Source organism: Anser cygnoides, chromosome 12, assembly GCF_040182565.1.
Source record: "Anser cygnoides isolate HZ-2024a breed goose chromosome 12, Taihu_goose_T2T_genome, whole genome shotgun sequence".
Classification (NCBI taxonomy): domain Eukaryota; kingdom Metazoa; phylum Chordata; class Aves; order Anseriformes; family Anatidae; genus Anser; species Anser cygnoides.
In genome coordinates, this window is record NC_089884.1 from 3,618,988 (window position 1) to 3,759,736 (window position 140,749).

At 43.3% G+C, this 140,749-nt stretch overlaps 3 protein-coding genes and 1 long non-coding RNA gene across 8 annotated transcripts; 1 reads left to right on the forward strand and 3 right to left on the reverse strand.

Moving 5' to 3' along the window:
* Positions 1-7,069: 7,069 nt before the first annotated feature.
* On the reverse strand, positions 7,070-57,842 carry USP10 (ubiquitin specific peptidase 10). Its single transcript, XM_067004644.1, has 14 exons — positions 57,709-57,842; positions 40,136-40,204; positions 37,084-37,129; positions 31,358-32,374; positions 26,378-26,469; positions 25,079-25,188; positions 24,581-24,636; positions 23,017-23,120; positions 22,170-22,269; positions 20,690-20,870; positions 16,490-16,655; positions 12,171-12,315; positions 10,861-10,926; positions 7,070-8,165 (listed from the first exon to the last, which is right to left on the reverse strand). Exons 1-14 carry the CDS (start codon positions 57,727-57,729, stop codon positions 7,978-7,980), a joined length of 2,361 nt encoding a protein of 786 aa, XP_066860745.1. The 5' UTR covers positions 57,730-57,842; the 3' UTR covers positions 7,070-7,977.
* Positions 57,843-63,057: 5,215 nt separating this feature from the next.
* On the reverse strand, positions 63,058-80,331 carry KLHL36 (kelch like family member 36). 5 transcript variants are annotated; one of them, XM_048075124.2, is made up of 5 exons: positions 80,192-80,331; positions 79,306-79,387; positions 73,889-74,962; positions 72,877-73,034; positions 63,058-66,480 (listed from the first exon to the last, which is right to left on the reverse strand). In XM_048075124.2, exons 2-5 carry the CDS (start codon positions 79,363-79,365, stop codon positions 65,925-65,927), a joined length of 1,848 nt encoding a protein of 615 aa, XP_047931081.1. In that variant the 5' UTR covers positions 79,366-79,387; positions 80,192-80,331; the 3' UTR covers positions 63,058-65,924. The 5 variants fall into 5 exon arrangements, with proteins under 5 accessions (XP_047931081.1, XP_047931080.2, XP_066860747.1 ...); XM_048075123.2 differs by having other exon boundaries at positions 79,306-79,384; positions 80,192-80,325; XM_067004646.1 differs by lacking the exon at positions 80,192-80,331 and adding an exon at positions 79,855-80,039 and having other exon boundaries at positions 79,306-79,384.
* Positions 80,332-83,967: 3,636 nt separating this feature from the next.
* COTL1 (coactosin like F-actin binding protein 1) lies at positions 83,968-105,093 on the forward strand. Its single transcript, XM_067004285.1, has 4 exons — positions 83,968-84,215; positions 84,538-84,620; positions 93,960-94,117; positions 103,746-105,093. The coding sequence occupies exons 1-4, from the start codon at positions 84,139-84,141 to the stop codon at positions 103,854-103,856; spliced, it is 429 nt and encodes a 142-aa protein (XP_066860386.1). The 5' UTR covers positions 83,968-84,138; the 3' UTR covers positions 103,857-105,093.
* A 24,395-nt stretch (positions 105,094-129,488) lies between these two features.
* On the reverse strand, positions 129,489-136,558 carry LOC106044847 (uncharacterized). The gene is made up of 3 exons (XR_007167573.2): positions 136,364-136,558; positions 131,579-131,700; positions 129,489-130,416 (listed from the first exon to the last, which is right to left on the reverse strand). It is a non-coding gene; the product is annotated as an uncharacterized lncRNA (long non-coding RNA).
* Between the last annotated feature and the right edge of the window lie 4,191 nt (positions 136,559-140,749).

The window sequence follows — 140,749 nt, forward strand, 5'->3', positions numbered from 1 at the left end:
GCTCTGCAGCACTGACTCATGGGTCCCCAAAGGTGATTTTCACTCCACTTACCAGAAACTTGGATTAGCTCATTTAACATCTCACGTACCAGCATACAAATTATTTCCAGCTCTCTGAGAAACCTGGCATTTTGTAATCTCCACAAATGTTCCTATGGGAAATTATTCCTCATAGGTTGGTCAGAGCTGTCCAAATCCTCCATCAACCCTGCTGCCTTACAAAGATTTGATTTTTTGTTTTTTTTTAATATATGCCAGTGCAGTTTCACTGTGCACGGTTTTGTTCAGGGATGAGCACAGCCTAAAATGAGGCTTTTTATTCATCTTGTTTTGTTTCAAGTCAGCAGTTTCAGGTCATAAATGTGACCGAAGCCAAAACAATCAGGTTACTTTTAATCATTCAGCGTTATTACTGCCCTGATTATAACGTCTCGATTTCATATGTGGTAAAAGCCACATAAAGCAGGCTGCATATGTAAGTACATATTAGGAGAGAAAGCTTTTAATGTAATAGCCAATGCATAGGAAGAAACACAGATTTCGCTAGTCATCCCTAATTGAACATGCAGACAGCATGTCTTGATTTTCAACCTAAACTAAATTCCCCCTATTTCTTATTCAAATATGAGCTCAGTAATAACGGCACCATTGATGAGCAGGGGCAAAGTGAAGATCTGGGCAAGAGACCCAAAACCGTGGTACTAACTCACATTTATCATTCTTCTTCAGAGCCGAGGAGCACAAGTAGAATAATGTGGATGAAGGAAACCAGTGATAAGAGAAAACCAAGAGAAACACATCCATAATTATGTACCATGAGAAAAGCAGGAGCCGTGAGCTCCCCCTGCCTCGTGGGTCACCCGTCCTGCCTCCCCCAGGGGTTAGGATGAGGATGCTGCTGGGCACAGGGAGGCTGCTCCAGCATTGAGGGAGCAACTGCACAGGGATCCTGAATCTCTGCAAGTGAAAGCCATGCAGGTATGGATTTACCCCCAAAACACTACCAATATTTGGCACAATGAACGTCAATTTGATCTTTCTTGCTTCTCCCCCGGTTTGGGGCAGCCTGGGCTGAAATCTCCTGGGTTCATCTGCTGCAGCTTTTCCTCCTTTTTGTAATAACAAACATTTCCCAAAACTTTTAATCTGATGGCGATGTGCAAGACAACAACTTCACACAAACCTTCCCAAAGCCTGGGCTATTTCATCAGTGCCCAAGCAAAAATTTAGGACGCTAAGACAAGGAAATGAGCACACAAGCAGCAGAAATTTCAGAAAATTAACTGCTGAATTTGGGAGGCACTGCTGACCCCACTGAGCACAAATGAAACACGAACAACTGAAAACTACAAAGGCCTGCACCTTGTTATCGCAGCCGGCCACATTTCCTGGTCTCATCTGCAATGAGCAACACTGAAACACTGTAAAAGATTTTTCTGTTTTTCTTATTTTTTTATTTTTTTTTTTAGGAGTGACCAGCAGAGAACTGCAGACTGAAACAGCTCAGAAATATTAACCCAACTCTGTCGACTTGGGAGATTTTACCCCCAGGTGGAGAAGGTGAATCACAGTCACGTGCAGTGGCGAAGCCAATTTCTGTCTGCTGACAGAAACTCTTCCCAGATTCCATGGGTCTTCAGCAATAATGAGGAATAAAATACACAGTTGGATGAACCCCTTAACGCCTCAGGAACATCCACCCCATGTCACAGCCACGCTGGTTAGATGAACAGCGCGTTTGTGATAGGAAAGCCCTGCCGTTGTGTGCCACCACTGCCCTCTGCTGCAGCAGCCCCGCTCCAGCCCAGCCTGTTGGGCCACTGCCACGGTCCCCTGCCACCCACGTCCCCTCATGGTGCCTGAGGGCAGCAGCACGGCCATGAACAGCCTGCTAGATTTTCTGAAGTGCAGCTGATGTAAAGCTGCAGAGATCCTGAGGCATATTTGGGCTGGGCAATCCCTGACTGTGTGAAGTTTAACAAGATCAAGGCCGGATTCTCTGCCCGGGACAGGGCGATCCTGGCTGTACGTGCGGAGGGGGGATGAGAGGCTGGAGAGAAGCCCTGTGGAAAGGGATCTGGGGGCTCTGGTTAATGGCAGGATGAACGTGAGCCAGCAGTGGGCCCTGGCAGCCAACGGGACCATCCCTGCCAGGCAGTGAGGGACGGGATCGTCCTGCTCTGCTCTGTCAGCTGCGGCCTTACGCCAAGCACTGTGTGCAGGTTTGGGTGCCATGACATAAAAAGGACATAAAACTATTAGGAAGCCTCCAAAGGAGGGCTACAAAGATGGTGAAGGGTCTGGAGGGGAAGGCGTATGAGGAGTGGCTGAGGAGCCTTCGTTTGTTCAGGCCCGAGAAGAGCAGGCCGAGGGGAGGCCTCATGGCGGCCTGCAGCTCCCTCACGAGGGGAGCGGAGGGGCAGGCGCTGAGCTCTGCTCTCTGGGGACAGCGACAGGACCCGAGGGAACAGCATGGAGCTGGGACAGGGGAGGGTCAGGCTGGGGGTTAGGGAAAGGTTCTGCACCCAGAGGGTGGTCAGGCACTGGGACAGGCTCCCCAGGGCAGTGGTCACAGCACCGAGCCTGACAGAGTTCAAGAGGCGTCTGGACAACGCTCTCAGACATGTGGTTTGATTTTTGAGTGGTGCTGTGTGGAGCCAGGAGTTGGACCTGATGATCCTTGTGGGTCCCTTCCAACCCAGGATATTCTATGATTCCGTGATTCTAAAACCCCTCCAAACTTACTCATTTTCCTTCCCTCTCTCCCCAGTTAACCAGGGTATTTTCCACCGTTTGCATCAGCACAAGTCACATCATTAGAAGCAAGGCACGTAAGCTCTCCGTGCTTCGATTTCCTCATGGGAAATTGGAGCAGGACAGCTTTTCCCTAAAAATCACACAAATGCCGGGTGCTGGCTGCCGTGCTGTACCTCTCATCCCAGCCCACACCCAGGCACTCACCCAAGGCTGGGACAGCGTCGGGTCCAGCGGCAGCTTTAGGGAAGGGGCCAGCCTGTGGGGTCTCCTTCATGGTCCACACGGGCATTTTGGCATCACAGTCCGTGTTCACTGCTCATCGCAATGGGGCAAAGGAAGAAGATGCCAGCACGGCCATGCAGGAGTGGGGTTGCAGCTATGTCCCCCTTACCCCCCACCCCACCCAGCAGCTTCCTTCAGCCTTTAAGTGATGCTCAGAGACCACGAATGCTTTCTATTGAAGGAAATACACAAGAAAAGATACTCTAAAAAGAAGTATATTTTCTTAAATAATTGAAAAATAAAACCACAACATCCCCCACCCACAAATACCTTCTGGTTTTGGAAGTCTTTCTCCCCCATCCCATCAAATCCCTCCCCACGAATGGTTTATGGCATAGGATTTTCCTAACATCACACATGGCCAAAGTTTCTGGTTTTGAAAACTAGGTTTAGTTTCTTAAAATCTGGTTTAAAAATCATCGAAGAACCACCAAATTCATCGTGCATTCATGTGGGTTGGGGGGTGTTTTGGCTGGTTTTTCTCTTCTACATAATTGCAGACAAAGCAATCAAAAGGCTGCAAAATCCTTGTTTTGGAACAATGAGAGGAGTTTAATATAAAAAAAAAATGTGGTTGTGTGTGTTCGTGTCAGACTTGCCACATGCTTTTTACTTTTTTCCCCTTTTGAGCAATACACTGCAGAAGATTTTAGCAACAAGTGCATTTGTAATACCCCTACTGCAAATCAAAGAAATGAATACCATCTGAACAACTTCCATTTCATAATAAGAGAGGATTTCAACACTTGCTTTTTAAACTGGCAATTACTCATTGCCATTTCTTTAAAATAATTAACAACACTGGTAACCTGCTCATATCAACTGAATGTATCGACTCGGAGTGTATTGCAATTTTGCAACGTTTCTGAAGACAGGAGCTCCTCTTTTACAACTTTATCTGACCTTTCAATATTTTCCAAATATATTTACTTATTTAACACTTAAAGGGAGCTAGGAGACAACTTGTCTAAGACGCCCATACAGGTCCCTTATAAACATTGAAGATTTAGATTTTATATTAAAATCCAAGTTCCAATATAAATTCCTTCTCTATTCCTCTTGAGCAGGAGAAAATACAGAGGACATAGGAAAAGGCCCTGGAGCTGCCACTCATACAAATGAATGCAGAACCTTGCGTCTGAACACCAAAAACCACCTGACAGCAAAAAATATTTAATGGATTGTTCTTATGAACACAAATAAACCCCAAAATAAAAAAGCATTTTATTTCCCCTGTATTTTTAATATACTTGTATTACAAACCCACCCATAGCTGATGAGACCGCTATAAACATTAAGAGATTTTTGTTAGAAAACCCCTTGCCGCTATGAGGTCTCCTGTTGGCGCAGGAGTAGATCAGGCAGGGGATCCAATTTGTTTCTACTGAACATATCTAACACCCTACCCACAAACTTGGACCTGTAATTTTTGACGTCGGTCAAAACTCACCAGCCTATCACCTCGCCCAGTCAAAACCAATGCTTGCTGCAAGGACTTGATATCAAATAATATTTCAATTAGCGATCATCTGCAATTTTAGCTGGAATACGTGGATGTAGGAAATGCTCGTTTTCTTCCCTGCTGCCATGACTGGCACTACAAGACAAAAATTGCCGCGCGAAGCTGCTGTCGTTCTGACTCTGAAAGGTCACCGCAAAGGCAACAAGCACACAGGAAGCCTGTGTTACCTAAAACATCGGTTTTCACAATCCATTGGAGATGCAGTTAAGAAGCAGATTCACATCATTTATCTTCTGGCAGCAAGAAAAAATGATTTCTGCAGAACAGAGAACTGTTTCAACTAAGGTACGATACGCTCCCACGTGCAATTTTCCCAGCAGATTTTAGGCAACACAACAGCACACGTCTGCACATTTAAGCCTCTTTGAAAGAGATCGTGATCTCCAAACTGATGCTATAACGTGCATACAGATGCTTAAACCCACAATCAGAAAGATTATTCCGTCTCATTTGGAGAAAAATGTTTTCATTTAAAAGACATAACAGAGGAAACGACTGCACAGGTACTTTTAATTTGAGGTTTATGACATTTGCAGAAAGCTCCCAATGAGGGTATCAGAAGCTGTAGAGATGAGCGCCTCTATACAGCTGTAAGGTTTTCCTTCCAAAAACCAACACTTTGGACACATACAGCTGTAAGAGCAAAAGCTGCAGCCGTAACTGTCTGTTGTAGGTGTACAGTGAGGCCAGGAGACAGAACAACACCTATTTTTTTCCCCCAAGCCAACCCTACAGCCACACAGGCTGGGTATTAAGCTGCAAAGAAACGGGACTTGAATAACTAGCATGACAGCTGAGCAGAGAACAGTAATCTTGTTTCACAGATTTCAAAACGTGGTTTCTCTCCTATTTGGAACAACTAACACAGAACCAATGTCTTCAGAGCACCAGCTCCAGGGTAATTCCCCTGATGGGCAGCCCTGGAAGCAGCAGCCCCCTGGCATGCCCCCTTGCTAGCCCCGGCTGCAGGGACTCAGGAGGAGTATCTCCAACCCAACCTTCAGATCAGAAAACAGTAAGAATTTGCTGATCAAACACCTAACTATGCACTCGGCTATCCAGGACAATTGAAAAAATACCGTAACGTTTTCTCAGCCTCAGGATTGTGGCACAGCATGCAGTCAACACTACCTAATAATTTTTAAAAAGCGAGTGAAGATCATCCAACTTGGAGCCACGGGGCTGAGCGCTCCTACTGCCCGCTGGCTGCATCCCACGGGAGTCAAAACCTGGGAAGGGGCCCCGGGCAGCACGCTCATTCCTTACGCGGGAACATCTCCACGACTGACTCACTTGCAGGAAAGCCCAAGCTCTCCACCATCCGATGAGAACATAGAAAAGTCCCAGGGCAAGTCAGCAGGGCTTGCTCCAGCGAGTCTGCGGCTTGCTCCTGCCACCGGCAGGCTGTTGACTCAGCAGCCTCGGTGCCAGGACAGCCTCGCTGCTCCTCAAACACGTGGGCCTGGCGCGGGAGTTTTGTTTCCGCTACGGGAGCCACGTGTCCGCTGCCCTGCACGGTGGCATTGTGTAAATTGCAGCCGTGACTTAACATCTCCACCGTACTCCTTTCACGGAGCAGCGATGAATAAACTTCCCGTCTTTTGTAAGGTGACTAACTGCTGTTTTACTTGGGCAGAGAACACAAGAGGGAATCCCACGTCAACGGGCAAGTGTTGAAACCTAAGGCATTTACAGAGCTGCATGCTTCTTTTGAAAAAGCTAACACAGCTAAGACCTGCACTCATCTATCTCCTGGACACGCAGGCAATGCAAATCAAATGCAATCGGCAGTTTAAAGAAATGCTACAGAAATTTATTGGAACATCATTCCTGAAAAATTAACGTAGCTATACTTTCTCCACAGCTTTCAGGAAAAGAAGACTTTTAAAAAAAATCTAAATACCATCTGGAAAAAGAGCAGTGTATTTGATCGAAGTATACACAGTTTAATCCTATATTGGCCATGCGTGTTAAAATCAGCCATGTTTCACTGGCAGCTATGGTTACTGCGACACAACAAGCATATAACGCTACTAACTTCAAATTACAGACTAAATGATGTACGGATTTTTGATATATTTCAGCAGCAGGGCTGATCAAGAAAATATTTTGACAAAAACTATTCAGTGAAAACACCAATTGTTTAATGAACAGATTTCTTTTAGTGAGACAAAACCACATCTGCCTCAAAGCATCTGTACGGGGCACGAAGGGAAGTCACCCCCCTGTCTCCTCTGGGACTGGGACATCCCAGGCGTGGGCCCTGCGGGAGCCTCGTAGCTCCTCCGAGCTGACTGATCTCTTCTCCCTTTTCCTCTCTCCCCAAAGCTCAGTTTGATCCCAGTGCCAAATGGGAGCATTTCTGAAGTTGTAAAAGACAAAAAGCATCTGCACTCCATTTAGGGGACGTCATCTCCACCTTGTAAAAAGTGTTCCCGTAGCCATTTTCAGGAGCTTCCAAGGCTAGAATTTACACTAGAGGAAAAACAAAACCCACACGCACACACCTTAAACCAACTTTGTGACTTTTATTGATGGGCGACAACTTTATACTTCTAGATATCACTAAACTGTGTACAATTAGGAACTCAACATTATAGGAGAGCAGACAGCAAAATTAAACAAAGCAGACTTAAAGAAATATCAATCTTAATTATTTTGCCCATTTTTTTTTTAATTTCATGTACACAGAAGCATAAATGCAGTTTGAAATTTCTTAATAGCAATAAAGTTACAATCACCCATCTATATAGACTAACATCTTAACTCCAAATATTTGATCTGCAATGTGTACTTAAGCAGTTTCTCATCGCACAATTATTAAAATGTGTCTTCCTATTAGGAACCAGCAACTCTGCATTTTGTACGTTTGTACATTTTTTGAAGCACATAGGACCACTCCCATCTCATACACATCGGCTCATATTTTACCACTTATCAAAAACTATTGGGGAAGCAGAGAGCGCTTTTTATTTTTTTTATTTTTTTATTTTTTTACTTAAGTAAAGATAAAACATTTTCACAGAAATCTACAAGTTCTGTTGCTGGTGCAGGGTTTTCTTCTACTACGCAATTAGAAAGTGGGAATTAAATGCAAATCCCCTTTTATTATCTTAGGATTCAGCATTAACTCAGATTTTTTTCTTTTTCTTTTTTTTTTTCTTTTTTAATATTTTTCTGATTCTTGAGACTGAGTCTTTCAACCAAGTGACTTCATTCTGCAAAGTCAAAAGTCTACACAAACTATGTTGTGCACAAACCCAAGGTAGTTTCCTTTTTCACTCTATCCCATAGTTGCAAGGGAAAAAAAAAAAGAGATTCACTCAAAAGAGCATTTACAGGAGGAAAAAAAGTTAGTGATAGTTGGCGTTCTACAAAGCAGGTATCTTGCACACACAGCATAAAAGGGAGAAGTTTCACAGCAGGTCAACTCGGCGGTAGTACAGGAGGTAGGCTGTGCGTTCTGCAGACGGCTTCACCACCTGGTACTGATTTATCACTTTGACTGCCTGGTCATCGATGCGTAACCAGCCATTTAGACCAATTTGGAAGACGTCCGTAGTGTAGTGGCCACCAGTTGCGCTGTTTCCGTGATGATAGACAACTGCAAAGAGAAATTCATGATGCACATACACGGTATACAGAGATAAATACCCCCTGAAAGATGAAATCAAGAAAAAGTCACGTCCTGCTTTCTTCATAGCATACTCGTGGTTTAGCCAGATGGCTTGACCGGGCTTAAGCAAGAATCTTTAAGCGCTTCCTTACACTTGGTGATAAACTTCAGCCAAAACCTCCACTTACAAACCTGAACACTTCATGACAGTATTCATTCAGAGGAAGATCTTACTTCAAAGCATTAAAACTGTCTTTGCAAAATATTACTTCAGCCTAAAAAAATGCAAAATGCTACGTAATATTAGTGATATTTCTCCACTATACCAAATCTCCTGAATCTAAAGGACACTGAAGTAAATTAAGAACAAAACCCACCAAAATGTATTTTAAAAATTCCTGGAGGATTTTCTGGGAAGGGATTTGCCTCACAAAGGTCATCTGCAACAGAAGGCAACCCTTTTCAACTCCCCACAGGTACTGCCATGCTGAAGAGATACTGCAAGCTACACATTGTCTGCTGATAACAATATTTTATTGAAGTTGCTTATTAAAAAGAAAACTCAGGTAGAACTACATAGTCTAAAAAAAATAATCAGGCAAGACTATAGGGCATTCTATATGGCAAACGACTGTAAAGCTTTTCTTTTTGCAAACGACTGTAAAGCTTTTCTTTTTGCAAAAAAAAAATTGAAGATATATGAGAGGACAATAAACTCCCAGTGGAACAGAACACTGTTCAAATCACACTGACTATAAAGCCAATTATTCCATACACGATGATTCTTTTGCCTTAACTAGAATTTTGTTCTGAAAACAGGTTCTGTTGAAGTACCAATCTACATGTTTCCCATATATTAGTTCTCAGTAATCTCCTTAAAATTGTGAATGGAATATATCTGATTGACTACGAATATTACTACTTCCAGGAGAGGGTCAAACTGTCTTCCCTCCTCAAATATCTTCACATCTGAAATGTTTTCAGAGGATACATCTCAGCTCTCCTTAGAGAAACCAAACCCAAAACTTAATACTGAGCTCTCAGTATTAGGTGCAGACAGTGCCTCTAAGTGGAAGAAATCTTTTCTGTGTGTAAATCTAAGGATGCATAAAGAGTTGAAAGCAGTTTCGTTCAGGAACACATAAGCCCTAACCATACACTTAACAAGCACAAAGAGGCAGAAATATTGCCATATTTGACAACAGCAAAAGTACATATTTATGAAACATTTTTCAAACTGTCTTTTCAGCCTAGAAAGGCACTTCAAGCTTGCTCCAATTTTCTTCATACTTGTACACAACCAAACATTTTACAGTGATGTGAACTAAGAAAGCAAAAAAGTAGAATATACCACATCTACAAATTCTGGGGAATTTGTGAAATAAACCTTTTATGGCAACTTCAACTTAAATTATCCATGTTCTAAAATTTAGTTTATCACTACATAATTAGGACTATCCTGTGTGGTATCTGTAGATTCTTCAAAGCCTTATCTAATAATTTAAAAATCATCTAACTAGCTGAGTTTCTGTGGATGAGAAGTCCTAGACTGACGAAAGACTGAAGTACTGTAACTTTTCCACAGAAGAAATCAGAAAAAAAACAGTGCATAAATGCTGAACCACCCCAACTCCCTCAGTCTGTTTCCATAGGAGAGGTGTTCCAGCCCTTGATCATCTTTGTGGCCTTTCTCTGGACTCCTCCTAATCCTTCTACGTCCTTCTTGTGCTGGGGGCCCCAGACAAGATGACTTTTCTTCAAGCCATTTAAACACAGTCTCCAAACTTGTCCCATGAAATCTATCAATAAAAAAATTTACACTGCCAGAAACAGTTCTGAATTTCCAAAAGAGACAGTTTTTTTTTTTTTTTTTTTTTTTTTTTCTTCTATGACCTCAGTGATCACAAAACTGGATCCAAACCACCAAGTCACATAAGGCCACCAGTACTGGCACAGATTTGGTGACATGAAAGTTAAAACCTGGTTCTCCCGTTTATTATGTTCTCTTGATGCCAACGCAAATAAGCAGGTGCAGATCGTAAACTGTGTAGGAGTGTTAAACTGCAGGAAATCCATTACTGCCCAGAGACTGTTTTGTTCGATATTAAAATGCTGCTTCTGAGTTCTTACATGAGCTTCCAATCTTAACTACCAATTTAGGTATTCCGTATACATCGCAGACTCTCTTAAAAACATCATTTCTTCACACAAAAATCATCATCTGCTCCAAGATAAACTTTTCTACCTACAGCATGCTATTCATACGCTGCCAGCAATACTCATCTTGAGGGTTGAAAGGGACATGAGGCCAGCATTCAAACTGCTATTTCAATAGACATTTAAGACATTATTCTGAAAACCTGTGGTGTATTTTAGGCACAACCATATTACAGCTGTATTTCAACTTTTGGTGATATTTTTCAGGATGGATCTGCTACAGAACTCTTTTTGTAAGAGTTTCAAGCTGGAACAGTCAGATACATAAATAGAGATATAGCATTATATGTGTATATGCACAGAAAAAAATCACTACGAGAACTTGATATTCCCAAGTTATTTCAGTGTAACTTAAAAGAAACTGTTACGTCATCCAGAAAACTCCAGGGTTTCTAGAATTCTATACGCAGAATTTGTATTTGCAATATAGGAACTAGAGGCACACAGATAATTACAGATAACATACCTGCAAAGAGCCGGTAGGTTCTTTGGCCTTTAAAAATTTTACTTTTCACACCAGGAGACAGTAGCTCTGGAGGAGGGAAAAAAGTCAAAGACGGTAGTTAGCAAATGTGGAAATTCAGTTTCAACAGACATCAATTATTTCTAAAAACAGAGAAACCAACACCAGCATAACGGACAAAGTTTTAACTAAAATGTCTCCTGTATTTTTTAAAGGATGTTCAAGATTCTGATACCTGGCAATGAAAGCAATGAATTTTGGAGGTTTGCTGAAACCCAGAATTCATGGAAGGCTTAAAGCTATCATGAAAAAAAAAAAAAAGAAATAAACAGGCAACAGATCAGGTTAGACATTTTCTTCCTTTCACTCTGTTTGTCAGAAAATGAGGAAATCCATTTCTGATTCCAAGTCATCTTAGAACTGCCCGTCATGGCAGCTCAGATTAGCTCTACAAATACCCATTAAGACATTTTAAAATTAAATATTACGGAAAACAAAAGCATATTACTATCTAACAAAGTATGTTATCCAACTTGAGATTATTAGTAATGATTAGTAATCATTAATCTTGTTTCTTTTTTTTTTTTCCCTATCTCAGCTGGATGGCTATCAGTCATCTTGTCAGATCAAAACAAAATGCATTTAATGCTGCAAGCTTCAGATGCTGGATTACATGCAAGTTCTCGCAGTTCATAAAAATTAACGTCTCTTAAAATATTTATTAAAAGGCAGACCTTTATCATTTAACCTCTGAAATGCTGCTTCCTAGTCTGTCTCCAGGCTGTATTTTCTATAAAGTACCAATTTCCTTTCATCAGCCACTATTTATCACAACAGTTTGCCAATTCTGAGTGAAATCTGACATAAAAGTATCTAATATTAGTTGGCAACAGCCTTGGGTAGGGACATAGCCCTTGGTGAACAGGGTCGTTTCCACTTTATGTCCTCAGCCTACAACCTCACTCCTTACATCTGCAGGAAACACTTATTCAGCCAACTCAATGCCTAGGGTGTGGCAAAGGTTGTAAGATCTTTCACCACTGCACAACGGTGGCCCGAAATGCGTTGCAGGCAATGTCAGAATCAGCAAGACTGAACCCAGAAGTCTAAATATATTCTCTTTAGAGAGGAAAAAAGAAAGCATACAAGACATTCATCCAAGTTACTAAAGTTTCTAGGTGGCAATACCCTTCATGGAAAAGAAATACTGTGCACAAAACTGGGAGCAAAAAAAAAACCACACAGATAACACACTAGAGAATTTAACATTGTTCTTTCCAAAACAGGGGAAAATTCTGTTCAAAAATCTTTACCTTTACTAATTTCCAGATCAACAGGATACTCAATATTCTTGATAAGCTTCTGACATCCACCAGTCTTCTCATATACAAACCGCTTGAGGTGTAAAACAAGAACAGGGGGGAGTTCTTCTAGTGTCACTCTTCGACTGATTTCCACCTAAAAATACAAAACAAAGATGAAGAAAAACTGATTCTTGTTGACTGCTCAACTCCTTTACAATTTGTATTTAATTTGAAATACATTAGCACAAAAAAAGTCTACATAATATAATACAGCTTATTTATTAACTTATAATAAAAACTGCAGTTTAAAATCTTAAAGCATACTGGATCTTTAGCCAAGTTACCCATAAAGTTACTGTCTGGAAATGTAAAACTGGATTAAGAAGAAAAATTTTTTGCCTTCCTAGAAATTCTAAAGTAAAAAACAAATGTCCAGGTAATTGCTTTAGTTTTTTTTTCTGAATTTTCTGATTGAGAAATGCCACTTTCATGGTCTTTATGATAAATCAGCATGTTGTATTCCAACAAATTCTGCTACTAAATGTAGAATAGAAATTCATGCAGAAAAGCTATCACTTTTCCAAGCCTGACCATTAAAACTTAGGCCTCTTACGATGCTGAAGCAAGCAGATTTTGTAGGGCACTTGACTTCCTCATGGATTTGAGCTAATCCGATTTACAAGAAATTTGACATTTGAAACAGAAATAGTCTCTACAAACTGTAAAATTTTACCTACAGCCTAAGGGTTCAAAATACACCTTCCTGCATCCAAAAACCATCTAACCACTGGCAACAGTGGCAGCTTCTGAGCTTTAAGAGAGGTTTTATTTTGTGCTTTTCGTTGTTTTTTTTTTTTTTTTTTTTTTTAAACCAGCACACCAAACAGAGCCCTGTTCTTTTCCACTCAAGTAAGTGCCTGCTGGTGCCCACCTGTCCATCTTCCAGGAATAACATGCAGAAAAAAGAAGCTGTAAGGCAGACTGTGAAAGGGAAGGTGACAAGAAGAGGTTCACACAATTCTCCCATGAACTTAAAGGAGTATGCATGTACCATGCACCTTAGCACGGAATGGCTCCTGTTTTTAGGGAGCAAATCTGGATAGGTTTTATATATAGGAAAAAATATGCACTCGATTCACACAGTTAACACTACTTCAAGATTTTCCTGGAATTGAGTCTTCTCAATCCCAAATCTTTAATCCAGTTTTGTGCAATAAAAAAAAAAAAAAAAAGAACTTCACAGGTCCCAGCCCAGCCCAAAAACAGGAGGATGCTGAAGAACGTCACTGCAGTGGTTTCAGCAGCTGCCATTCTCCACCCCCAGTAACCCAGCTGGTGCATGGGACCAGATGCCTGCCCCTCAGCTGTGCCACCTCCTCCAGCACATCGGCTTAGATTGCAGATCAAAGCAGCTGTGTGTGCCTGTGCCAGGCTGGAGAGCAGCAGCTGAGGAGCAGGCACGCGCTCTGCTGTCCTGACACTGCTAGGGGCCCCGATTCCTGGCAGCAACACCACCAGCAAATACTGCCACAAATGTGTGTTTAGTGAACATGAGTCAGAGTCCTAAGAAAATATTTGTATGAGCCTCAAGGAGCAGCTTGAGAGCTCCAGGGGATGTGAAGACTCCTTCTAAGGAGTTTGAGGAAGGTAACCTGGAAAAGTAAATGAAGCAAGGCTACTTTCCTGCTCGAGAAGATTCACTTCTGTTAGAAAAACGTGAACAGGTCTGCGAATAAGAAAAAAAAATCACTCCAACGAAGTTAAAAATTAAGCCTTTCGAATACATACATATATATATTCACTGTTTCAATGTTCAAGATTTCAGGAACTGATCTGCTTGACCACAAAGAACCAGAGAGGCATAAACAACAAGAGAATGGCATTCCATTTTAAACATCTGTGTAAACTACCTATTTATTTTCAACTGAACTGCAACTCAGAGTGATTTCCTGTTTATATTAATACACACATAAAATTCAAAATTAGCTCTAGTAACTCAAAAAATTAAACTTTAAGAGAAATCATTCGCATATGTGGAAGATTATTCTTTCCATATATATTGCTTATGCCCAGCACTTGTAAAGAATACAATTCAGATTAAAAACAAACAGAAGACAATAAAAAATTTCAAATAATACAATAGGATTTTTAGCTTTAGCAAAAGTTCCTGAGTTCCCCATCTGGAAAATGATGATGAAATGCTTCTTTGCAACACATTTAGAAAATTACTATCTGCAAAGTCCTAAAAGTCAACATGTTCAGTGTTTTCTCTACAATTTGTAGTACTAGAGCAGCTATTTTGACTTGAATTTCTTTTGAAAAAAAAAATCTAAAAGACATTGTCAATGCTTGTATTTCCATTCAGACTCTAAAATATAAAGCAGACCAAACCTCCAGCACCTAAACTGAACACCCATTTATTCCAAACCTTGTAATTGAGCACTGGGTTGTCAGTAAAGAACTTAATACCATCTGCAGTAAAAACCAAAAAAAAAAAAAAAAGAATGACTAGCAAAACAAAATTGATGTGGTAAATTTTGATGAGTATGCATTGCAAATGTTTCTTCTACTTGGAAGATGACCAGAGAAATATATGTTCACTAACACTCACTCACTCCTACTGAGCATACAAAGCAGACAAATTTCAGCTATCCACCTTCAGGTTTTCAAATAAAGTAGTCCATCTTCTCTTAATCTGACCCTATTTTTATTTGGCATATTTAGAAAACTAAGAGGTCCAGAAATAAAATGCCAGACAGAACAACTACAACTGAGGAGTCTCTGTCCATCCTGGTCTACTGAAAGCAATTACAACAAGTGTATGAAAAATTGTCATCTGAGCAATCCATGCACAACAGAGATGATGTTCTTTAGTAATGTACCCTGTAACAAGCAAGACAACATCTCACTAGGGAAATAAGTTTAATTTATTACTCTGTATCACGAGTTCTCAAGCAATTATTCCTTTTATGCACTGTATCATTTGAAAACTATGATAAGCAGTCAGCAGAGCTGCATGAGTCTGGTGGCTTCACCCTGCAGGGCAGGTAAACTGCATCACAATCACTCTCACTCTTCTCAAAACAAAATAAAAAAAAGGCTATAGAGAAGCAAAAAGAAAAAAAGCAGGGAAAGTTAGCTCCGGCCCAGCCAGACCCAGCACAATGAGTGTGGAGGACCAAGATGTTTTGTTCTGCAAGTGACAGAAAATCACGGGGCTTGGAGATCACTAAAGGTCTTCCAGTCTATCCCCTCTAATTCAACGATGAACAGTTCGTATAAATCCTGACAGGCGTTTCTCTAACCTTCTCTTAAGTAGTAATGACAACTCCACAAGCACCTCAGACAAGCTCAGCCAGGTTCCTATTTCCTGTTCAAGTATCACAGAAAAATTAAGTCTCTTCCTTTTTAGAGCAGCCTTTGCCATGTCTTAAATCCAGTTTCACCCCTCTACTTCCATATCGTTTCTTCTTGATGTTGAACAGCTCCTGCCCCTTGTTCTTTCCTTTTGTACCAGAGCTTTTAGCCTGCCATTCACTGTTTGCTCTCTTCTGGATATTCCCTAACTGTAAAGGATAATCTTGTTCAACTGACTACCTAAAACTGAATACAGTATTCCTGCAAAATTGCGTAAAGCAAACCAAGCAACTACATAGTTGTCATGGACACTCAAGCAGTTCTATTGGCTATTGAAAGATTTTAGATCATCATTCCAGACAACGATAATGATCATTGTGTCTTTTAGGGAGGTTCTGCATGAGCCTCTACCAAGCCAGCCATCAACAACTAGTTTCATTGTTGATTTGTAAGTTAAATGTGTAAATAAAAACCCATCAGGGAAAAAAAACACAGACAACCACGCAAGCGTACTGCCACCAGAGTTTTCTTCCCAACGCTACGGTGTGTTTTCAAGCAATGCTCTGAAGAGCTGCTCCTTTAGCAAGAACACCTGGCAATCCCTAGGAATCAGCATGTTAAGATTAGCTAAAGCCATTTTGCTCAGAATAGTACATATTATTATCACAGTTTACCCTGTTAATTTAATATATACTCAAGTAAAATCTTCAACCAATTACTACACCAACTCCGAAAACATACTAATTTACAGGCACGGTTCTGCTTACAAGTTAGTTCTCTTCCTTGAATGACTTTCACTGTATGTATTCAAATGTATTACGTTTTACCACTGGAGGACACTGAAAAGGTTAGTACCTCTTTTATTAACATAAGGAATAGTGTTCAAGTAACTATTTGTAAACCAAGAGCTGAATAAAAACCCTTGAAAAAAGTTTAATATTTGACTGTAAAAAGGGGTCAACAAAACACACCTCTTGCTTGGTTTTTGTGGTATAACCCTGGACAGACTCTCTTGCCACCAAACTTTCCAACGCATCCTGAACTGTGCGTATCTTGTCAGACTGGATATCCAGTTGTAGGGTGAAGAAAGGTTGCAGTGTAGCAGACTCCTTGGAACTCTGCTGGTAAACAACAGATCTGTGGAAAAAAAAATAAAAATAAAATGTAAAAAAGCAAAGTAATTTTCAACAATGCAGAATTTTTAAGTTATAACGAATCAAAGTCTACCTTGGTAACTCAATTAATAGTTTAACCAAAACAAAACAAGCAAATACAAAGCTTAAGCATAAGTTTCAACAACTTAAATACACTTTAATGCCAAGTAAAATGACTTTCACACCCCCTTAGAGCATACTGGCTGGAATTACATATGAATTGTTTTATTTATGCAAGGATTAAAACAGTTATTGCGTAAGCATCAGATAGTTAAAGAGAAATGGGGAAATTCTTGATCACGCATTTAAAAAGATTCGACTCAGGACAATTTTCTTCTCTCCCATGTAAACATGAAATGTGGGTACAGGAAAGGAAAATAATCTATCACAAATTAGGGCCAAAAGACAAAGTATCAGACATTAAAACATTTATGATCAAGTCTAATGATTTGCATCTTGAGCCTTCAGACAGTTCTACCATTTTATTCTGAGCTGGAAACAAAAACACTTGTGTTTCATAGCAGAGCACAGCCAAGTATGATTTAGGTTTTAAAAAAAAGTCTCAAGAGTGGGAATAGTTTACATTAAAAAAGCAGTAAGATACCACAGGGCTATAGTTAGATTTTTGTAAAAATTGTAAAACACAGAGCTTTAAAATAAAGTCCAAACTATACCTAATTGTATTCCTACCTTGGCCACTAAAGTATGTTTCTAAACTGCCAACCACAAAAATATTTCTGCTCTGTCAAACATACCTACTTTTGGCAAGTATGTTTGGAACCCAGCTCTTTATGCAGAGAGGCACACAACGCTTGTATGTAAATCCAGAACCGTGATTCCTACCATTTTAAAACAATCCCTTATCACATCAGATTTCTGAAGTTATGCTTTTGAAATAAATATTCAGAAATCAAAAATACTAATCCTTATCTAATCTACATTTTACTGTAAAAAATAACAATGAAGTCCAAATTCTGCAATAAAAATGCGTATTTTTTTCAGCCACTAAGTCCAATTTCATACTGATTTTAAATTGTTTGCTTAGATCTTGCCATAGGAAATATAAACTATGCTCTGTCAAGGACTGGCGTTTCCTTTTCCTCCCATCATTTTCTGTGTCCAGACTTTGTCTATGTACTCTTTTGTACAAAAACTGGAGACTTCTGCAAAACTGGTAGTGGTAGCGACCTAGGGCATGGGAATGTTTCCTGTTTTTTTTGTAGTACATTCAGTTGGAGCCTGTAAGTAATCTGGCTTGGTGCTAATTGTTTCGTGCAATGAGACAGTAGGCTCTTCAACCACAACGTCACTGCACTGAGTGGACTCTTCCCGATTTCCTGAAGACCATCAAACATGGCTCAGGAATTTATTTTTTTTTGAAAGCAGTACTTACATTAAAAAGTCCCAGCTGTTTGTTTTATACTAAAGAAATAATTTGTTTATGATATTGTTCAGTTTATTATACTGCCACACTAAGCCTGAAAGTAAGATAATTAACATTGTCATAATTCATGCAGCCATGCTGAATCTTCTTTGCGTTATATATGAAACACTAACATACATGTTTTATGCTTCTACTGCAAATTCCTGTCAAAAGACTCCATTTGATTCAGGCAAAGCTCTGAAGCTATAACAGAAAGCCAATGCATCTTTATATTGGCAAACATATATTCTTCAGAGGGAAGAGAGCCTATGAAAAACAGTAGCATCTTTATTTCAGTTTAACACTTCCTCCTTGGCTATATTTAAGGACAAAACCTTCAACACATGGCAAGCACAGTGTTCCAACAAACAAACTCTCCACTGTGCAAGTCTTGCTGCTTTTGGATACATTTCCCAGCCCTTTTAAGCTAACCATTATTTAGTGCAATAATCAACAGAAAATTGCTAGCAACTCCAACTGTTTTCGAGTCCATAGATTAAAGACTTCATTAATAATATGGATGATATTCTGAAAATATATATATATATTTTTTTAAGTTATATGAAATGAGATTGCAACATTTCTTCAAAATGCAGAAATGGATCTGACAGCAAAACCTTTGATGGAATTTAGTTTTAATTTAGTTTTCCATAGATAAAATTAGTAATCAGAATAATTAGAAATTTCAGTTGATCAAGGAAAAATCCATCATTTTCAGTAAATAATCTCATGTATTCTAAGAACTCTACAGTTAGCAGTACTGTTCCAAGATACAATTTTTTCATGAAAACAGAAACTGCTCATTGCTACCCTGCTTAAACCTCAACAATACATTATATGTATATTCTTTTAAAATAACAGTTCATTTGAAGGGAAGAGTTGTTGCTATTTATGGAAATACTTAGCAGGCTTCTAACTGGATGTGAGCTAGCCTGTGTAACTAATATTTGAAATTCGCATGAGGTGAAAAAATCAAAAGGGTCTCTGCATGTGAACAAACCAGACCCCGACGTAACTCTTCTTCTATGTGCTTACATTTAAGCCTCACACTGCATTAAAAAAAATAAATTGATTACATCTAAATAGGCATTTAATAGTCTGACCCAAGCCAGAAGATGCCAATTCACACCATGTTTTCCTAGCCTCCTTTTTCCATTTGATTTTTTCCAATTTCTGATGCTTTTTTGGTAGACTTCTACTGGCAATTCTGTATTCAGTCCTTCCTATCTCCACCCTCAGCCCCAGAGGAGGAAGCCTTCCAACATCACAATGTTGGATACTGTTTCTGCGGTAAACTGTGTGACCTAGTTTGGAGGCTAAATAAAATGGGTGTGGTGACTGTAGACAACAGATGTCAGATCGGACCTTGTGGTTCTGTCACTTTGTGCAAGTTTTTGCCTTTTTCAGTACCACCTCTATTTTATGTCACTTCCTGTGGATTTCTACAGAAGACAGCATTCCCTAAATATTCGTGATTTACCATACTGATGGGATCCTACAGAGATCTAGACTCCAACCGTGATAAAAACACTACAGGGTATTAACAATACTTTGGGTACGTGAAGATACCATGAACATGGTATTTCGATACATACAAACATCTGTCTGCCAATTTTTATGGAAAATATCATTTTATTTGCCAGCTGTCTGACTCAAATCCGTAAAGAATAATTTCACTGTATTTCCCAGGCAGAAGGCACTAGCCCGCATTATTCACACCTCTGGACTGAATACCTGGCAACGTAAGGAGTCAAACACTAGCAATTAAGTGTCTGTCTCCAATATAAAAATAATTCGTCAAGTCTAGCATTTTTGTTTCAGAATACGTTTTTAATAAGTGTTTACCTTGTTTTCATTTTAAATTATACATTTCTCCAAACAAGCCATGAGGTGTCCTTTCCAAAAAACAGTCTTTCAGTATCCACTTTCTGACTTCCTCTGGTATCAGACCTGAATACAAGTAATGTCCCACACTCTTTTCATTCCTGTAACATCTTGCAGCGATTTACATTTTTCCAAACTTCTTTCGTCTTTAACGTTTTATTTATTAACTATTACACATAACTTTCCTGCCGCTGTGAAGCACGTGTCTAAACAATAAAAAGTTAACAATTTTTTGATTATATTTCAATTCTTTTACTGATTGCATTTAGCTCTTAGCAAATATCGCTATCCCTTTCTGTTCTGAGGAAAGGCTCCTCAGAGTTCACAAAAATTAGGTAGCTATAAAGTTCTTTGGAATTTTTAGATATTAATATGACTACACAAAGCACACATTTCACACTCCTCCTCTATATGCAATTGAGGAGTTTTGTTCCCTGAACAACCTGTTCATTTAAATTACTTAAAAAAATTCATACTCTACAAAAAAATCACAGATCCATTTGGATCAATCTTTTGATCATTCCGGTTCACCTTCTGGACCCTCACTTGCATAACGTATGCTTCATGGTACAACAGTTTTTTCCTGCAGGGAGAGATGAATGTTTAAATTTCTTCTACCCCATTACTGTGAAAAACACAACAAGGAAGAAGTTATTTGTGAAGGCAAAGCAGCCTACAGTCTCAACATCTTTTGCTAACAAGTACTATACCTTATATGACCGCCAAAAATATCAGTAATTGGAGTCTGAACGAAGTCAGCCTGTCGAGTGACTGATGATTTGTTGCGAGGTCCCACTTGCTCCCATTCATCCTCACTGCCTTCTCCTTGTTCATCTTGCTCCTCTTCTTCATGAACAGTCTGAGCCTCAGGGCCATTGGAAACTGTGAGTTCTTAAAGGGAAGAAGAAAAAATATATATATATATATTTCAAATAAACCTGCATCTAGGTAAAGAACTTAAAAGGAAGACATGAACTTTTTTCAGAAGATAAAATGTTTTCATAGATTATCGAGATTTCACAGACCATAGATTTGAAAAGGAAAATGAGAATTAGTACGTTCCTGGTTCCCTCATAGCTGGACCTATCCATATATGAACAGAAAGCAGCTCATTGATAAGTGTATGTAAACAGCTGTAATTTTCTAACAAAGCTTGATATATTTTAGTTATAAGTTTATTGGTTAGAAAATTAGACAGTCAAGTGTTATTCTGGAAACATAATTATGCTATTATTAAATACAACTCCCTTTCTGCACAGATATTTTACAGGGAACCCAAGACTTAGCAAATATTTTCTTTATGAATGCCAAAGTCAGGAGGCTATAAACTGCATACAGTTAAACAACAAAATAGGGAATGATCATTTTATATCATAAAAAAATTACCCTGCTAAATAGAAATTGGTAGCTGGTGATCTAAACTCTATACTTGGCTAACAGTGTTTTGTTTCATTTTTAATAGGGGACCCAGACATAAAGCCACTGTAAAATAAAATGGCATTTTAGGCTGTGTACAAATCCTAACACTTCTTTCAAAGAAAACTTGTCTCTTGTCTCCGCCTGTGTCAATAAGACTTTTTAAGTCATAGAATATGTTCTGTTTTAAATTAGATATAAATTAGCCGTTAGTCTAGAAAACTGCACTTCCAAAAAGAGATGTTAATCAACAGTGGTTTCAAGATCAGTGACAAAATACGCTTATATTTTTGAACTTCTGTGGAGAGTGCCAAAACCCCAGTAAACAACTGACACTGCAGATATTATGAATGGCAGAGAAACATACCTATGCTTAAGACATGGCCAATCAACTTGAGTTACCCTCAAATAATGTTCAACTGAGCTCAGTAAAAATTTGTAATACAGAAATTTTGCGTTCAAGAAGGCTGGGTACACGTCATGTTATCAGATGTCACTCAGTATCTACAGAAGCATAATGCTTTTACAAATACAGTGCAGCATTTCAGGTTATTAGTAAACAGTATGGACTTACTTTATCCTCTGGACAGACTTTAGCAAAAGATTATTTCTGAAATACATATGATGAGTCCTTGAAAATGTAGCTTTCTAAACCTATCTCAACTCCTAATCCAAACATTTCTCAGTATGACAAAATTAACACAAAAACAGGGGAAACATCTCTACCGACAAGTATTTGAATGAAATGAAATTTGCTACAGAAAAAAAACTAACTTTCATTATGTGGAGAAAGAAGTTTCTTTAGGGTCAGCATTTCTTCGTGTAGTCCATTGAGAATAAATCCCAAGTATTCTTCAGCATCCTCTTGTCTGCCCTGAAAAAAAAAATTCAAATAATTGTATGGCATTTTCATATTTTCAACTTAACAGTAGACAGAGGACATTGAACACCTGGCTTTCCCATTAAAATTCATCAACTACTGAGTCTAAAGTGCAAAGTCAAAGTTTTAATTTTATTGTAACAGCCCCTCATTTTTATTTCAAAAAGAGCCAACATGTTAATTGATAACCTACCATGACAGCGAGTACATACATAAGCTTCACCTAGATACAAGCATTTTTTCATTCTTTTCGATACGTATTTAATTTAACATGCTAGTTTATAATATTTTTGCAATTTCCTTTAGAAGTAATACCAAAAGTTGCAGTCAAACCAAGTCCAAATCAAAAGATGGCTTGAACCATTATCTTTTCTTCAAATTGAAACTAAACCTGAAATGGTATTTTTAAGCCTCACTGGAACTTCCATCATTCCATGCTGAATCCCAAGCAGAAACGAACAACTGATCATTTCTTAAATAGGAATCAATACAGTACCTTCCCTATAGAAAGAGAAGTTTTTCTGTTCCAATTTTTTCATTATTCTGACACATTAAACTGTTAAAGTTCTTATGAACATCTTCCTACAATTTAAGTCTAGCTTAATTATAACTAACTACCAACTAATTGATTTTGGTGACATTTAGGCACAGAAACTGATGTATGTAGGGTGTTTACGTTGTTTTAAGTATATTGACTCTCTTGTGATGCAATTACAGAAATAAAAGACTTGTAAACCACACCTTTTCAGACAGACTTGACTTGATAACTGTCAAAAGTCTATAAATATACGTAGGTTCAAAGGCAGCTCCTGGTCGTATGTCCCTCACAATTTTTTCGCCTAAAGCTGCAAGACAAAGAGAAGTATATGTAAGTAACATCACACAGAAGTTGTTCTACATTATACCTTCATAATCATTTCACACATCACTAGATTTTGGAATCCAAAATTCAGTTTCGTTAACAGTTTTTTTTTTTGGTTTTTTTTTTTTTTTTTTACAGTTTCAGCCAAGTAACTGAAGGTCAGAATGCTTAAGATACAACTCTCCTTAAGATACAACTCTCACATCCATAATCTTTTCTTCAAGAAACATCATACTTGATTCGACATTTACTTACAGATGGTCTGGAAAATTTAGTACTCTCTTTTTGCACCTAACACTATGAAGATTAACAAGAATATCCATAACCACCACAAAAAAATAATTCTGCTTCTATTTAAATTTTTGTACTACTTTTGTTTTAGGGAAGTATTTGTAATGGATCACTTTTCCTTCCTGCAGGGAGGGAGGAAAAAAAAAAAAAACCACCCCTGAAACATTTCGACACAGTGTTCAACTTAACAGTAATAAAAGGAGGGCCTCAGAAAATAGACTTGAAAACTACAACACAATGAAAATGACCTAGAAGTAAAATAAGTTGCATAAGGCAGTAAGATTTGTTTTACAGAAACAAGACTTAAAAGCAGCAAACCACAGAAATGTCTGAACTGCTTGGAAATCACTGGAACAATCAAGGCCTTGTGGTATTTTCTTATAATGTTACATAAACACATTCCTGAAACTGATTTTTATTTCTATAAGTTTGTAATATAACAGATTTGGTTAAGAGATAGAACAATGAAACCTGTAATGGTTTACTTACACTGAAAAATGCTCTATTCCCCACTACCTAAGTGTCATTGATCCTAAACACATATTATCAAGAATCATACAAAGTTTTAACACTGCAATTGCGCACAGGATGGAGAGGAATTAAAAGCCATGATCACATTCCTGCAGGGAATCTCTAACTGCTGAAGAGACTTGTTATGGCCCTGTTTTATTCTGAAGTAATATATGTGCAAACTATTTAAGGGGAAAAAAAAAGAAACAACACAGAATTACAGAACTGAGCAAGCTGATAAACCAAACAGCTGGAAATATATCAGGAAGGAAACGGTGAATACCAAATGATTTGTTAGGACGGGGATGTTACGAGAAGACGTCTTAACAATTAAGCTAACCTTTATAAAATATATATATTCTTATTGCATTTGTACATTTGATCTACCAAACGGAATAAAGTATATAAGGTCCAACACGTATGACTTCTCGATACGAAATACCAATAAGAAAAAACATGACACCGACAGGAAAGTAACTGCAAACTTTTAAAGATACCTAGAAACCCTCAAAGTCTGAAGATCGAAGTCTGAAGGGATCAAACACCACTATTTACACGTCTTAGGTACATCACAATGTAGATCCTTACCCCAAAGCTTTCTTATTATGCTTTTAAAAGACTTCTCCTTCTACTCCCACTCACCTTGTTTGGCTTTAGGAGGTACAGGCATATTAGTGAACTCATTCATTAAACGAACACTGAAACAGAATGGAAGGAACAACTACACATGAGCAGCAAGTTAAGACTTAAAAGGACAAATAGTAAAATTAGATCACTGTCATTACAGACAACCAAAAACCCTAAATTATCACTACAGAAGTCTCAATGCTCAGACATAAAAATTAACCAAACCGTTGCTAATCATGATGAGGTGCTAGATTAGCTCTTGCAGTTCTCACAGTTCATTTTTGCACATCGAACACTAATTAAAAGCTGTACTTAGGCAATAGGAAATATCTTCCTTGACAATTCAAGTAATTATAAAATATAAAGTTCATTATGAAAGTAAAGCGTCATCAAAAAAAAGCACAATAAACTTTTGGATAGATACTAGCATTTATCAGTTGCAGTAGCAATCACTAGAGCTTTCTTAATAAGCTTAATCCGATCGCAGATTATTTTTTTAAACAAGCTACTTACAAACTGTCTATCATTGGTGTTGAGGTACACGGCCGCTGTGATTTTGAATACATTGGAATGGACTTCATTAAATGATACATTGGAGGGCAAGCAACCAAGGCTTGCAGGGTCTACGCAGTGGCATTAAGGAAATATTCAGAAAAAATAATCTGCATATTAACCAAATATTCAATCATATTAAAACTATATAAACTTAATTCTTTATTATGTAGACTAATCTGATAACTACAGTGGAACTCATGGACGGACTTTTCTTAAAATATTAGCTATTAATGTACAGAAGTCCTACTTAAAAACCCCAGCATCTTGAAACATGCAGTGATTTCACTGACATTTTAATCATTCCAAATACTTTAACTAAAGATGAAGGTAGCATTTGGTCTAGGAACAGAAGAGGAAAGCTATTTTCACAGGAATGACTTCACAAAATTAACTATTTGAAAGTCAGCACATGATAACCTGGAAACATTTGTGTGTTTTCTAAAAACAACGGAAGAAGCCAGAAGACAAAGGTGGTGATTCACCCTCGTAACCAAAACAGTGATGTGAAACATTCTTTGGTTTAAGGACAAGTCTAGAGCAACCAGTAAAACTACAGTATGCCTTGGGAGAAAAATATTTTAAAAACATCAATCTGCTACTACATGATGAAAACAGTGAACAGAGGAAATGTATTACAATACTAAAGGGGCAAAGAAATAAAAAAGGCAGCTATCTCAACAGCTAGTGAGATATAAACCTGACCCCTAGAGTGCGCAAAAATTCAGTAACAAATTCTCATGGAACATGTTAAGAGTGAACACTGGGAGCTAATACAGAAAATCAGATGAGTGCAGAATCGGTTATAAGACAGAAGTGGATATTTAAAGCAGAACTGCTCACCTGGCAATAGGTTATTAGGTTCTGCAATGATCGGTCTTGAAATTAGTCTTAATATTTTCACTAGCAGTACTAGCACTTAACAAAAGAACCACTTAAATTGTTGCACAAAGAGCCACAAGTAAACACAACTAGAATTTACAAGGTTTCCTTCCAGTCATGAGACAACTACAGTTCTGAAATATTTTGACAGAGGTAAGAGAAACTGAACAGGACTGTGCAAGCAGCTGCAGAGAACCTCAGACACTGAGTTCAATGATACCCGAATACCCAGATGCTCGCATTAAACATCTTATCAACAGCATTGTTATGTGAAGATACTTTTCTGCAGTACTTACCAGAGTAAACCAGGAAAACTTTGAGACAGATAGAATACATGTTTTAACTTAAGCATATTAATTTTTTCCAAGGTAAGGATACAGCATTGATGTAGCACCAGTTTCCTTTGTTGATCAGCCCTCGCGGTTGCAAAGACACTGGTTTATGTATTAGTTTTACATTTTCCAGTATTTCTGCAGAATGAGAAACAATAAATTGAGCATCAATAAAATGCACATGCTAGCCATCAACACAAGAATTTAATGCTTTACAGAATAATGCAAATGAGTTAACAAGATTCCCAGAAACCTTAGCAAGTAATTTTAACTTCATTTAAAGAGGGTTCGTATTTCAATCAGACAGATTTCTTCAGCAGAAGACATCCTGGAATTTGGGCCAGGTGTATAAAAAAATAATCACTGTCATTTCAAAATTGAGAACTATTTGTCTTAATCGTTATTTTACTACCATAAGATTCCTTTATTTAGATAAATAGATATAGATGCATATGTAGATATAAATTCCCACTAGCTGCAATCCCTTGCTACAAGTTGTATGGAACATTTGTGAAATTCCTCCCCTGCTCCGAAGAGAACTGATGCTGATATAGTAGCCTTAGCTTACAAGTTTCAACATACACTATCATACAGCAAAAATATCTTAGTGCAAACAGGACGGGCAGATATTAACATAGTCTTCTGAACAGAACGTTTTATTTACTGCTTTAAGATTTAAAATCTACAGGATAACTTACTGGCTTACACAATTTAAAGCTTTACTGCTTTCACACTTCCAAATCTATCAGCAATGGCACAAGTGTAAAAACTGTGGCTCATAAACTGAAGTCTGTCACAGTTATGAAATGGAGAGCAAGCAGGGGAGTTTTTCCTAGAAGTCTGACCTATTATTTATGTACCTAAATAAAACCCGTTTAAGGAAAATATTGGGTCTGGCATGTTTTACATTTGTGAAACAAGGACTAGAAGCATACAAGACAAAACAGAAAATGCAAATAAACATAGCAACTGCCTACCAAGGGGGTTATTTGGTTTCATAATGAATGTGAGGGCCTCTAAAGCCATCATGCTACATACCACATAAACTTAAGAGCTGGAGCTGTTCACTACAAGAACCGTCTAAACAAACACAGTAAGGTGACAGGAGAACAAGGCACAAAGCAGTAAGTAGAGGAGGTGATAATAGCAAAAATCCACGGCTTGCTTCTTCCAATCTCTGCAACTATAAGCTCTGAACATGCCAGTTCTAACCAAAAACCAGAAGATATAAATATCAGTCCTCTATGACATAAAGAGCTGGGCACCCAAAAGGGCAGAGCGCAAACAGATCTAACAGGGAAGACCTCAGCACCTACTGCAGGTACAGATCAAAATCCTTCTGGGACTGCTGAAATGTATTTGCCATTGAATTATTAATGCTCAGGTATTTCAGAATATATTAATGCAGCAAAGCTTTAAATGTGTTGTCTACACATTTGATCTTCCTATAACATAACTAATCACTGTTGAAAACTAGGGTAAAAATAACCAAAAAACCTCTTGTTTTTAAAGCCTACCCATACCTTTTTAGGCTAACTTTATTTTTCCTCACACCATACCATATGGAATAAAAATATTATTAGGGACTTTAGCATCCTCTTGTGGTCATAAAACTGCTTTGTAAACAATGTCTAAAGTAACTGCAGCAAGTTTGTTTTAACAAAGAACTATTTTTGTTTACAGTAATTACATTCAATACCACATTTTCATACCACATCTAACATTTACACAGTAAAATAACGTTTACAAGAGTACTGAAAGAAAGAAAAATACATCTACAACCATGAGAAAAGTTATTCTAAAGCACACATCGCTAACTGGAATTCACATTTGTTTTATATATTTGAAGTATCTCTCATAGCAGCTCCTACAATCTCTTCTGAGACAAAGTAAATCCTCATTTTCCAAGTTTGTTGAAAGATTACAGTTTTCAAATCTTACTTCTCTTTTTCTCTGCTGCACTACTACATCTTCCCAGAGAAGTAAAGCTCAAAGAGGAACAAAACATTTTCATCAAGTCCTCATCAGCAACAACAGAATTACAACAGTTACCTTCCATCTTTGTTGTATAAATTGGTATTAAGACAAACTGGAAATCAAATTTAGTCATCTTCAGCTTTACTCAGGACACTTTTAAACTCCCTAGAGTTTACAGATCCTTTTATTCTCTAGTACTATTAACAACAATTTTTCCTCATACTGTATGCTTGCATTTGATTTCTGCTCCAGTGTACCTTTCCACGTTTATCTTTATTGGATTAACTTCCTTTCAATTTACAAGCATTCCAGATTTACTCAGATTTGAAATGCGTTCTTCAATTCATCTGAAACTGCCTGCTTAAACAAACGTTATGTGCACTGTTCATTCCATCCTCCACATCCATAATGAAAATACTGCAAGAAAACAGGATTCAGAAAATCTTTTTAGATTCCCCCATAGAAATTCTTCCTCGCTACCAAAAACATGGTTAAAAGACTACCCAGAGAATAGCTAGTCATCCTAGCTTACTCAGAGCCTAGACAAGGCCATCAACTATCATCCAGTTATTCACCACAGTGCAGTTATTAGCTGTGAAATGTGGCAAGTTAAACCTGATCAAGTTTGGTATTTTTTGACAGATATAGAATATTTATAACCGTACTACCCCTTAGAAATGAATTATTAAAATGTTTGTCCTAGCATTTAAATTAGGCTAACATGAAGAACTCATGCCACGGTCCCTTTCTAAATATGCAAGCCTGCACCTCTTCTCCTCTACCGCTCTGCTATTCCCAGATTTCCTCAAGTTTTGCCAAATAAACATCAATTGTTCATAACTTGCTTCAGAAGTTCCCTTTACCTCTTTACTAGCGATGCCAGTAAAGCCACTCACAACACACCTTAGCCACTTACTAAAATTAACTGTTCAGGACTTTTGTCCCCATGAAGATGAACGTGAGAACGGTTTTGTTTTCTGGTCCTGAATCTCACCTCACCTTTTGTAGCTTTCATCTAACTCGAGGACTAAGAAGCCACAGACCTTTGTGGATGAATGAAGTGGCATCAAATTAATTTCAAGGTGCCTGTGAACCATTAATCCCTGTGTAGCAACTGGTGAAATTAAGGTACGAAATACTGATTTATCCATGGAAAAGGCATTTGTGCTCGTGTCCTGAGCATCTGTTCTAAACAGAAGCTGTACAGAAGGGCCTCAGAGCTCCAACATTAAGTCAGAAGATTTGCTAACTTTGCTTGCTGAACTCAAAACACTTACATAACACCTTTTTGTACGTGGGTGTAGAAACAAAGGACATAATAAAGTGTTCTCAGTCCTGTTTTGGAAACAGGTACACCATCTCTTTCATTTATTGTTATTTTTTAAAGAAAGTCCCCTCCTTCCACAGAGCAAAGCACTGATCGAGTGGCATACAGATGCTTGTGTAAACATTTTATAGTAAAATCAGCAGCACCTGAATTACAGGAATTGCAGCAATATAATTCCTACCTAAATTAACTGAAATGAGCAGATGTATTCCTTTTCACTGGAAAAAGGATCTATAATCAATTTTTTTCCGCTGCAAAGCAAGCTAATAGCAAAGGTGCAAAAGAAAACTGCATAAAAATAACATTGCTATTTTAATATATTGAGACAAAATAAAAGCTCTGCTCCCACCTGGTGGCAAAAAAACTGTAGACATTTACTGTTTCTGTACGAAGTTAACCTACAGCTGAAGCAACTTGGACAAGACGAAGTAACTTCTTCATCTGTGGTAAGCAGTTCTATTTTTACCGATACCACAAAAGTTTTAAGTTAAAATCAATCACCAAACGATAGCGTAAGCTTAGAGTGTAACATACACTGCATGTATGGGTTCCAACAAACCAGGATCTGCACATACACACACCTTAGTACAGCCAACTGCGTTTGTGACACTCAAATGAAAAATACACAGGATAAACTTTCCTCTCAGCAGACAGGTTTAAGCAACGAGACAACTACTGAGCAAGCATGTGGATGCGCGGCAGGCATGTACTTCGGGGTATCCTGAACAGAAATCTCCAGGTCAGCTTCCAGTTAGAGGAAAAAACGATCTTTGACTTGAAGTTGTCACACATCAACTGCTGCAGTACTTGTAAATTAGCTTCTGGCCTAAGTCGGCAGGATTTTGCAAAAACCTTTTTACATACGGACTATTTCACAAATTTAAAATACTTATTTTTGTTCAGTGACATAAAATACAACTAACTGGCTCTTTTTCTTCATGTTTTTGCAGATTCAGTTGGAAAACAAGCGTCATTCACGTGCTAGCATTTCTCATTAGAACTACAGATACAATACCAACAGTCCGAGCCTTTATATCACACATTTTTTCCGAATGTACCCTTTGGACAGTTCATTATGATTACTCTAACAGGCAGTAAATAGTATTACTTCTGAATAAAATAATATAGTTTAAAATGGGTAAGGATGATTCATCAAAATTCAGAAGACAAACCATTAAAGCAACAGATCCATAAATATAAATACTATTTCCTGAATTAGAATTCCTGAAGCAGAACCTATTTAGGTGTTACACTTAAGCTCCTGCAAGCATCCAGGAATTTCAGGTACTTCAGCACAAAAATATTATTAACATTTTTCTTTTCTGGAATGCATTACAAGATCATAAATACCAGATAATATGACACACTGTTTTCAAAACAAACTTTTCTAATGTGTTCTCCCTATTACAACAGTATACAGTCGAATCTAACTAGTACATTAAAAAAAAATAAATCACAGACCATTTAAGCATATTGTTTGAAAAGCAGCACTATTTTTACTGCACTTGGTACAATATGACAATGTCTCGTTGCAATGTTTACTCAACTCCGGGGGACGCAAACCTAGCTTATTTAAATTGCACCTTTCCCAGCTGTGTATTAACAGTCATCTCATTAAGAACATTAGCAGAGGAACCTTCTCTCAACACTGTGCACTCCTGTTTACAAGCGAAGAAACAATACCCTTCTACTGTACCATCCACTCGTGTGTGTTAACTATACCTGCAATCTTTATGGCTACAGGATCCTCTGAAACTGGAACAGGCCCCTCTTTGACTTCAACCTGTTTTTCAGGGACCAGAGTAGATGTGGCAGGAGGGGTATACTTAGTCTCAACATAGACCACAGATGTGGAAGCAGAGGGCTTGGAATTGTGAAAAAGACTAGCCCACGATTTTGCAGGCTGATTAACAGGGACTGATCCTGCAACCGGGACAGTTGCCTCAGTAGTAGGTGAAGCTTCCTCAGGCTTAGCTTGGTCTGAGTCAGTGCTTTCCACAGTGTGCAATTCTACCCCATTGGCAGCTGTGTCCTCACCCGAGGATTCAAGTGTTTGTCCATTAGTAACGCCAAGAGTTTCAGTAGTATCAGTACCAGCATAAGACTGTACAACAGCTGTCCTTAAAGGGCTATCTCTGCCAGTCTCTGAGGGGATGCAAAACTGTTCAGAATTAGTAACACTGCATACCTCAGGCTGCCCTGCAGTCCTGGTATTGTCTAGTGCGCTAGAAACAGAATCATCAGAAACAGCTTCGTTAACGAAGTCCACAGAATTGTCCGGGCTGTTGCAAGTCCTTGGGGTGGCCAGGGAGGGGATGTCTCCCGTCAGTTCCGTATCCTCCGTGCTTATACTGTTCAGTCCCGATGAATTTGCATGGCCATTTACAAGAGCTTCTGTGGGAGCGATGCCGTCTTCCAAGTAACTGTAGTATCCAGGGGGTCTTTTTTTCTTCTTTTTGCGCTCCCTTTGCCCGAGGCCTCCAGACAAGCCATCGTTTTCAGCGTTAGAACCGCTGTCCAAAGCGAGGGTTGGATCGCTGAACTGGCAGTCAATGGAGTTGTAGTTTGTTTCGCTGAGGCTATCATCAGGGGTTTTCTGAGCAGGTGCACAACTGAGAATGAATTCTGGAGCCTGAGGATTCAGAGTGCTTGAAATACTGTAGTCAGTGTTATTTAGCACAGAGGACTCTGTCTCAATAACTTCATTAACACCAAATTCAATTCTCTGATACTCTTCCCCTGGACAAAAGAAAGCAAACCTTAGTTATTGAATGACATCTAATCAAACAGCTACAAAAATCAAGGAAAAAAAAAAGTATTTTCCTGCAACGCAGAAAACAAGCAACATTCCCTCAAACAAAAATTGTTCTTGTTCTTTATCTCAACCCTAATGACCATTTTAAAAGCATCATTTTCCTGAAGACTATAGAGTCTATCTCAGCTTTTCTTAAACAGTTTTTCCTAAAATATGTAATTTTCAAAACCACTGCACTGTTCCTGCAAGGAACGCCTGTTAAATTGACCTATTAAGAATAACTATTAAAACCCAATGACTTTAGCAATGGAATGCATTAAGTTAATTACGGAGCAAGTGCATCTAGAATATGGTGCAATATTTAACTCCACACTTCTTCTAAAGTCAGCCTTTTCCATAGGCAACTAGAAAGTGCAAGACTGTAACAGTTTATCCCCTAAAAATGTAGAGTTTGTTACTTTTTTTCCTGGCGTGTAAAGATTTATCATTATCATGAACAACTGAAAAATATTTTCATTTTAAATTGTACAGAAACAGTGCAACTAGTTTTTGGAACTCTAAGCTCATCAATAACTTACTGAATTTTATGACAGCTGAATGTATGACTGACAGCATGATATATATGACTGATTCCAAGACAAGAAATGGAACAGACATACCTCAATGCAAGTCAATGTTCAACTCGTATGTACAATCAATGCTGAGAATTTTGTGGATTACGTTTTTTAAATGTATCCTGGAACTTTGACATGAAATGCTAAGAAATATTCTCATGGCAGGCATGAGAATATCAATATCACTAAAAATTATTAGCCACAAAGTATTGCAATTTCATGGAACTTAATTAGTTTTATAACGAATGTGCTCCAACTACTAACACTGACTACCTCAGTTACAACCATTTTCACAAATAGAGATAAAATTAATGAAATTTCTGAGTCTCAGAAATGTTTAAGGTAAGCTCACATTTTAGTGCTTGCAGGTCATTTAGATTTGCAGGTCTTCCTATGATACGAATGTCACTGTGTCAAATACATGAATTTCAATATTTTCTGTTTGCTCTAAGACGAGGAGCTAAAAAGCACTTTTCAAACTTTTAAAACTTTTACAAGAGAATCAAACAACACTGAGCACTATTTCCAATAGAATAAGTTGGTACACCAAAAATTTTCAGCGTTTTTGACGAACTTATGTATAACATGTCAACAGGTGCGTGTTTTCAAGTATATCAATGAAATCATTCAGCAGAAGTTCCCAAAGGAGAATCAGGGAAATAATCCTATGAAAGAACAGAGTCTAGTGGAGAAAGTTTTGCTACATAACTGTTTCAAAACTCCCCAAGTCCTTTCTAGAAAAGTCAGTTGGCAAAAATATTAACTTTGAAAAAAAAGAGATGTACGTATTTTTAAAATCAAGTGAAGAGTAACACACATTCAACGTGTGTTGAGGTCTGACGCATGCAATAGCAAAATACTCCAAATTAATTAATAAAGATCAGTCAAGTAATCATATATAATGTCTTGCACGATCAGTAGCTCACACAATTTCAGAATAGAACTTCATGCTAAATTACAATATAAAAATATAAATACAGTTGTTAATTGCTTTTCTCTCAATACGTTAATTAATGAGCTGTAAACAGATGTGACCTCTATCAATTTTGATCTGGCTGCCGGTTAGGCTAAAAGAAACTTTAAAAGGGAGAGAGAAAAACTCTCCATACAAACCTGCTTTCTTTAAATCATGTTAACAAGAGCCTGAATTTCAAATTCGCTCAGCCTTCCCCCCACACCCAGGATTTCCTAACACTGTGCCTGTCAGGCTGCCTTTCACCAGCTACTTCTGCAATCAGCACTAGCTATCACCCAGCAGAAGAGAGAGCTTAAGTTTCTTTCTAAATCCACAGCCTGGAGGCAGGGAGGTGGAGTGATGTTGCCTGATACCACTTAAGAGGGAAGGGCTGGGAGATCTCAGGCATCACCTAACTCTGTTCAGCACCAACAGTAACTGGCTACTGAATCAGTGCTACGCGCTGGCTGCCTTGCCAGGACGCACAGCTCAAAACCAGCCGCAGCTTCATTTGCTTGCGGAGGCCAGCCATGGGTTTTAGAGGACACGGGACACAAATCCACAACATAACTAGTCCTCATTAGTTCATCTGAGGATGTAGCAACTTGTTAGTTCACACATGAACTGAGAGCTAGTTCTTTACCTGCTGTTAAAACAGTAAAAAGCACAAGAAGCAACTCGTAACGTGTAATATTCCTCCAGCCACAGTAAGAGTGAATTGTTTCAAATCCCTGCCAATTCAAAATAAGCTGGAACTTTTGCTTCTTTTCCAAAATCTCACTTTGGAAAATAATCAAAAAATAGTAATTGCTTTGAAATAAAGATTGGGGTTTCCTTCTGTGGGCGAGTTAAGTCTACCACAGCTAAAAGCGAGGGGGTTCAGGTCTGCCTTCCCAGACTGCTCCTCCACTCACCAGCAAGCTTCCAGCACTTGTGACTACCAAAGTCTAACCTGGCAAAAAAATAATCCACAAGAGTATTTCTTCTGTTCTGGTAAGCTAATCAGCTTACTGTACACTAGACAATCACAAGAGCCAACTCAGGGCAAGTGGGGAGCAGAAAACAAAACATATCCTTTATAATTGTGGTAGAAAGTTAATTTAGCTGAAGGCGCAATGCAAACTTTGTAGGATAATATCTAGCCAAGAGTATAACTGATATTCTAGCATTTAACACAAATTAGGATGACAACTGAAGCACTGAACCTTACACCAGGAATAAAATAATAAACACCAGTATCTACGCTATGGTTAGTTTATGGGTGGCTGGCAGAAGCTCATTTGCTGTAAGATTGTGTCAAGTTCCTTTGAAAAAAAAATGAGAGGTTTTTTTTGTTTGTTTGTTTTGACCTTCCACTTTGCTTCTGGGCGACTTTATTTCAATCTAGTTCAGAGCACACTCCCTGAATGGACTGAAACAGATGCATTTGTCAGGAACAACATGGTAGCATATTGAAACAAGCATCAACAGATGCTCCCAGGACAGAGTCTAGGTACAATAACCAAAGCTGTGAATACTTGGCACTAATTAGTCTGAACACAGTTCTGAATATTAGAGCTTCAGCCATGATTTGATTATTTAAGTATTAACAAATCTTCTGATTATGTAATAAAGTTAAATACTGAAGATGAGCAGAAAAAATTAGGCTAGGGGGTGACAACATGGTCAGTAGGTGTCATCTCGTTTTAATTACAAATACTCTGCATAAGCACAGCATTCCATTTTAGTTTCCACAGCTTCCTATGCAGCCATCACAGTGGTAATATGCATGCACAGTACAGTGCAAGCTTGTTAAAGACATTTTTCAGGCAAAGCCTAATTTGCTGTCATTACCTAATCTCAGGGCTGGGAGGGATTCTCTCAGGGTCTAGGAATGATCTGAAAAACATTTGTACAAACCAACTTTCTGCATGGCTTGTTAACATTGAAATCTAAGTCTTAACAGAACTTAAACCCATAGTTAGACAAAACAATGTGTGACTGGATGTCCCTGCCATCAGCAACAGCTTGCACTGCTCCATGGGCCTTTTAATGAACTTGTTAAACGCCTCCTTCAAACTACTCAGGGTCCTAAAAAGGGTCTTGAGCTAAAACAAAGCTCCCCAATTTTCAGAATGCTGCACATCTGCTTTCAAGTAGGATCTGTTGTCCCCTTTATGACTGACTATCTTATTTACCTAAGACCAAAGTTGCTAAGCATAATGATCATATAGTCTTAAACTTTAATATGTGCATTTTGGTCCTCTTAAATACTTCTGAGCAATGTCCTGTCAGACACCTGGATTATTTTGAAGAATATCTGGATGTCGCTTTTATCCCTCTCATATACATCTGGGTAAATCTCAGCTTCCTTGTTCTTCCCTGGGGTTCACCATAAAAAAAAAAAAAAAAAAACAAAAAAACACTAATTTACCTGCTGCATAAAATATTGAGAAAGTTTTATACGATGCAGAGCTATAATCACAGGGTGACTCCTACTTAGCTTTCAGCTTTATTCAACTATGAAGTATGGCCACGTTTCTTTTTCTAACTGTAAGGTTTAGGGCTAAGATGGAGAAGAAATGTGACTGTTACAGCTTTAAAACAGGAACTCTGTAACACATTTTTACATCGAGTCATACTTTCACAGAAAAAAATATAAAAAAAATAGCTGAGCCAGACAGAAACAGTGTCAAAGGGAACACTGGAGAGAGCAACGCTTGCAGAGCTGTCTTCAGGTTAAAACTGCCAGAAAATATTCAGCCTGTGGCCTTAGAAGAGGGCCAGCTGAATGCCACGCAAGTTAGTTGCTTCTTCAGTCCAAGTTCTCTAGCAGGCTCCAGGCCTCCAGATTTTTACAGCTACTGCACTATTTCAGCAGGACACTAAGACTGTGTGGTAACACAATCAAGAAGTAAGCACGTCCACACCAATAAGCTGAAGTTCAATGCAATATTTTCAAATAGTCTTGCCCATCTCATGCAATAAATCGGTTTAAAAAAGCAACCTGCGAAATATACACACATACGCCTGCTGACTGAGCTCTAAAGAATAAATTTAAAAGAGCTTGTAACAAGTCTAAGGGAAGTTTCACCAACTACGTTTTCAAAAAAGGATGTTGATTTCTAACCATGATGAAACTTACCTGTGGACTTAATACCACACGTAACTGTTTCATTGTAAGGGGGAAGCTGTATGAAAAAAGAAATGAAAAAAATCATTAAGAACAATTTCATTTGAAACATCTGATTTGTTTAAGAATAACCCCATTGTTAAGATCTAATTTTCTGAGAGTGTGTCTTGAACTCTTGTTTCTATATTTATCAAATCCCGCACGGCAGCTTCAAGTGTCCTTGCAGATTACCACAATCACTGAAAGATAAAGATTATCTTGGTTACACATCATAGGCTCATCAACTTCTCAACCGATTCACCTCCCGGTATCAGAATCTTCCTTTATCAACAATAACTCACCACAACCTTAAAAAACGAGGAATCTATCCTCCTTTTATATAAAAACTGAAGCAAAGACAGACCCAATTATCTGTGGAAGGACAAAACCAGAGCTTTGCACAGATAATATTCACACCTAAACCTTTTAACTCTCAGCTTAGTTCAGCTACAGTGCTGCCCTTCAAGCGTTTCAACCTAAAATCTATTGTTAATCACATTTAACAAAAGCAAAGATTTCTGAACATCAGCCTAAGCATAATATAATCAACCTACACAGAAACCATCTGGATTGTAAATCACCCAAGTATAAAACACTGGCATCATTTTGTGGACTCGGTGGCTGACAGAACTCTTTGTGCTGTGTAACCAGAGGTGGGCAATTTCTAATCCCCCCCATCAACTCCGCCCAAACTTCCCCAGCAGCTGAATGCCTTCTCTTGTGCCTGCCATAAACTGGTAGCCACTGCCTCAGAGCATTCCAGCAGCTGCCTGGAGAACAGCTGAACTGTTTCTGCAGTGGGAGATAAAGCTATGAGAGTACAGTGCAGTTTTATGAGGCTATTCTAAATATTAGTTCAATAATCGATAATTTTAAAGACATCCACTGAAGTCTTCACTTGTGTAAAAGTGCAGACACTTAAGTGTTGCTTTCTTAAAGCAGTGTAGACAACAATGCATCAGAGGTAGCAAGAAAAACATTTCTAAAATTGCATTATTAAAAAGTACATAAGAATGCATACCGTAAAATCCATAATACATCTTAATGCATCAACCTTCCAGGCTCAAAATCAGAGTCCATCGGTGGAAAAAAGACTCCAAAATGTTAAGAATCTATTATCTAAATTAACTTTGAACACAGGTCATATATAATTTTTAACAGTTAAAATGAGAAAAAAATTTACCCTAAAAGTCCACAGTCAACAGCTTGTGGTAAAAATAGTAATTTATTATTTTTACGATTCAAGGGGCTTAATAAAATACAAAGTGAAAAAGAAAATTAGGAAAGAGTAGTCCACCTATTGGTCACCTATATATCTGGTTAATCAACAGCACGTGTAAAGTTGAGATTTCTGAGTTGACTTTTTTAATGCAGCTGGGTCATCTGAATCATCTCAGTCAGATGTCTGATAGAATATGTTCAAAATGCCAAGTAAAGAAAGAGACGTTCTAGACGACGTTTAGCTTTAATTAGTCCCTTGCCTCAGCCTGTGTGTAAGTAAGGGGCTTCAGAAGGCCACCAGCAGCAACAGATGCTGGGACTCCCAGAACAGGCTCTGCCCCCAGACAGAATGTATGTCAAACACCGCTGCAGTTTTATAATCTAACCCTCCTCTTTCATCATCCAGATAATTAGAACATTGAACTGAACCAGATCAAGGACAAGTGTAAGGAACATCGTTCACCCATTTTTGATTTTGACAGCTAACCAGCAAGTGGTACTCTTGAGACAGTTATTCGAACCAGCCTTGCATCCTTTGACTTTTATGCTTCTTCAACATGCTTTATGAGAATAGCTTTAAAGAAGTCAAAACACGACATTTTCATCTTCCACAATGCGAGTGTTAGAATAGCTGCTGTACAATGTTACAGTAACATGAAGTAGGACACAAGCTTCATGCTATTGTTACTGTATTTAATGGTGGGGTAACAGTAATAAAGAAGAAGCGTATTTTACCTGAAGATCTATTCTGCACTGCTTCCCATCTCCCAGAGAAGGCACAAAGCTATCCCTGAAGGCAAGCAGAAGCTATCTTTTTACTTCTGACCCACCCCCAAATCCTCTTCATACACTTTTGTTGTTGCTAGAGGTACACTACTCTAGTTATACGAGGAAAATTACGTTACAGGAAACTAAGTGACATTCACAATGCTCATCGGATTTGTAAAACGTGACAAAAGACTATGTCTAGCTACAGCTGAAGTGTTCGCTTCCTTTATGCTGAGGGAGGAGGATTGAAGCAGGACGGAAATGTTTGGAGGAAAAACATGGAACTTGACCTAAAGGAAAAATTATTTTTTAAGTCTAGACATTAGGACAATGACATAATTCAGTACTCTTCCCTAGACAGGGAATGGTTTCTCACCCTCTACCAAAAACTAGAGAGTAAGAATTTGCAACAGTATCTGTAGTACATTATATACTCAAATACACATTGGACAACTGTTTCCACTCTGTGGTCCTCACTGCAATTGTAATTAGTTCATTATTGATCCACAGATCACATTAATTTCTCATTTCTCAGACCTCATGCACAGCCTTCCTTTTAAGTCTAGCTTTGATGGTTAGCAGTGTTCCACCTGTCAAAACATATTACAAAAACCTGTGCTTCAAAAGGCTCAAAAGATTTAAAAGCTCACCTTACAACCAAGAACACTGCTGAAAAAGTTCTCTATATCCACCTCTAATTAAAAAAAAAAAAAGGCAAATCAAAGCTGAGGTAATAGGGCTGGATAACTCATTTTTCCACATCCTGTCACTACAATGTCAGCTATTCCAGCTCTGAAAGATGGCATGAAAAAGAAAGAATAATTCGTTTCTTATTTCTAAAAATGGATTTAATATCCACATACACAAAAAGACTCCTGTTGAATATCTTCAGTTTGTAAATTAGCAAGCTAAGAGCATAATAAAAAAATGCACTGTTATATTTCAAATAGAACATTTTACACATTTATTGTAACATACTACAATACATGTAGCTTTAAAATGTTATTTCTAAACAAAATCTTTAAAGTAATCTTACCTCAACAGAGCATCGTGGAGTCACAAAGAACTGATTAAATTCATCAGGGCTGAACTCCCCGAAAATATACTAAAAATAAAAGAGAAGGATCTTTGTTAAAGAAGGATTTGTATTTTATGCAATTAATAAATTCATAGTAAAGTTTATAAAGATACTGGCAATCATAACGACCCGTGTGTTGGAAGCCAGAATCTCACCTGTTTGCAGCCCAGTCCCCCACTCTTCCTGAGTCATTAGCAAACTACATCACAGTCTCTAAAACCCTACACAAAGGATTTCCTTAAAATTCCCAGGAGAGGTATCCACAGCATGAGCTCCAGCTCATCCCGTGACCAGTTCTAACCCAACAAATGTAGGGTGAGGCTTTGTATCAGTTCGTACAAACCCCAGACACGATCTGTTTTACCTTCTAGAACAACACAGATACTTACGCTTCACAAGAGAAGAACCACCGAACTGAAACTGCCTAGGTGCAGAAAAACACACAAGGTCTCAATAATCAATTTCATTACAGTTGCTCTGATGAGTTTTGTTACCCTAATGCCTGAAGTTCTGCATAACCAACCTAAGATGAAATGCCTTTTCCCAACATCAATTCCTGCCCTCTTAGATAGTGTCTATATTATAATCAAAAAGCACATACTCAGACAGAAAAAAAAAAAATCACACTAAGATGATAGTTTACATTTAGTTTACAGCAAGTGAAACACTGGCAACCAACAGGCCTGTAATGCTGGCACTTCGCAGCACTTGGAGTTTCTCTGAACCACCCTCATCAGTCGTAACTAGCTGAAGAGCATCTGAGCACTCAGGACAGCAAGTTAACCATTAATCAACATTAATTTCCCTACAGTCTATAAATAACATTTAGAAGACAAGAGGCATACACTAGCACTTGATAAAACTTCTACAAGCTGTTTCAGACTCTTTCAGTTCCAAGGTTAATACTTTCACATGTGTACCTGCCGAGAGATCAGACACATTGAATTGTGATTCCTTCAAACACCCGCCTGGAACGTGCCCTACACCGCATCAATCTCTGCGCCTGGCAACGCTGTTCACCATACCTCAAAGTCCCACTCACAGATAATAAATCGGTTGGGACTTCACCACACAAGCTCCGAGGAAAAGGGGTTTCAGACCCAGATTGCTTACACCCAGCTTTAATGCAGCAAGAGCCCGACTTGCTCAGAAGCATCGTTGCTTGTCACGGATGTTTCCAGGGCACAGATCAGGGGCATCAGCAGCCTCTTACCATACAGTGACTCCAGCCCCGCAGTTACCCGAGCAAAGTATGAGCACAATCACTGTGGCAATGCTTACAACAGGGAGCAGGTCCAGCCTCACACTGGAATCATTTGTCTTACATCGCCATTTAGTCCTTAGGCCTCTCCAAAAAGTCTACAAGTCAAATACTAAGGTATGAAAAATTAAAATACTACTGAAAAATTTGGATGAAAAAGTCATGCAGAGATGAGAAAGGATCTTGTTTCCTTGCTCATTAAGTAAGTCCATCTCCTATATAAATTTCATACAAACTCCCTCCATGTTTTCACCGAGTAACAAATACGAAGAATAACAGAATTACGTAAATTAGTTTACCAAAAGGGATGCTCTTACTTCAGAAGCACTGGGTATTTGAATAGTGAAATGCTACAATTCTAAGACTAAAAAAAATTCATTCTAAGAATTTAAAATTTCATTTTAAAACAATAATTAAACTTCCATTTTAAAACAATAAGCAAAAATATTTTTTAGCACTGAACTGCATATTTCAAAAATTAATCTTGATCTATGACCTCAGCTGAACAAGAACATCTGTGTGAAAAGCATGCTGAATAGTTAGTAGTCAACGATGTCAATGGTAACCCACAAGGCAGAGCAGGAATAATGCTTGCAGGAGAGTGCAGTCTTCTGCCAACACCAGAGTTGGGAGAAAAACTGAGAGGGCAACACAGAGTTTTGAAAATTTCCTACTGTAATGTTGCCCATAGTCTTTTACAGATGCATAATCCTTAAGAGGCTTAATTCAGAGTCAAATCTGATCTTCCCCTCCTTCTCAAACTCTCTCTGCAACCTACGTACAAGCTTTCTGTTCCAGCTCCTGGGAGGCAATCCTCCCTCCTGTCTTAGTGAGCAGGTATTTTGCACTGCATTTCTCCTGCTGCTCCCCAGACTGTGTACCTTAGCAGAGCAGCCATCTACTTAGAAGCGCATTCAAGTATCCTTTAAGATAAATCAAAGTCCGGTGGGCTTGATTTCTGCCATAGATAAAGAGCAACATGAAAACAGCCTTGTATTATAACTTTCAAGTATCTTCCACTTGTAGCCGTTTAAGAAAAACAAATGGAAAATAATAGTCTCTTCTGCGGGGGGCTGGAGAGGAAGAGACTTTGTGGAACTCTAGGGAGAAATAAATCCCTCTCTGCCACCTTCCCAGTTTCTCGTCAGTGTTTCCAGACCTCTCCTCGGGAATGGAAAAACAAAACAGCAATCCCTGAACACAGGGATGGATCCCTTCCAGTTTGGAATTCACAACTGTAAACCAATTTGACTGTTTGCCAGACACATACAATATGTTATTAAACGCATCAAAACAAACAGTATTTTAGCTAATGTGAGTAATCACATACCAACACAGCAAAACGCCTTCCCTACAATGCATGAGCAGAAATTGACGTTTTTGCCATTAATTCTAAGGTTTTTAACCATACAAACAAGACAGCAGGAAGGCATGATGGTAAATCTCTTCTTTCAGATATTGACACAACTGGCACACGAGTGACAAAAATCAAAGCAGCATGAAATATGCTTTGTGCAAATCTGAAATGGCACCTCTTCCACATGAAGCTGCTAATGGCATGGGTGCTCCAGGTTTTAATTAAAATATATGCTATCAGTACTTCAGATTCAATTTATTTATTTCCATCTATCAACAATTTGCAATTACAGTTCTGGGACTTATTCAAAACATTTTCATACAGCTTTGGACAGTGTCAAAAAAAGAAATACTACTAAATTCCTGAAAAGGTTTCAAAGAACCAGGTACAACTGTACTCTGACCTCCTTCCTATCTGAGCAGAGGACATCAAAAGACCCAAACCTTTGCCTCCTGCTTCAAGGACTTAAAATTGGGATGGACCACAATATCATACAACTACTAGACAGATGGATTTTTTTTTTTTTAAAGATCACATTTACATTATTTTTTTCTATTATTTACGTGTATTGAATGAATGAGCCCAGTGAAGCTGGTAGAGCAGGAAGGATTTCCAAAACGCACTAGCAAGCCTGGCATCACCGGTTTTTGCTTTCAGCCTGCCGTGCTGTAAGGGATCACATTTCCTTTTGTCAAGTACCTGCCTCACAGAGTTCTCATGTTAAACACCTCTTTTAGAGCAAGTTTTCCAAAGACCCTAAATGTCACTTGAAACACCACCAACTGACAAGAAAACTAAACTCACTTTTTCAATTTGATTACAACTGAACAAAATACATCTGCATTCCAGCAGATTTTATGCCATTTTGAACAAAAAAAAAAAAAGACAATTAAGCAGCCTGACCCGCAAGCTCTCTCCACACCAACTTTTCTTGCTGTGCTCTCCTTAACCACTTATAAAATGAATGCAAATGTTACCCCACTGCCTGGAATTAAACCTCCGCTGTATTCCAGTCCTGCCACATGAACGCTCTCCGGAGGAGCGCAAGGAGGAAGAGCACGTTACGCAGCTGCTTGTCCTAGAAAACTGGGTAGAAATAGCCCTGCTCATGCATCATTGTCTCGGCATCACCTGTGCAACGAGAAAGCTAGGAAAATGAAGTGTCAGCTTTTGCTTTCAAGAAGCATTAATGTGGCTTTCATCTGATAACCAACAGCTTCAGATCTTCCAGTCAGATTAGTTTAAGTTGCAAATACTCCCACTTCAACGGCTTTTTCACAAAGGAGTTAAAAATACAGCTTTTTACTTAATGGCAACATGGAACGATTCAAGTGTATCTAAGCAGAAGGCCTGACAAGTAAAAACTAGTTCACGTATAAACTGACAAACTAGTTTATGTACACCATAAGCTGTACAATCTTGCTCATCTAGATACTTCTAGAAAGCGTGGTTATTCTTGGAGCTACCAGAATGACCCAGAGCGGAGGAAGGAAGCGAACCATGCGGACAGACGCGGCAGTGGAGAGCCACGTGTCCGAGAACACGTGGGTTTTAGCAGTAGAGAAAATATTCTTATATTAGGCATCCCGGCAGCACATGAAGGGTCTCTCTATCTTTACTTCGCTTGAACTTAGTCAGGATTTGTCAATTCTTTTTTTCTTGAAGATGTAGGGAAAAAACAACCTTCCTTCAGGTCCTCCCTCCTTTTGATACGGAAATCCATTAAGACCCAGTACATGGATTGTTACTTTGTTTGATACAAGGCTTTCTGAACTTTCAAATCCCATGAAACATAATGCTAAGACGCTCATAAAAACAGACAAGCTCCCACATCCAGGAGCTACTAAGACCACTGTCCATCTTTACGGTGATATCACAGCAGAAACAGAAATATTTTAGACAAACCAGCTTCTGAAAAGAAAAATGATATATCCTCTAAAAAGACTGCACAAAAATAAAACACAATTTAAATTATGTAAATTATTTTGAATTATGTAAATTAAATTTAAATTATATTATATATAATGGAAAGTCCATTTTTATCAACAAGAACTACAGGAATAAAGTTGAACTTGAGGGTGGAGGGGCTGCGCGTTAAAGCTTGTAACAGTTGAAAACCCAACAAATTGCGAGCAAACTCTTCGCACCGCTTACAGGCCTCTCTCACTCGCCTGCAGCCCGTAGCCAGAGCGCTAACAAATCCACACAGTGCCCGGAGGAAGATCAGAGCTAGGTAAATGTAGGTCAGCTAAGCCCATGAGTCAGTGCAACTCTGCCTGCCTGCCATTTGAGCAATCGCAGGCTCAAAAAAAAAAAAAATCCAAGAGTGCGTGACTGTGCTTTCCCTTTTTTTTCCAATTTGGGTTTCTCAGATGTTATTACAGAATTCTTCCAGCTGAATAATGTGAGGCATTTTGCACACATTTTACTTGAATTAATCTGGGGAGTTATTCCATTGTTAAAAAAAAAAAAGTTGATAGGTTTCAAAAACTCATTTTCTGATCCCAGGAAAAACCAGATCATTGACTGGTACAAAAACACAGGTTGGTGAAATTTCACTTGCCTCCACGGAGTTCATGAAGGGCTGGTTTAATGAAAAAATGGCACCTACAACCTCATGCAAAAATGGGGGCACAACATGATCTGAGCAGTTTCTCCTGAAGACTGTAATTCAAATATTCTCAAAAGCCGAGCTGGTTGTGCTCTTCTGCTATAATTAGTTCTCATCAATTACATAACGCTTTAAATAAGACCAACGCATTGATCAATAATCATACAGAAATCTGCCAAAACTCTAGCTCATTTCTAATACCAAAACGACTTCTGTTCACGTGCTCTCTTCTTTTTGTTACTAAAAAATAGGTACTTACTGGAGTTCTTCCATTTCAACCAAACAGACGCTGCCACAAAGAGCAGCAAGTCTGAGGAAGCTGCCCACGAGGTGTAGCTTTCCCCAGTGGAGATTCTTCTTCTGTTCCACAAAAATGAGGCCCAAAACCAACGGCCACCATTATTTTTTTTTTAAGCAACGCTACTGTAAAGAGGGGAAGTTTCTGTCTTTGAAGAGTGCGATGCACTTTTATCACTGACGTGATCATAAAGCAACGGCTCACTGACAGGAGGATATAGCCATAATTTCTATACTTTTTAATTTGCATTCTGTGGGAGACCATCAGCTACTCTCACTTCACTCCCTTTCAAAACACAGAAAGGGTCTTCCTTAGGCCTTCCCCTGGAGCCCACCACCGTAAGCGTGCTACACAAAGAGCAGCAGCAGGGAAGAGCAGCCCCTCTGGGACTCCAGCAGCAGGACCCGGTAAGCGCCCTCCAGCCTGCAGGAGGGTAGATCACTACTGAACCGTCAGAGCTGATCACATTCAAACTCTGGAGAGCAAAAGATAGAATTTCTGACACCCCTACACCAGCAGCTCCTTCACTGCAAACCCACAGAACATCTGCCCATGACCCACGAAAGTAACTTTTTCCAATCTATTTTCTTCTGATGTCTTCAATCCTAACATGAGCCAAACACAAAAATTCTTTCCTATTGAATTCCCCAGGCAGGCAGTCGTTGCAATTATCAGAAATAAATGCTTCCAAAACGGGTAGATAGGTCCTTACTCGGTTCTGAATTCAAGAGCAGTTGTTGGTAAAAACATTAATGCTAAGCCTCCACTTTCACACGTTTCAAAGAGTTTGAAAACACCAGCTTCGAGCTGGTTGCTCACAATCAGCAGACATTTACTTCAGAGCTCTGCTTGCAGTGAACAAGTTACTGCACCCAACGTGCAAATTCCGAGCTTTTCCTATAACGAGAAACAAAAATAATCAAGACCTGAACTATTCTGGTTTATTAGAACGTGATAAGCACTGAAGAGAGAGAAGTTGGAACATGAAGTTTTTCAACAACACAGCCACTTGAATGCTATTTTATTATAGGTGGGGCAGACAAAACAATCTCTTACTAATTTTATCTAATACTTCCCAGCAGAAAAACCTCGGTGATGACCATTTTTCTCTGCCAGACTAAATTATTAGGGCTGCAACCTTTTGTGCCACATACCTACAGCAGAACGAACTTCTAAGAACAAAGCAGTAAAATTGGTTTTGCATCTGGAGAACACTGTCTTGGCCACGTTAAATAGCAAATTGTCTTTGAACAGCTCACAGAAGTCCACCCAAATTCCTGACATACGATATAAACTGGCACTTTTCTGAAGTTTACAGAACTTTATTTAGCAGCTGAGATTTGGAAGGATTGTTTTCAACAAGCTTTTTTCCATTCCTCCAGGGGGAAGAACAGCACACGTGACACCCTGCCTACCATCCGTGAGTTCCTAGTATCGAGGAGCCTGCACAGGATGCTCGGGGCTAGCAGAACCCAGGCAGCCTTTCCCCGGAGTGGCTGCCAGCCTGAGAGCTTCGGAGGTGCTTGGCAGAGGAAAGCCATCCTTCTTCTGTGCTAGCTTTACCTACATTTACCTCACGGGCAACTCTGATCCTTCAAATCGATAATTCAAAAAAAAAAAATCAAAATAAAGCCAATGCATCTAGACTTGAGCAAGGTTATTATTAAAGAACAAAAAAGGGAGGTAAAGTTATGGGAAGAAAGTCTCCAGCAAGGCCCTGAGCTTTAGAAATTTAACAAGTTTGAATATAAGCACATTTTAAAGCGAGTTTAAGGAGATTACAACTGGCTTGACAGGCCAAAGATGAAGAAACAAATGTTGAATGAACAGAAGAGACGGGATCAGAAGTTATTGGTGGGGAACACATAATAAAAAAAAAAAAAAGGAAAGAACTCATCTGTGCCTGCCAGACCCTTCTCCTCTCTAAACACTGAATTCGCACCCAAAATTCTGGAATCACGTCATTCTTCTACTGTTGTCAGAAGTCTCTCTAATCCAGTTACAGCAGTCTATATCTTGAATCCTTTTAATAATGCTCCTTCTCTTATGAACTGCTCCATAAGCTTAAACAGCAGCTGCAGGTGAAGGTGCTCACCTTGCAGATGCTGTGGGTGAGGCTCCAAACAGCACCCTGTTATTTAAGGCAAGGAAATTACACCAAAAAGTTACGCTTCTGAAGTCGAGTACTCAAATGCAAAGCTGCCCAAAAATTAAGATGGCTTGTATCTTCACTTGACTCTGCTCACCCAGTTGCTTACATTCTGTATTTTTTGCTCATTTCCACTGCTGACACCTTCCCAGAGGACTAATGCCTCACAGAGTCAATGCAGACCTGTCCCAGGAGACGCCATGCCGGGCAGTAAGGGGACTGCTGCTCTTCCAGTTTGTCAAGAGAGCTAAAAAAAGCACTGGGAAATAAAGAAAAGTGGGGAAAAAATGGGTAGCTTGTGCTTAACTGTAGTTGTGGAAAACTAAAATCCATCTGTAACAGCACCACAGCTGAACGAGTCACCCACACAGCGCTTTTCACAAGCAATTACTCAAGGCAGGATTTAAGATGGCTAAGATTAGGCGAGGTAAAAATTAGCTGTCTGGACTCCAACCTGGCAGGAGGGCAGATCAGCTCCCTCGGAAAGCAGTCGAGCCCAGCCACCAGCTGCACGCCTCTCCTGAAGGCCCAGCTCCGCATCCCGGCCCCACATTTCAGTAGTGCTCAGCGCTCACAACTACAGCTGGGTGAGCCTTAACCTAAGAAGTTTAATATTAATCCAAATGCAGAGCAAAGTCCTATCAAACCCACAACTGCATTGTCTTTTTTTTAATTATTATTATTATTCGTGGTGGCCAAAGCTAATGATACCAAGCAATGTGGCACAGTACCGTGCATTTAACAGTGACAGTAAGAGAAAATGCTGCCTGACTATTACAGCCAGGAGCCATCTGCTTCGTAAACCACGGCCACAGCTTCTCCTCTCCTCCTGCTGGACACACAATCCCACCTTTTCTCCTGTGCCAGTGCCGGCACACGCTGAACAGGTCGGCGAGATGATTACACTCAAACAGAGAAAACTATCCACGTTTTTTCTTCGCACTGGGGGTGGGGATCCCAGGTGAGGAACCAGTATAAAGCAAAAGGTGCAAGTGGTAAGGAGCAGGGAGACTTTCCTTTCTGCAGAGCTGCGACCTGCCCACTGTGGGTTAAAATCTCATGGAGAAACAGCCAAAAACGAAAGAGCAATCTGGGAAAAAAACATGATTTGACTCAAGGGGGTCACAAAAATGAAACACAACTACAACCACATTAATAACGCTAACCCTCCGATCCTGCTGAAGTTTGACAGCAATTCTACAGAGGTTCTTTCCCTGTTTTCTCTCTGCAGGAGCTCCAGCCCCTTGTGCTACTTCAGCAGGTGATAAATGCGTACGCCATCCGCTCTCCCGGCAGACAGAGGCTGAGGACACCATTTATCATGTTGATTCCCAGTGCAGACGCAGCCATCCACCTCCTCTGCCATCCTGGCACGTGGTAGGTAAGTGGCAGCAGAAACCCGAGCGAACGTGGCACTGCCCGTGGCAGCAGCTTTCTATTTTGCACTGGTATCGAAGTTAAAATGAAAACTGGGACACCACACATACGCCACCTCTGCCACCTCCTCCGAGGACGGTTTTAGAGCTTAAGTAGCTGCAACACAACTTTATATAGCTACAGGATAGCTGTTAGAATGCATTCACAGATTTGTACGCTGCCGCAACTAAATCCCAGACAGTCAGTGCATTAAACACCCATATTTATAAATGGCAGCCTTAAAAGCCGGGTATGAACACGGCAGTAGGTTCACTGTATGACAATGCTGTTGATTTTCAAGCCATTTTTAGGTAGCTCATTTCAAAAGAGCAACACTGACTGCGATGCTACTTCACATCTCCCCCCATACGAGACCCCCTGCCAGCTTTCTTCTGCACAAATGAGCGCAGAGAACGCAAAACAGAGCGCCCAAGGTACTGCCAATGCTTTCTGCAATCCTGAAGACAATTTCAGTACCTTGCTTCCCGAGGAAAAGAACTTAGACTGGAGCAGAGTGGCATGCAACTACTGCTGAAGCCAGGGCCCTGGGAGATCAGAGCACACCCCATGTGCCTGCAGAGTCCCCACATCATTGTAAAGGAGTGGGAACAGTGTGGGGGACCCCACGTGTGTGCCACCAAAGCGCCATCTGATCTGCAAGGCTGGCATGGCTGGGAGCAAACCCTCGCGTCTCAGCCCGCACACTGAATTCACAGCATTTTCTGCTCTCAAACGCCACCAATTTAGGAAGCTTTTGAAAGAATGTGCTTCTAACCTAAGCGTACAATGACTCCTTTGGTCCCATATCCAGGAAAACAGATTCCTGAAAATCACTAAAACAGCTGGTAAATACAATCAGTCACTCACACTATTGTCTGAAATGGCTGTTTTGCAAATAACAGTCAGAAAAAACAAACTAAGTTTCCAAATACTGACATCTGCCATTAGCAAGTATTGCAACTTTTGGCTTCTCAGTAAGCAGACCAGATGTGGCAGCCTTCTACTTGAAGCCAGCCTTCAAAGATAATCGAATCAGCTGTTGTTCACTAATTGCAGGCTTTTTTTTTTTTTATGCTGCCATAAAATAAATTTGAAGCACAAACACCAATAAAAAAAAAGGTACACAAAGCAAACTGCTATAAAAATATAAAACACTGTAGCTCTTAGCTAAACCCGAAGATTTGAAGCTGTAGAAAGTGTAAGAGTTCAGACTAACTGTCAAGTCGTGCTACCACGGAAATGTCACACCTGCGCACCGCACGTAGCTCAGCACACGGCCAGGAGCCATCGTGGCAGCGAGGGATCCCCTGCCACGGCAATTTCTCATCCCGGGACAAACCATCGCTGGCAGCACCCAAAAGACAGAAAAAATGGTGCGCAACTGGCCCAATCCTTCCAGGAGTAAATGCTGATAAAAAACGCTGGAAAAACTATTTTAAGAATGCAATTACAGCAAAGTAGAAAACCGTAGTGGCTTTTCCATGACTATGGTTAGCGCTGAGCGTATACAAGTGTTCGTTGCCTTTATCCTCTCCATTAAGGCAATTGACTCTGGCAGCACCCAAAGCGCCCCTTTTGCACCACCAAGAGTGACCACCGCAACCCAGAGCTGGGCCGGGACAAAGGTAAAGCTCCAGAGCCCAAGAACACAAACTTGTTGGCGTGAGCACTCTCAGCAGCTTTACTTGGCCTGCTCTGAAAGCTGACAGCTCCTCTTTCACACTTTTATGATTCTGCTGCGCTTACAGTTTTTGTCGCTTGCAATTCCAGGATGGTAATTTTATGTATTTCATCCTTGCTTGCCGTGAGAGCACACTAACTGCACAAACACTTCTATAAACACTTTGTTGTCGCCACAAGTTTCGTTAAGGAGCTTTCGCTATCTGTAACTCACGGAAGTTTAACTTGTGAAGGGGCAATAGCCCACGATCACAGCTTTTAGCTGAGAAGTAAATGAATATTGAGACTTGCCTAAGTAAGTTGTCTTTGACTTTCTTCCAGTTTTACAACAATTAACTACAGTGCTCCCCAGAACTTTCCAAACAGTGGCAGCTTTGGTTTTCTATCCTGAAGGCAGCAAAGGAACAGCGAGGTTTTCCATGTTTTATGGACATTTATAGCACCACCACTTTCTTTCTTTGGTAACAACCAGCTATTATTAGAGGCCGTATGATTTAATGGATAGACCGAGGTTGACTGGAACTCAATAGATCAGGCTTCTTCTTGCAGTTCAGCTGGAACTTGTGCTGACTGCGACTCTTTCTCTCTCTCTGCTTTATTTCCCCTCTCCTTTTATCACATCTATTCACATTTAAACTGAGAACACCACCCCACATCATGCACAGGTAGAGCATCAATTTTAAGCAAATCCCCTCCCAAGTAACACAATCCAAAATATGCTGGGTGTGATTAATCCAATTGCCTATTGCTACCATTAAAAAATGCAGCTGAACCTCTTCCATTTGCCTCCTCATCCAACCTACATCTTGCAGCAAGAAACAAAGGGAGTATCAGAATCTTGTCCCATCTCCCCTTTCCTTCTGTCAATGTAGTTTCCTGAACTCTGACCTTGTACAGAAGTATGGTTTGAATTCATGTCCCTCTCTAAAAGGTATGTGAATCTGACCAACTGAGTGGCATGTGCAACAAGAGCTCTGCTTTACCGGAAAACCAGGAGAGAAATCCGTGGTTTGATACCACACACGGCATCCGAGGCCTTGTCCTCACACACTGGAAGCTGGCACATCCAAAGGACTCGCTCTTGCTGTCCGATACGTGGCGATCCGGTCTGCAGCTCAGGACTCTTCGGTGCTAAATCAGGTGATCTTAAACCAACCTCAACCGCATGTGTTTTTGCGACACAGTCTGAAGAGCGAGCTGTGGACAAGTTCCCACTGAGATAGGTACGTGCATACGGCCAAGCTGTTAAAGCACCCGTGAAAGCAGCAGCATTACCTTGCCACTGTAAGGATCACTATGGGGAACACGTTGCTACACTACCTCCATAGGAATCCCACTCCAACGGGACAAAACATTTTCATGACAAAAGCCCTGACTTCTTTGCATGGAGGATATACGATTCCTGTATTTTAAATTACACTTGTAAATCCGTCGCCAGCCTGCAAAATTCATGGGGAAAAATGAGGCAGGAAGCCTGTGAGTCACTCCAGCAGGCTCTGAGCGTATGAAAAAACATGCCTGCTGCACTGAGGGAATACAGCACGGCTATTTCTGCTCGTATGCTCAGCTTCATTCAAACAAAGAGAGAAATGTCTTCCATACACACAATTCTTTCAAGAAAATCGACTTTAAGTTTTTTTATAAATGCATCTTTTCACACAACCTGAAACAAGATGTTTCTTCTTACAGACAGGGCATTTTTCTCTTCCAGCTCAAAGCTGAACCCCAATTCTTTTATCAAATTGAAACAGTTACAGAAGGGGTTTTCCAGTTCATTCAGGGGAAGCTGATCCACATCCCTTTCTTTCCAAACTTAATTCCAAGACAAACAACATATAATACTTCTTTTAAAACTTTCATAGACCATGCAAATCCACGTACAATGCTATAAACAGCAGAATTCCCCAAAGCACCTTTGTACATTTTTCATTTCTGCTGTGCTAACTTTTGTGACCATCACAGGACTGCAAGAATGCCTTTCTTAATTTTGTGTCAAACTTTTTTTTATACTTTTCCATAGGGTATATGCCTTAAATTAGCCTTACACAATCACTTTGTCAGGGCTACTGTGACTTAAACTACCTCTTGCCTAGGTGTAGGTGAAAAAACAGCTCTTGCAACATGCACTGCAGATTAATAGATCTTACACCGTCAAACAAAGAGGAAAAGTTCTTAAATGTATTTAAAATATCAAGAACATCTCCAATTAAATTAGGTATTAGCGAGTCAAATGCAAAATGAAAAAGACTAATGTACTTCAAAGTTTTACTCTATTAGGGTGTTAATGAATATATTACCATGAGCTCTGATCTAGCAAAATCCTTGAAGTGTTTTCAAACTAATCCACATGGCAGCATTATTGGGAATACCACTTAAAATATGTAGTAATAAACCTATACATTACAATTTCATGAAATAAAAATAGGGTTTAGAAACCCAATTTTAAAATATTTGCTTCTTCGTTGTGGTGTCTGTGCATATATACGCACATGTGTACACACACACACGCTATTTTTCACTATGAAGCATAACCCTTTGTCCCATAATCCTGAGTTGTATGTTTAATGACCACACATAAAACACTTCCATCAAAAAGAAAAACCGCAGTTCTAGCATGTTTAATTCTTTGGAAATGAACATCTACATTGCTGAAATGGCATTAGAGTGACAAATGACTATAATCCAGTGGCCCAAGGCCAGCAAGTTCTATTCCAACGGCTTTGCCTGTTTTGTACGACACAGCATGTTGCACGTATATCACCAAACAGAAACCAGACAGCTTAGTTTACCTATAAGCAAAACCCCACTTAACTTTACAGCTATTTTAACAGCTACACAAATGGAAAAAGCAGCGTGTCTATGCAACTGCCTACAAAATTTGGATTTATTAATAGGTAAATGGCAGGATCCATTCTAAAATGTCTCTGAATCAGTGCTGTACTCTGAAATTCACAGAATAAACAGGAGTGATTCACAAGAAGTGTGGTTTTCATTCTATTATTTGCATGCTGCCACACAGCTCCAAATTTAAGTTGTATGTCAGTTTTCCCAGACTTCCTTTTTTAAGCTAACCAGCCCACACTCACGCACTGCACTGCAGGGATTCACCATTCACATTTTGGAGAGAGAAATGATACCTTCTGGCTACCTAAACTCGCAGCTTCGGTTGCAGCCTGAATTCCCCAGACCTGGACACTGAGGAAAGCCGCCGGCTGCAGCGGCAACGGCACCAGCACAAGGGGCGAAGCAACCAGTTCTCAGCAAGGAAAGAGGGGCTCTAAAAACAGGCAGACACGAATCCAGCCCCTTTACTCCCTTAAAACATGGAAAAGCAGCTGAGTACAACAGCAGCAGCGGCAACAGGATGATGAATGCACCTCTCTCCCAATCCATCCGCTTGCAGCGCTGGCCCAAGGCCACTTTTTGTGCTGGGAGTGCTCCCCAAACCCAGAGCTTTCCATTCATTTCAGGATCCCGACAGAAGGAACCTATGCTGCCCTCTCTTCAAACCCTTCTGTCTGTAAGGGCACCACAGTATTAGACACATCTGCACGGATACGAGCAAGCTAGCACAAGAAACCCCTCCAGCTGCGTAACAACCTTTTTTTTCTTAAGGTTTATTTTTGAGATGGATCAATTTCCTAATCAAAGTCACTACTCACAAACTTCATGCAGCACACTGCCAAGACAGCACAAGGCACGTGCCTACAGATTTTCTTTTACCCTTCCAGAGTCGGCGCTGGCTTCAGGGAGCAGCAAAGCCTCCGGCCGCGAGGGAGCACCGCTGCAAGGAGCCGTAAAAGCCGTGGTCTGCAGCACGGTACTTCAGGGAGCCGGGCTGCGTGCCACGCTCCGACTTCCAGTTCTTCTGGTTGTCGGGCCAGACGCAGGCTTGGGTGAGGATGAGCAGCTCAGCAGCTTGTTCAGCTCCTTCTGAACACAAACTCTACTGGTTTTTACTTCAGCTGGCGTTGGGGCAATATGGTACGTTTAAAATGGCACCAAGTTAATTTGACACCGCACTAATGGTGAAAGAACAAAACAAGCATAAATGATTCATTCCGCTACAGTATCCTTCCTTCTGCTCACCTTGTTTTCACAAGATTTGTGCTTGAAACGTTTGTATTAATTCACCCTATCAAAATGGTAGGAAAGGGGCTAAAACAACTCCGCATGCAGTTCCTACACAGCATTACTGTTCCTCAAACGGGGAAACAGTTGTTAATTATTTTTCTTTAAAAAGCAAAATTTAGACGTCCCTGTTGGAAAATGGTTCCTACTACATCCAGCATTAACTCAGCTCTCCCTCTGCGGTGTCACGCAGAACCAGGAGTGATACAACAGGTTTACTTCTAGCTTGCCTTCAGAATTTTGAATACACTCAGAACACGCCCAGAAAACTGACAGCAACACTTTAATATCTCATTAAATGATTATGAAATAAACGACAGGGAATACGGAGGTATGAATGAATGACCAGTATTATCTGAACTGTGTTACCAGCTACTGGTACGCTTGCTGACCAGCCAGCCATCCAAAATTAATCCCCCCTTTGAAAATACACGGTATGGTCATGTTCCACGACTCATTCATTGCAACATGCAAACCGAGCGGTGAAGTAGTTCTGCACGCCGCTTCATGAATCCATTAGCCGGCAGAAATCCGACGATGCAGTTTAACTGTTTAGAAGAACACAGTTTCCTAGACGACTTTCTCCCATGGGACAAAAAATGCCTGTTATCAAATCACAGCCATACAGCAAACCTCTGTGTTCTGCCTAGAACTCGGCACTACGACACAAACATAATGACCACGTTAGTTACTCTTGAGCTCAGAATCCACAACTTTATCAGAACACTTTTAATTTGTCTACTGATCTTCAATACTGCCATCCTAAAACAAAAAGGAAAATTACATCCCTAAGCTTATATTCAGGTTCTCCAACTAGAAGAGTCCAAGATATTGTTACCTCAATTCAGCAGTACAGCACTGTATTACTCTAGAATATGAATTCATATGAATCCCAGAAAGCACTTAAATAAATTGTTTGAATTAGGAAAAGAGATAATGAAACAAACAAACAAAAAAAGATGCTGTGCTCAATGACACGAACAAAACATTAACTGTAAGATATCTTTATTGAATTATATATAAATTGAATTATATATAAATTGAAGCAGCAATCCTCACAAGACCTAACTATCTATCTTTACCTAGGGTTTGATTTAAAAGAGTACACACAGCAAGTTACAACTAAAGATGAATGTACAGCCTACTTTTAATTACAGCTTTGCAGTGCTTCACCATAAACTAGATCATCAGCTGAACTCTTTACTTTTTCGTTTCAAGGTACAGCAACTTAATTAAGTGCGGACACACAAATTGCCTTTATTCTTCTAAATCAAGAAAAAAGCTGCAATGAAAAACTCAGTCTTATCAAACTGACTACATGTGCTGCTGTCTAGTACTAAAGGGGGGGGAAAGGAGAGAGTCAAAGAGCTTCTGCTTTGGACGCTAAATCTTTTTGATATACGCCACGTTCTCCACATCATTAATTAGAGCAGTTGATGTGCAAAACTGAGTTTCCTCCACTTTGAAAGAAAAATTAAAGGATACAAAACGTTGTAATCCCAGGCTACCTTACGAAATTTGAAACAAACTCCAGCAACACAACTGCACTGTGAACATCCACATCAACAAAACCAGGTCCCGCTCTCCCTCAAGCACAAATAAATCCCACTGGGCAAGAAATATCAGGACAGTTTTCTCCAATCACAAACTTTTCTTTAAGAAAAAATCACAGCACCACTAACACGCACCTTTATTACGTCTGTGCCTTAATCACCCTTCAGAAGAATTACAGAGTACAGGAGAGCGCATCACCTTGTTTGAAACAAATTTCTTTTTTTTTTTCCCACCAGAGAGTACACGATTTGTTAGCAGAACTATTTTTTAACCCCAAGTTTCCTAAACTTTATTATTTACTAAAACCAAAGTTGCACCAAGTTTTGCAAACGCACGCCGCAGATCCTGCCTAACCTTTTCGCTACAAAGAGTTTTGGGAGGGAAAAAAAAAAAAAGAAGAAAACCCTTACAAAGGCCACTCTGAACTTAACCCACTGAGGCACCGCCGTGCCTCGAGCACACGGGGCTGGGGCTGGGAATGGGGCCGGGGCCGGGAATAGGGCCGGGGCCGGCCGCTCCCCGCCCAGCTGGGGCCGGGGCCGGGGTTGGGGCCTCTGTGCCCGCGTCCCCACGCCTCGATCTTGCGACACCCGGCCCTTTGCACCCCGATGGGCGCAGCCTGACCGAGTGCCGTGCCGCGGGGGGGGGGGGGGGATTCCTTCACGGCCCCCTTCACCGCCCCCTCCTTCCCTTCCCTTCCCATCCCAGAGGGGCTCCCGGCGCCCCCCTCCCCAAACCCCCACCCCAAATCCCCCCCCAAATCCCTTCCAGCCCTCCGCTGGCTCCTGTGGGGGGGCCCAGCAGCCTCTCCAACTCCCCCGAGGGCTCCCTCAGGCCTCCCCCTCCTCTCCTTCCCCCTCAGGGTCCCCCGGAGACCCCCCCCGAGCTCCCCTCAGCGGGGCCGGGCGGCGGCGGGACCCCCCCGCAGCGCCCCCGCCAAGCTGCACAATCACCGCGGGCCTACTCCCGGCCGCCACGCTCCCCGCTCACGGGGCCCGGCCGCTCCCTTCACAGAGAAGCCAGAGGAAGGGGGAAACCTCCTCGGCCTTCCCCCGGGGAGCCGCGCTCGCTCACCTGGGCGCTGTTGAGCGCCATGGCGCCCCCGGGGAGCTCGGCGTCCGCCGTGCGCCTCACGCCGCTGCCCCCGCCGCCGCCATCTTCTCGCTCCGCACGCAGCGGGCGGGCGGGCGGCGCGCACTGCGCATGCGCAGCGGCTCCCGTGGCGGGGCGGGAGTGGAGGGGGGGGGCGGCGGCGCCTCTGCGCCTGCGGAGGGAGGGGGCGGCCCTGAGGGGAGGGAGGTGGCGGAGCTCCCCACTCGGAGTTTGGGGGTTATAGGGGGGGAAGGAAGGCGCCTGCTGCCCTTTTTGTGGGTAGGGGGATTGGGGGAGGCAGGTTGAGGCGGCGGGGGGTTGCTGGAAAGGTTTTGCTTCCTGCCCTGGAGTGTTGCGGAGCAGCCATGAGGCGAGTTGCCATGAGGCGAGTGGCCGTGAGGGGGGCGGCCATGAGGGGTGAGCCCCTCGCGGGCAGCCCTCAGCTCGTCCCCGTGTGGGAAGGAGCCAACATCCATCCCTGCTGAGTGACCCAAGGGAGGCAGTAGGGGCCTCTGCCACCTCGGGGCTGAAAAAGCGGGGGGATGTGAGCTGCCAGGCTGCCCCACACGGGACACGGTTTAGTGGGTGACGTTGGTAGTAACCGGGGGATGGTTGGACCAGGTGATCTTGGAGGGCTTTTCCAACCCTAATGAATCTATGATTCTACGATTCTATGATCTGTAACCCGCTGGGGTTCATGCCAAAGGCTGCCTGCCCAGCATCACCCCAGCAAGTAGGTTGGAGGCAGCCAGCACCCGAAGATGCACGGGCCAAGGGATCTGGCAGTGAAAAATCCTTGCTCCTGAGTAATGAGAGGGGAAATGAGGGCAGCGCGTGTTTGGGGAAAGAAAGTAAAAATAAGTGACTGAGCCAATCTCGTGATTTTGGGAGGGCTGAGTCATGAGTGGATGCTGAACCCCCCAGGCAAGAGTCCATCAAATTAATCACTGATATACTCCGTAATTTTTTCCTTAAATTGCAGAATCCTGCAAAAGTCCACTCCAGTTTGGGAGGAAGCATTAGGAAGAAATTTAGCGTGCCTGAAAGTTGAAGAGAAGAAAAGGGAATAACTTTGTGAGTTTGGCAGTTCAAAGAGAAGGTTCACTGGAAACACAAAGACTTCACCCACCTTGTTATTGGATAAGGACATTTGCCTTTCATTTTATGAACTGCAACACTTCATCTGTGCTCGTGACAGTAATGTGAGGAGCAGTAAATGATTTTCTGTATCGGCTTCTGGCCTTTTAGTTGACACACCCTGCTGCCACTCCCTTTCTTTTGTTTCTAGCAAGTGTTGCTCTTCTGTCCTAAGGCAGAGAACTGGCAGTGAAAATGGCTGTTTAATATTAAAATAGAAAAACAAAAAAGGGAGAGAAATGTATAGGGTTTTTGCATATAGCATTTCAAATATCTGAAACCCTCTCTCCCTTCTGGAGTCTAATTTACAAGGTAAATACTGGAGTGAAAACCCTTAAGCAGCTCATCCAGCTGAAGGAAAAATTTCCCTCTGCCCACAACACTGTTTAAGTAAACTGACTTTTTACTGGAAAGGTTGCCCCTTCAAATGGCTGAAAATACAAACGCACACAGAGCGTCCCATCTGGAAACCAGTTACTTCACATACCAGTATTGCTGAAAGCCATAGCTGATGATGGAAACCAACCCGTGGGCAGAAAGGATTTTGCTGTCTCACACTTCAGAAACATCTAAAACACCTTCAGTTTTATCCTGTCTTAGTAGAGTTTCATTGTAAAGACTGTTACAATTTTACCATGATATTTTGTAATAATGTACATTTTGTAAGTTTTATTGTAATAGTATGCTTTGACAGAAACTTCTACCTGCAGAAAGTTTCCTCCTCAGTTCTGCATTATCATTCATTTTTGCCATTTTTAGCGATCTATTACTGCATTACTAGTTACTGCATTGCACTGATCATTTTTTTTTCTGTCCTTTATGACAGTGGCCATGCACTATAACTCCCAAACAACTTGTCACCTTTCCGACTTTAAAAAAATGGTCCTGTATCTTGCTTTTGTGTATCCAGGTTCTTAAGATTCACAGAGTAATGTACCTAACGTCGTGGTACAGACATTTGTTTCGTAAATTGATCAAGAACAAATGAAGGCTACGGCTGTGTAAATCAGAAAGAATTGTCTAACATTAGCTAGAGGGCTAAATAAAGTACTCCAGGTCGGCTTCTTCACACTAACTGCTGGAGTTGTTCTTACCCTACTGTAAATGCTTGGGAGTGGCTTATCCTCCCATTCCTTACTCCTCGTGACTTCACAGGATCAAAAGAGCTGTGTGCATGACAGTGCCCAGGAGGTGAAGGATTTGCACATCTGACTTCTCCACACTGAAGCACCCGATGGGACCTGCACATCCATTCTTTCAGGGACAGGATATCTTCCTGGAGTGCTGCACGACCTGGTTGATCGCTGTGGAAGATTTACTGATGTCCATGTAAAGCTTCTCTGTAGTGCTAAGAGCTTTAGAAGCTCTAGAGACTTTCCTTTGGAGATAGAGAGCTTTTATCCCAGTAGTTTCTAGGTGCACTAAAGGCTTTGCTATTTCTCTGGTTATTCTGGTAATGGGATTCAACTGGGAATTAAACCTCAACACTGTACAGTGTGTTGAGGGGACTAAGACACAAAGCTGGGGTGACTGCTGTGTGTTTAGAGAAAAATCAGAAACATTAAAGCATCAGGAGCCTAAGGGACCATACTGGTACCAGCCTCGTGCCCGTGGTGGCACAAAAATGGCATTGGGAAGGAAGCTCTTTCATTTCCATCCATCCAGACGCACACCATAAAGCACTTAAAAGAAGCAGTCATGCATCTAAGACTTGCTTAGGTCCTCGTTGTGAAATCTCCCTCGGACAGCTGCTTGCGCACCGGGCAGCGTTCTGCTGGCTAGTCGCTCCTGGGGCTTTTCCCAACGCCTCAGACTTCAGCACACCACGAGTGCTGAAACCTGCGCTGAACGACCGTAAGCCCTGAACTTCCCATGACCTAAACTGCACGGGCCAGCGCCAGGCATCCTGAATTTACCAAAGGAAGTCAAGGGAGCAGCAGGAATGGTTGTACAGGTGGAGCAGCACAGGACACCGATAGGAGGTATTTTATTCCAAAATACATTAACAAAATCCTGACTCCCTATTCCTAAACTCTCTGAAAAACTGGAACAATATTTTTAATTTGTTGACGGAGGGAACTTCAGCATGAACTAGTTCAAGTTAGCCTGCAACAAATTTCAAGCCTGGACAGGTCTCTGATAGATCATGTGGATGCTTGACTCCACATACTTTGCGTTTCAATTATCCACGCAGACCCTTTGGCTGAATTATCTGTGCCTCTTCCAACATTATCTCAAACACGAGCCTTCTCTCCTCTTGTGCAACTGTACGTTTCAAGGCTGACATCTCAAAGGAACCTGCAAGTCTCTCTCACCTTCCGTTCACATTGTTGTTGTCACCGAACTAACTCATCACAATAAAAAAACAAAGGTGTATTTTGGTATTTTTCCCCCAAAGCTATCCAGAGCTTCAGAGAAAGGCCATGCGATGCTAAATAAAACATTTGGTATCAGCAAACCTGCTACTGGGCTGTGTCTCTCTCACCAGTCGGGGAGTTGCCAGAAGGGAGAAGGAACCGTAAGGAGCTGGAGCTTGTGTGCACTTGACCTTGCCCTGCAGAGACAGCATTGCCACCCGGGCCGGGGACGCACCTGCCGTGACCACCGGCTCCAAAGACAACCCAAAACTGTAAGTTCATGAAACCGTAATTAGTTCTGAAACAAAATAATAAGTAAGATTTGTTGTGCCACCTCTTTTCCTATAGAAACTTACTGCTCAGATCTTTAGGACATATCAGCAAGCTAAGAATCACAATTGGAATCCAGATGTTTTTCTGCAAGTTAAAGCGCTTCGCTGAAAGAGTACAAAAGGGTAATTTCTTCCTCTAAATTCTCGAGAGGTGAGACCCTTCTTTGCTATCACTCAGGAATATTGAATCCTAAGGAGCACACAGAAACCACCAGCGTCTGGAAGAAAGCGGTCTGATCTCTTACAGAGAAAAGGCAGACGCTCAGGCCCATTATTCTTAATTTAAGATTTCAACCTGAAAACAAAAATATTTCCTGCTTTTTCTCAAGCCTTCAAAACAACCGCATCTCATGCTGTGGTGTAATTTTTCCTCGGGGTGTCTCAAGGGATTTGGGTTATCTAACGCTAGCGGTAGAGGCGCAGCTCCCCGACGTGCCGATGCCGAGGTGCACGCACGGTGCGAGTGTGGGACGAGAGGAGCTGAAGTTATCAGTAGCTGCGTCAGGTAAAACGAGCTCTCCGCAGAATTTGGCAGCAGGAGCCTTTTTGGAAATGAGGTAGAGCAGCAGTTATTTCTCCCCAGGGCAGGAAGAGAGCCGCGCTTCCTGACAAGAAGCAAAGCGTTGCACGAAGCGTGGGGATGAAGGCTGAGGAATGTACAGGTGCTGGGCTGACCCTGTAAGCACGGAGAGTGGAGGGAGGCGCCTGTTCCCTGTTCCCTTCGCCCTCATTGCTCCCAGACACGGCCGTCTGGGCTGCGAGAATTGAAGCAGACATCTCCTCACACACATCCTCCCTTTCATTTTCGCTGAATTGCAGCGCCCCAATTTCACGGAGCTGTTTTTTTGGAGGTGGTTTTGAAACATGACCTGCTGCTGCCTTACACACCGCTCCCCTGCGAGCGATGCTGAGCCACGGTCAGGGGCACCCCGACAGGGCTTTTGGCAGTGCTCGCTGCCCTGGGACTCGGAGGTGCAAATGGCAATCCTCTGTTGCTTAAATAATGGAAAAAAGCCTACAGCAACCACAGGTACGATACCCTGGTGACCTCTGGTAACGTCAGAGATGTCACACACTCATAGAGCCTTTGGTTTTGGAAGGACGATAAATGGACTGGGAAAAATGAAGCTTACTTTGATGAGAACTGAGGTTATATTTTGCCTATATACAATTAAGTTTCATGTTACGAAGTCCTAACTGCGTTTACCTACTCCCCATTAAACGCTATCCTTGAAAGCCTCGGCAAACTGGGTTGGGTCTTTGGTCACGGTTGCAAAAAATCGTGAAATGTAATTTCTGAGCGTCTGGTTTGGAACATGATGCAGAAGAGGTGGATTAGCCAAACAATTTACATCTGTACCTCAAATTGCTACGTTTGGCTTCCGCCCGTTGTAATGTTTCCGTCATTATCAATGCCTCCTAAAATAATTACAAAATCACTTCTTTCCAATTTCTCAATAAGGAAGACATCAGTTAAATCAATACACAAATCAGACAGTGATGAATACAATATTCTAAACTGGATTTATTTTTTCCAGGCATTAATGTAATACATAAACACGTTTAATTAAAAGGGGGTAGGGAGGGAAGGAGGAAATATAGTAACAAGTAACCCATTAATAAAAACAAAGCAAGTCTTTGAAATTTGTTTTATACTTACACATGAATATGTCCCAAAAAGTTAAGTAGCTGTCAGTCAACATAGCAAGGATTTCAGATATAAAAAAACAAAACAAAAAACAACTCATTAACGAGTTTGTCATAACCAAAATGTTTTGTTTTTTTTTAATTTTAATTTTTAGGATTAAAAAATGAATACCAATTACCTCATGCAGTGTACAAAGGCTTTAAAACAAATCCATTAATGCAAATGAGACCAATTCCTTCAGCTTTTTAAAAACAAAACAAAACAAAACCTTATGGAGTTTCCCAAAACTCATTTCAACTCGTTTTCTTAAATCATTTCTTAGCACTGAAGGAAACACCTGTAACTTCCTCGCACTCGAAGTTTGTTCAGAGGTACCTTTTCCAATACACATAGGTTCTTGTAACGTGAGATTTCTCTGCATTACAAGAAGTTCAAACGATGGTAAGCGCAAAAATGTTTTCGTAGTGTTTTCCAATTAATGAGGTAAATAGTTGCCAAAATAAACAAACAACCAACCTTTAAAAAAAAACAAACTGGGAGGGTAGCAGGATATTAGCAAGGTATCAGCCGTATGTACACCAGGTGGAAAAAGGGCAAATGTGAAATACGGGGCTATGGCGTGCAGGAGAGAGGTGCAAGAAGGACAGAGAAAATAATAATAATAAAAAAAACTACAATCAATAGTTCCCCGGCAGAACTTTAAATCAAACCACTCAGCAGATCCCCAATAGCTGAAAATAAACCGTGTTTATTAGCATGTCTGGCGAGCTGGGCTGTCAGTGCAGAGGCCGTACGCTGGTTACAATTATAGCTGACTGCCTGACAATGCTGGGAATGCAAATGCTGCTCCAACAGCTGCACCACATCCCAACCAACTACACAAAGACCAAAAGACCCATCAAATTAGGAGTTCCTGACAGCAACAACGGGGCCGCAAGAACGGAGCGGTAGCCTCCGTAGTAAATAATATAACATATGGCAAACAAGAGACTGGAGTTAGCAAAATGTGTTATAAAAAAGTATAAAAAGTTCTTAAAAACTTTCTAAAAACTTATTTCGGGGAAGGGGGAACATTAATCTGTGGCCTGGCATTATTACAGTAACTGAAGTGGTTGTATCAGATTGCTGGTGATCGACTCCTTGCGAACAAGAGGTGCGTTTGTAAAACGCCCCAGGGTGAATGCCTGCAAGCTGGCCAGACAGTCGGGGAATTTTAATATCTGCAGCAGAATCAGCTGTGTTTGTAGAGGGTGAACCAACACTTGGGGCAGAAATCTCTTTACTTGGTATGCAGAGGATAGCGTGACACACGATCTAGCAGACGATTTTAGTTCGGTCCTACTGTCTGGATCCCAAACACAGTCCCGAGCGTTTTTCAGGTTTCTTCCTTCGGAACCCACCTCGCTGGGAGAGGCTCTGTCGCACACCTGATGGCCTGGAGTCCCCACAAAACCTATTAGAAAGGCTACTCTCACGAGAAGCCAATCTGAATCTGAAAAAGGAGGAAAGCAGGAGCTACTGGCTCAGGTAAAAAGTGAGTTGCTCTTCCTCGAGATTACTGAGCCCCAATTAATCATCCTGGTTAATCTGCTGCTTGACAGCAGACAAGTCCAGTACGGGCCCCTGCTCCCACTGGCTAGCAGCTGTGACCTCTGCGAGGTCCAAGTTAAATGAAGCAAATCCCAGCTTGTAGAGCCAGGCAGGGCTGGGAAAGGACATACTCCTGCTTCACACTCAGCTAAAGGATCCTCCTGCCATTTATTTCCCTATCCCCTGGACCCCAGTGAAAGCAAACCCCAAACTCACAGCGAGCTCTATCGGTTCCGTCTGCTTTGAAGCTCAAAGCAAACCATCCAAATCCTCAAAATCTTCCTTCAACTGCTTTAAATGGGTTCTTTGCCCTCTTCCCAGGGCAGGTCTTAAAGCCTAAAAAATGCTTGCTATTGTGTCTAGATACGGAAAGTGTTGCAACAAGGGATGCAAAAGTCACGTCGCTCCCCAGATTTCAGAGATCACCACGCTATCAATCCAAGCCCTAATCAGCCCCAGCTATTCTCTGGCCACACAATAAATAAGACCTTCTTAATCTTCAGAGCACAGTGGAGTTACTTGCTCTCTGAGCTGATTTGACCTGCATTCACCTAAAGAAGTATTTCCTTTGAACACTCGCATGTTCCAGAAATCTGATACTAACAACTTGAGAACGTATTGGAAATGGACTTTAATGTTACAAAAATTCAAGACTTCCAACATCGAAGACCTGTTTCATTTTTTCAGAGCAGTCCCTTCCGAGTTCCTTTGAAAAGCTCTGTAACTTCCAACTGATCGCTTACTACTCTGCCTCCTCACCCCTGACATTATCATCTCAGCCAAAGATTCAACCTTATTTTAAAAATGTCAGTATAATACGATGTGTGTGGAAATGCCATGAGCCACAGATGTAAAAGACTAATCCTCAACATTCAGGAGATCAGCATAACCTCTCTTGCCACGTCACCCCTTATACAGTAGGAGGGACTTTTTGGTTTTTCTCGTTTTTGCCTTAAACGTGAGCTTAATCCAAAAAGCACATTCAACTGTACATTTCTGAGGCTTCAGAAGATGTGTGTGTGTGTGTGTGTCCCCACCATTTAAAAAGAAAAATAAAGAATCAAGGTTAGAAAGAAATGATAAATACAAGGTTCTTTTGGAATCCACCATCAAGGGGTGGTTATCCAGAAGTAGTCATCTTCCTCGATCTTGATGCTTTTTTGTTTTTGTCTTTTTCTTTTTGTCCTCTGTTTTGGGTTTCAACGCACAGACACACGCAGACACACCGGCAATCGCTTTGGGTAGATCAGTTCCTTTGTACCACTTATTTTTCTCCTTATCATAAACCTGGACTGTCTTGGAGAAGACCGTTTCTTCCCAGCTGTAGCCTCCAAGTATATAAATTTTGCCTTCCCAAACAGCCACCCCCGACTCACTGTTAGCTTGCAGCAGAGGAGCAACTCTGGTCCACTGGTTACACTGCGGGCTGTAGGACTCCACGCTCAAAATGTCAAAACGGGCCATGGTTTCTATGTTGTCATCGCTGCCACCGATGGAGTAGATGCTGTCCTGCAAGGTGCACATGCTGTGCCAGCCCCGGGCAGTGATCATCGGCCTCTTCTCCTCCCAAACATCCGTGCGGTAATCGTAACACAGCAGATTTTTCCTGTAGGGGCCAATCTGGTAATCGTGGCCTCCCGAAATGTACACGAATTCCTTGTAGACTGTGCCGGCGTGGCCGTAGGTAAACCTGGGACAGGCAACAGAAAAAACCCGACTTAGTACTCGCGGATTTCATCCAAATACACAAATCTTCAACAAGGACTGGTACTGAAGAAGAAAATAAACAGTAACTAAAGACAGAAGAATTCCTAAGCTGCTTAGTTACCCAGTAACTACTTTTATTCACGCTGCTTCACTCTGCTCTGCAGCGTGTGAAGGTTTGACAACCACTTTTTAAGGCACATCCTGTGCAGTGTGTCACAAAACAGAGGTAACCCATCCTGCTCTAGGTGCCACAGCCTCCGCTCCCATTTTCCTGCTCCAGTGCTTGGGTTGGATCAGTCTGAGAGTGCCAGAGAGGAAAAAATCCACATCTCAGCAAGGGACTCTATGACAGAAAGACGAAATAATCATGATACCTCTCAGACTTACCGGTAGCGATTAACCAAGAAAAACCAGCAAAAAAACCACTGTTGCTGTCCCCTTTCACAGCTTCAAGGATCATAAATCGTGTTTCTTGCCCACCAGTGTTCACAGCACCACGTATTTACGGTCATGATACACATAGTGTCCTTTTCCTGAGCCATCCACCTGCTCTACCACTTCTGCTACACAGGTGATAACTTCTCTGGTCACCCCACAACAAGGCAACAGACCTTAAGCAGAGATCACATTTCAAATAAGACAAAATGAGATGGCAGAAGCCAACTTCATGCATGATGTTTCCACAGAGCGGAGAGAAAACCTTTTTGATACGCCATAATAAAGGCACTACAAACCTAAATTGTTGAGGCTGTTGACTTCACACTAGGATATTTCTGACCGAGACCTTTTGAGCTCTTGGAATACCAAAGCAAGGGACAGCCTCAGCCTCCTTGAAGATACCCTTCCTACATATGCCTTTTTTTCTCCTTCTTTCTGAAAGAAATAGCTGCAGCACCAGCCACAGCAAACTGGCTCACACGTTGACACAAAGAGCCCAAACAATTTAATACCCACAGGGCTGCAGAGCAACATACGCTTCGTGCTGCACTCATGAGCCTCTGCTACCATCCTTTGTAGTCAAGGACTCAACAAGTCAACCTCTATGGCAGACAAACCTACGTTAGCATTACTTGAGCCTGGAATGCTTTTGAACTGTGCCTGAACACGCTCAAAACTCAATGTGGATAGAACCTTAAGCTGTTTTCATTTCGTACTGTAATAGTTCATCTCAGCTACACAAACCGTATCATAACTGCTTCAACAAATAAGTGCCAAGCGCTTTTGTGCCAGGAGAAAAGGTGGAATAGAAAGAAAACCCACATTTACCCTGAAAGCATGATACTTCTGAGAAAAGCTAAGATGGTTATTATTCTGTATGCCTACCAAGGCTTCTGATCCCTGACCAGTGCCTGAATCAGATATTTGAACAAGCTCCTGCTACAAGAAACAGAAAAAAAAACCTTGACACACTTGGCCTAAGAATGCTGAGTGGCCAGGACAGGCATTGCACCTACAGGGGCTGAGCACCATCCCTGGAGACCTTGAAGAGACAACTTACGCTGCTTCTTAGCCACTCACAAAAAGGAAAAAAATAAAAGGACTAAGGCATAATTGTGAGACCTTACCCAAAAAGGCAACTCAGAAATTCCGCAGCTCACAATCTGCCTACCCGTGGAAGAATGTAACTTGTGCTTGGTGCGTCTGCTTGACGTGAAATTCCCTGAGCACGTGCCTGCCTGCTTTTGCACCTGCCAGAAACGCTGTGGCAGGTGTAGCGTAGAGAGATGCTGCTCTACCTTGTTTGTGGTCCCTTGGGGACAAGAACTGGGAGCGTAAGCCTCCAGAGGCACACAGTCAGGTTGTCTTTGCTTCTCTCTATACACAGGAAAGGGTCTTAAAAGGTAGAGCACCTATCTGGGAAGTAAGGATGGACAACGTTTGAAAACAACCAAAAACAACCACAAAAAACCACCCCCACCACAAACAGAAAACATAAGTTATGAAAACTCCAGTGACATTTAGAGAAGTAGACTAAATATTTTCCTACGCTACCAGGAAAGAGAATTCTCTCCAGATAAACAAGCAGTAGGCACTCCCTCTCAAGCACAAGCAGCCTAGCGTAAACAGCCTCAGAAAAAGCACCGAAGCTTTTCTTTTCCCCCTCCTCAACCAACAGGTATGTCCAGCAAATAGTTCCAACAGCAGTTGGAAAGAGGCAGTCATATCTGAAGCATAAAACTGGCCATCAAGTTGTTGTTATCCCATACAGGGAGATCACCCGGTGAAACAGGCTAGAGGTGTTTCACTTAGCCTGACTTCTGCAAAGCTCATCCACGACTGCACGTACCTGGCTTCACGTTAACAGAAAACTGCACAAAATATACTGCACACATTGAAAAAAAAAAAATCAGTAAGAATCCTCTGCATGAGCCCTGTGGTTTGAACAGCGCCATTTCCAACCGTGCAACACAACAGGATGCGTCCATACCACGGCTCCAGAAGCCCACTGACAGAAAGCAAGGAGCATTTTGGCAGCAGCAGCAGCTACAGGAGTGGCCAAAAAAAAAAAAGATAAAGGCATTAAGGAGAACGAAGTTTCAGTTCAGAACATCTATTAGAGTCAGCTGCCAATTCTGAATTACTTTCCCAGACATAATGCTGCAAAAAGTACAGCTTCTGTCACAGTGACACCACTCAGCGAGCCCCAGAGCATCTGGATTTATTTTCTTAAGCAGAAAGAAACGCCACGCACGTGGCCCAACCCGATAAAGCTTTGGGAATCCCCTGTTCCAAGCGAAGTCCTGGCAAGCTGGGCTTGCTCAGAATCCCGATGTCCACCTGTTGCAACCCTGCGAGATTATTCGTGACCCAACTAGCAGAGCAGATAGCATCGTTTGTTAACCTGCTGCAACACATTTCCTTACGCAGCTGCCGTCAGTTGTTCTGCCAAACTTTCACCTAGGGCCACTCCATTAATTTCACTGATGTCTGCAGCAGGCTTGTTCAAGGTCTGCTCGGGAATACGTTGCACAAACTTCTGCTCAGCCAGACCTGGAGTCACTGCCGTTCCCTTCCAGGCTAGAAACTGCGGCAGCAGCTGCTCCCAGTGAGCCTGGGAAAGCGGCTAAAAAACAGAGGACGTCTCCTAAGAATGGGAAAAGCGTTCCACAGCCAAGGGCCTAATGAGCAAAATGCTTTTAGCAGACTTACACCCGGTCTCACTTGTAGCAGACCTGGACGGTGTGCGTCGTCGAGATGGCTTAGCTAAAGTTTTCCACGTTAAGCATCTGCCTCAAGATGCTGCGCTTTCCCCTCCGGTAAGACAGCACTGCTTCAGTCCCCACAGCTCAGCTCCTTCCAGGAACGTGGTCAGGGAAACAACATGGTATTTTGGCCATGTTGGGGCGGGGAGGAAGAAAAGAGGAAATAAAAGAGCCCGAAAAGCTCTTCCTCAGATGAGCATTCCTGTTCCTGCATACAGCACCGTGGATGCAGAATCAGGCAGTGGACAGGAGGGCTCTGTAGCAAGGGTGCAACCATTGCTGTTCCCCTGAGAATCTTCCCACCCAAGGCGAGCTATAACCCTTGGAAAAAAAAAAATAAACCTTTTCTGCATGCTCAGAGTAGAATCTTTAACAAACGTAACCTCTGAGAGTCCAACACCACGCAGCTCAAACCAAACTATGTAAGACAACTCCCTAGAATGACTTAACATGAGCCTTTCGCTCCAGCAACTGCCTGGAAAACTACTCCTTGGCTTAGCACAGCCAGAAAAAAAAAATCCAGAGCCGTGGGCAGGGCGCCTGCTTCTGGTGGCCATGCACCCAGGAGGACAAAAAGCTGCACACGTACTCCTGAGAGGGAAGATGACTGAAGAATGCAGGAAACCAAAGGCTGTGTAGAGACGTGTTGCCTGATCAGGCAGTTGGGATGCAGAGGACTGGACCCTCTCATTTCCTCTATGGGAGGAGAAAAGACTCACTTAGATTTGGGCTGGGGAAGATCACAGAATGGTTTGGGCTGGAAGGGACCTTAAAGATCCCTAATTCCACCCCCCTGCCATGGGCAGGGACCTCTGCCCCAGCCCAGGCTGCCCAAACCTCATCCAGCCTGGCCTCAGGCACTGCCAGGGATCGGGCAGCCACAGCTTCTGGGCAGCCTGGGCCTCACTGCCATCACAGCAAAGAGTTTCTTCCTAATACCTAACCTAAATCTACCCTCTTTCAGTTTCAAGTCCTTGCCCCCTGTCCTATCACTACATGCCCTTGGAAGAAGTCCCTCACCAAGATGTTCTCTGGGTTAAAAAAAGGTTTGAGGAACAAAATCATATGATGGGAAGGAAAAGAGAAATCATATCGAGAATGTGCTGAAGGGAAGAGAGGAGCGCCCAGGAGGTAAACCAGCACGTTTTCTCCAATCTAGAGCAGAGCACAGAATTCTCTCTCATCCTTCCACTGCTCTCGGCAAATACAGCTGAAGTACATCAGCAAAGGACTGCCCAGACCCCTTCCAGCAGCCAAACACGCCTCTCTGAGCTCCAGCAGCATTTGCTTGTCTTTGTTTCGAAATGCTTCTTTTTTGTTGCTCACCTCTACGCTGATTTTTGCCTTTTGCAACCTGCATGAAGTTCTTGCCACTTTATTCCTGCTGCGTAGAAGAGCAGCGGTTGCTAACGTTGCACTGCCTGACACGAGAGCTCTCAAACAGGAGAGGGGGCCGAAAATCTAAACGTACCAAGTGTACATTAAGATCTAACTTAAGCCATATTAACATGCAAGAGAGCAGCTACATGGGAAACTGGGAAACCAACCAGTTCCCTGCGCAGCTGCACAAACACCTGAGCTGGCACGGGGGACTGAGCACAGGACCCAGACAGAGCAGGCAGGAAGAGAGGACACAAAACCGTTTCTCTATGATGCAGCAGTAATTAAAAATAGTTGCTGTACGACAGCCTAACTCTGGAGTTTCAACCAGGTGATCCAATTTAAGTGAGGTCTACCCCATAAAGGGCATTTTTGCCAAGTCCAAGCGGATCAGCTAGGCAATTTAATGAAAAATTAACACCCCGGGAAACCAAAGTTCATTTATAACTGCTGCAGCTGCAAAGTTCCCAAAGCCAACACAGAGATTTTGGTGGGAATATATCGGTGACGCTGCCCCTTTTCAGACAGCCAGCAGCCTGGCCAGTTTGGGCCAGCCGCACGAGCTTCCCCAGGACCATTTATAAGCCGGGAAAAAGATACCCTTACCTGTTCTAAAGTGAGCGTTTTTTTCTAGCAACATAAAAATCAGCCAGGTCACGTTCGCATTTCTTTGAAAATGCTACCAAAAAAAAGCTGTGCTACAATTTCTGTGAGATGTTACCGGGCTCTCGCAGCCCACCCCAATTAACAGAAGGGCTTAGGAACAAAAGCTTCTGTCATACGCAGCTTCCCAGGAAAGAGCGTGGTGTTTAGCCTCAGCCGTTAGATCTGCCTGTGTGAGCAGAAAGCAAAAGCATCCTGCTTCTTAAGAGCACTCGAGCCCAGCTGTTAGCCTGGCTCAGCCTCGCATTGCAGCACCTGCCCAAAATAGAACTGGGCAGCGGGCTTCCGTGCCCTCGCTGGCTGCCTGTGGCTCTGCAGCTAAGGGAACAAGGGAAAAAGCCCCGAACTCCAAAATGAAATTGCAAGGATCTCCTCAGTGATCCTGACAAGAAAGCGAGCAGCGCTGCTGAAGTTGCAGGCATCACGCAAATACCATCCATAAAGCCGATACCCCTGTAATTTTCAAGATTAAAATATTACAAAATCGGAATAGCTGTTTGCGAAGGGAACACTGTCACACCATTTTTACCACTCAGACGAGCAATATCCTGGGCTGCTGTCACTTACACCAGGAGCTGCAGTACCAAAGCCTCTCAGAAGCAGGGCAGCCAAGTTTTTAACCCTGACTGCACGTTTGGGCTGGGACATATTTACTGGGGTTATCTCGCAAGACAGGTAAACGGGATTCACTTGCAAAAGCCAATCTAAGCAGCCAAACTGACAAAAACGCCTTACAGAATAACGGTCACACCAAGGTGACAACGCAAGGCCAAATAAATTATAAAAGCCTCTGATCAACATCTCAACAGTGCCTCTGAAAAGACACAACTCCGAGTGGCCTCAGGGAAAATATTTTGAGAACAGCGCGCAGAAATTTCAAGGTCTCTTCCCTTCCATCCTTCAGACGTACCTCGGGACAGAAATTAAAACCAGTCAAGCCGACACGAAGCACGCTGCCTGGAAGAGATGGCTGCTCAAATAACCCGTGCTGATACGGTTTGTTACTTGCTGACAACACGATGCTGACAACATTTCTCCTTGCTTCCCTCCGAGGGATACCCATTCATCAGCTGAAGTCAGTGAGCTCCCGCCACTGCCAGTTTTCAAACACGTTTCCAAACGCCCCCCGTTACCTCGGCAAGCCTGCTATATAGGACCACGAATCCTTCTGGGGACTGTAGGTCTCCACGGAAGAAAGCGCCCCGTTTTCGTTCCGGCCACCAACAGCTACCAGCATGTCTCCAATGGCTCCCAGGTAGAAATCTACACGACGCTGTCTCATGGAGGCAACCTGTCAAAAAACAACACGTTGACATCTTCAGTCATCTTCAAGCAAGCTGACTTGATGCATATTCATGTCTGAGGATAGGATAGTCGCTTCTTCCTGTTTATTATCTGAGCTACTCATTTTTATTCATAAAATACTCTTGTTTTTCCTGCAGAAGCATGTTTCACAGCACCCCTCGTCAAAAAAGGGGACAATAGAAAGCACCTGAGAGCCAGGTCACTCTATAAATGTTTCAGCGTTACATGGACCACCTTCCAAAACTCTGCAAATAATGTACATTGGAAGCACTCAAAACCACAACTGAACTGCACAGGATGATTGGTTGAAAGCATAGGAACAATATTATTTTTTATAGGGCCCGCACGGGCTGCAGGGTTTTACGGCAGGACTGTAAGTGGTAAGTGAATAACCCGTTCTAAGACAGAGCACAGAGACACTTGACAAATGTCAGAGACATTTTCTTTTTGCATTAGACCCATTTTTGATTTAATTATATAAGCTACTGCTTGGGAAAGATGAACTAAACAATCACCTCTAGGTTCACGTTAGCGCTATTCCCAGAAGTAATTTAAAGGGTTGCAGGTGGATGTTGGCCAGGAGTTTTACAGATTAGATGCCCACTTCCCAAATGATGCTGAAAATCTCTCCCAAACTCTTCTGCTGCGTGCATAACTTAAGCATCCCCACAAGAGATTCAAGTAGCTGCTTCTCCACTTAAGTAACTCAATTTTCTGTCTGCGAGTGTTGCTGCCTGTTAGCTATACCTACACGCTAGCCCTTCCCTTCCATCAAAACGGAAGAAAACACCCTAAACATCAACAACTTTAGGCAGAGAAATAATACGGCTTAAGTCTCACCTTTATCCACTGGTTACAGCGGGGATCATACCTATAAAGGAGATTTGAAGCTGCATCCCCTCCGTTGTCCCTTGAAAAGCTGCCCCCGGCTATGAAGATGAAGCCTCCCAGGACTGCAACGCAGTGGTGACTTCTCCTGGCTGGGAGAGGGGTCTCTGCTACCCACTGCCCCTTTCGGACGTCCAGGAAGCAGGTATCGTCACTCAGTTCCAGGCAGCGCTCGGAAACCTCCCCGCCCACAAAGAGGAGCCTCTCCTCGCAGGTCCGCAGAGCTGTCCGCTTGTTTTGCAGCACTGGCTGAGCGGTGACGTTGTTGTGGTAGTTCACTGCCTCCTCTATAAACCCCTCGCAGTTTGCTTCTTTGGGAAGAAGAGAGCACACGGCGGGCTTGACGCGGTGGAGGAGATCGCTTTTAGGTATCAAGGGGAAGTGGATGTTATCCAGAACCTGGTAAGCCTCGTTCTCCCTTTCTGGGTACTGGGTAAGCCACTGCAAGGCAGCCTGCAGCAAGTCATGCTCACACTCCTGCTGCACGTTGCTGCTGTCCAGGTACTGGCACAATTTCTGCAAGGAAATGTTCTGCAGGAAGTCCGGGGTGAAGGACAGCGTGCCGAAGTTCTGCAGGATGAAGGAATCAATGTAGGAGTCAAGGCGCTTCAGGTTGTAAATAGAGGCGAGCTCCTGCAGGTACAGGTAGTTCTCCTCGCTGACTTCATTCTCAAGGTACTCGCAACAGAAGTCGACCACCTTCCAGATCTGCAGCAGGTGAGCTGTTTCCAGCACGTAATCGATGTTGCCTCCGTCTAAAGACAGCTCGCTGCCGTAAAGGAAGTCCACCACAGCCTTGAGACCGATGTAAGAGGCTCCAAAGAGTTCAACTTCTTTTTGGTGGGCTTCTCGCATGCCAATGGTGAACATGGAGTTGAAGTAGTCACTGCAGACAGCGAGGAGGTTCCGATGGGCAGGGACTCTCTGCTCATCCACCACGAGGACAATATCGCAGAAGAGGCCTCGGTGCCTCTGTTCATTCAGACTCTGCAGGACCAGGCTAGAGTGGTCGTCCCATCTGTACACCTGGAATAAACAAACAGGAGTATCAGACGTTGTCTTCACCAAGATAAACGTCAGCGTTCACAGAGCATTTTCCCCTTAGATATATTCAAACATGAGAAAAAGTTATGTTGCACATGAATAACAAACCGTGATTTGAAGCAATTGGCACACAACGTATTACCAGCCCAAGCTCCTCACCTTTACTTTGCATGGCCTAAGCAGACTCTTCCCACTTCCTACTACCCATTTTTGATATAATTCACTCCTACTTCCTCCACCGCGCTGAATCCAAACCTCCTCCCTGATGGTTTATACAGGCCGAGCTTTCTGAAACTCTTCCACTCATTGTCTTCCAGACATCTTGCTGACATTTCCTTTCTTTCTTGTCCCCCAAATGACTTCTTCACAACTAAGCTGCTTGCTAAGTATCTGGAGTGGGAGACGCACACACAGCAACGCGCCAAATTTTCATTCGGCCCACGCTAGTGCTTACTTGACAGCTACCCCCTCCTAAACCTTTTCAGAACTGTGCACTGGTGAGCTCGTTAGGGTAAAAGTCCTCTCGTTCTTTCCATATTATTCCAGACAAACACACTGCATTCAAAACTAATAGCTGTTTATTTATGTGCAAAGCCACACACGTGGATGACTTATCCCCATAAGACTACTGCACGCTTCCAGAAGCCAAGGTAGTTTTTGTTTTAACAAATGCGACTGAATATTTTTCTTTTAGAGAAAGGGGAAAATGCCTTTGGAATGCGTCTGTTAAGTGCCCTTCTGGGACCGTTCTGGTCCAGGCATTCTTCCCACTAGCTCTGTATGTGCCATGGAGCTTCTGAGGCAGCCAGTGGTCCCTCCTTTCTCACAGACTCACGTTACCAGCCTTAAGAACCACCAAAATGGACACGTCTTGTTACCCCTTGAATGTCCTGCACAGCATTTATTGAAAGGGCTGTTCGCTCCAGCACGTCAAGTGACACCGCTTTTAGGACCATCCTACAGGGAATGGAATGCTCTATGGTAGAGTCAGTTGCCTTGTGATCTCTCTTAATAAAAGCCAGGTTAAGTTAAATGCAAATACATAACCTTAATTACCAAATCCAAAACAGACAGAGTTGCAGAGCCTGTAAGAACTTGCAGAAGAAACGAAAGGGGGTGGAAAGGAAGCACATCTTTATATTGTACCAACAGTGGCTCTCAACAGCTCTGGTTGTAAGACTCCAGATCTTGCCCAGTTCTGTGCCTTCAGACTGCACTCCTAGAAGCGACACCCTGAAAAGGTGCCTCAGTCCATATCCGTACTGGAAACAGACACACAGATGGCCTGAGGTCTCTTCAAGCCTCCCAGACATTCAGCCTTTCCTTTCCCAGACTGCTGCTCCTCCCTCACTGCTTTAGAAGTCCTAAATATCCTTGGCGTTCCCAGCTTCCTGAGCAGAAAGCACATGATTATTTCTGTCTGGCTAAGCCATTAATGGCTTGGTTAAATCACGGTAAGACAACTTCTCTACCCACCTGGATGAGAAAAGTTCAAGTCCTAGAGCCAAATTTTTTTCTCCTGCACACAACCTCACTCTAGATACACACTCTGGGTTTAACAATTTGGTAATTGTACTTTCATACAACGAGATAACCAGGATTAACGTGCACAGCTCACCACTGTCCAGACATGATGGCAGCCAATCACCCTGAGCTAATACCAATTTTGAGAGCCTGACCTCCCATGTCTGCCTTTCAGCAGCTGGTAGTACACTGATAGGCAGTCTGCCAGCGATTAGACCCAAATTAATAACCAAATGTGCTGCAGCAGAGAAGGTTCAGCCAGTGCAGTAATATCGCCATTCCGCGCAGCAAGACAAGCTTCCACAACATGATGCATTACAGAAGCAGGCTTCCGTAGCAGAACTGAGCCTGCTCATTTACTTTGAGGATCAGGTTCTGAATTTGTAGAAAGAGCAGCCCTTTGTACACCTGGCAGGCTCAGAAAGAAAACGCAGGGGACATGATTGTTGCCTGAGAGTTTATGCTTTCTCACCTTAAAGCTAGTCTGCTTACAACCCCCCCCCCCCCCCAAAAAAAAAAAACAAAAAAACCCTACTTAACATTTATACAGGAATTCGCATTTTCCACCAAACTGGAAAATTGCAGGGCCACTTAATAATCACACGGTATTTGTTGACACTTAGGGTCAGGAGGAAGTGCAGCATGCATCTGGGCCTCTGCCTGCTTCTCTGTTTAGACGTCGACTAGAAAGGAAGTTTCATCAGATGTAGCTTCCCAAATGGATGCTCTTACTGTGATATCCAAGTGGCTTCTCTTCAGTTTTGCTTATGCTCTTTTCTAAACAATGGAGACTAAGCTGCCAAAAAGCCTTCTGCTGGACTGACTTTGTACGCACAAGTATACAGTTAAACCAATCCAACTGAAGAAGCTTCAATAATTTTAAGTTTCCTGGACCAAAACTCTTTAGTCTGCCTCTGAATTTAAACTGGCATCTAAGGCATAGACAACAAAGTAACCTCCACTGAATAATAAGATTTCCAGAGAGATGTAACAGAGAAAAGTATGGGTTTTAAGGACTGTAAAGTTTTTATCTTCATTTTTCTTAGCTGGAGTAATGAAGATGCCACACAGTAGCCCAAGCAGAGCCCAAGGGGTGGAGGAGGTGGGAAGATGAATGAACGTGGCAGAGGACAAACCATACATTTGTGGCAACTACGATAAAGGATAGAGGACAACAGACAATAATTGACATCTCCCAGCACCCTATTCCGAGTCTGACTCATAGGGCACAGTCATTATATTAAACCAAAAACATCTTCCCTCTTGTCCTTGTAAGTGGCTGATCTCTCTCTAATATTCTCTGTTACCACCATCGTGCATAACAAGATTACACCAGCCCGCAAGAGCTGCCAGAGATCCCTATTTACTTAACCGGCTGTGGATTCAGCAGCATAATCCTGCCCACAAATACATATAACAACTTGTACTCCTCAAATCCTTGTTGCCATGCAGAACTGCTGCTACTTCAGAAATCAAGCTCAAGACTACGCATGGCACTGGATGGACTCGGAATACATTAGCATATTTCAGCCACTTAGCACGTTCCTTCGTTCAGTGAGCAAATAACATAAGCTGATAGCTGCACATTTCAAAACCAAGACAAATTTTATATTAAACACAAATGGCTTTCTCAAGCTATTTATACTCCGCAGAACAGCTTTAGTATTATTTAGTAACTCTAAGTTTAACGGATAGTGACAGCTGCTGTCTTAGCAAGAAAATAAAACAATGCTGTCAAGTTAATTAATTTTTAATGTGATGAATTACTATTAACGTTCAGAATAAACCACTTAAATGGCAGACGGGACCAGCACTCAGGGAAAGACTGTATTGCTAGGGATGCTTTTAAAAATTAGTTCTGTTTACCTTTCATCATTTATTATTATCGCTTTTAAAATTTTAACTTCTTTTGGATTCAACGATCCAATTTCTTTCAGATTGTTAATGCAGTACCACTGCTCCCAGGGAAGCAGAAGAAAAGGAGATCTGTCTCATTCAACTTTGATAAGACAGATACAAGCACTGAGAAGTCAGCTGTTCTAGCAACTCTTGGTAGTACCAGGTTGATTCTTTGCAACACCTGTAACCCAGCGCTCACACTAGAGCTGAAAAGCAGGTGTCACTGGTATGAAATGAAGTGGACATCATAATTACTGCTGATATTAACATCTTATAAAGCTCAGGCCATCACCCTAATTCTGGATAAAGGGTCACTTACGATGGCCTTCTGTGGATTCCCAAGTAGGACCACAGTATTTTTCAGATAGAGATCCCATACAAAGAAAATTAACCTCAAAAAACCATGAAAATATCCTGAGTTCACCAGAATTGCTACTGCTTACAGGACCAAGGCTCCTGTTTTCTACAAAATAAACATTAAATCTGAAAAGCAATCCTAGCTTTGCTCCTGTAACTAGCTTTGATTTTAAGAGGTGGATCAATATGTAAAATCCCTAAAATAAACACATCTCTTTTAATGACTGAAGTTTTGGTGTAGAGAAAATACTGTGCTGTGATGATGTGGGTTTCTTTTTTAAGTTATGAGTCATGATGAGCAGATGCCCATTTGCTGCTGCTGCCTTTTTTTCTATTTTTTTTAATCACTAGGTAGCAACTTATTTAAAAAATACGGGTGCAGGTAGACCAGGGTTTTTATACCTGCTTTTAAAAGCTCAGAATATTCGCCTTCCTCCAAAATTGGCCATCTAACAGAGAACCTTTCACCCACCACCACTCGTGTTTATTTTTGCAACTTGTTTTTTGGTATGCAAAAAAAAAACAAAAAAAAAAAACGCACAGACCTTTGAGGATTCACTTATCTTGTGTGGGCGACAAATCCTGGTCTGCCTGGTTCCCTCCATGACGGGCTGATCCGCAGTACTTCTAGAACAAAAGCCAGAAAGTTGTTAGCAGGGTAACAATCATTTTAAGATGCTAAAAAAAAACCATACTGGATAAATAACAGGAAGGATTGTGATGGCCTGCGTCTTGAAAACGTTACGGCATAAAAAGCAAGGACGTTTTCCCTTCCCTGAGGGATCCTCACCCCTCTCGTCACTAACGTTTGTTGGTGTCAACAAGTTGGGCGTGCGCTAGGCTATCACCAAAGGCGAGCGCAATGAAATATCGATGCCACAGCTTGGCAGACCTGGGTTAGCTGCTTACCGCTCTTACAGCTGCCAGAGGCAAAAATCGCTGCTTTGTGAACAGTGCCACGCTCCGGACCCAGGTGGGCAGCTCCTCCTGGGGCACCCAAGAGGCACCCGGGGGCACCCACAACTTTCCGTGCCCTCAGGAGCCGGGCACCGGCTCGCCCCCAGCCCTCGGTGTCCCCCCCCCCAGGAGCTAACCCGGCCTCAGGCAGAGCCACCAGAGCTGCATCCGCTGCGGTGTTTTCTTTTCTTTTCTTTTTTTTTCCACGCCGTTTCGGTCACCGACAAAAAGAAGGCGAGCACAAATAACGAGGCTACGAGGCAGGCCCGAGGGGGGGCTCTCCCCAGCCGGGGGCAGCCGCAGCTCCTGAGGGGGCCGCTCCTGAGGGGCCGCTCCCCGCAGCCCTCCCCGGCCGCCTCCCCGCCCAAACCGCGGCCCTGCGGCCGTTCCTGCCGCTGTCCCCGCAACGTTCCCCGCTGCCGCGGCCCGGAGAGAAAGGGAAGGAAGGAGGGAAGGAGGAGGAAGGGGAGTTACCACAGCGCCGCGTCCCCACAGGCTGCGGGCGGCCCCGCCGCAGAGCCCCCCGCGGCGGCCGTGGCGGCTGCCGCCTTCCCCCGGCCGCCCTGCGCGGCCATGGCTCGCCCGAGGAAATGCCGGCCGGAGGCGGCGGGCGGCGGGGAGGGAGGGAACGGGCGGCGGGGAAGGCTCGGGGCAGGGCGCTGGGAGGTGCCACGGGGGCCGGGCCACGGCTCCGCCAGCCCCGCGGCGGGGAAGGGCGGGCGGGGGCAGCCGGGGAGGCGCCCCCCGAAGGGCGAGGAAATGGCGGCGGGGCCCCGTGGGGCCGGGTCCCTGTGGTGCTGAGTCCTTGTGGTGCCGGGTCCCTGTGGTGCCGGGTCCCTGTGGTGCCGCGTCTGTGCCACGGTTGTTTGTTACAGTGAGTACAGGACGCTTGGCAGCGTTATTTTGGAAGCTGGTGCTAAGGTATGCGGCGCGCGTGTTACGGTACGGCAAAAAGGGCAGGCGAACATCTGGTCTGAGCAGGGCTAAAATTGTTTGGTGTCAAAAGTCCCCGGCCTGCGGCTGGCACCGTGCTGCTGGAAGGCTGCTTCTCGTAGAGGAGGGCCCCGGGGGATGAAAAGTTAACAAATTGCGCTGGTGAACAGCAGGACAGACAGGGCACCTCATCCTTCAGAGAAGGGGTAAGAGGTGGACCCTTCTTAGACACCCCCCCAGACTGCCATTTCAATGCAGTTCTTCATTACAACGCTACAAGTCAAACCCTTTATTAATCCAGAAATTCAGGTTATCTTCCAGAGGTTATCATCAGGACAGCAGAAACTTGCAAGGTTGTGCACACATCGAAGCTCCACATGCTCTAACTGAGGGCAGCCCAGCATGGCCACACATCCCACATCCCACTTGTGGAAGCTGTGAACGGCGCGGAGCAGCGGCGTTTTAAACAAGCAGTGTGCTAGGGCTGCCTCGGATGTTCCTGCCTTTACCTACCGAGCTGTCATCCGGCCTTCTGCTGCAGGTGGCTGCTCCAAGAGCTGGGGCAGCGGCGTCCAGCCAGCTCTGTTGGTTCTTCAGCCACCCCAGAGAAACCAGAGATGATGATGGATTTCTACTAATCGAATGGATTGTCAAGTCTGAAGAAGAAACGTGTTTTTGGTAGCTATGGTCTCTCCTGTGTCCTTTGTGACCGTGGAGACCCAGGATAAAGATCCTCAGCTCCTGGATTGAGTAAAAAAGTTACCTTGGTGTCAGCCGTAATGCTGACTGTGATCTGTAAATTCATAGGCACCTCTTCCTGAATGACAGTGTTATTCCCCCCATTGTTCTCTCTGTTCCTGCACAGAGAAACTAGAGATGGACAAGCAGGACTGGAGATAGCCATATACATCAGAAAAGAAGCAAAAACATATGATGATAAAGAACCACAGGAGCAAGGCACTAGCAACATTATTTCAGCAGAACATCAAACCTCCCAGGGGACCACAGCTGAGCAAAGCCATCCTGTTTGCTCAGCTGAACATCAGCCCACCTATCCAACAATTAATGCTAGCTGGAGACATTTCCTTGAGGGAATCCATGTGCTTCTTTTAAGTCCATGAAAATGTGTCAAAAACAAAAACGCAAAGAGAAGAGGTTTGGTCCTGCAAGGAAGGCAGGTGTTTCTGGGGGCTGAGTATGTCACTTAAAAGCGTGAATCACAAAGTTCCTAATGAATGCAATTTGAACATTCCAGCTGCTGGGTCACAGGGGCCTGAAAGAGGTTGAGCTTTTCTCCTTCTAAGGGAAATGACATTTCAGTCACCCACCTCTCCCCTAGGAAACACCAGGAGCTGAGGAACGAGTTTGAAGAGAGGAGGACAACCAGCAGTTGTTACAGGTATAAATAGCAGTGAGGTAGTGCCAAAGGATGATAAATGCAGACTATGAAAAAAAAAAAGCAAGCAGATAATGGTCAGCATTAAGGCTTTTAAAAAAGGAAGAGTGTTCCTAAAGACAGTTCCAAAAGAAAATCAATAGAAATTCAGACCTATTAATGTGTGATTATAATATCATCTGGAGTCTACAGTCTGAAAAGGTACTGTGTGATGCACCCAGACGCTGTGTCCTACACTTGTACTGACTTCAGGAATATTGCTCTGTTCCCTGTGACCTCATCTCGATCACAGGGAGGCACTGCAGCAATAAGCTCCCATTCTGGGCCCTGACGCTACAGCAAGCCTTACGTCATTCGGGACTCTCTGGAAGAGGCTGCTGCTTCTTACACAATCCATAGGATTAGGGCTTCATGCTGTGCGGCAGTAAATGATGGATCTTACAATTAATACACGCACCGGTGATCTTGTTCCCCGAGGTCTCTGGAAGCGCCGAGTAACTGTGGTAATGAGGTTTCCTAACTCTACAGACTTGACATTTACAAATCATACATTCGACATCTTTACGTGAAATAACATCACATTGCAAACTTTGAAATAAAAGCAATATTTTTTTAACCACGGGATGCATATTTTTATTAAAATTGCAAAAATCCAGCCTCCCAGGTTTTGGTAGAAGCCTGCTAACGTGTACCCCTGTACTTGTTTTGTAAATTCAATCTGTGGCCACGACAACGTGTGGTGACATCTCTTTGAAGCTGCGTTCTGCTAAGCCAAGGACCCATCCGTGCTTCTGTGGGTGCAGTCTTACAGACAAAGCGCCTCATTTTGCCTCAAGATCAGCGTCTCCCACCAGCGGGGCTGACGCCGGCTGGGTGCATTTCTTCTTTTTTAAGTCCCCAGCGCTGGGAGCGGAGCCCGGCAGGGGGAGATCGCTCCATCCGAAAGGGGCCCGGCCGCACACACGCACACACACACACACACACACACACACACACACGGAGCCGCCCCCAGCTCCCGGCCGATGCCCCCCTGCCGCCGGCAGCCCCCGGCCCGGCTCCTGCGGGCCCCGACCCCCGGGCAGCCCCCGGGCAGCCCCCGGCCGCCTGCGGCACCGCAGCGCGCTGCTCCCGGGGCCGCCGCTCGCCCACCGCTCCTTCCTCCCTCCTCTTCCTCCTCTTCCTCCTTCTCCTCCTCCTCCTCCTCCTCCTCCCGCCGCCGGGGGCTAGCCAAGCACGGCGGGCTCCCAAAATAGCGGCGGCCGGACCGCGCATCACCGCGGCGAGCCCAAAGCAGGCGCTCGGCCCCCCAAAACACAGCCTCGTGCCCCCTGTATCCCCCACAGCCCCCCTCACAGCCCCCGCCCTCACCCCACGCACCCCCCTACACCCCCCACACCCTCTCACATCTCCCCCCCCACACCTCCCACACCCCCTCACAGCCCCCCCCATACCCCTCCACACCCACCCCACACCCCCATACCCCCCCCACGCCCCCCTCACACCCCCCAATACCCCCCCACACCCCCCCACATCCCCTCCACGCCCCCCTCACACCCCCCAATACCCCCCCACACCCCCCCGCATCCCCTCCACGCCCCCCTCACACCCCCAATACCCCCCCACACCCCCCCACATCCCCTCCACGCCCCCCTCACACCCCCCCACGACCTCCCCCACCCCCCATACCCCCTCCCACCCCCCCACATCCCCCTAAACCCCTCTCCCACCCCCCTCCCACCCCCCCCACACCCCCTCAGACCCCCCCTTTTCCCCCTCTCCCCCCCTCCAGCTCCGGGCAGCCCGGGCGGGGCTGCCGGGGGCAGGCCGGGCTGAGGCCGCCGAGCCATTGGCAGGCGGCGGCGGGGCGGGGGCGGGCCGGGGGCGGCAGCAGCGGCGGGCCGGGAGCGGGGCCGGGAGCGGGGCCGGGCGCTGCGCGGTGCGGAGCGGTGCGGTGCGGAGCTGCGCGGTGCGGTGCGGGGCTGCGCGGGGCTGCAGCAGCAAGAGGCGGCGGCGGAGGCCCCCCCCTCAAGCTCCGCGCCTCCCCGCCCGCCACCCCCCCCCCCCCCATCCTCCCCTTCTCCAGGACGTCCCCATGGCCACCAAAATCGACAAGGAGGCGTGCAGGGAGGCGTACAACCTCGTCCGGGACGATGCCACCGAGGTGAACTGGTAGGTGGCCCCCACTTCAACCTCACCCCCCCCCCCCAGCCGCGGGCACCCCCTCGGTCTCCCGCAAAGGCAGCGGTGCTCCGCTGCTGCCCCGCTCCTCGTCCCCTGCCCCCGTGCCACCCTCTCCTCCCCTTCCCCTTTCCAAAGGGTTTTTTCTTGGAATATAATATAGGCAGCCTTTACATTTCTTCTCCTTTCACATCCCCAAGGGCTGACTTCTAAATATCTCCTTCCCCCCTTCTCCTAAATATCTCCTTTCCCCGTCCCCAAAGGCTGACTTTTAAATATCTCCTTCCCCCCTTCTGTTTCCCCGCTCCCAAAGGGTGACATTTAAATACAACGGCTCCACGATCGTCCCCGGAGACCAAGGGGTAGACTATGAAACCTTCAAAAGGAAGTGCACAGGTAAGCTCCCTCTCGCTGGCTTTGGCGCGAGTGGCGTTTCTCCCTGCCCAGGGCAAAGGGGAAAAGATGGGAGAAAACTTGGGGGAACTGCAATTTGTGCTGCTGCTGCTGCCCCGTGCCCTGTCCCGCACGGCCGGGTCTCCTGCCGTCGCAGGGAGCAACTCGCTCAAGTCCGTAGTCCAAGCAGTCCTTTGTCTCACCCCTAGCCCTAAGGTCCCCTGGGCTTTTTTTTCCCCCCTTTCCACAATTTGCCGTTCCTTCCCAGCTATAAACGAGACCCGACGCTGGCTTAGCAAGGCTCCCATTGTTCGGCACTGCAGTTCGAGGGCACAGCCTCTTTCCGAAGAGCGCAAAACCGCTCCGTTTCTGGGGCTATAAAAACGCAGTCGCACAGAATATTCCGCAATAAAATCCTTCTGTAAACCCCGCTCCTCGTGCTCAGGTAACCGCGGGCAGAAGGTTGCTCAGATTTTTTAAGAACATGAAATGCGAGAGCGGGTAGTCAGAGGCTGGCTCGAACAATACAGCCCGGGAACAATCGCCGCCGTGCCTTGCACAACCGCACCAGTTGCGGCCCTCGCCTTAAACGTGGCAGCTGATTGTTTAACTGTCGGATGTGGGTGATTAACAGCAGCAGCAAAGCCTGGGGAGAACGAAAATAAGCGGACAAATATTTAACTTCATCCGATCTTAACTTTTGATGTGTTTTATACAAAAGCGCGCTTTGATTCCTCTCGGAATAAGTTCTTGGGGGTGTTGTGTGGTTCTCCCCGTCTTGGCGGCTGTTTAACGATATCACAAAGTGGTACGAGATATAAAGCATTCGTAACTCATACTGCTCTGTAGCTGACAAAGCCTGCCTCCCTCATCCAGCTACTCTACAGCCAAGTATTATGGTTAATCTGTAATTCCTGAGTTATGTATCGGCACTGTAAAGGAACGGTGTATTGAGCAATTCTCCCTTCTCAAGGTGTGGCGAGCCCCGGAGGCGCTGCAGTCAGAGCCCCACATCCGTGGAGATGCTGGTGCCTGTCCCAGTCGGTCTTTCCAGTCCTAGGGTTCAGCTGTGTTTTACTGAATGGAGAGGAGGACTTCCAGTAACTTAACGAGGGCAGGGCTGGGCTGAGCAGTCAATAAATATCACAGGCGAAAAATACATTGTAGTCTTCGGAAAGGAGTCACTAAATCAAAAGGGCTGAGACTGCTCTGCTCTGACATTTGCAGTGGGGTCTTGCCAGGATTAATACAGCCACTCAATTCTAGCTGTTCTTGGGACCTCAAAACCGAAAGTAATCCTCCTAGAGGTGACGTCAGAAGTGCTGATACCTGTATCCCAAAAACTCCTTCCCACCCAACTCTTCTGAGTGTGCAAACAGCAGTTACCCAGCGTACAGGGAAACTGGGGCTCTGCACTTCTGAAGTTCATGCCCACGTTATCTGAAGGGTTAGTACTTTTCCTGGGAGGTCAGCAGCTTCAGCATCAGTGCCCTGTTATCTGTCTCTTCCTGTGGCTGGGATATCTGAGCACCTCCACTCTCTCCAGACATCTGAGGCTTGCAGAGGAACCTTCCCTGTTTACTTTTTCTCCTTGTTTTTAAGGAGCACCTCTCTTACTCTGTCTGAACTGATTTTTAATGTTTGGTCTGGAGCGGTACCCTCTTCAGGAACAGTTCCTGTCCCTTCTGCAGCAGAGGGAATACTTCTGTCGAGTGGATAAGGAGCAGAGGCCTTTGGCAGAGAGCAGTCACCGGTTGGGTTGGGTAGGACGCGTCTAACAGCTATTGAAGGCACATATTGCGCTTTGGAATATGGCCAGTTTTGTTTTCTTGCCAGTGCTTGCATGTGTCAAACCCTTATAAAATAGGATATTAAAGCAGACAGAGTTTAAGGAAACTTTTTTTATATCAACAGAGGGGCAAGCTGACCCGAGTACTGAAGCATTTTTACAGCAAAAAAGGAAATTCCACATATTTTAGGCATAAGCATGGTAAGGGAAGAGTTAAATAAAGTGCATCAGTGGGGTAGAAGTAGCCTATTAGCCTTTGATGTGGAGCCAAGTCCCTCATAGCTGCTCGGTTCTCTTGCTTTCTCTCCTTCCTCATGCACCTGGCACGGGCTGCTCCTTGGCAGACCAGAGGCAAGAGCTTATTCTCAAACCTTCCTCTGGAGCCCGGCTGCTCAAGGTTGCTCAAGGCTTGGAGAAGCAGGGAAATTCAGGTACCAGGCTCCCGGCTGAGTGCCAGAAAGGATCTTCCCCCACCCTCGAATTGAGGGCAGCGGTTGGGGAAGGAGGAGATGCGAGTTTTGGTGCCTCCATCCGTGCAGCTGCCCTTCACCTGGACCACTAGACATGGTCAAAACCCAAGGCTTATGCCAGCAGTTGCAGCTTTGCTTCCCAACTGGAAGAAAGGTGCCAGATGTTACTATGAAGTAAAGCTGCTTGGAATATTTCTGCTGAAACAGGGTCAGTAAAAAGAGTAGGAAGAGATGGAAAGAGCTACTAAATATTATTCCTCCCTATCGCTACATCTCTTCCCTCCTGGTCCTATCTCATCTCCTTCTACATTTTGCTGGAGGGAACAAGGGCTGCTATCAATGCGAACAGCTTCAGAAAATGTGATTAAAGGATTAAAAAAAAGAACCCCGCCATCAGAATAAACTTCCTTCCTTGTTTCGAATTCCTGTTTTGTGAAAAACACTGCCCTGAAAGCCACAGCGTGCTGCAGCTGCCTCTGGTAGAAGCTGAGCATAATTTGGTGGTTGAAGGTGAGAGCGCGAGCTGGAATGGAAAAACCTCAGTGTGCAGAGCAGCACCAAGCCCCTCAGTCAGGGCTTGCTCTGCTCCACTCACTGCACCATCCATTTTGGTGCTGTTCTGAGTGGCAAACAGCTGTGTCCCCTGCTTTCTCTAATAAGCATTCTTATGAAAAGCACCTTTGGCGTGCTGTACATATTGCTTCCCTCCGGGGCATTAAATTACAGAGCAGGCGGTGTCAGTGTGTGCTAATTCATGTGGCTCGGAGACCAAGAAGGGCTTTTGTACCAGTTGGGAAGGCATTTGCCTGTGGTGGATATCCGTCTTGTGCAGTGGCAGAGGCTGGGAAGGGCTGCAGGGGGTTGTTGGTCGCAGAGGTGTGTTTTCAGTTTTATTTCCCCCGTACATAACCCTTTTCATGCAGACCGCGGCCCAGCCCATTACCGATTCTGTAAACCTCCTCAGGGAGCAAGAGCGGTTGAGGACAAAGGGCGAAGTAAGAAATTGCTTGAAATTGCTTCTTTTAATGGAAGTAGCAGTTTGAAAAGACCACGTTAGAAGCCAGCTCCACGGACCTGCAGCCCAATGAGCACAGGACAGGTCGAGGTGTGCAGCCACCGAGGCAGTGAGGTGCGTGCCCTGAGCGGGGCCATACCTGCTCTGTCCCGTGCAGGTTTCATTGCTCATCCTGCTCCGTTCCCAGGTGTGTGTTGCTCGTCAGAACCACGTCACACATACTGGGCTGGGGGCTTTTTCTTCCTAATCTTTTTGCCCAGCTTTATGTACGGGCAGAGAAGTTCAAGGAACTGCGTAATTAAACTATCATCCCTTCCTTGTTCCGTTGTTTGGGGACTGTGATTGCACATGGTAAGGGAAGCATTTTCAGTGCCCTTCTGTTCAGGGGCCCGGGACTACACCTGTGCTGGAAGCCCAGCCTGAACCCTGGACTTTGGCACGTCAGTCACTGTCGTGCCAAGGGCTGTGGCCGGCCTCGACATGGCTGAGATGCTTGGGCTGGGAGGTTGCAGCACTACTTTCCCCTCAGGCAGCGGTCTTCTCTGCCCTCCAAAGGCCATCCCAGACGTGTGAACACCTCTCCTCCAGTCTTTTCCAAAATAAAGTCATCGGGTTGGTTTAAACCGCTGACATAGTGAAGTCCTCGTTAGGAGATTAGGAGGAGGCCGCCGATGGCACTTCCCCTTGCAGCCCCGTGTAATGACCACCCTGCGTGACAGCTCTGGCCTTTGTCTGACCCAGAGAGTCTGGAGACCATAAGTTGAGGACATTAACTGTGTCAGGGTCATTAAACACAGTGTAGACACCCCCTGTGTCTTCTGGCTAAGGGCTGTTTTGGTTGGGCTTAACAGTGCAGATTACCTCTGCATTAAACAAGGGCTTAATTCAAGGCTTTTGATCCATTTGACTTCACGGTTACAGCTCTTGCCTCTGCGGATGGCCTGGCTCCAGGCGGAGCTTTAATTTGGTGTTTGGTGGTACACGCCATGAGAACACTTTTAAGCAAAAAGCTGAGCTGGTGGATTTGAAGCCAGGAACACAGATAAGAGTTGAAGGTTATTGTACGGAAGGATGTTAAGGCTCTTGGGCTTTGTTGTTGTTTTCGAAGTCTTGTAATTGGGCTGGCGATGCTGTTGCTGAGAAGAGTACATTCGACTGAGATATCAGAGTAAGTCAGCAGTCAAAAACATCCGCCTAAACTTTCGTGTGTATCAGTAATACCTGACTGCACTGGACAGCTGGGTTCAGTTTCCAGATTACAAAGCAGCAGAGCGCTGCATTGTCTCTGACTGTAGTTCATTTTATTTTATTTTATTTGTTTATTTATTTATTTATTTTCATGTGCATGCTGTTATGAAGTAGTAGAGAGGTTGGAAGACTATTTTGACTGCTTCCTCCACATGCCACGTGTGAACAGTTGATTTCTCAACGCATCTCTGACAAAGGAAATAATGAGCCTTCTATTTGGAAAGCCCCAGTCCAGATAAATAATTGCAGTGACAGCGTGAAACGGGATAGTTATTCATGTGTCTGAAAAGATCAGACCAGAAACACACAGTGCATTCAGCATGAGGAAGAGCTGAACATCTTTGGTCTGAAATAAATACCCTATAAAATCATTTCTGGTTGACATAAAATATTGGGAAGAAAACAGAAATAGAATGAGCTTCTAATATAAACACAAGGTCTTTGGGGCTCGTGACAATTGCCAAGTAAACCCAGGCCTGTATATAAAATTCAGGAGCTAAGACTTGAGAGACAGATCGCCAAGATTACATAGGCACCTTAGGTTGTAGGAAAGATTTGTAAAAATGCGCAAGGCCATATAATGAGATAGGTGCTTATCTGTATTTGGCAGCATCTTAAGTTGCTAAAATGGGCTTTGCAAGTCAGTCTCCTACTGGGTTTGTTTTTCCTCCTTAATGTTCGCCTTGCCTGCTTTCCCTTAATGTCTATTTAAAGGAAGACCTGGGGCTGGTGGTGGCTGTGGGAAGTTGACACTGGCTTTGTCTGCAGCGTGTCCCTGCTCTGCTGCCCCCCCTGTGCTCTGTGCGCGTCGTGCCCCAGCAGGGTCAGCCTGCATGGCACGTGTCTGCCAGCCAGCTCCCGGCCGCCAGCTGGGGCTGGGGATGTCCCTAGCAATGAACGGGAATTGGTTTCAGGGAGTATTCACCTAAATTTTTGTGGGAGCAACTCATCGGGTCAGTCCTGTGCTGAAATAGCAGACAGGGAGATGGGTGGCTGCCCCAGCTCCAGCCCCTGTGGTTACGGTCCCGGGGTCAAACGTTACATGTTTGTCTTAGATGACTTAATGAACACGTTTGCGTGGTGCAAGGCAGTACTGCATCAGAGATGCACGGGCTTCCATACAGCGTCAGAGAAGGAAGAAATAACAGCGTGCTGAGAGGTAGGGATGGTTTGGTCTGTGCTTTTAGCCACGTGGCTGAAAGGGCGACTGAAGAGATGGAAAATTGGCAAATGAATCTAAAATGAATACAATTGAAACAAACGCAATAAATCCTTCATGAAAGCTGTCATATGCTATCAGTAATTCAGTGCTGGAGAGACCACAAAAGCAGACCTTGCTATGAGCTACCTTGCTGTATCTGACCTTGACTTAGCAGGCAGGTGATGCTGAGAGCAGTGGCCTTATCTTGGCACGTCTCTGGCTTGGTTGTTCAGAGCCCGAAGACAAAGAACCATGAAAATTTGATGGTGTGTTTCTTTCTTGCAGCTAATTTCTTTTACTGATGAGTCAGTGCATTTTAATCCAATGGGGAATTTTGTAGCACAGCTGAAACAAAGGGTTCGAGTGGATGAAAAAAACGAGAAATACCATTAAGGAAATCTCTGCAGCTCAGCATCAAGCTTTGTTGACAGCCATGGGCAGCTTAATCAGTATATTTGGGAAATTCTGCCTACTGATAAGTAAAAGGTTTGGAGAAAAATACTAAGTGATGTTCATTAAGGCATTCATTGTACTTCTCATTGTTTGTATAGCCCTATTGCCTTGCTGTACAATACTTAAGGGAACAGTGATATTAGTGGGAGTTAAGGTTAATTTCTGCTGTTTGTAACTCGTGAGATTGTCTCAAATAAAGCTGCTATTTCCCAGATCTATTAATAATATTCTTTAACTGCTTCTGTCTGCCCTGAAATCCATGGCTTAGTGACAAGGAAGGTGGTTGTATAGAGCGAGGCAGGATTTCCTCTTGCAGAGGAAATCTGCTGTCTCCCTATGATTTGTTAGACTCCCTCCCCACACCCAGCAAATTCCCAAAACCAGGGTAAGTGGTGGGTTTTCTTTGTGAAAAGGGGTGGGGGCGGGAGGAGGAATTGGAGGAGGAACACCTTGGGGTTTCTCGCGGAGCTGACACTGATGGCATTGAGGACTTGCAGCATAGCGAGGTGGCGTGGCAGGGCAGAGCTGATTAACCGTGAAAGAGGAAACCTGGTAGTGTAAAAGAACTGGCGTTTTGATCCTGCTATCGCTCTGAACAAGCTTTGGACTCATTCTGAAACCCCTACAGGTAGATCTTCCCCAGGTAGATTCTGCCAAAAGCAGTGACTCAGCCCCGTATCTAACCTTCAGTTGCTCATTAAACTTAGTGGGACTTCACATGATGAGGTAAGAGTTGCTCAGTCACCGGGCAGTAGGTGATCTAATGGGCAAAAGCCCATGGGAATTGCTGGGCTTGGCTCTCAGAGCTGCTGTAGATCCGGCTGCTTTCAGGCAGGACGGGAAAACACTCGAACTGTTCTGCTAGGAAGAGAAACCTGCTGCTTCCAGCGATCTGTGGGCTCACCTCAAATTAAAGTTCATGCAGGCAGATAAATTCTTTCAACCTCCTTTCTGTGTTGAGTTGAGAAAACACTGTAGAAAAGCTTGGATTCTTCACATTCATTATATTTTTGCATTATTTTTACTATAAAGGTGGATCCTCCAAAGCAGTCCTCAGAATTTGTTATAGTCTTTGGTAGAAGGAGCAGGGATCAAGACCCTACATACTCGAGGTGGAAGGTGATCAGTCCACGAGAAGGGCTGTGACACGCTTACAGCGTTGTAGGGGCCAGGACTTGATGACCTTAAAGTGCCTTCTAGGACTGGGTTCCCATAGGAACCCCAGTACAATTCTTAGCAAAACGTGGCCTCCTTTAGCATCAGATCTGGGAAAGCAAGGTTTTTTCCACAGAACTGTTAATAGTAACGTTTGGGGATTTACTGTCTCTCTTCACCTTGGTATTTCCTGGCTGTTGGTTCATTTATTGTTCTAATCAATCTTATCAAGAGGATTTACTGTCAGGAATGGGAGCCTCACCATAGGTTTCTTCTGCTTGCCAATAATAGGGTACGAGCAAGAAGTTTTGTTTGCCTGCACTGTCGATACACGTGGCTCTTATTCTCCTTCAGAATATCCGTGTGGATTTTTATCTTTTGAATATCTCTTTGTTTCAAATCTGAAATCTTTAGAGCAGTTTGTTTTAAACACTCTCACACGCTCACAGACCCCTACTTACATTTTCCAGTTTTCCCCAGTAGTCCTCTGTCAGTGGCAAAAAATATCTAGAGAGCAAAATAGGAAGAACATAGGTGGTTTGTTTTAATTTTAAACATTAAACCTTGACATCTTTCATTAAAGGAAGTTGTCTTTACTGACTCTTTGGCAAAACACAGTGTTTAAGAATCTCAGAGATCTGTGAGCTTTTAAAGAACATTTCCTTTTTTTTCTTTCTTTTTTTTTTTTGTATTGATTTCTAGCAGCATATTTTCTAGGGACGCACAATTTAGAGCTGCTTTTCCTCATTCCCTGGAGCTCCTGGGGCTGGAAGGAAGGGGATGGACCCAAGGAAGGCGATATTGGCAGACATTACTACACCTGGAGACTGTGTTCTCACCCAGCAGTAGTCAAGACAGCGAGGAACTAGGAAACATGTTGAACTGGTCACAACAAGCGTAACCAGAATTAATATGATTCTTTTCAATCAGCAAGCTTGCTCTTCTATTTTGAGTCATCTCATTTCATTAAAAAGGTCTTGAGCGACCTATAACAGATGAAGTGGCTATGATTAGGTATATTCCACGATTGCACAACTGTCCATCTGTTCTGCTGTTTTTGCACAATCCTGGTTGAAGGCTCCAGCATCCTGCATGCCACCGGGGCTGGGGATCTCAGAGGATGGTATCACCCGATTTCCGAGTGCCAGTGATCATGAAGGCGTCCAACTGCCTCGGGTGATGAGTCACCCTGCAGTGAAAGATCAAACTCTCCGAGACAAGGAGTTTACAAGGTTTTTACACATATAGCCAGACTAAATAACCCTAGTCTGGCCTGATATAGCAGAAACCAGCTGTGAAGCAACGATCAGAACAGTTTTGAAATCCAAGGTCTTTCTCTACAGGGCTTAGGAAGGAGTAGAAAAGCACATCTGGGGGGGCAGTTGCAGATTTTCTTTAGCTTCTTCTTCTCTCCTCCTCTCCTTCATGTAAGCTCATACTACAAGTGAGGCAGAAATGTTGCTGAAGGGAAGTCAGGAAAAGGGTCAGATCTGCACCATGACCAGTTTCTGGGTATATTTTACAAAATGTGATCCTAATCCTGCTATCTGGTAAGAGGGAGGCTGGGAAATCACTTTATTCCCTTCTTGACCAGTGACCTGCATGCAGATCGGTGATTTGGCTGAATGCATAACTTGGGTTAATTCTGGGCTGAATGTGTAACTGGGGTTAGCTCTGTGCTCTTAAACTGCCTGTTGACTGTATTTGAGCCATTTCATGACTTTCTAGCAGTGCAGTAGTGTGGCATGGGCCTGCTGGCAGAACCAGCTTCCTCCCAGTCCCTCAGAGCACCCCAGGAAGACCTAACACTAGCAAAGTGTACCTTGCCAGCAAAGGACAATTAAGCAGAGCCTCTGTATTGCCCTGTTAGTCTAAAATAATGCTGTCATAACAAAGTATCGGTGCCTTGACTTGGTCTTTAATTTGGGATCAATAGTCTTACCCCAGAGAACGGTGTGGCAGGGATGTTTCTGTTGTTGCTCACTTCACTCCTCTTGCTCTGTCCCTCCAGATGATGTTCGATTGTTTGGATTTGTCCGATTCACCACTGGCGATGCCATGAGCAAGCGAGTCAAGTTTGCCCTCATCACTTGGATTGGAGAGGATGTCAGTGGCCTGCAGAGAGCCAAAACTGGGACCGACAAGACTCTGGTCAAAGAAGTAGTACAGGTAACCGTTTCCTTCTGCTTCTAAACACCAGTTGTTCTCATTGCTTGTAGCTCTACGAACATCAGCAGAAGGTGAGAGAGGGAGAAGGATTGGATCATCCTTCATCTTAGTGGTTAATCCTTTAAAAAGAAGACAGTTTCCTAGGGCCTGTCTTCTTACTAGGAAGACTTAATATCTGCCTTTTGAGCACTCAGACATAAAGAAGCACCTTTGAGCTTAAGGCTGCCTTCACTATTTCATGAGGAGGGAACATGAACTCCACTCCATGTCACCATTAAGATGTTTCCAATCTGCTTCCTCGATATGAAAATAATACAACATTGAGTGGTAGAGAACAAGGCACTATTAAGTTAAGCAGGTAAAATTAAACAGAAGAATCCACGCCCATGTGTGAACTTTTCTCTTGATGCCTTTCGTCTCTGCACAATGTATTCATGGAGAAAATCAACTGGAGTCTGAAGTCCTTATCAGTACCAATTAACTAACAGCTTTTAATAGCTAACTAGATTTGAATACTCTTCTGTTTGGCCTTGGGCGTATCAGCGAAAAAGAGAAATGTGCTTAGTGCACACCTTGGAAGAGCTTCACCCAAATTTGTCTGTCCCGAGCATATCATTTAACTCTGCTGAGGCCTCCCAGGGCTCGCTGAGCTGTGCTCGCTCTGTCGGGCTCCAAGCTCGGTCAAAGCAAGGGAAAACAAACAACTGCCACGAGAGACACGAATTGTGGAAGGGTACAAAGAACTGCTGAAAAGACAGAGAAGATGCTAATGTTTAACATGTTTACTCTGGAGATGTTTTTAAAGCAAGGTCTTTCTTGCTGCGCTGGGAATCTTCCAATAGGACAATATGGAGTATGAGAATGAAGGCCCCCCCACTAGTAGTTTGTATGATACAGAAGATATTTTAGGTAAAAAGCATAAAGAATATAACAGTCTTTCAAAATGACAACTATGCTGAGGGGGCCATTCTGAACAGAGACTTCCATGATGATACCTGAGAGACAGGAAAGCAAGTCTCTGTTCATGTGAGGCAGATGAAATTGTGTTATTGCAGCTGGGGATGAAATTATAGGGTACTAATGAATGACTCACGTAAGAGTCACTAAGACCAAGATTTTTTAAAATATGTTTAGACAGTTTATTCCTGTGGAGCTGAATAGCATTCCCAACTGCTGTTCTAAGATCTGTCTCTTAGGTCTGCTACATATTATTTGCAATTCCACTTGTTTCATATTTGATTAGTAGCCTGTGCGAGTTAATAATCCAGCGGAACACTAACCATTCCTGGCTGTTACTTAAAAGTTTTCATATTCCAATTAATCTAAACTAAAATATAAAAACAATATAACGTGGTGGTACACTTTTATTCAGCAACCATGTCTATCACCCATTCCAAAGTGTTTCTGAATGTAAGGTCAACAGTGATCTCCTCTCCATAGGAAAGTTTCGTTGTTATAGAGAAATTAAAGCTATTTATACAGATGTCTTTGTGAGCATCTTACAAGACCATGAAAGAATACAGCGTGTCCTGTTTGGATATTGTTGGATAGCCATGCAGAAACTCCACAGGTCAGCCTGTGACACAGGTAGAGCCAGTTCTACTTTGAAGACATTTTTAATTCACTTTTTATCACTGTGGAGACATGTAGCAGGACAAACATGCTATTGCCTAGACGCTGTGGACAAATAGAGGCTAGATAGTAACTTGTGTTTCTTTGGCAGTCTTTTCATGCAAATTAAGTTAGTGGCTGGCTGTTTTAAAACCAATGTAAAGGGGAAAAAGGATGTATGACATAATCCTAGTACATAGTGACTGAGATAGCTATCCATCCATACAGCTGAACCCTTGAAGTGGAGGGGGATTAAAGTAGTACTATTGTCTTTTTTCTAATGCATGTGACCTTGCAGGTAGTCAAAATAAAGGAAGACAGGAAAGACCAATTGCAGTTTAGTTGAGGGAATTTATCCCAGAGCTATTTCTCTCTTACTAGTTCTCTTGACCTTCATCTTCCAAAGTATATTTCCAGTCACCCTCGTTTCTGATTTTTACAGGGATTATTTGAGATGTGGGTTATACAAAGAAAAACAGTTTGTTTTCTGTAATGATAAACTACAAATTTGTCTCAGTGCTTGTTCATCTTTTGGAATAAGCAGTACCCTAAAGTGAGATTTGTGTTTGTTTGTTTTTAAACCTTGAAGAGAAACTAGATTTTGCATACAATTTGGCTCTCTGCAGTTTCAGTTTTGTGCATGACCCATAGGTGCACTTAATCTGTGCAACATGGCTGTCCTTCAAAGGAAGTGTGGCACAAGGAGACTTTTATACAGCAGGTAACAGCTTTGATTTTTGTGATCTATAGAAGAGACTGGTTGGGATTACAGAACAACAGCTCTTCAGACTGAGATGCCTTCCATGAAACTTGAAGGATGCTCACTATCTTGTAATATTTGCAAAATCCAACAGCGGCTCCTTATACAAGACCAAAGCTCCCCTGTGAGAGGAGATCTGCTTTGTATTCTCTGATATGTTGTAGACGCATTGATGAGCTATGGTTGAGCTCTGCTGAAACCTGAACAAATGCCAACAAACATTGTTCTTCGACTGAGACGCTCAAAGTGAAAGAATATTCAGCCTGAATACTGCCTAGCAAGCAAACCCCACCATGTTGTATCTGTACAATAAAGAGTGTTCACACGTGGTGATTATTAAAGGTCCCCCAGAAGCACCTGCCGTAAGGAAAACATAAGGGATATTAACTGTTGAAGAGTAGATTATGGGCTTTTGAACAAAAGGATGAAATGTTATAAAGCAAGGAGAAGGATTGGGTTGCCCTTGCTTTTGTATTTGTCCCTTGGAAGGGGGATGCTGGGAAATCTATGGGGAGGTGGCTGGGAAGCAATGCAGCTAGTCATCGGAGGAGGGGGACAGCAAATCTCTCAGGAAGAAAGGACAATTGATTTTTAGCAGCAATAACTGTAAAATTATAGGGACACATCTCATCTGGTACAGTTCCCCTTATCTGTACTAGTTGAGAATCAGGTCTTCTTGCTTATTTGGGACTATCCTTATTACCTCTTTAATGTTGTTGGAAAGTGGGTTATTCATTTACTGCATTTATTTTGGATTGCAGAAAAAAAAAATGCATTTTGCATTTAAGGAACATCCAGTAACAATTTTCACAGCTTTTTATTTTCCATCCTTTCTCCTTCACCTCAGCTGGAAGTCTTGGGTCAAGCCTGAGACTTGGCCCAAGTAGTTCAGCTGAGAGCAGGTTGAAAGTAAGGGCAGGATGGAGAACAAGTATTTATAACTTCCTAAGGGTATAGCTAGGTAATGATGTGTGGAGGCTTTCCTATGTAAGTGTAACCAAGGAGTAAGGGGATGCGGTACCTTTTCTCCACTGAGTTTCTGCCTAGGCCAAGTACAGGCCTAGGGCTGGGGGCAGAAGCATGCAACATCCCACGCTTTGCAGACCGTGGTTTAAGATGTTTGGGAGGTCATTGCTGGGGTACAGTCTAAACCTAGATCTAAAATGGTCTACACTTACAGCTGAGGAACCTATTTTATGAAACAGTAAGTCAAGGATGACTTAAACTAAAAGGGCTTCATCAGTTTTGCCATTGGCAGTAGCAGGTCCTGTCTTGCGCACGGGGGTGAACTGGTGGATGCTTACAGTAAACCGCACGTGCAGCCAACCCCACAGCCCTTGTGCCCTCTGCACAGCTGCAGTTTGAGCGCCGTGAGCCACTCGCTGTCATGCCAAGGCCCTACGCAGCTGCCAGTAGATACCAGCTGAAGAGAAAGGTTTTGGGCATATTTTTCACCTGGCTGTAAAAGAGATCATCCAAAGCTGGTCTTAAACTCCTCTTTTGTGCCCCTGGCAGTAAACACGGCTCTGCCTTTTGCCTTCTTTCTATGCACAAGCTGTGGCTCATTCAGCATTAGTACAAATCTATCCAGGAGACTCTCTCAGCTCTGAGGGCTGTCGTTTTGACCTCCTTTATCCCAGAGACCCAGGAGACACAGATAAGTCAGCCCGAGCCCAGAAACCAAGGCTGTTGTAAGCTGCTCAGCGTGGTTATCAACAGCCGGTGGCGTGAGGTTCAATTCAGCCATAAAAATACCTGCAAGGTCCAACCTGGCAGCTGTGGGGTTTAAGTACAGCAGAGGCCTCACAGCATGCAGCCCCATTCGCTTTGAGGAGAGGCAGGGGGACGAGGTTACGGTGCTTTTCTTTGAGGAAGGACAAACCCAGGCACCGTGGTTTGGGACTGGGAGAGGCAATCAGTGCTACCAGGGTCTGTCGTTGATGTAGATGCTAAAGAACTGGAAGCAGGACTTTGTTTCCCTCTGAGTGTTGCTTCCCCTCCGGGAACTCATTTCCCTTCATGACAGCATTTCCTACCAGGAGACTTTAACCCTTCATTAGGCTGTGTAGAGGAATTCAGGGGAATTCAGTTCTTGATGGACTGAATTCCTCTGCAGAGCTGTCTCAGCAAAGGAACTGACCAACCTTTGCCCATTTGTCTTATTTTCCATGAATTTTGGCTCTTCTCTGTTTTCTTCAGCACTCCTGCCCCCACAGAATCATGCGCTCTGTTATTTGCCAAATCTTATTCAGGGTAAAACAGCTCCGTTACTGTAGGCAAATATTCGTGGCATTTTATTCATTATTATTTTTGGTGAGGAATTTGCCTGACTTTAGTGATGTCAACAAGTTTACTGAGTTTGTGCTTTGGAGCTTGTTGTCAGGTCTTTTTGTTGGTCTTTCTCTTTGCCCTTGGATTCCACACTGCACTGATGCTGCTCCTTCATAAGGACCAACTTGTGGGATTACTGCCCCTGGTCTTGGGGCAGACACAACATATATAACTCTGTGTATGTACACTGAGTTTCTCATGTCAGTACAGTGACCCAAACAGAAAGTGGTTTCATAGCTTTGTCAGAGGCAGTCAGAAAATCAAACTCGTGTGTTACTGGTTTCAAGACAGCCTTTCTCAGGACAATGAGTGAGATTCTGCTGGGAAGGCAAACACAGTTGTACTTTTTGACAGTTTTTCCTATTCTGATTTACTGTAATGACCATAGCAAATGGATATTGATTTAAGAATTCCTATTCCTAGTCGAGCGAAGGCGGTAACTTTATGAGTAATTTCTTTCGGCCAGGATAAGCAGCCTCCCAGCACCCCACATCTGAAACACAGCCCTGTGACTTTCCCAGTGGGATGGAGCAAGATAGGAAGAATTTGCAGATCAGCTGAAATGCAGCTCCCATTCCTGTGAGATGTGTTTGCCAGAGGTTAGGGCTGGCTTCTCCCAGTGGCTGGAACTGGTGCGTGTAAAAATTGGCAGGGAGTAAAGTGGAAGAGAAGAGTTTTACTTAGACTCTGACAGCTGATTGCAGCTTAGGTGCAGCCAGAGCGGAGTAGAGGGCAGTGGTGCTGTATTGCTGCAGGCACTTGTTACTTTATAGCTCTCCTTGCACTCAGGGAAGCCCCTCTAGAACATACCTTTGCTGCAGCCAGAGCATGTGTCCTTTCTTCCCCATGACCCCAGCTCTAGGATTCGCACCATGCTGGAAAAGAAAAATGGGAGATGTCATCTTGTATTCAGTGGATAGGAGTGGGGACCTTAAGCACAGCGGATCTGAGGATTTTGAACATCAGTGGAGGCCCCTGCAAGGCCTAGTATAAATAAAAACAGCAAGAAGCTGCTCAACTGCCTGGCCCCATCCCTACTGCTAAAAACCCATGTGTCCGTAGACGATATAAGGATTTTCCTTCTGGCTTCAGGCCTGCACATGCTGGGATTTATAAGGGCCTCTGTAGGCCTTTTTGGTACAGTATCTGCACCAGGCAGATTTTCCCTTGGCCAGCTCAGGGAAATTTTATGGCCCCATATGCTAGACATTCAGAGCCTGGAATAGGCAGAAAATCTACTCCACCCTTTTCGTTTCCTCCATAAAGTTGTCTGGAAGAGAAAGGCTGCACAAATTTCATGCCTCCCAGGGAGAGATGCGGGCTCTGTTTTTGTGACCTGGCCTGCGTGGTTGGAGCCCTTTGTCTCCACAGTGTCAGATGGGGGCTGACACAGAGGACAGGATTACAAAATTGTGACCCTCTGCTACTCAGGCACAGGGTGAAGCGTGTGCTAGATAGGTGTATTGAAGAGCCATGTGTAAACCTTACTTTTTACGTCGCATTCAATGATTGAAGAGGCAAAGCAAAGACTCTGGTTACTGTTGTGCGATAAATGGGAGTGATAAATGGCATCATTGTTTTTGTTATCTGTAGGCTGCTGGTGGCTCTGCTATGAATACAAAGGGCAGAATTCACTTGCAGGGCTTGCAGTGGTTGTAAAAAGCTTGGGGGTTGGGGGAAGAGAACAGAAAAGGAAGTGGAGGAGGTAAAATGAAGATGCTTGTCAGCAAAGTAAGGGCTCAAGCATCAGTTATGCACCATGCCTTAGGCAGCTGTAAGAGTTCTGCAGTTCACTTGAAAGGCACTAGATAATTCTGTGTGTGAGAGAAGAGGAACCGGGGACTTTCCCCACCCCAGAAAGAAAGAGGCTCTTAAGGGCATAAGGAAAATCCGGTAGCAGAGCAGAAATCCGACCGAAGTCGGATGCCTGTTGGCATTGCTGCTAGCCACTCGAAGCGCCGATCTTGCCTGGTGCTTTGCAGGAGCCAGCTCACTATGATCAGTTATTTATAATTGCAGATGACAGTCATGCCGAATAAGGACCACTGCCTGGTTTAGCTAACATCAGACCCAATTCAATCAGCTGGGAGTAGTTTTATATTCTGGCAGTTTCAGCAGGGACAAAAAAAAAAAGAGTGAACTCTGGATAAGATGGTCCTTGACTGCAAAGTGCTGCTGTTGATCACAAGTGTTTGATCCCCTGATCTGAGAGCCACAGTCTCTCCTGCCTTGCTGCTCTGATGGCACGGGAGGCAGCAGATGCTTTCAGCTCTCTCTAAAACACTTATATGCCTCCCTTCATCTTATGATTTGTGCCCTGGAGAAGTCTTCACAAAGCTCAACCCCAGAGAGCTTGGACAGTTCAGAGCGATGAAGGAGCTATGGCTGAGGGAAGGTCAAGCAGGACACTGCAATCAGGAGTGCCAGGCAGCAAACTCACCCGAAGCGCCTTCTGTCCTTGGGGCCAGGCTTGATGAGACATCGTGGTGGGTGAGAACCAGCGCAAAGAACCAAAGAAGCCCCCAACAGCACCTGCCAACAGAAAGGAATAAACTGGAGTTATTTATGGCAGTGACCCAGATTGCTCGCCGAGGGTGCGGATCTGGCCCGAGGGGTGGCCCGGTCAGCTAAGAGGATATTTACGAGTGGCTGGGAACATAACCCATCTGGCCAACTGCGAGGGGGAAATTGTTCAGACTTTGCAAGGTGTCTCGGGGCTATCGACATGAAATAGTGGCTGCTGCCCCCAGCTCATCACCCAGGAATCATCTGGATAGCTGTCTAGTTGCGAAGACATTTGAGTAATTGTAATTACCTTGTGGCACATGTAATTTAGTTCCCCTCTATTAATATGTGAGTGGACTTGCGGTTTTAATTTCAGAAGCAGCTTGATTCTGCAGACTGGGCATTGAAGGAAACCCTCCCTGCATTTATAAAATACACACATTTTTCATGGAATCCCTCTCAGAAATGATTTTATGGGCCTGACTCAACTGTCACTGACCCAAGTCAGAGACTAGCGCTGTAGTCACATAGCCCCAAATAATCTGTGTTTCCTGAGCTGTGAAAGTTTTCTTAAACTTGTTAGTACACAGAGAAGAAATTGAAAAGGCTCAGCCCAAAAATCCTGGGGCACCATACCTCGGTGAGCATCACATAGGTGGCAGACATTGGTTCAGCCTCAGCAAGAGCTGAGCTTTGCAAAGATCTCACACAGGAGAGCTGGAAATAGGACACACGCTCCAGACTTGTGACCAAATTTGATGTTTTCAGGGTTTGCCTGTATTTCCAATATATATATATATTTATTTATTTTTTCTGAGGAAATAATTTCTTTCCCATCTTCCCGGAGCTCTGCTATGACATGGAGGAGTGCCTGTAACGTCTGCCTGCCCTCACACCAGCAAAGCCGAACACAGATGAAAGCAGAGCAGACAAGGCTCCTCCTGGCTGCTATAAGCTTTTTTTTTTTTTTCTTCCTCCCCCGGAGCAACTCTTCGGTAGTGAGGATTTCCTGCAGTGTGAAACAGGATCAGCTGCAGCCTGAGAGACTGGCGGGGGGGAGGGAGCTGGTTTGCTCCCCCTTCCATTTTTTCCACCGCATGAAAGAGGTGCTGAGGCTCTTTCAAGCTGAATCCTTCCCCACCCCCTCCTTTACCCAACTGTGATCCCAAACCGAGACCCTTGAGACGCTGCCAAATAAAGAGCTCTCCCATGGCTCGGAGTCTGAAACCAATTAGAAATCCCTGCTCCACATTTGCGCTGGGGCTGTTCCAGCGCTGGGGAGACCCGGACAAGACGATGGCATCTCCCAACGCATCGCCTCCTTCTGCCAGGCAACCTGCGCCACCCTTCGGGGCTCTCCCTGCCCGGGGAGCCCGGTGCTGCTGCTTCCCTGAGATGCTGCAGCAGGGCAGCAGGGATTTCCCTTCATCTTGTCATCAGCCGTTTGTCCCTGGCCATGCAGAGTGCGATGGGTGCTTGCGTTTTTCGTGCTGTGTGCGGGGGGAAGGGAAAGACGGATGAAATGTTTTCAGTTGTGGTTAGGAAGTGAAGGAAAATGCTAAAGCAAGAAGCAAAAGTGCACGTTTGCTTAAATGACTGTGCACACGCATGCATGGCACCCTTGCTGTGAGGCGGGAGGGACATGAAGGAACGAACCCTTGACCGCAGTGACGCCGTGGTGACAAGTGCCCTAAAGGCTCCGTGCGATCCCATTCACAGCGATCTGTTCCGAGAAAGGTTTTCTCTGTCCCCAACCTCACATTACAGCATGCTGCCTAGGGCTTGCCCAGCTCACATCAGTTGCAAAGAGCCTTCAAAGAGCTAGATAGCGGCCCTGCAGTACACAAGTGTACTGATAAATGTGTCCTTAAAGGTCACTTCGGATCATTAGACCACAGAGCTTTCCGAAGCCCATTAGCAGAGCCTGTCTAGTGCAGCATCGCGGTTTTAGCCATGATGTGAATTAGACAGTACAAAGGAAGGGTCAGTAAATCTGCTGAAGTAGATGTATTTGCTCCTGGTACCGTCTGCATCTTGCTCTGTCTTTAATCAAAGCATCCTCCCTCCAGCCTGTGGGGCACGCTACTGTAGTGTACTGTAGCACTGGCTTTTTTTAGAAGGGCTGCTAAGAAGGACGGGGACACCAACAGGATCAGTGACTTGCCCACAACTGTACTGAAGGTCTGTGGCTGCTAGAAGGTCCACAGTTTTGAGCTTTTTAATTTCCATACTGCTTAGGAAACTTGACATAGCCCAGCCTGGGCATTTATCACTAGGAATTGCTGTTGCACAGGGCAGGATTAGGCCTTGGAGATGGTGACTGTAGTAGTAGACATGAAATTTCTCCAGGATAAGTCCTCTTTATACGAGTACTTGGACAACTGTCCTCTTTATAAACAGTCTTTTTCTTATCTCTTGCAGAACTTTGCCAAAGAATTTGTGATCAGTGACCACAAAGAGCTGGATGAGGATTACATCAAGAATGAGCTGAAGAAAGCAGGGGGGGCAAATTACGATGCACAGACTGAGTAAATGCAGGAACCTCCTGGCACCATCACCTGGATCTCGAAGGGAGAGGGAAGGCACAACAAACTAACACAACTGAGAGATGAGGCAACTGAAATCCCCAGCTTTCTGTGTGTGCACCTAAGAACTCCCTTTCTTTGCATACAGCGGACTTCTGTTTTCCATTCCATCTCATGAAACATCCCTCTCTGGGGTTCTGATTTTCCCCCCATTTTTTTTTACTCATAACTCTGTCCATGTTCTCGCATCTGTGGCATTTAGGTTTCACTCTGCTTTGGTCCGTATTCAGCTCTGTGTTCGTAGCAGCTTGCCATTGTGTCCTTCTTCGTCTGCATGCATGTGTGTGTGTTTAGTTGGGCTCAACCTGGTCTCTGAGGGGAGAAAGTTTTGGGGAAGTTGTGAACATCCATTATTTTCTTTTTGTTTTAATTTGTTCTCACTGATATTTTGGGGAAGAATATTTTTTGCTGATCTAGGCTCAGATCAACTTGAATTGAGTGCACTCCAACTTTGATTAAATTGTCTAAGCTTAAATGTCCAGCTCAGATGTTACCTAGCAGCTTAAAACACAAAGTGAACAAACAAACAAAAATCATCTCTTAATAAATGGGAATAAATTTGCCTTAAACATTGCTTGACAGTTGCTATGCTATGTGCTGCATCTCTACCCCTCCCTCTTTAAAATAAGATCCAACATGATCTGAATGTGAGGGTTTTGTTGTTTTTTGGAGGTGTCACGGCACAGTAAACTGGGGGGCTTAGAAATGTCTGGACATTTGTTCACTATTTTGTGTACATCGGTCTCTGGGTTTGTATTTGACTTTCCTAATGCTGGGGCTCAGGAGGTGAAACTGAAACGCATAGATTTCCTTTTTAAATGTCTGCAAGAATAGCAGCAGCTGAATCCTAGCAGCCTTCTCTGCCCATGACCCCCATTTTTGCAGTTAAAACACAACATCTTCGTTATTTGGGGCCTTCAGGTAGTGAACCACCCTGCAGCTGTGACCGAGGGACGGAGCAGGGCAGCTCTGTCCCAGTCGGGATGAAAATTCAACAGCAGAGGCTCAGAGAGAACCTGGGCACAGTTTGTTCGGTACCAAACTGTTTGTTTGGGTGGCTTCTTCTATTCCATCAAAGGTAATTGTCCCCTGAACTAAGCATAGGGGGAAAACTGTGTTGTACTGAGGCTTGGAAGTCAGCGCTATAAACCCATTACAGAAATAAATGTTTTTCAAGAACAGTTCTCAGAGACTCTGTTGTTCTTTTACCTTCCCTGCGACAACGAGGCTAAATTTAGGAGGTCTGTTAATCCTCGGTGCAAGGCTCTGAGCTCTTGCAATCTTGGTGCTATTAGGAGAATTAAACACTGGCTTAAATGTAAAATGATCTTGCTGCCTGCAGCCCTTGTCTGCTCGTCTCTGCTCTGACAGGCAGAGGTGACCACGGTGCATCCGACACACTTTTTGTTCAGCACCTCTACCTCTAAATTTCCAGCACCAGAATGCGAAGTGGGAATTGTAATTAGGTCAAAGAGAATTTCACACCCACATAAAATAAATGTAGAGAGGTCAGGAACAGATTTGGGAGCAAGAGCAACACTTCTGAAGTGAAGTTTGGAAGTCTGCACAGGCTTACATGGGGCATGTCAAATTTGGGCCTAACCTTATTAAAATTTGCCCTGAAAAAGTGAAATAATGGTTATTCTAACAGGGCTGACAGTAAGGACAGGCATAACTAAAGGGGAAGAGCTTTGCAGAGAGCCTGAGATGCTCTGAGGCTTTGCCTTATCGGCTCGGTGACCACAATCAACTTTCATGTGACAGCTTGTGGGGTGCGACTGAGACACCGGCCTTGGTCTGGTCTCAAAGCCTGTGGCAGCATCACAAATTTGTCAGCGACAGCTGTGGTGTGGGGTTTGATGAAATGCTCAAGAAAGAGCTCAGCACAGAGGCAAAACAGCTCTCTCAGACGCTCAGAGGCATCTCAGCAAGACAAAACGGGGCTCTTGTGCTACCTCCAGTGAGGTGGCTCTGGGGACGGAGAAAACAAAGGCCTCACCCTGGCTTCTTCGGCTGCTTTGCTTTCCTCAGACAGCATAAACCTCCTACAGTGTATTTTTTCTGAAGACTCTCTAAATATTTTCTAGAGATTTATCTTCACCAGGTGACTTCTTCGGGCATGTCTGTCCCATACCTCTGTGACAGCCGCTGTTGGGGCCGGCTGCAGCCCACGTCCAGGCCTAACTCACCCTTGGTGGCTGGATGGGCTGGGAGGGGAGCCCTCCACTTCTGCGCCGGTTTGAAGTGGGTGTTCAAAGTACTCGTACAAGATAACCATCCCATGTCCAGTTCACAGACCATACAAATCCCATATTCTGTCTTTGAATTGCCTCTGTGAGGTACTGCCATCCCATTTCCCATACTGCGGTCCCATTTTGATCACAGGAATATCAAGCTTGCAGTTGCTAGCACAGCGATTGCATAAACAACATTAGATCCACAGGAGAAATATGAGGAAGATAAGGAATTACTTATTCGCAATAGGACATGAGGACAAATTCTTATGGAAAAAACAAGCCTAATGAATGATACCAATAACCGAGAATTAGTGATTTTTTGTTTTGCTTTGTTTTCAGCCTCAATTTCATCTTCTCAGGTAAGCTACCCAACCATATCATCTTGCAAATGCTCTGAAGAACTTCAAGGGGACAAGGTGAGATGTATAAAAGCATTTGCTGCTGGTCTGTCTCCATCCTCACTGGAGGTCGGTTCTAAAAGTCCAAACGCAGAGTTCTTGTCTGTACAGTCCTGTTCCTCCATCACTGCAGCAGCCAAGTTAATCAAGTCCATGCTCATCAAACTCTCACTCAAATGTAAGATTGCCTTTGTCACAAAGAATGTCTTGGAAACACACCCAGCCCCAGCCCGAGCTGATGCATGTATGTCCCAGATGGCTGCTCTGGAGCATGTGGAGCAAAATGTCTTTCACGAATCAGATATTTCCCCCTCTCTCTCCTCGTGACTCCTCTAAGAGTAATCTGAATTAGAAATTAAATGGCTTTGTTTATAAAATGTTGATTATACTTCATCATTACCAACCGTTTTTTATTTTTCTCAAGAGAGTGACTTCACTGGTAGTAAGTCAAAGCCTTCTCGTGTCTGTAATAGGAGCAGCTCAGCAAGTCACAGGGGCTGTAGGCGCCTGGTGTCACTCACAATCTGCTCTGCAGGCTAAAACTTATCTCTGGGGTCTGCTGTCGCTTGGCTGGAAAAGTATCTACCCTACAGTCTTTGCATGCATTATCCTTCCTTGTTAATAATTAAGAATGCAAGAAAGAATCAAGAAAAATTGAGCAGAAGAAAGACGGGACACGAAGAGTAAAAGCTTACCACCAATTATTTGTGGTGCATTTGGGATCTCACGCTTGGCATATCACCATAACACGACATAAACTGGAAATTTTAAGTCTCTACTTTAAGACTGCAGGCCTCTTCAGTATCATCTTTCACAGCATATTAGTGTTGCTGAATGTCTGCAAATGGCTGATCCTCTGATCAGATGTATTAGGGACTGTATTACAGAGTGCATTTTGCATCCAGAGTGGTGCAGCCAACGCGGGAGTCAATAATACCTATTTTCTCTGTAAGACTTTTCAACAGGAGGTCTCAGAGTGTTTCATAAAGATTAGTATAAGCCAAACAGTACTATTGTTCCTGGAGCACAATAGCCTTGTTTAGGAAAGGGCCTTTTACTATGGAATTAAAGCAAAAATAGCAGCCTGTGTGTACAGGGCCCCACAGCACAGCCCAGGGAGTCAGCCTCGTCATATATACATTCCTCACCTTATCAGAGCAGTGCTGATAACACTGTATCCTGGAAGTTATGTTAATGGCCCTGTGAGACACGGATTTGCTTTTTCATTTTTTAATGTAAAGCATCCTGTTTTGCCTCCATTTAGTATTCAAAGCCCATTTTTGCCTTATCAGCCCTGCCATTGGACTTTAAAGACCCACTGCTGCACAAAGGCTTCCAGCCACGTTCCGGGAGCCTGTGGTGTCCCTCGCACTGCAGCTCGGTGTTTTGCCAGGGCTTTTGCTCCAGGCTTTGCCATATGCCAGGGCTCGGGGCCGGGGAGACTCTGCTCTTCCTCCAGCACAGCAAGGGAGAGCACGAGCGGCAGCGACAGCACGCTGGGGGCTGTGTCTGGTGAGGAAGATTGAAACGGTTCAACGGCTGCTTTATATTTGGCATCGCCGAAGGATTTTCTATTCCACCGCATTACGAGTGCAGCAGATAACGAGGCAGCATCCACTTTTAGCAGGGAGGGAGCAACGGAGCCGAGCAAAATATCCTCCAGCATCTCCTCAATTAATACAAAGGGTCAGACGCAGCAGATGACTTCATTTCAGCAGGCCCAGCTTGGGGGGCTTTTATGGAGCACAGTCAGAGGGAGGAGAGGGATGGGGGTCAGTGGGCAGCCCCCAGAGGTGGTTTGGAGGCCGTGGTAGCCATCAGGCAGAAAAGGGGTGAAGTTTGAGCACGGGTGACAGCAAGGCTGCTCTGACTCATGGCTGGCTGCAACACGCCAACAGCCCGTTCTCACCCCGGGAGTAGGTTGGGCAGAATAGGAAACAGCTGAGCCAGGCAACCCTGGCCACACAGACCGGCCAGGGGAAACTGCCAGTGCACTCTGCCTGTGTTTTTATAGACTGCCGTCCCAAGGAGTGCATAATGCCAGATTACTGGCTGGTGTTAAGTAGGCTCTGCTGTACGGACCCCTGGGGCGATCTAATCTCTGCAGCTTGAATTGGCGCAGTTATTTAGCGTCAAGGAACTGGAGGAGCTGCAGAGAGAGGGGTGAAGGGGAGCTGCCAGACGTTTTCTGTGTTACAGTATGAGTCTAGCTCAGTTCAGGCCCCCACGACACAGCACAGAAAGACACATTGTTCAATCGCTGTCAATACAGGAGCTATAAGCTCTGTCCAGGCGTGACGACAGCAGCTCATTTTCTCACCCCGTCCCGGCGGCCGCGCTTCCGCTTGCTGCTGGCACTGCATCTCCCATGAGATGCCCCATGCTTGGGCAGCCACCGAGAGCAGGGCACTAGGGGGTCCCTGCCCCATTTCCCCAGTTTAGAGCCATGGGATCGTGGGAGTGGAATATAATGCCTCTCTATTGAGCTGTGCAGTGAGATCTCCACCCCACAACCTCACTTTTGGGTGTATAACGGGGGCAACGTGCTAACGCAATCCTAAACTAAGGCTAGGCTTTATGGCCAAATCAGCCAAAGCACTGAAAGACATTCTTTAATTGCAGCTTATATAAGTATATATGTATAAATATATATGTATAGATACAAAATTGTGTATTGCTCGGTGGGAATGAATGACCACTCATATCCTGCTCTTATCCCTGTAGGGTCCGGTCTTTCCTAGTGTGATTTGCACCCATGAGGGCAGTCCATATGCTAAAAGCACTGTCTCTTCAGCTTTCACAGACATCTGTTCCTGGCCTGGAGCAGCTCACTTTGCTCACAAGGACTGATTGATTTGTGTGAGTTAGTCAGTGCTGGGAAACAAAGAGAAACCGAGAAACCTTCCAAGATATTTCACCTTTCCTCCTCCCCCCATCAAAAAGTCCAATAAGGTTTTTCATTAACCTTAAGACATCTTCAGAATGAAACCGCATTTCCATGTAAATACAGCTGAAGGGGAACAAACAGCATCTGTTCTGCAAATATTAAATGCGGGCAGTAGATGAATAGACTTATCTCCTTTATCATGATTAGCCACATTTCTGCCTTGTAATTTTGGCCTATCACTCAACAGAAACTGTAATCAGGATGTAATACATCCTATTGGCAAATTACAGCAATGCAGCTGTTCAAGGCAGCAGCTGAATCCTTCAGCAGCTTAAGCAAGGTTTTATAACACCCAGGGCAAGACTCCAATCGGTATATTAGTGGCATGTTTTAAAAATAATAAGGGTTGGATCTCGTCCCACTGAAGTTAATTCTGACATTGGCTTTCGTGGGAAGAAACGGTTCGCCAAAGTCAGAAATCAAACAGGTCTCAGAGGTGTCCTCAGCGAAGTCAGAGCCTCTGAGAGCAAAGGAGCTGTGGAGAGATCTCTGCTATGCAAAGGACAAACGCTGCGTTCCCCCACTGGTGTCGTGGCTACTGCACACCAAGAAAAGTTGCAGGTGAGGAAACTGTTGTACCAGGTCAGACTACAGAACACAGGGCTCAGTAAAGGCTTAAAATGCACTGGGATGAGCTCTGAATTCTCAGTTCTCTTCTGTCTAGAATACGACAAAGAAGGGTGTGTGCCATCATACCAGAGAACACAAAAAGTGTACTAAACACAACATTTCGGTGTTTCAGTTTTGCTGTGTTCCAAACCAAAATGAACACAAAAGCTGTTACCCCTCATGAGAGCAGAAATCCTGAAAAAAAAAAAAAAATAAGCAAAAATTGCTGGTTTCTATTTAAAGAATCATAATTCGTCATAAAATACTTATGTCGTAAAGTGACCAACTATTCTGTCATTCACATGCTACTAAAAGCATTTGAAGATAACTAGTAAGAATAAAGTGTAGCGCTATACTCTTTCCCATATCAAAAGTGAACTTGCCTATTTTGCAATGAAACGGTTTGATATTTTTTGATGATGTATCAATACTCACTGCACTACCTAGGGAAGCAGCTGTTTTCAATATCCTTGTGCTGGGTGTCATACCCAATTCTATTTGCAAAGGTTTGGACTTTTTTTTTTTTTTTTCAACCACCTTCAGTTCAGGTGGAATTAAAGGGTTAATGAAAAACCTTTCAGAAAATCACAAAAAAAAACTTTAAAGACAGAAATAAGCACTTCCTTTTTCCTTTAAGCTGTTTTCCAGGAAGCATCTTGCATCTAGCTGTATTGTCCTTCTAAGACACTTAGACAAAGTTTATGGAGAATCTTTATGCTTCCATAATCTCCCTGCTACTGGGATAACACGGATGAAAATGTGGAGTGATTTGACAACAAATCCTGATTATGACCTGTACAGGGTACTACATCTCATATCAGAGCTGTAAATCAGAAACAACAGAGAATTTATTATCTCCATCTTGCTTACTTAAAAGCTAGAACATGTCAGATGAACCCGTAAATCTGTTAGCTGGCCCTTCTTGCATCAAACATCTTAATGTTCCAGTTCATGTTTGTTTCTGAAAACTCTCTGCCAACATTTCATTTTCCTCTCATACTGATTCTTAATGCCTTAAGAGCTTGGAAAGATAAACACTGTCTTTAAGCAGTACAATCTCCTGATCAGTTTATCTGAGGATTATTACACGAGTGCACAGAGGAGTGAGTCATAAAGTGAGCACATTTTTTGCCCCAGCTGGCGATTTCATTGCAACCAGTGAGAGGGCATACTCCAAGAAGGTTCATGAAGCTGGGACATGGAGGAGCTTCGGCTAAAAATTTAATTCAATTAACAAACCCACTGTGGTGGGGCAGCAAACTACATAAAAGCGAAATAGGCAGATACACACCAGATACAAAACAGAGCAAATACAATTGTCTGTTGTGTACAGATGATTAGATTTGATATAATGTACTCTGAACTATTATATAATATGTAATTGATAAATATTATATTAACATATAATATATCAATTAATATTAATATAATATTATATTGATATAATGTATTCTGAACTTAAACACCAAGCATCTTCACTCTCTCAGGTACAGTGATAAAAAAACTGATTCAAAGAGCGTCTTCACTGAACTCTCACACATTTGAAGCCATGAGGCATAAACGAGACAGCTTTACTCTAGCCTGAGTGAAGGGACAGAGCAAACAGCTCTGTAATATCTTAAGGCCTCACAGCTGGATCCAAACACCAGACTTGTCTCCCATAGCCGTAAGGTTCTCAGCCTCAGATAAAGATACACAAGCTTTTGTTAGCAATAGTGCTCTTTTTCCTTTCAGCACCATTTTGATAGATTAAGTTGTCTGAAGAAGGGTTTATGACTTATGCCAAATGCTACTTACAGCACAGCCAGAAAAGCTGAAGCATCCCAGTGGGGAAAAGAATTTAAGAACTGATGTGGAATTAAATTAAACCAGCACAAGTTCATCCTCTTAAATCTGAACCAGGCAAGAAACCAAGAAAGTTTGGTTTTAGTGCATGTTGGACCAAAATATAAAAAAGAATCTGAATGATGTGCTGGGAAAGAGCTCCAACAGAAATATACTGGTGGATTACAATGAGGGATGGAGCTGGTCACTGGCCCCCAGCCGCCTGCTCTGCCCTTGTGGCAATTGCTCCCACCCCAAACAACTGCCTCTGGATCAGCTTGCAGATCACCCAGTTTTCCTCCCAGCAGATGAAGAGAAACTGAAAGTCTCTTGAATAAACATCAAGAACACACAAAGCCACTTAACACGAAACAGAGAGGCAACCCCAAATAGTGGTTGTGGAGCCAGGAGGGAGGTACTGGTTATATTTCTGCTACAGACACCACAAAGCAGGACCCTTCACGCAAGGCAGAAGGGCACAATGCTCTAAAAATTGAAGCAAAAGCAATAAAATGTGTGTTCAAATGTCTGTCTTTTCCATTCAAGCGTTTAAACTGCTCCCCACAAGTCAACCCCACCACTGGCAGGAAGCGCGAGCGTTGCTTACCGATCACTTAATGCAGCATGCATGGAGAGGGGAGGCTGCTCGTTATTTCTTTTGCATAGCAAATCCTGTGCAAAATGACAACAATTAGAACTAACACTAACGTCCAAAGAGACCTGTTAGGGCAAAGACAATTAATTAATGTTCTATTAATGCAACCATCCCTAGTATCTCAGTAACGCTCAGCTTACGGCCTTTCATTCTGCAAGGATTTTTTTGGCGAGTTTTAAAATCTGGTGATCGGAGAACGTCCACGTTCTGCATTCACCACCTTGCAAACACCCCACACAGGCCAAAGTTCTCCCAGCGTTAAGTTTTACTGGAAATGTAAATCACAACAACAAACCAGTGTTTGCTGTAAACTTCTTTTCCAAGCCTAACTGTTCCCAGGGTTGCTCCCTGGTGACACTGCCACGCCACTCTGCATTTTCTCTCTTTTATTTGGTTGCAGCTTGTAAAATTGATCTGCGATTGCGATCCAGCAACAATTATGTTGTTCCTTTATGAAGGGTTTAGAATTTGAACTGAGTACAGCTCTCCATTTACAAGAAAGTTCTCAAAACTGCTCCCCAGTTACAAGTTATCTGCGCAAATACACACAAATATTCCTCTGAATTCACATTTTACTACATTATTTATACCAACAGATGTTGAGGCAAGAACACAGTTGAGTCCTTCCTGAAAACTGGCACTAATTTTAGTTTGGGAATACATTTTCCTAATAAGAAACACGTTAGAGGCAAGGATGTTTTCAAAGCAACTGATTCTGGCATGTTACATGTTGAAACTAAAGATGTTTCATTTCCAAAAGGATTCCATAAGACTCACACATACTGAGGACAACAAAAGGTCTTTTTGTATGTGTGTGAAAATTGACCCATGGCTGCACCAAGAAACCCAAGCTAATAAACAAACCCGCAATGGCAATAGATCATTTGGGGACTCCTTTACAATGTAGGTTCTTGGACCATTCATAGCGGTAATTTTTGGAATTCTTTGCTTTTGAAAGGTTCTTTGTGAGGAAAATGTGGTTTAGATTGAATCAGGCATATGGGAGCTGGAATAAGAACAGAGTCCACTTTCTCACTAAACAGAGCACTTTTCATGTTGCAAACACGACAGACCAGTATAAATCACAGATAGGCCCGAAATTCAGTATGTGAATCCACAGCCAGATTTGACCTATTTCAAGACAAGAGCAAGGACGCATCCACGTTTTACATTCAGACCCAGTTCAGAAATCACAGAAAGTTCCTGGTTTGGGTCTTAAATTGGTGTAGGACATGGCCTCAGGATACACCTCCACGGAGCCCTGAAGAGACCTGATTGCTGAGAGTACTCAGACCCGTCTAGGGACCTCCAGGATTTTCCAGGACCAGAACTGATGAACTCTCATCAGTCCTGTCACGCACGTTCAGCCTACACCCAAGCATGTTTTTGCAATGTCTCCTATCCTTGTGTCATCTGATACAAGCTCTGTCTGATCCCCCATCACTGAGATTGCACCTTACAATCCTCTTCTACAGAACAAGAAGCTTTTTCACTTTACCAGGCCTTCTGATCCAGATCGTGCTCCAACAGTTACAAATGTGGTGCGGTGAGAGCATCACCAAAAAAAGTGTCTTATAAATAGTACCAGGGTTCTGTGTTACCCTCTCACTCTTCCTAGATAAAGCTGATGTTCTTCATTTCAGCAGCAAAGTACAGAAGAAATAATAAAGACCTTTTGTTACAGGTCATCTGGTTCTTTTTTTTCTGTTCTTTTTGATTAAGTGGAAAAGGTAAAAACAGACTTAGAAATGTGATTTTTTATTGTTCGTTTACAGTTTTATGTTGGATTCGACTACATGAATTGTTACTGAGCTATATCTGTTAAGGAACACTGTCCAGGTAAGATCAGCATCTCCTGGCTCCAGCTCAGCTGAAATCAATAGGCTTTTTGCCACCAAATTTTATAGGATCAGACACAGAGATAACTGTAACTTGTAAGGATAAAAAGTTTGGACAGGCAGGCAGACAGATAAAATGCATCTGTGTAAACTGAAGCCAAAGCTTTTCTGCCTCTAGCAAGACTGTGTTCTTAATTAAGTATGAAAAGGAAAGATAATTTGATTCAGAAGTAAGATTATCTCTCCTCTACCTCCACTCACACCAGAAGGTACATTTGGTTCGCCATAATAAATCAATCGCACAGTGCATCGAGCTTGTATCTGCGGTGCTCAGAGCTTCCCCTCTACGCTGGTTAAACCCACGATCAGATTAATCTAGAGCACAGGGCCAGGTGTCCTGAACCAGGTTTCAAGCAGAGAGTGCTACAAAAAGAAGATGGCTGGAGGTTGGGCACCATGCTGGGTATCTGTTAAATGTAAACGGTGTTTCTCAGCAAGATCACTGAGCCAAGATGTTCTACTTGATGAGCTCAGGAAGAAACGATCACCGAAAGGAATGTTGCAGTGCTCTGACTCTGACAGCTTCATCGCTGCAGTGTGGTGACATGTCTATGCCTTCCTCCCACTGCGATGGCTTCGTGTTGACTTAAGGAGCAACTTCATGATGACAACGGTTCGTTTCCACTAATGTGATTTCCCTCGTAGCTGTAATCAACATTTTGATGCAGTTCCTTGAAAAGGAGCTACGCACAGAAGCACTTTTTCAGGCTAACTTAAGAATATACGTATGATTAAATTATTTTTTCTTTCATCATTGATCTTCGCAATGCCCCTGAGAAAGGCTTTAGAGGAGAGCAATATTTTCCATACTCCCTTGCTACCTGACGATAAAGGAGAGGACATCCAGAATTCTCCTACTTCCTTCCCACCCAGACATCACAGCGTGCCAGAGGTCCACAGTCTGGATCACTTTCCTGATTATTTTTTATTTCCTTCAGATTACCCCTGGAACGACAGAGAGGGGTAGCTGAACTCAGAGGACACATTCAGAGCCTCAACATTACTGGTTATTTTTGATCTGACTTCAGTGTTTTAGACAACGGAGACACAGCAATGGCTACCTGTAAGCCAGCCTGACAGGAATGAAATGGGTTCAGAAAAAATGACTGACCCCAAAAGGCATCACCAAAGGTGATCAAGTAGAGGACGACAGGAAGGTTGGTTTCAAAGAGATCTTCCGAAGGCCTTGAGAGGGACTATCTGGAGCTATCTAGAAATTTTCTAGTGAGAAAATTAATTCCCTAGCCACAGTTCTCTGTGTGTCCAACACGCTAGGAAAATTCACATTAACATTTATTAACAGGCGTGCATGTTCTCCCGTGTTGAAGCATTTTCTGTCTTCTATTTTCAGCACTCTGGAGTGCTCAGATAACCCAACTCCGTGACTCGATCCCCGCAGGAGGCTATTTAACAAGAATTTCTTTAAGACCCTTTTTTTTTTCTACAAAGGTGGAAATAAAGCAATACCCTATGGGCCTTTTCAAAAGGAACAACATCAGAGAAGTCTGATGTGGAAAAACCCCTTTTGATCACCCTAGCCCCTTTCTCATTACCGCAGGATACAGGGCTCCAGACTATCTGCCCAGAACACAAGTGACCGAGGTGCAGCTGTGGCGTGTGATGTGTGATTATGGCAATCACTGGGGCTCATCTGGGGATCCTGATTTCCATTATTTCATTCCACATCCTTGCCACTGACCTTGTCATGTCCTTGCTCTTACTCACATCTGTCTGAGGGTGGTTTTGTCTTATTTTGTCTGGGGCTTGTGCTACAGCTACTGGCTGTCTTCCTGCATCCCTGGAAGGGAACAGCACGGGTAAGTAACAGAGGAACCTGCTTTGTCTGCCCCAGTTTAACAGAAAATCCTCTCTACTGGTGTACCCCCATGTGTCCAAACATACTTACCTCGTGACTGGGCCTGTCTGTACCATAACCTGCCAACCTGACACAAGAGTTCAGTTTATTGCTGGATCCTAAAAAAAGTCCCCAGGCTGCAGGCTGTGGCTTGTGCTGGCGGAGTCAGATGGTTTCATTTCGCTCAGCCATGGGCAGTGGTAATCCTGCTCCAGTTCTCCTGTTGATCTGGTTAGTGTTTTCTGGCTCCATATCCCATTTTTAACTGAACCAGCACTTGAACTGTGTGTGCATCAGACAGTTTGGACTGTTTATACTGGTATGGACTTGCTTTTGTTCTGTACTTTGGAGAATTGTTCATTATGGTTGTTGAGTTGTTTATTTATTTACTATCTTCATCTTTCAATTGCTGAGCACATTCCCTCCAGAGTTCAGAAGTTCTTTTCATAAAAGTCAGGAGGAAACATTTTGATAACCTCTTTCAACAGGTTTTTCTGTCCAGGTATTTCTGGCCATGAGTGATGTGAGCATCCCACCTCTATGCCTGTGTACTTGTGGACAGCCATGCGTGCTGGGCTCTCCTGAGACTTGGTTCTGCTGTTCTTTCCTCATCTGTGCCTTCTGTCAAGGAGAAACATCACTCTCTTGTCAGATGAGCAATATGTCTCTTAGACAGGAAATTTTCAGGCTTTTGCACGTCACCTCACCAGCAGGAAAATCAACAAAGTAAAAATGTGCAAGGTCTCATGTACCGTCCAACAGTCTGAATTGCCAGAAAACAGGAATCAAAAGTCTTTTCAGCTTATTCATTAATCTTCTGCCCCCATATACCCACAAGATAACAGGATAATAGGACAGATAATCTATTTCATTTTAAATGCATTTCAAATGATGAGAAGTTTTAAACACCGCCATGGCTTCAGAAAACTGATTTTTTTTTGTTTAATGAAATTATCACTACTGTTAAAAAGTGCACAGCAAGGTGAAACCTGAGATTAAGCAAGCTGCTTAGCGTACACACATCAGTGTTTACAGGATACTTCCTCAGGTGTCCTGCCTTACATTTGCACACCATAAAGCAAGCCCCTTCTGAGTGCGGTTTCCCAGCCCTGCAGCTGAGATGTTTACTGACTTTAATTAAAATTGTTCTGTGTCATAGGACATGCCAAACAACATATATATATATATATATACATATATATATATAATTCTCCTTGCAAGTGTGACTACAACCGCAGTTTGCATCAAAACCTTGCACCTACCCTTTACAACATGCTGCTTTGGTCTCCCATTTCAACTGGCAAAAAAACAATCTGGGAGCTTGCTCCTTCTCTGGCTGCTGCTGCGTTAGGCAGTCGCCTTTCCTGGTGCAGTCAGGAAACCACCTTAGCTGTGCCTTTGTCTTCAGACACTGGGGGATTCCCTGCTTTCCAGTGTTTTACAGTTCCACCCAGTGCTAAAAAAGCAGAGCAAGGAGTGCTGCAGATGTGCAGGAAACCCAGAGCCTAGCATTTTGCACTCACACAAAAACGAGCCGGCGGCTTGGCAGGGGGGTACGTGTGCTTTCTTGGCTTAGAGTTTTCTGCACATTGCAGAGGGCAAAAGATATTTTCTGTGTCTCTGAAGTGATCTGCACCAATGGACTGCTGCTGAGATGAAGATTGACTCCCTGAAAGATGTTGATCCAAGGGGGTGTAAGGATAGTGAAAAAGCATTAGGCAGGGAGAATTCAAGGCAGCAACCCAAAACCATGCATGTGGCAAGTGAGAAACTGCCAGAGCTGGTCTCTCTGTCACCCTGCCCTTTTGTCTTTTCAGTGTCGTAAGTGTTAGCCAGTTCCTTTTCAGATGATACTTCACAAAAGCAGACAAAAAAGCAAATCAACACAGTTTGTTTCCTCATCACCACAACATCCTGCATCGCCCAGCCCTGCGGTTACGGCTCACTGGCCTCAGGGGCATAAGCACGGAGCTGAATTGCAGGAGGCCTGGACAGGAGAAACCCACTGTGCTTATCCTTCTGCAGCTCAGCTTCCCAGAGCGATGCTATGCTGCGTGTGGTTTGAGAGGAGGCAGCCACAAGTCACAAAAAGGGAAATTCTGATCAAATCTAAGAAAAAAAAATAATATATATATATATGCACAAAGAGAGTGGTTAGGCACTGTAACAGGGATACAGAAAGGCTGTGGAATCTCCATTCTTGAAGAATTTCAAAATCTGAGTGGACAAAGTCCTCAAAGACATGATCTAACTCTGAAATTAGCTCTGCTCGAAACAGGAGGCTGCACCACGTGGCCTCCAGAGCTTCCTCCCCGTCCCACAATTTCTATAAGGCTGCAATTCCAAATTTGCTTTGTTCCAAAATGGAAGAAAACACACACACACACACACAAAGTTGTCATGCTTCTAGAAAAGCAGAATATTTTTTAACACAATCAAATCATTTCATGCTGATTTCAATATTATGTTTGTACGTGTATAAAGAGATGTAGATTTTTTTTTTCCAGTGACATTTCTTTCCTTGTTATTTCTTCAAGAAATAATAAGAAATAAATACAATCAATTCAATTTATTTCTCTTTTTTTTTTTTTTTTTTATGTGTGTGTGTGTGTTTTTGTTGTTTGTTTGTTTTCTTCAATGCTAAATTGAATTGACACATTCCGGGAAGGGGGGGGGGGGGGGGGGGGGGGGGGGGGTGTCATGCTTGGTTTTGTAGAAACAGCACGTTCCAGGGAATTTTTATCCCATAGGAAAATTTATCTCCTTGCATCCGGTAATTGTTCTATTTTTCACTTTGAAAAGAGCTCAATTTTGATCAGTTCAGATTTCCTACTCTGGTTTACATTTCTCTCCAACAGGAAGAAACATCTGTCAACATCTGAGCATTCTGCTAGCAATTGGAAATGTAATCCAACACGCAATATTTTTTCTTTTCCTAGAACATCTCAAGAATGGAAAAGGGGCATTTTGAACATATTAGGGGTATTAATATGAATGTGTTTCACATACTAAGCATTGTTGAATTGCCATGGGAATTATCTCCATGGAGATTTCTAAAATATTGATTCCTGGGTACAACTGTAAATGTTTTTGCTATTGAACAGGGACTTGTCTGGAGATCCCTAAATCTGTTGGTAATATGTGTGCCTTGGTGGCTCTGGGTTTCAAAGGAATTCGAACCAGCTGGGATGCAATTTTGGTTCTACATTTCTGAGTTTTGGAACTCCACAAAGTTTATTTTAATTCACTTGCACAGTTTTCATTTGCCATTAAAATCTCAATTATTCCATTTACTCTAGGTAAAAGAAGTTGACAAGGAATGGAGTGGCTCAGAATTTATGCAGCTGTTAGTATTTAGTGTAAATATCCAAGAAGACCAAGAATGCAGAAAGAAGACCAAGAATGTATAAAGTCCTATAAGAGATAGGCTTTCATATTGTGATTTGCAGGCAACCAGGATTCCAAGGACTACTTCTAAGGGATCCATGAAACACTACTAAGAAAATCAATACCAATTGATGGCATTGGGCTTAAATGCACTACGTAGGGACCACACATCTAATAGAAAACCTACCGCTCAAAAATGACTGAAAACCTCTGCCACGGAATAAATTCGCAGCTAAGTATGAGAGTAGCATGTCTCATTTTTGCAAACGATGATTTATTTCACAGCAATCAGGCAAGGAGGGAGTGAGATCCCGTCATACCAGTGTGGGAAGAAGCAGGCTCCGACTCTATTTTTGGCTCTGCCACGTAGCTATTGTCTGGCTTGGGGTATGTTGCTCTCCTTCTCCCTTCCTCTTTCCCTCCCCAGCCTCTCCAAGTCTTGTTTTTTTTACAATATAATTTCTCCAGGATAGGGGCTGCATCCTATTCTATGATTTTATGATCCTATTATGCATTTATATAAGACTGAGCACAGCAGAGCCTCCCTTCTGTTTAGAATATTAACAGCAGAACATTTCTGTAATCTTGCTGTCCTCGTAATACCATCCATTTATATTGCTTATGCACAGTGGTGACTTCCTTAAAACAAAAACAAAACAAAAACCATTTGATTGTGATCATTTTATATGCCCAGGTATCATTCTCTTGTCTTCTGCCTCTCTGATTTCACTTTAGTCCCAAAAATCTATCCATTCCACAAGCTCTGTGAGTTTTATAGACTCCAAAAAATTGAACTAGCAATTTCCTTACACACTTTCATTCTGTTTGCTGCGGAGATAATTTTTTTCTTATATATATATATATATATAAACATATTTATTTTATTTTATTTTACATATACATATATATTTATTTTATATGTTAAAAAAACAACAACATAATAGTTCAGAAAAAGGACTCTGTCCCTAAACATGTCAAAGCCTTCAGCTTTGTAAACCCTGCAAACTCCTATGCTACCTCTGTTGGGGATGACCTGCAGGAATACTGCAATAAACTGCCTCAGTTGTCCATGGCCCGTGATGTACTGAGCTCACTGTGAAAATCCTTCTTCTGGGAAGCCTCTCCCTTGTTTACAGCAATCCACTGCTTTCTGGAAGAGGTTGCGGAATTGTCCCGGCTATTGGGAATGTGATCTGAGATGGCTTTGTTATCATTTCTGGCATCATGGGGATGTAGCAGCATGGGCTGGGGACGACGAGGACATGTCCCCAGTTAGTGGGAACTGTTCACCCGGCTCCCGTGTCGCACAATGAAGTTACTTCTTGAGTCAAACTGCCCTAATGAAAACGGGTAATAAAAGTTCGGTAACACATCTCACAGAGAAAAGTTTTCTTCTGTGGCTCTGAGCCACAAAACAGCTCCAGAAAATCTCAAGCAAATTCACAATCGGGGTCAATTCTTTTTCTCACTAGGAACTCAGATTGGAACTGCTACGTGCTTTACATAAAAGTGTAATTTATTTCCTTAAAATCAGATGCTAAGAGTCAGGAATTTATTAAATTGATCACATCAATTTGCTAGGCTTCTCCTTGCTGCGAGAAAGCATTTAAACTATTTCAGGCCTGACTGCTTCAGTCATTTGTGTAGACTTTTATGCTACCAGCAAATGTTAGCATGGGGCCATCTTAGGAAATCTTCACGTGGTGGAGTGAAGACGAATAGCTCTCCTCTCCAGCCACTAAGCTGATGTTTCACAACCGCTTTCTTGGTTGGTGATATCTTGTTAGACTCTTTGACCCTTCCACTGCTTAAGGAATAATTCTTCACAAGGATTCACCTGTGCAGCTGTGCCCAGTTCCCTGCTGCACGGCCCAGGAGAAGTGACTACGTTGAGTGCCCCTAAAAAAATACTGTTTCTTTTTTTTCAGGAATCTTCCCACGCTTCTGGACAGACGCCCTGGTTCTGTGATCATTAATACCAGTCCTCGGCACTGCTGATCTGCCAGGATTACGCGTTTGATGTGGATCAGACATCGGCACATGGCTGTGTTTCTGTTGAATTGGCTGCAGTCAGAACACGATCTTTACGCTAATTTTCCGCAGCCTAGACGAGGACAAGCGGACTCTGATAGAGGAAAATACTTAGAGCAGTTGTGGCAGAAGATGCTTCATGTAGGAGTGAGACTTCTGGCCCAACGTAAGCTCGTCATTATTTTTTAATACTTTTGAATAGGAGGGTTTGCTTACTTTGGATCAGTGCTCTGTGTCATGACTTTTCTGATCTGACACGAGGAGCCCTTAAGCTGGATTTATTGTACTGTTGAATCCTGTCCTCGGGGATTTGCGAGAGAAGTGAGCTGCTGCCAAGTGCCAAAGATTTAAAGGCAATTTAGAAGTAAAATCTTGGCCATACTGAAGTCAACAGCAAAACTCTATTCTTTCTTGGAAGAAAACAGATGATTGCTGAAATGTGAACTTCCTGCAGGAACATGTGGAGCAGGTTCAGCGTGGCTTACATTTCTGGTCTGAACCTTGAAGAAGAAGAGCACTCACCCAGAGTGACAAAGAGCCCCTTCCACCTTTCGTCTGGGAAGGGGGCTGGAGCAGACTCACATGGGGATCCTGGGCATCCTAAACACTTTCCTACCAGCCCTCTCCGCTGACAAAGCCACTGCAGTATTTCTGCCCCACTGCTGCAATTTACTGCTCACACATTTACAGTGATTAGATGGAAATACTGACATGATCTATCACAGGTGGCCTTCCAGCAGTAGCTATGTAGTCTGAGCAGGATAAAAGCCATTTTTCCCCTGTCTCTACCTCAGATTCTTTTCCTAAACATTTGGAAGTCTCAAGATCCATTCCACTGTGGAATGAAAATATTTTGGAAGAGGAAATGTAATGTGGCTGATATATAACTATGGGAAGCAACAAGCAGCCCCGCTAAGATACAGCCAAACATTTAATCTGGTTTACGTACCGGTTTCTGGTTGCTCCCTCTCTCTAAATACCCACAGGTAAAACCCTGGGTCCGAAGCCCTGCACAGCACTTCACAACTTGGGCCATTCAGCAGAATGAGGAGCTTTCCACACGCCCCACTGAGTTTTACTCTAGCAGGACTTCTTTTCTACTTCGCGCTGCAAATTCAAGCAGGCATGATTTTCATTTCAAATTTTAAACAAGTTCGGATTGTAACAAAACAAGTATTGACATTCCGAGCAAATTCTCTGTTGCCAGCTTTTCAGAACCGCTAAGCCAGCTGAGTTACTTTTTAATGTTAATTTGGTTCCAACACACATTTTCTTTTGACCAATAAATTATCCTAGCTAGAAAATGATTTGTATTACTAGAGTGCACTGGTTGACTCAAAGACAAGATAATTACCAAATACAATTCAAAAAACCTTTGCCTACATGAAAGAAAATTGGAAAAAAAAAAAGAATAAGTGCTATCTCTTTTTAAACAAAATTACCTGTTACAGAGGTTGGTACTTTATGCAACATAAAACAGAATTTTAATGAAATGAGGAAGGAAAAGAGAAAACAAGACTGTGAAGAAACTGGGAGAAAAAGAAGAAAAACACATTAAATAAAATTAGAAGTCTAAAGGACAGATTGGGTATTTTTTCTCTGTATCATTTAAAAGGGTCCAGGGGAGATTGTGGTAAGGGTGGCAGATGGAAGAAGAAAGAAGACAGAACTGACTTGTGCTCTGTCCAATCCTTTGCTGCTTTAAGGGAATTTCTGCACAGTTGCAGCAGGGCTCTCGCTCACGCCAAGAAGAGGAAGTTCTGGATCCAAACAATTTCTACGCAGCTACCACAGACTCCCTTGTAATTGTGCTTGGGAGCAAGGAAAAATCAAAGCCACAGCCTGAACAGGCCAGGCTGAGTCGTGCTTTCAACTTAGAGTATCTACATGCAGAACATATAATTTCCAAAAATAGCTTTAAACACTAGGCTGATATAATTCTGCCTCTGTGTTGATCTCTTCCAGATTACACATGTGGATATGCATTATGTAAGTAAATTTATCCTGGATACAATTAATTACATCAATTACACATGCTTATGGGCATAAACACGTGTGTCATTGCAAAGGCCAGGGAGAGGCCCAGCAGAAATTCTCACCAAGACCTCCTGGTCCCACATCAGTCCGACAAAGCCTCTTTGATAGGACATCTGGCGAAGCCTTTCTGGAGATTAGAGCCACTTGTTCCAGTACGGGACCATTCAGAAATGGGAAGCACTCGCAGGCTTAACTTCTCAGGTCCAAAAACTTGGGATCAGTAAAGGAATTCAGCTGGAAAAGGAAAAGAAAAAATATGAGGCACCTTTTCCATAAGCATGTGTGTAGTAAATGCCTACAAAGAGTCCAATCATTTTCAGGGTCATTCTGTTAAACCTCAGTATACAATCTGCCTAAAAAAGCTGTAGGATCTAAAAATTCTTACATGAATTCATATCAATATAATGAATGCCAGGTTGTCATCTGTGTTTCCTGACACTGCTTGTACAGGATAGAAAATTATAACATTACGGTTATAATTATGTTATCAAAAGCATTGGATATTATGTGCTAGCTGGGTGCCTGCTCTTCGCTCTTATTGTTCTTTCCTCATTCAACCTTTCATTTATCCAGTATTTGGGAAATGAATAGCATATGAACCAAGCAACGCTTCACATCTGACATTCCTCCAAAGCTCTGTACGGTTTGATCCATTTTTGAATACGCCTTTAGCTCTAGGTCAGACAAATGGCGGTAATGACAGCTTTTTAGAATCATTTCAGCATCTCACATAAAACCAGATTTAAGCCCCTGCGTTTCACAGTACATCACTTTTATGGTCTGTATGGCAGGTCTGGGCATTCCCGAATTCTCTGCCTCTCAGCCAGCCCTTTTCTAAACCACTTTTCTGATCTTAGGTAAAAAAGGAAAACACTCAAATAAATACCTGGAGATTTACAGAGGTCTAGGAATTAAGTGGATTTTTTTTTATGCTACTTTTATTTTTATTTTTATTTTTACAGGGAATCACTAAATGGTTTGTGGTTTAATCATTACACAGACACAACACTTTCAAAACCTTTCCAAGCTATGTGCAGTTTACACGTTTGGATTGCCCTGTGCTTTGTAATGACCACCTCTAAGAGACCCATTGAACATTAATTTCCACATGTTTTTATGGATGTAAAAGATTAATATATAATCCTATAATTCAAGTGATGGAGAAGATCTGTGGATGCATTTGCCTATTTAAGCCTCACAAGCCAGGAATGTAGCCATAATTAATTCTCCGAAAACAATAAAAAGATTCAAAGATGTCATTAGAGGCATAATTTTGTCTAATGAACCGTCATTACAACATAAATCTTCGCTTGGCTCAGAAATTATTGCCAGTTTGCACCTGAGTCTAGACTTCCCTTGTGTCTGTATCAGCAAGGAGATAACTAGGTCCAGGCTTGGGGCAACGAGGTGAGACCTCTCTGGTGGAAGGCCAGGCCTGTGCTCTGCACTGATGCATGCCGAGAGGGCTTTTATTTGCCTCGGAGACTGTGGAACATCTCACTCTTTCTAAAAGGACCCCGACGTATCCCACGAGGATGGACGGAGCTTTGAGATAGAAGAAAATCTTTTTCAAGATCCAGCTAATTCTAAAGGAATTTTGAACGGGAACAAAAAGCAAGCATATACGGACTCCAACTTCAAGCAGGTTTCTCACCCAAACGGTGCTCGGATGTTTAGCATCTGGGAGTTGACCTACTAAAAATTTATCCACGAGCTGATGACTGAATTGGGTTTTCAAAGCCAGTCTGGTGTCTAGCTGGGGTGTCCTGGCCAGGCAGATACAAACCCATCCATGCCTTAACTGGTGCCGGTTCAGGGTACTGCAGTGGATATAATGCCTGCCGTGTTTACATACTCCCTCCACTTGTCTCGGCTTTAACACTGCCTAATTATCAGCTTTACAAAATGCCTCGGGGACATTCTTCTATCTGAGCAGCACCGAAGCAAGGCAGTGTTGGGTAGGTCTATAGCATCAAAGCCAGAGTAGAACTGAGGAAACAGCACTTTAACCCTAATTTGACACATTATTAAATTCAAAGAGGACAAGGAAAAGCATCCGAGTGAAAGGGGGCCATGATGAGTGGTTTTAATCCACAACCTGCCAACAGTAAATCAGCATTCAGCACACTGAAGGAGGAAGGGCTTCCTTGTGCTGTACCACTTCAAAACCAGCTCTTGAGAAAGCGTTTCGAAGCATGCAGAGAATAGCTGAAGATCTTGAAAGAAAGGGGCGCATTCAAACCAGCTCTTGGCTCTTGCAAAGTTTTTAGCTTTCTATGACCTCATGTCCTCCTGTTCCTCTATAACCACCATCCAAAAAGAAATATTTTCATCCAACTGGCATCCCATGTAACAAAATAAGCCAAGATCTTTGTGAGATGTACAGTGCTGACTGGTAAGCTGGGCATTTTTCTGGGATCTGGGAGCTCCTAGCTCTGATTTAGTCCCTCATGTGACATTTATTCCCAGCATGGTGGCACTGGCAAGTCACAAAGGGCTGCACCAGGGCTGGATCTGGCCAGGGCAGGGTCGGGTAATTATACGGGAGAGCAGAATCCTGGAGGGGTGAGAGTAGGGCAAAACAGCCAGGAGCTCACTGCCCCCGAATGGAAGGATTCAAGCAGTCACTGGGAGAGGCTGAAGGGAGAGCGCTTTGCCCTGCACCAGCTAGTGCCAGCCCCACCGCCCTGCTGGCGATGCAAGGGCGAGCTCTTCTCCCCAGGCGTCCCAGCTCAGCTCTTCGTGTCGTTCTGTCCCGTCCCTCTTCTGCCCTGCTACCTGACAAGAGCACCCACACCTGGACCATATTTACAGAGTGGCGAAATTCACTTTGCCTTGCTAGAAACCTCGGACAGATCCAAGATCCAGCTCATTTCCATTGTTTTGATTTAGCTTAACATCAAGTCTTTAATTCCCCTTAAGCTTCGAGTTCTTCCATGAAATTAAATCACTTAGTTATCTGTTCCTGATAATTTTCTTCTTTTCCCTCCCTAGGAGATGAAGTGAGATCGTATCTGTAAAGCCCTTTGAAGATGTAAAAGTGCTTATTACTATATTCTGAAAGTCAGCAGACTCATAAAGTTGAGTACAAATACTAAAAAACAGACACCCCCTCCTGCCCTCCTTCCCCACTGGAAGCTGGGTCCTCCTGAGCCTGATTTTGCTGCAGTTATCACCGACGGCCCAGACAGGACAAAAAGAGGCAGCCTCTAATGTGAGATCTCAGCTCATTCCCAGCTGAAGTCATCCTCTGGGGTAGAAAGCTCTCCTCCCCGAAGCAGAAAGGGCGCTTGAAGAAGCCTCTTCCTACAATGCACTCAGACACATGCGTGTACCTCAGCAGTCTGATTTGGTGCAAGTTTCTGGAAAAGGAAAGGAATGCCCTGATCTATAACTCTGACAGCAAGAACTGTCATCACCATGAGAGGCATCTAATGGCACCGCCTGATGACGAATGGCATCTAACTGGTGGTCTTATATACCCTCAAAGTGGGCAAGAAGTCTAATGCAGGATTACATAGGTTTAGGTTTCTCTGCAGGCAGCTGACGCCACTCCTTTCCCCAGCCATCAGCTTCATGCTTCTCTCAGCTCCTGAATCACCAGTTTCTGGCTTTGCATATGTAAGGAGATCTCTGATTTCACAACTCGAATATCACGGCCTACAAATTACAGCATGATCCAGGATGCTGCTTCGTATGTAGCTTAGCTGTCCCTCCTACAAGCCGACTGATTGCTGCGAGCTAGACAGGCAGACTGCTGCCGCTCGGTGCTTCGGGTTGGTCTGTCGGTATTTGGGAGTCAACACCCTGAAGGAACGGAAAGGAGGCGCGACGAGGAGCTTTAAGGAATTTGGGTCGGGAAGAGTCATCAGGAACATCCGGCAGGTGGATTTCCCTGTTCTCCAGTCTAGAGTGATTGAAGAATTATTGTGCAATTAGTGACAAGATAATATAGAGCAGAAAATAGATTCAGGGTAGATGTCAAAATTAGGGAGGAGGTATTGAAGGTAGGGAAAGGGCATGCCGTGATGGCACGTGGTTTATGTACTTTTATCTCCTGGACATAATCTATTTTGGGAAAGGTTCCTCCTCACTCACAGAACGTCCCGAGTTGCTTTGGTGACACTTGCCATCTGGGAAAGATTTCAGTCAAACTAACCAGAACGATAGAGAAGCCTCAATTAGAACTGATTTTCATTGCTCATATGATGCGTCTTGCTGACCTTTCAGGGAATCTATTAACACTGGTCACCGTGACACTTTAATTTCCCCAAACAGCAAGGAGAAATTAACAACCGAAGGGCCTCGGCTGCAGCTCTCCAGCACTGTGCAGTGAGGGTGCAGCCGGGCTGTGGCCAAACTACGGCCCCCAAACCACATCGCAACAGCATCCACAACGCATCGCTTCATCCCTGAACTCAGTCTAACAACGTAATTTGAAGTTGTAGAAACTCACAATTATCAGGATCCTTTTACAAACCTCAGAGAGTACAGCAAAGGAACAGCACCAGGTGCAGAGCTTTGATTCGGACATCCTCCACCTTCTTTGTAAAGAACTTTTCTAGAGAATTATCTATCTCCGGAGTGCTTTGTGCTTCTGCTGCAAAACCAGGTCAACTATTGCTTTTACAGTCCAAAGAACCTCTTTGATCTGATTATTTTTGGCCACTTGAAATTACATTTTGAAACTGCTCTTACTAATGAGCCTTCTGAATTGATAAGAATGTGAAAAATTAACTCAAGTGCCTATCAGAGAAATATCCGGACAGTCAGCTGCTGCTGTGGAAGGAACAACTGTGCTGAGCCTGGAACAAGAAACACCAAGATCTCTTTGGTCCCCTTTTTGCTTCTAAACAGGAAATTGTGCGAGCACAAATTAAGGAACCAAACGGGGAGCTCGGAGATCTGAACTCTGCCCAACCCCAGGCACGGCGGGGCTGAGTCTGCGTTCCTGGTTTTAGCAGCTCAGAGGAATATGCATGGAACAGGTGGTTCATCGAGCTTAAATGCGAGGATCTGGACAGAAAATCAGCACCTTCCTCATGCAACGTAAACAAAAAGAAGGCAACAAGAGTAGAAAAGGTGTCGGTTTTAATTGTAGACCCGCGATAAGGAATAAGGAACTCAGTTCTTTTAATTTTCTGTCTCTATGGTAACTGCATAACAGGGCACTCACTACACATATTGCTCACTGCTTTTACCATCGCACGAGACATACACGTCTTCTATATGAACTCCAACATACGTTGAGTTTACTGCATTAACACACAAACGACGAGAAGATGTGGAAGAAACGGAATTAAAATTCCCAATTTCAGATGTGAGCTTTGGAGCTCAGCAGACCCCAACAGTCTCTTTTCACTAACTGGCTTTATCAGTGGGGAAGCAGCGAGTGGGAGGAAAATATTCCCTCCGGTGCAAAAGGAGCTCTTTGTGGGCAACACGAGACATTTTTTTGGTCCGTGCCCGAGATGTGTCTACTTTCTGTCACCTATACCAACTCTGTTTCAAGCATGGAGATAAGAAAAAGGTGTCGATTTTGCGTCTCTGAGCAACTGTTTCGCCCTGACAGCACACAAAGGCAGACGCAGGGTGTGAGCACACCACCTAACAAGCTTGGAGAGAGTGGACGAGATGGCCTCAGGCCTTCCTATCTGAGCTCCCACTGCATCTTTTTGAAATTCATGGGACTTGTCTGGACTTCCACAGTGCCTAGATCTGGTCCCAAGGGAAAAATTGAACCTGCGTATACATCAGCTTCACAGCATTTCAGCTCTTTTCCTTGACACAAAGGTGGCATCTTGCATCCTCTCACTGACAGAGATAGAAGGAGAGGATGTGAACGAAATCAAACTCCATAGAAGCAGAGCATTACAGATGGATGCACCTGTAATGCTGAAAGGAAGGAAATGGTTCAGGGTGACGAGAACCTCCTCGGCTGTGTCTAACCTTTGGTGACAAAGCATATGCCCTGGGATTTCCCTAGAATGGCCAGGAAGGACTTCTCAGTCTAAACCCTGATGTTTTCTCATGTAAATGTAAGAAAACTGGCTGAGGCCATTCCAGCATGAGGAAAGCCTAACCATATAAAAATATTATTTTTATCCTTTTTTTTTTTTTTTTCCCAGGATGATACTCTGATGCACATTGAGGTAAACTGATTCACTCCAATTCCAGTAACTACTCTCCCTACACTTTTATTCCAAGGTAGTATTATGAAGTTTAATAGTTACCGTGTGTGTGACAGGTTATCAGCTCATCAAAGATAAAAGACTGGAGAAAGACAACGTCAATGTTGTTGTTATTTAATGCATTTAATGATGATGAGTTCTGAAAAGGGCACCATGAAAGTTTCTTCCTATGCAACGCTCAACAGTGGCAGTAACACTGCGGGCTTTTAATCATGTTTTTGTTATACGCTTCAGTGTGCATTTCCCATTAACTAAGTCTCTCTTCTTCTCAGTGTTTCTTCTTTCTCAGTTCCTCTCTGAGAAACTATTGCCCATCCCAGGCTGCTTGTGTTGTTTCAAGTCTGGGCTTACACAGAGAAAGGGGTTTTCACAACATTTGGACCTTGGAGAAAGAGAGTCTTCTATATCTCTTTAGTGTCTCAAGACTGAAGCAAGAACCTAGCACAAAAACAAAAGCAAAATGAAGCAAAAATGATAATGCCAGGAAACAGACCGAGTTCAAGGCAGATTAACTTGCAAGGGGTTTTTCTGCTTCTCTTTCCATTGAAGTACAGAGGAAATAAAAAACAATTAACCTACTTAATTTACTCATGACCTGAAACCAGTAATAAATCATTTCAGAAGCGAATTGAAAGTGTTTGCATAACCTCTCCTTAGTTCTCATAACCATGCCTGTCCCTGGAAAACACCACGGTGGGCTCTGCTCTGGGTGGGACAGATGTTCAGGCACTTGCAGGGTGGCTGTAGCAATGCAGCGCAGTCATTGTACCAAGTCCTCCCCGAAATCACAGGCGTGCTTTATTCAAGGTATTAAACTATAACTACAACGGTTCTTGTATGGATTGCAAATGGTGTTAAATATATAATGTCCTTATTTCAAGGAATTAGTGACCTCAGTTGGCTCCAGCATTCGTAACTCATAACACTTTTGTTAGTAACAGAGAGAAGGAAATGTGATTTTAAAAGATTTTGGGTCACGTTCATCTATGGCTAATGCGCCAGGGAATTATCTGTCCCATTTTGTGCATCTTAATTTGTTTGACTGTTCAAACAGTAACTGTGCCTGTATCTGAGCAAAGAACAAGACCTACACAGGCAAACATATATAAATCATGGATTTTACTGCACTAATGAAAATGCAGTGGCTTTGTGGCAGTGACACAATGCAAAATGAAATTTTTACTGTGAATGGCTGCACGTCACTTCAGGCATTACAATGAAGGGAGTGAGAGTGGGAATGTCAGCACGGCTGGGACACTGATGAGACTGGATGTTTGTACGCTTCCTCTTGACAGTGCCTTTGTGCGATTTCCTCTTTCCAGCCCCAGACCTTGTCCTTTCACCTCCCTGCTCGTCCTCTGCTCTCTTTTGTTTTGTGGGTACTGGCACTCCGCCTTTCTACTCTCCTCCCACTGAGCCTTTTCATACTCTCCTGCTACGTCCTTTAGCTGCAGCAGCTTTTCTCTCCCTCTCCAGCCGCCCTCCCACTTCCCATCCCATCCTTCTTCAAATCTGGGGTTTTGACACCGATTTCCCTTCCGATCCCTTCCTACCCTCGTTTCTTTGTTTTGCGTACTTATCACCGAAATGTCGGTCCCACCTTGCTCTTTTCCTGTGCTTGACTGCCTGGTGAAGGGTGCCTGCCTGGATATGTGCGAGGAGCACAGGTCACATCCTGAGCCAGTGGCATGGGACAAAAGGCAGGTAAGGTCTCAGCAGCAGCTGAAGGATGAGATTTAGTAAAATGTTTCTGATAAAAACCTAACATGGCTAACACAACAGTGTAAGTACATATTTCACACTCAGAGCAGACTGAAATCAAGGTGTGGAAGAAAGCCTGGTTAATTTAGCTAGTGTTTGGTTCAGCTGATGTCCCCAGGCCGATCCACCAGATCTGCTTCATCCCCTTGCAGTCTCCTCAGGCCATTGCCTCATCTGGGGATCTTCATAAAAAATCAGAGTTAATCTTTATGTGTGTTTTGTTCTGTGCTGAGCCTTCCTGGAGGACATGGAGCTCCAGGAACCTCCGGTGTGCTGCAGGTACTGCCTGACCAGCTGGAACCAGGAAGAACAAGGAGCAAATATTCAGCTGAAATTTTCATTATTGAGTATTTGGCAGAACGACGAGCACTCTCCGAAGTCAGAGATAAATGCCAAGAAGCGCTGGTGCTGCGACCACATCGCAGACTATGCACGTTTGCTAAATATCAGATTGAATCTAATACACACCCGATTTTTATCAACAAAATATTTTTAAGTAGATGCTGTAAAATACAAGTTATGTTTACTAATTCCCCTCCCACTTTACCCTACAAAGGGATTTTTAAGTTTATAAAGACACCACAACGTACCCAAGACCTGCTGCATCCCCAGTGACAGCTAACGTGGATGAAACACGGAAAGCCTTTAAGAATGCATGTAAGAGCAATTGCTCATTTAGGATCTCAGAGCCAGAACAGCATCTATTTGAAACAAGAAGATGAATTTAGGTCAGGAGAACATAATTACCCACGCTGGAGTGTGTCCAGGTTACCTGGATTACTGCTGCTAAAAAAAGCAGAATGGGACCATCAGCGAGCACAAGTGATTAGGATCTGTGTTTAGCAAAAGCTTTTAAAGATACTAATGCGAATTAAGCATCCCATTCCAACCAACTTTTGGTATGAGCTGGGCATCTGGTTCATTAAAATCTCCGGGTTATGCTGTAGCACTCAGCTGCTGCTCTCTGATTAGTCACAGCAGTAAAGGTAATTTATTTTTCCCTGAGCTTTAAATGCAAAAAAAATAATAATAATAATAAAAATATATATATATATAACGGAGGTCTTCCACATTAAAAAATAAATTTAAAAATGCTACTAAGTGTGAAACAACTGACAGCTAGACATCTCTTTTTGCTTTTTGGTTTTGGGTCCTTCTTAGTCTCAGTCCTGCAAGAAACCTCCAGATTGAACATGATTAAGGGCTCTCATTCCTACGAGGCATAAATTGGTATCTCCAGCTCTAAACCTATTAGAAAGTCAACGAGGTCCCTCAAATCTACTGCAATATGCATCTGTAAAACAATATATTTCCAAATGTAGGTTAAGAGGGTAAACTGGGTAGCAGTCTTTGCACAACGGGCGCTTTGGTAGAACACCCTTGTGCACGGTTCCTCTCTGCATTCATGCCAACTCAGTCAGGCTGACCTGCTTTTTTATAATCTGTCAAGAACCAACACTTCTCCTTGCCTTCTATGCGCTCAGCTTTCAAAGAAATTAAAACTGGCAGACCTGTCATTCCCAGAACAATGGTTAGTGCTAACGGACACAGAAACATGGGCATGATCAGCGTTGAATAATCCCTGACAATTTTCCTTTCTGTGCTGGCCTGTCCCTTGCAGACCTCTTTACTATGTTTGCTGACTCACAAATCCCTCCGTGCAGCAGACTTAAAAGACTTTATTATAAATACACTAATAACCTGAGCTGTCACTACTGCTAGCTGCTAAGCTCCTGCTTGGGGCACTGGTAATAATGAGTTCTTATATTCCTTTGTTTTCCATGAGGGAGAGCTAAACTGAATGGATTTTTTATCGGACATCTGCCCTGTAGGATTCTACAGCTACTTATTCCCACTTCCACTTTCTGGGGAAGGGACAGATTGCCTCGGTTATTTTGCTTGCGGGCAGAAAAAAGTCCCTCCTTTGTCTGTGTGAATTGCGTTATTCAGCAAGAACTGCTGCAGTTACTTATTTTGAAGGGCCGCTGTACTTAACACAAGGGCTCAGGGAACACGGATCTGCGACTCTGCAGCATGTCAGAAGCAGAGCAGCCTTCTCTTCTTGCCTTTTAACATGAGCAATATGAACAGGACACAGAGCTGCCCTGCATCCCGGCGAGAGACCACAACCAGTTCAGGAAGGAGGCTGGGACTGGAGCTGAGCACAAGCAGGGAGGAGGAAGTCACGCGAAGCCCCTTGCCAGCAGAAGGTCATCCTAGCTTCCCCATTCATACTTTCATTCTGCGATGATAATCGAGAAAGCTAATTATGTATAAGCCAGGGCTCACATTGGTAGGAATCACAAAATTAGAATTGCTTCCCACCCCCTCACGCTTCTCTGCTCAGCCCCAGAGTATTATCAATCTCCTAACACCTTTCAGTTTAATTCAGTCCTCATAGTCATGGCAAACACGTGTACAAATTAGACTTTTGCTCCCTACTTTGCACATGCTCCTGGGTCTTGAACATTAAGCCTTTACAAATCATTTTGAGAAAATTGGTCAAAATTCAATAACAAATCACGCTGCCACTACAAAAGTCAGTTGCTTCAAAACCTTTGCTTTTCTTGGGAACACATTGATTTTCACGTGTTAGCATGTGAAAGAGCCCTCAAAACATGAAATACTTAAAATATTAAAGTATTAAAAATTAAAAGAAATATAAAAGAAATAATAATAAACTTTAAAAGTTTAAATATTCTACTTTAGCTTTATGTCCAGGAGATATATATTTGTTTGTCCGTAAACTTGTGCATTTTAATTCAAAAGTAATAGGACTGATACCATAATTACTGCTACACTGCATAGTGTGCTGTGTTGCATGACTGAGGTGGGGAAGGAGAAATCACTCGTGAACTATTTCCTTGGGAGGATTTGCATGCTGCACCTCTCATTTTGTATACACTGAGACTTGTTCGTTATCAGAACTACAATCTGAGAGACTACAGCTGCTCAAACCCAGCATGACAAAAAAAAAGGAAAATCTTCCCACAGTAAGCACGAAGGCACTACTGAACCGACCTCCTTATTTAACAAATGTATTCATGAAACACCATCGTGTAAGAGTAGGATTAAATACCGTACACTCTGTTCTTTAAAGCTCAATCAGACAATAACAATATAATCCCTCATGCCACCATAATTTTCTTTTAGTATCAGCAATTCCTCAGCTTGTTCCTATTCGCTTTGGCCTGGCTGCTCTGCTACTTCTGTTTAAAAATAAAATAAAAAAATTGAAATCTCTCTTTCCAATATATCAAACAAGTAAGAGATAATCAAAGCCAGATATGTCTGGAAGCTCACCAAGGAACGTTTGCTAGAGAATTGAAAAAATCTTTTTGGCTGAATTTTCCCCATTTCCTGTTGCAGCTGCTGTGATCCAGGAAATCCCCCCACCCATACAGCTGGTTCCCATTTCAGCCAAAGGATGCAAGTGCCAATGTGTTGTTCCATACGTTGTGCACACCACACCCATTTGTGTAAAACCTTGGACAGACTTAGAGGGAGTTAACAAATGGGCAAAATCAGTCGAGATAAATCCGGAAATATTCGGGATCGTACCTATAAAGAAACCTCCCGTTTCTGCCAATTGATAATCTTGCGATAAATTCTAGGCAGGTAGCAGAAAGGTGAATTGTGTAACCATGGAGCCACTGATAACATCCAGTGTGACTCAGAGCAAATAAAGGAGAAGTATTTTCTCTGCTTCTGAGGAAAAATTAGCTGTGTAGGAATCTGTCCTGTCGACCAGGGACACGGACACAAAGGTCAGTATGCTGAACAGAATCGCCTTTCATATCCTAGTCTGGATGAGGAAAATGGTTGTGAAGTGCATTCAGCGTATGGGAGATAAAACACGACGGAAGATCCCCCAGAGCTATTCTCCCAGACTGTGGGCAAGCAAAGGAATTCCCCAAATCTCCTGCTCATCACAAAGCCCATCTGACGGACAGAGCTTTGTGTAAACATGTTATTTGCATAAGGAGGATAAGGACCGAAAAATTAAAGGTCGAATTATGCCACCATAAAAAAAGATATCCACAATGGGACCAAGCAAGCAGCTAGACAGCCCAAACCATCACAGTCCAAAGAGAAGCCAAATAAATTTCAATCCATCATGCTTCCAGCCTGTGGCTAGAAGTGTACATGGAGCTAGTGAGTAGCTGCTTCTGCGATCAAGTTAGTAACCTTTGGGAGCCTTTGGGAGCAGGGTGTAAGGAATAGGTGAGCAATAATCTCTTAAATCACTCACACAGAGCTTATCTCCCAGGACTCTAAAAGTTTTGGCACAGAGAAAACGCATCAAAGCTTTTCTTGCTGTAGTGAGCGCCTTTCCAAGCAGAGCAATGCACGACCAGCAGTTACAGGCCTCACCCCACCAAGATATTCTGGAACTAAACTGGGTGATTTCATTGCTGATCTGAGTAACTGGGAAACAACAACCTGATATGGCCCCTGACCCCAAGAGCAGCTGCATTTGCTCAGCCTCGTGAAGCCGAGGAACAAAGGGCTCCCTGCACACAAAGGGGCCGTGATGAAGCCGCTACAGGCCCATCTGCTCAGACGTGATTTCTGTGATGGAGAAAATAGGAGAGGAAGAGAGAAAGGCCCTTAAAGTGCGAACCTTTGGGGGTTTTAGTCTGAATCCTTCACAGCGTGTGATTGGGGTTGCCATAGTAATCCTCAGCCTTTTGGAATAAAGGTAGAACCGGAGCAACGTGGAAGGCGGCAGGCGCCGACCCTCTCTGGTGGCAGCGCGTGCCCAGGGCAGGCCTCCCACAGCTGCCTGGGCCCTGCGACCACCTGCAGCGTCAATGAACAGGCATGCGCATCCTGTCGGGATTGCCTGGGGGGTAAAAGGATTGCTACAACTACTTAGTACGATTAAAAAAATGCCTTTTAGGCACAAATTCTTATTTTGAAGCCTCTTCTCCCAAGGCCTGCCAAGCCACCTCCTTACGGTGGAGAGGGGCAGGAGCAGAGGCTGCTCACTCAGCACAGGCAGACAGCAAAGCTGGGCCTTCAGAGCAGGTCTGGGCCTCACAGCGGCCGTGCCGGGGAGATTCAGAAAGGAACAAACCTGGGATCTAGTCCCACGCATGGTGAAATGTATGAATTTGATGTTACCTTCGGGCAGCAGGTCCTGAATCCTGAATCGGGGAAAAAAAACACCACCACCAATACTTACAAAACTACCTTGCCCCCTTCAAAAAGCCAAGGTTATTTCTGCAAGGCATCCATTCGATTTTTAGGGCACACTTAGTACCTCAAAGGGGGTATTTAACTCCCAGGATATATAGAGGGTGATCCCCTAATCCTGCAGGAGGTTTTTCTGGAGTCATATACAAAAGAAAGGCTGTAGCTCCACTCTGTTATAAAGAAGAAAAGATCCCACTGCAACTCGTATTCTGCAACTTTCTAATTGAAACTTTTAGTGGGTAGAAGGAAGGCATGGGAGGCAGGTGTAAAACCGCAGCCATGACACATCTCTCTCCAGGGTATTTGTGTTTTGCTCACATTTCTTGGCTCCTGGCTTCCTTGTTACTTGCATGGGAGCTGAAGCCAACACTTCTGCAAGTCTTTGTGATCACTCGAGAAGGCACCAGCAGCTCCAGATCCAGCTCAGCACCAAAGAAAAGAAGCTCTATGTTAAATCAAACATAAAAAAGATCAGCGTGCAGCTCCACAGAGGCCCACTGGGATGAAGACAGCTTGCAAGAGATCTGGAAAAGACCTACTCTTTTCAAGCAGGTTCTTTGCTAGTCTGAGACTTGGGATCTGCTGACACAGCCTTGTACGTCCCTGGGGTTAGCTGCTGTCAGAGAAGAGCTGAGGGCTGAGACAGGGCTGTAGGAGGCAGCCAGGTGTGTCCTGCAGGCATCCTAGCCTTCGGGGAACACTGCAATCCAGCTTCTTCTGGTACATAAATTACTTTGGGGTAATGGGCCAGGGCAAAGGCATTGACTTGCTTCTTCTCAGGAAGGCTTTTTGCATCTGATTCAGTGTGTTTTCAGTGGAAGTTCTCAACTCATTAATATTTAGAGAGGTTTTCCAGAGAATATGTTTCTGAGGAACTCCTGGGAGGTTAGGGACACTGGAGTAACAGTAAGATACTATTAATATGGCTGTAGGAACCAACTAGGCATGATCTAGAACAACCTCTTGTTGTGCCAGAAGAAGCAAAGGAATAAACCAGGCTATTTTGAGAAGAAAAGAAAAAAGAACAACATTTTAAAAAATAGCAGTTTTCAACCTAACCAGTTCGGGTTCACTGACTGGTCAACCAGAGAGCTGCATAAGCTGGCACTGCTGTTAAGACAAAAACACACACTGAACTTCCTCTCTGGCCTCTGGCTAGTTACCAAATCTTTGACTGGTGAAATGATGACAGGCCATATGGAAGGTGAAATCCACAGCCTATATTCAGGCTTTGGTGCTGAGTTTGTATAAAAACAACAGGATCTACCCCTGGGATACGTGTTAAAGAGGCAAATTATGATTCCAGTAAAAACTTAGTGTAAGTAGGACTGGATTTTGTCTTTCTGTTCATAAAGTACTTGGGAAGTAACATTCTCATTAAAAATGACAGAAATTATAATGATTCCAGGAAGGGGAAAAGAGATCATCTTTGTTAGCCAAAAGTTCTGCATTTACCTCACTTGGGAAGTCAGCATGGCATGGACTTTCAGGAGAAATCTCAAGGGAGTGAGGCTGGGTACTCCTCTTAACACTTAAGACAATATCATCCCTTTACACAGCAGATTTTTTTTTCCTACAGATTCATGTGCATTTTTATTCTATTACCATTAATTTTATCCAGTTTTGACTCCAAAGCCAAATAGCCTTTGTTGCTAAGCTTCCAGTGACAAGAAGTACAGCTCTTTTAACCAAGCCCCCATTAACCCTGGTACAGTGGCTTTTTAATAACCCCCTGAATTCAGCGGGCTTTGTGTTGCTGCATGGCCTGGATGGGCAGTTATTGCACACATTATAGTGGATACTGCATTAAACGTGTTCTGCAAAATAAGCAAACTCTCCAGCTGCACAAATTGCTAGGTGGTGTTGGGACTGTTTGGTGCTGTGGTCATTCACTTGACTTAAAAAAAAATAAAAATAAAAAAATCCACCACTCATACAAGCCTTAACAAGAGACTCCGGTGCACGCCAGCTGTCAGGATGGGAAAAGCTCAGTAATTGGAGTGATTAAAAGCTCACAACAGCAACAGACACGCTACTGTCTTTTAATAGTGTCATGGCTGCTCTGTGTAGCCTGCCAAATTACCTCTGTCATCTTTGCCTTACTGTTTTTAATTCTACAGAACAAATCCCAGCAACTTGGCACCTACATAAACTCTTCCAATTATTATTATATTTATTACAATTATTGTTATATAGCAGGAGCAATGAAGGGATCAGATAAACTCCAAGTTATACTACAGCTCTGTGCCTTAAAACCTACACTTTGACATGACATATCACTAAAGTAGTGGCAATTTTGGTACCTCATCACTAAAGGGACCATGGGAGGGCCCTCATTTAACACTGCAGACAGTGCAGGAGCAGTGGTCTGGGAAGGAAAGATTTCCACGTGCTTGGAAGAACTCAGATCTCAGACTACACCAATGAGCTTTTGCAAACGAATCAACCTCTTTGTCCCTCAAAGAGTTGCCTCAAGCCGTGAGGATGTGCAGGATACCTGAAGTTTCTCTAGGTTTTCTATAAAGTACCATTTCACCTCTCTGCAGCATAAAGGAGACCCCGAGGAAAAACAAACAACGCCGTCCTCCATTTCCAAATGACGTTTCTCTACACACATTTCATGTGGGATAAAAATAGCTTTAAACCCTGGGTTAAGTAAGCTTCTTAGAATTGGAAAACCTGCTTCAAGTGGACAATGGAGGCACAACTGAGACACCACAACAAGGCGTTACTTTCAGTGAATACTGAGATCTCCTGGTATCATTTTGTGTGCCCAAGAGGGAACTTACTGACATTGAAATGCCGACAGCAAAGAGCAGAGTAAGCATGAACAGGGAGCTGTTTGGAAAGAGGGTGTGGGTGTCTACTTCTCCTTTCCACGTTTCTCTCTCAAGATCAGACTAAGTTCCTTTTCAAGACTAACTGGAAGCTTTGCAAATAAAAATAAATCCACAAGAAAAGATGAAAACCTATTCTGCACATCTCAGCAATACATCAGGAAAGGATAGTAAACCTACAAGGTGGTCACGATCTTGGCTACAGACAACATTTGGAACATCTGAAAAGATACACATGAAGTCCCTTAACTTTTTTACATTCCAACCTGATACACAAGATGATTTTTAGCTCTGAAAATTGTCAGGTAGGGGTTTCAGAGAGTTCCATTTTTTTTTTAAATTTTAATTTTATTTAATTTTATTATTTTTTATTTATTTTTTCTCCTCCTCCTCTACTTTCTCTTAAACATCTTAATCAGGAAAGATCCTAGTAACCCTGGAAAAGGACAGGTCTCTTGTGCCTACTGAGTGATGAACCATGAGCCAAGTTTGTCAGTTTGTTGTTACATGGGCAGGGATTTCTGCTGCTGCCATGCAGTCTGAGAGCAGATAAACAACTCTGGCTAATTTAACAACAATAATTACTGAAAACAATTACTGAATAAACCAGAAGTAGGCAATGCAAAACTGCAGATCTTATTTGAATTTTCTGTAGAACTCTCCATGGAAGATTTTCCTAGGAATCCTTTGAAGAAAAGGAAGAAATCTGTGAGTCACTTAAAAATCTCTCCCTTTAGACAAAGAACTGACTCACCCACTCTAGTGGGCACAGGTATTAGGCAGAAAACCCAACCTGTGCTTCTGTTAGTGTCTTTGGAAGGTGATTTACTCCTGGTGGCCAGGAAGCTGTCTGTGCAGCGCTTTACAAGGCCTGGAACCAGAAGTAATGCAAGTACCACACTGCGAAGGAGGGAGAATTGAAGGGGAAAAGAAAATTTCTAGTCTTCATTTATCTCAAAACAGACAGCTATTCA

Coding starts and splice junctions, on each gene's coding strand:
- USP10 (XM_067004644.1), bottom strand. CDS start 57,729: ATGGCGCTCAACAGCGCCCAG. Junction 22,270..23,016: donor AGTCAAGTCTGTCTGAAAAG/GTGTGGTTTACA, acceptor TTTTTTTTTCAG/GGCAGACAAGAGGATGCTGA. Junction 16,656..20,689: donor ATTTTTGGCGGTCATATAAG/GTATAGTACTTG, acceptor TTTTTTCCACAG/ATCTGTTGTTTACCAGCAGA.
- KLHL36 (XM_048075123.2), bottom strand. CDS start 80,292: ATGGCCGCGCAGGGCGGCCGGGGGAAGGCGGCAGCCGCCACGGCCGCC. Junction 74,963..79,305: donor AGATAAGTGAATCCTCAAAG/GTCTGTGCGTTT, acceptor TGTTTATTCCAG/GTGTACAGATGGGACGACCA. Junction 73,035..73,888: donor GCTGTAACCAGTGGATAAAG/GTGAGACTTAAG, acceptor GTTTTTTGACAG/GTTGCCTCCATGAGACAGCG.
- COTL1 (XM_067004285.1), top strand. CDS start 84,139: ATGGCCACCAAAATCGACAAGGAGGCGTGCAGGGAGGCGTACAACCTC. Junction 84,216..84,537: donor GATGCCACCGAGGTGAACTG/GTAGGTGGCCCC, acceptor CCGCTCCCAAAG/GGTGACATTTAAATACAACG. Junction 94,118..103,745: donor TGGTCAAAGAAGTAGTACAG/GTAACCGTTTCC, acceptor TATCTCTTGCAG/AACTTTGCCAAAGAATTTGT.